The 119,494-nt window shown below is 40.9% G+C and overlaps 2 protein-coding genes across 4 annotated transcripts; one reads left to right on the top strand and one right to left on the bottom strand.

The window, feature by feature from the left end:
- The first annotated feature begins 32,541 nt into the window (after positions 1-32,541).
- WASL (WASP like actin nucleation promoting factor) lies at positions 32,542-83,770 on the top strand. 2 transcript variants are annotated; one of them, XM_082311153.1, is made up of 12 exons: positions 32,542-32,945; positions 59,289-59,423; positions 60,669-60,755; positions 61,301-61,397; positions 65,542-65,565; positions 70,612-70,780; positions 74,066-74,108; positions 74,512-74,665; positions 75,485-75,502; positions 77,895-78,415; positions 79,547-79,655; positions 81,073-83,770. In XM_082311153.1, the coding sequence occupies exons 1-12, from the start codon at positions 32,826-32,828 to the stop codon at positions 81,132-81,134; spliced, it is 1,539 nt and encodes a 512-aa protein (XP_082167279.1). In that variant the 5' UTR covers positions 32,542-32,825; the 3' UTR covers positions 81,135-83,770. The 2 variants fall into 2 exon arrangements, with proteins under 2 accessions (XP_082167279.1, XP_082167280.1); XM_082311154.1 differs by lacking the exon at positions 75,485-75,502.
- A 21,599-nt stretch (positions 83,771-105,369) lies between these two features.
- LMOD2 (leiomodin 2) lies at positions 105,370-111,321 on the bottom strand (the record flags this gene model as incomplete). Of its 2 annotated transcripts, XM_082311098.1 has the most annotated exons (3): positions 105,370-105,396; positions 105,743-107,089; positions 111,049-111,321. In XM_082311098.1, 3 exons carry the CDS (start codon positions 111,319-111,321, stop codon positions 105,370-105,372), a joined length of 1,647 nt encoding a protein of 548 aa, XP_082167224.1. The 2 variants fall into 2 exon arrangements, with proteins under 2 accessions (XP_082167224.1, XP_082167223.1); XM_082311097.1 differs by lacking the exon at positions 105,370-105,396 and having other exon boundaries at positions 105,713-107,089.
- Positions 111,322-119,494: the final 8,173 nt, after the last annotated feature.

Below are 119,494 nucleotides of genomic sequence, written 5' to 3'. Positions count from 1 at the left end.
GAATGGTTGAGGTTGGCAGGGACCTCTGGAGGTCATCTGGTCCAACCCCCTGCTCATGCAGGATCACCTAGAGCCAGTCACTCAGGACCATGTACAAAACACCACAAGTGACAAAATTAAAATGTTTATCTCAGGACATGTTGAATAATTCTCGAGGGTCTTTTGACTGGATTGACCAAATCTTCACTGAAGTTGTGAAGAAGCCTGGACAGCTTGCTCAACTGTAGACATGCAGGTGTCTGCATCTGCAAGATGAATCCCACAAAACAAGGGCAGGAATCTGTCTAATCCTGCTCAAGCTGTTTAGAAGTTAGGGGTCTGGTCAAGGACAGTCATTCAGGGTCCTCCAGTGAATACTGGACACCTCCCAAAACTACTATAAATTCCTTATTTAAAGCTATATGGAATTAGTCACCCAGCTATCTCCGTTAACCTAGAAAAGGAGGTGATAAGTGCCTAGATAACATGCCTATCTTTTAGATGGCTAAAGCATCTCATTGCAAAGCGTCTCACTTTTTCTGCTACTTTCTGTTACACACAGGAGACATTCCTATATGCATAATTCCTTAAAGGGGAGACAATTCCAAATAAATTGTCCTTTGAAAAAGTTCCAATCCAGTTGCATTAATCTGCAATTAATTCTGATGTTATTTGCACATGGGAATTTAATTTCAGATGCTTACTTTTCTTTAAAAAGCCATCTGAAGCCAAGTGAAACAAGTTTTCAAAGAAACAGGTAAGCCTATAGTTCTGAAAGAGGGGAAAATAAATTATCTGTTGTTTCACAAATGCACGAAAGAACCTCTAAATAAGAACAAAGCATCTTTTATTACAATTTCCACTGCCGTATCTTTGGACTATGGCCTTTTTAGTCTCATCCATGGGCACTAATTGGACTGCTTTAATCCCTGTTTTTTAATGAGCACAGACATTAACGATTCCTCCTTGAAGCTCATTATCAACCTTGATTCAAATTCTCCAGTTTTTCTGACTCCATAACATATTATCATGGTTAATTTAACTTCCCAAAGAGGCACTGCAGTGTTTTCAGAGCAGAATCTGTTCTCAGTGTTTCTGCTCTATATTCTAAAAACAAAAATGAATTCTTCATAAGTGAAAGAAGTGAGGCCTGATCACAAATCCATTGAAGTTGATGAGATATTTTTTATGGTATTCAGGAAACTTTGGATCATATTCTCACTGCACAAAATAACATGTAGTTTTCTATTTGCATCAGTTTCTACTATGCAGTTTAGGATGAAGTGGGTTATGGCTGGATTTCAATATATCGTTTAATAAGCGTGGTGAAATTCACCATGAATAGAAAAAGGGAGTTCATTTCTGCATATTCCTTTCATCATTTTTGTAAAAAGAAACAAGAAAATGTTTGCTTTTCCCAAGCAAATGCTGTTAACTTAACCCAACCTTTATTTCAACTGTGTTTATTGGTCAGAATTCCACTGTATTTCCATTTCCAAATAGTTGATAACAGCTGAACTAGACACCTTAATTGCACACTTTGATTCCAAAATAAACAGCTTAAAATTAGTAAAAATACAGATTCTTACCCTAAAGAAACCTATTTGCACACCATGTGTTCCAATACAGCCCAATGGTGTTCCCCAGACAGCCAGTTCTGCTTCTCTGCTGGTTTTTATTGATTATCCCAGTGTGCTTTGCACTGTAACACATGATGTTACAGCTGGTACCTTTGTTTATGATTCATATGCGGGTCATATAGCTAGCCAACGCAACTTCATAACAGCCAGCAAATGCATCCTCTCATTTTATACTCATGTGTATGCTGACTTTTCAAGGAAGTATAATCCATACATTTAGCTGTAATACCATTCTGTGTTTTCATCTCCTGCTGAGTTTAATTGTTCTTGATGCCCAAGGTTTATAATCTCTTCTGGATGCACAGCTCATTGTACAGACATATAATCTACTCATATTATCTTGCAGGAGTGGGACATTTTAGGTGTTTTGACTGCCTGTGCAGTTTAATGCCAATGGGTAACAAGAAGAATCTTCTATCAAATAAGCATTTCATACAACTTATTAATCTTTCACTGTATACTTTAGTTAACAGTTGATGTTCTGGAGATTTCATTTAATTATCATTCTTTACCTGCCAGGTGAGAAACTCACAGGATATCTGTGTAATTTTTGTACTCATTCTGAAGAAATCAGTTTAATTTCTCCAGAGCTATAATGACAAAGTATGACATAAGAGGAAAGAGATTTTAAGCAGAAGTTGCAGGAAAGCAGAGAAAGTATGTAGATTTAGACCTAATTTCATGTAGGATTTAAAACAGTGATTTAGTTGACATTCAGTCTTTCTGAATTATCTTAAAGATGATCTTAAAAACTAAATCACATAATGATTGTAACACCTGGAAGCCCGTATCCTATGACTAAGTTGGGCTTATCTCACTCCTCCAGTTCAGGCAGAGAAGGGAAAACTACACTCTTAGTTTCAAGACTGTTGAAATGTATGCAATGCCATGTGCAGCAGGAAAGTAAGAACTCAGAGAGACGTGGTTTTACCTGTGAAGTATGAGTATGAGTTAGGCTGCATGTCTTTCATTGAACTCCATCATTATTTCAGAATTCACAAATATATTTTTGGAGGAAAAAAAAAAAAATAAGAGGAAAAGAATCTGAATTTCCTACAGTAAAAGCCACTTCAGATTCCCTCATTAACCAGTATCTGGCCAGCATAATTTAAAATCCAGAATAGGAAAGAGGTACAGTTAAATCGTAGAGGAAAGGTGATTTTTCCCAACTTATTTAGCAGAAGAGAGTCATGCTTTGTGGCCTAAACTAGGTTTACAATATTTTACCAAGCTTGCTTTCAGCCTCTCACATGCACTATTGACTCCTGTCTTGCAACTGCTGAGTGTAGCAGTGTGCTTTCTTTCATTGTAGACACACATTCATTTTAATTAATGTTTCTCATATCTGTAGGGAAGCACTTTGCTTGGAAAAGGAATTAAATATGATGGCACTCAAAAAGGAAATTAATGTAACTGGATTGTTTGCATTCCACTGAGGAATGTGCAAAATTGGCAGTTAACAGAAATGTCCTTTTTTGAACATCGGCTGACCACATTTGGGGTAGAAATTATTATTGTGGCTAAGAAATATGGACATTTCAACTGTATTTAAACATCTTTTTTCACCATAGAATCACATTTAAAAGTAGCTTGCAAATAACTTGAAAAATCTTGTGCATTGATACTTTGTTCTCTATGAGATACGACTTATACGCACACAATATGCATTTACAAGGTATCATGTATTTATCTACACATGTATTTGTATTTCTCTGTCTTCTTAGGAAATAAAAGAAAGACCAAATCTGTCCATCCTGTCCCTGTCTTGCTCCATCTCCGCTATTATTCTTCTGTTTCAAAATTATGTCAAAAGTCTTGCTTTTCTTGGTTTTGTTGAAAAATAGCTTGCATTAGATAAGGTGGTAAGGTGGACATAGACTGCATATCTATCGTGAATCCTTCTAGGGCTCAACAGTGTAAAACTGCATTAGAGAGAGAGTAAGTATCTCTTAGTCTCTTGACTCACATGTCATCCTAATTCTCCAGCTATATTTCCCAGACTAGATTCCAGGTTAAAAAGTGAACAGAAAAAGAATAACACTACATTTTTTGCAGTCTTCCTTACAGATCAATAAAAGTACAAAACAGACATATGATTGACTTTTTCCTTTGCAATTTGTATTACAGTTCACTTCCAATAGTTGAACAGAGATACAAGAGGTTGCAAGGCACGAAGTAGCATCCCTTTATTTTTGTGCAAAATATGTGAAAAGAAATTCAAAGAGCGAGGACATGGGGATTCAGACTTCTACTATCACTGCTGACATTTTTTAAACTGTGGATTATTCATTTTAAAGCAAATGGAAAATGCCAGAGGACATTCTTGGGTGCATATCGCAGTTTTACAGTAAGTCATATTTGGGCCAGACATCTGCTTAGGCATTTCCTGTTTAGCTTTGTTGTTTCTGTTATGTGCAGCTCGTGTCATGCCTTAAATTGAGAGAAAAGATTGAAAGGAAGCATGGGAATGAAAGAGAAAAGAACTGGTATTGAAAAGATATTCTTCCCATGGAACCCATAATTCTTCTCTTCTATTAAAAATAACCATTTTAGTACTTCATGTGTCCTGGTCTATCCTAGTCTACCTTTAACGTCTTTGTTGGATAGTCATTAGAGGCCAGACTCTTACATGTTTACACACATTGTTTCTTATGCCAAGTCATCACATTAGTGCCAACAAGACTGAGGGCTACTCAGCACGATAAACGGTGACGGCGTTTCACCCCACCCTTGGCCGTAGGACTAGTTTCACAAAAGTACAAATCACTCCTTAAACTACTTTCACCCTGGTATAAATCTCAGTAAAACCAGGAGACTCGTAACTTTTCATTTCCAGTTTGACTTTTCATTTCCAGAATGACAGAGGTTTTAGCTGTGTTTAAAAGTGATAAACGACAGCACAGGACAGCGAAGGGCAGAAAGGTTGGGCTATCCCAGCTTCCTGGTACCGGCGCCAAACCCTCGGCGTAGCCTGCAGCCGGCTGCATTCATTCTGCTAGACTTTGCCCTCAGAAGTGCGCTTTTGTCCATGCAGTTAAGGCTTGGGTTCTGGTCACTTCCAGGTCTCACAGACACAGATGAAGACACTTGCATCTGCATGTTGTCACCAGAGCACCACTGGTGAAATATTTGACCTTTTCCCTTCCACGTGTGCAGTTCAGGCACCCTGAACATCTACTGGCACTATGCTCCAGTGCTGCAACAACTCCGTAAATTGTTCCAAATGCCTTCACATCCCATTTTTGGAGCCTGCATCCTCTTTTTGTTTGGATCTGGCCATTCAAGGCTGGGTACAGCCTGCTCAATCAGAAATGGGTGTGCTGGGGTCAGCTTGTCCTTGCTTCATGCTCACACACAAGCAGTGGAGACTGCCAGGGCCAGGGATTTCCTTCTCTCCTGGCTTTTGTCCCTCACTGCCCCACTGCCTTTAACACAGGGACCTCAAAGTGTTTTTCAAATGTTAATTCTTAACTTCCTGCTGGACAGAAAAATGTTCCCTATTGGGATGCTGAAACTTTTCAGTGATTTACTAGCAAATCAGTAACAGGGGGAAAATGAAGATACAGGTCATGGTTCCCAGTACTGTTTTAGTTAAAAGACTGTCCTGTGATTTTAAATCACTGCAGATTATTGATGACACTTTGAATACCAGGGAAAGATAAAGTAATATGGTCTAAATCTGTCTGTGCAGTAGAGGGAGATTAAATATATATGTGCCACAAACAATTTTTCAATTGCTGAAGGATTGAGTAAAAGAAGTATTTTTTGAGTGGATGAAATGAAGTCTAGAGTATTATACCATTTTACGTATCTAATATATGAATTTGCATTGCATCTAATATACAAAGCACTGATCTAGTTTTTTTTATGAAAAAGCTTGAGGTATTGTTATTTTCAATTCCATTCCATCTGCTTCTATTGCATTATAAACTGGAGACAAACATATTTTAGAAAAAAATATTCTCAACATTTAAAGTTGTAAAGTTTATGTTAAAAGTATAACCTTTTATATGCAATTTTAATATTTATTTCTTCCCAATATGCAAAGAATAAAGGGGAAAAAATAAATTGTTTCTTTTTGCCTTCTCAAGGAGCCATATTGATTGTCAGAGCTGTTAAGCCTTAATTCCCCGAATAATTAAGACTAATAGCCTCAGCAGTGTTCAGTACACTGTTCTGGCTCTGGCCCTTGATGGGTGAAAATAAAAGCGCCTACCAACAGTATTCTGAAAAGAGGTTCTTACTGTTTAAGAGATTTTCCTTTTAATTTATTACTAAATACTTCTAACTGAAGATCATGAACATTAATTGGCACTAACAGAATACATCCTACCTTCTGGCATGTAATTTTAATAGCTTATAATAATGTAAGAATGGGTAATACTGTACAATAAATAATACATGAGTTTACATTGTTGCAAAGCATTTAAAATAGTTTAGCTTCTTTCACACCATCTGCTTCATTCACACATTCATTTTTTGAAAGGTTTATTGTTATCAGAGGCACTTATAAAAGAGAAAATTAAGTTGAATTGATAACACAGAGAATTCCTACAATCAGGCCTTGGCTTATTCCTGAGAAAATGCTGTAAGCTAAATTAACTTTAGCTCTCTCGAAGATAAATTCTGCTTTCAGATGGTGTAATTCAAGAAAATTCAATTGAAATTAATTGAGGGGTGCAAATCTGGAAAAATTCCAGTTGAATTAATGGAGTTATTAAGAATTTATAATCTTGTGAGAGAAAAAATGTGTCCTTTAGTCAGCTAAAAAAACCTAATATGTTGGCAAATGCTTAAAACAGTTGTGTATTTCCACTGTAAATCTCTGCTTGCAGCAAATAATTCCTATTCTTTGGATAACACAAAAGGAAATATTAATCTTTGCCGAATAGCACTCAGGACAATTTGGAAAACATGCGCACAACATTTGAGGTGAAATTATCTTCAGACTTTATTTGCACGCCAATACACATCTTGTCTGGCGTCTACATTGTCTCAAATAAATGAATTAGAAATATCTCTAGCTCTACAAATACCCAGCACAATATATTAACACAAATCATTAATAAACAGAACTCATTGTCAAACATCTAACTGCATCCTCTTTTGGGCTCCTTTTGAGATTATTTCAAAATGCACTACTTGTAGGTTATGGACTGCCTAATCGTGAATCATCTTCAAACAATTACCATGAACATTTTGCTTTAATGAAAGAAGTATTTTTTTTTCTTTTTCATATGGGATTAAATACATGAACAACATATGATTAGCTGTTTTCTAGGTGTGTAGTGTTGCATGCACAGCCCAGTGCACTTAAAAGTATTAAATTGATTAATCAGATTCTGAAATACCTTTAAAGTCAAAACATTACTCTTGCTTTTCAAACATAAATTTTATTCACAGACAGCATTTCAAGATCAGTTTTCTAATTTAAAATTGCTGTTACACATCAGAGTGTAAAGCACCAGATAGCTATTTGACAGAAAAAAAAAAAATATAGTCCAGAATTGACATGCTACAGAAAATAAGACAGAAAGCCTTCCTAACTGGTAGACTAGAAGCAGAAGTGAAAACTTTGTCTTTACTGATTATTAATTGAGTAAATAACATGCCACTTACCTCTATAAAATCAGTGAACAGCAGAAAACTTTGGCGGAACAGTTTACAACAGCTGATGTGTTTGTCCTGGGAATGTGCTCTTCCTAATGAGTGGGCTTTTCACTAATGAGAAACTGAGGGCATCTGAAGATAAGGGCAGAATTTTATCTAAACACTCATCATGTCATTGCAAAAGAAGTAAATAAATTCATTAGAAAGTTAGCCGTATTACTTGTAAGCAGCCTGGCTTTTGCTATAATAATTTTGTATTGCCTACTTCTATGGCCTGATAAGGGAATGACTGGACTGGTGTTTGGGAAGAATTAAGTTATATTTTGAGAGTTAGTTACATGCTCTGGACTCAGCACCAACAGGCATTAACAGCAGGAACAGCTCAGTCACTACAGCACAGGGAGAAGCAGGGATGCTTGCAAAACAGAGCAAAAAAAAGTTCAGGAGGAGCTATTTTTAAGAACTGACTGGATGGCTGGGCCCAAATAATTGTGGTGAATGGAGTTAAATCCATTTCGCGGCCGGTCACAAGTGGTGTTCCCCAGGGCTCAGTATTGGGACCAGTCTTGTTTAACATCTTTATCAACGATCTGGACAAGGGGATCGAGTGCACCCTCACTAAGTTTACACAAGACACCAAGCTGGGTGGGAGTGTTGATCTGCTGGAGGGTAGGAAGGCCCTGCAGAGGGACCTGGACAGGCTGGATTGATGGGCCAAGGCCAATTGTATGAGGTTCAACAAGGCCAAGTGCCGGGTCCTGCACTTGGGTCACAACAACCCCATGCAACGCTGCAGGCTGGGGGAGGAGTGGCTGGAGAGCTGCCTGGCAGAAAAGGACCTGGGGGTGTTGGTCAACAGCCGGCTGAATATGAGCCAGCAGTGTGCTCAGGTGGCCAAGAGGGCCAATGGCATCCTGGCTTGTGTCAGGAATAGTGTGGCCAGCAGGACTAGGGAGGTGATAGTGCCCCTGTACTCAGCACTGGTGAGGCCGCACCTCGAGTACTGTGTTCAGTTTTGGGCCCCTCACTACAAGAAGGACATCGAGGTGCTGGAGCGTGTCCAGAGAAGGGCAACAGAGCTGGTGAAGGGTCTAGAGAACAAGTCATACGAGGAGCGGCTGAGGGAGCTGGGGTTGTTTAGTTTGGAGAAGAGGAGGCTGAGGGGAGACCTTATTGCTCTCTACAACTACCTGAAAGGAGGTTGTAGCGAGGTGGGTGTTGGTCTCTCCTCCCAAGTAACAAGCAATAGGACAAGATTGGATATTAGGAAAAACTTCTTCACCGAAAGGGTAGTCAGGCACTGGACCAGGCTGCCCAGGGAAGTGGTTGAGTCCCCATCCCTGGAGGTATTTAAAAGACAGGTAGATGTGGTGCTTAGGGACATGGTTTAGTGGTGGACTTGGCAGTGCTAGGTTAACGGTTGGACTCGATCTTAAAGGTCTTTTCCAAACTAAGTGATTCTATGATTCTATGATTTGGGCATAAACCTCCCTAAAACTTAACCTGAAGTGCTCAGTCTTTGCTATTCCCTGAACATGACACCTGCAAGCAGACCCTGGGGACCGCCAGTTGCTGATCCCAGCGGCTGAGCACTGTGGGATGGCGTGAGTGACCAAAGCAGGCCAGGAGGTACCAGCGATATCACAGCACCCTTGTGTGCTCGTCAAAGAGGCTTTTAAAATGTTTCATCATGACAACAGCTTAAACAGCTACATCTTACCTCAACAATCAGTCAAAACCCCACCAGATTTATAGGTATGGATAGAAGGAGTCCCTACATACAGAAGTGTGGTGGTCAGGGGCACTTTTGTATTGTAACAGTAAAGACAAGGAGGTCAGAAACGTCCACATCCCCATGTGGGAACTGCGAAGTGTAAAAGAAGGAAAACTTGTGTTTCCTCATCTTGTCAAGCACGACTGTTGCCATTTAAGTATTAAATTTGAAATAAATACAGGAAACAAGTACAGAGAATTATTGGAACAACTACAGACATTTTTGTTGTTGTTGTTGCCACATTTGTCTCTGAATCCGCACAGCTATTTGAATTAAATAGGAAACAAGTACCTCCCTGAGCCCTGGAAATAATAAAGGCAAGTTTCCTATGGGCCTGTGTCTCATCCTTGACTGAGCTCCAAACTAAGGTTTCCCAAGACTGAGGCATGTACAGAAGATTCCTGCACCGGTTCTCCAGCTTGCAGCATGACTCCCTTTTTTTCTTGCCTTTTACTCAGCAGGTTGTTTCCGCAAATGGGTAGAGATGAGATGGTCTCTGAGACCTGAGCCCCTCCTGAGTGTCTGGCTGGTGTTTGCGGTCAGGAGAGGACATGCAATTACATAGACAGACAGACTTGTGCCCATATCTACATGCTCTGCGACGGCTTTAGCCTGCCTTCTACAATGGGAAAGGCTGAAATAACTTCTCATTACTGACTGCTGCCCAACACCTTCAGTAGATATGCTAGAGGGTGCATTTAACAGCTGTCCCAGCCACGCCACGGGTGAGGCAGTGCACCCCTGCCGCGCTGCTGAGGTGCCCCTCGCTGCCCTTCTGCAGCCCAGCAGCCCCGTGCTGCAGCCCCGCGCTCGGCGTTCCCGTCCCATCCCAGAGCACAGCAAGCAGGCTCACCCGGCCAGCGCGGCTCTTCCTGCGCACCTGCCAGGACTCAGCAACAGCTTATTCAAAACAAAGCACAATTTATTCACCTAAAATAGAACATAGGACAAAGGGTAAAGTTAAACAGACAACTTTTTGTATTTGGCCTTATATCCATCTTCCTTTTTAATCCATTGTGAAGGTCTCTTCCTTCAGCCCAATTACCTCAGCCTGTAGGCTCGGAGTGCAGACCAACCTGACATATGTATGAAATTCCTCTTTCTTAATGTGTTTCTAGCTGCATCTTTCCCTTGGAAGGTGACCGCTAACCCAGATGCTGCCCACCTCCCCCTTACTACACCCTTATCCTACTTGTAAGCATTAGCATCCCCTTGGAGCCTCGGCTCTGCACAGCTCAGCCTTGCCAGCCCTGCAGTGATACCTCCCCCTTTACTTTCGTTCTTGTTCTGTGTCTCATTGCACTCCACTAAAACATTTTCCTTTTTCTTATGCACTCAGGTGGAAAATATGAAGCAAACTGAGGCATAATTCACGAGGAATTCACTTTGATGATTCACTTTGTTCTATCTGTTCAAGTATACCATGTGGAGAATAACTTTCCAATTACATGTTATTAAAAATATCGGTATGTGAGAGTCAAATATATACATGCTGTGCATGTGTACTTCACTTTGTATACATATGTAGGTAAAATCTTTGGTATAGTCAAAAAATTGACCTGAACACACTTAAAATAGAGTGGTAGGGTGGAAAAAAAAACACTCAGATAAACCAGTAGAAAGTATCACATTTCTTTGACTAAAGGGGGAAAGAACAACAAATTTGAAATAAATGGCTGGCACCTATCAAGATGCCACTCACTCCAGGGTTTTACTCAGAACTGCACAGAAAAGTGAATCCCGCAGGATAAACAGGAGACAAAGACAACTCAAGAACCTGCTTGTTCAAGGCATCACGAGTCATTTGGGCAGCGCTCTGAGCTGCCGGGGCAAGAGAAATCCCTCCAAGCCACTACGGAAAAAAAGCCAGCAAGAGCAAAAAGCATGTGTTCAGGATGATGAAACAGCCCCTAACAACCCAGAATGGAAGAAGCAGCTTTGAGAACAAGCAGTTTCTGTTTTATGATACTACTTCATGGCAATACTAACATTTAATAAAAATCAGTGTGATACTCTAATCCACCACAGGTTTCGGGTTTTCACCTTTCTTTCTACCTGCACTTGTGTGGGCACAAAGGACTCAGTGTGTTTCACTCCTGTTGTTATTTTTACTTGATATTGCAGTTACATTTGATATTTGAAAAACGGAGATCACGAGGGAGGTGCAACAATTGCCATGCGTCAGCAGCTATCGATTCCTGCCATCTGACAAAGGGATGCCTGTGCGTGTATATATATAATTGTGACAGACAGGAGGAGAATGACGCCAGGATTTGCAGTCTAGCTCCTGCCAATATCCCCCCGTGCCGTACAAAGCTTCTGCTAAATCTGAAAGCCTGGAGCAGCCTGAGATATTTTTTGCAGAGCGCCTGTCTCTTGCTATGTCTCCCTGAACTCGAGCGGTGGGCATCTGCGTTGGGAGCCTTCCCAAGTTCTGCTCCTTCTTCTCGGCAGCTGGACCTCAGCCCCAGCCGCGCTATAGGAGAGGCAGAAAATGTTCTCTGGGACAGAAGGAATGACAGCTGCAGCAGAGGAAAGCGAACTGTAGGGACAGACTGTTGGGGGAATAATTCAGAGAGAGACTTATGCTTTGGTTTTATTTGAATTACAAATGAAACCAAGATCTTTAATGGAAGGACTTTGAGGAAGAAATCTGTATATGTAGAGTGGTATTTGTTTAGAGCTGGAAAAGAAGCACAGCTGTTCCCAGCCTCTTATTACCCATGTAAAAATAATGATATTTTTATTTTAAACTTTCATTCCTGATAAATATAATCCAGCTTCCTATGCATCAAGAGAGAAATGCCTCAGGAAATCACAATAGGAATATGGGTTGCTACTTGGATGAAATGTAGCCCATTCTCAAACACAGAACTGGTTGTTGGGGGGTTTTTTCCTAGATAACTGACAAAATAATTAGAATGTATGTTTCCTAATTAATTACCAAGTACTTATTAATATTGGTGTTTAAAGACCACAAGAAAAATACAAAGTCCTGATATATATTATAATCCAGGTTCTACCCCATGTCACAAATGCATTCTGAACAATAAATGCTTCTAACACAGCTTATTAAACAACTGGACTAATATAGCAATTCTATGAAGAAGATGCATTTAATAACAAAATTACTTTTAAGAGTTTTAGAAAAAATTAAATTCAATGCTGCCTACAGAATAACTCCTTATGTGCCATAGCTAGGAAAAAAAGGTTGAGAAGGGGCGTGGGAATATTCTAGTATTAAAACGAGTTTTAACACTGATTTTTAAAATAAATTTTGTCAAGTTGACTAGACCTGTGGGCTATGGGCTTCATTTCAAGCCCATACATGTACCTGGAACTGAATTCCACTCCTAAGGGTCTATTTTATTTAAAGCTAATATGACCTAAGAGGGCTCATGCTCCTGTGGTCAGATTTCCAAGTCACATCATCGCCTAAAGATGCAAACAGGCACTTACTGAGGTTGTTGAAAGTAGTTGAACTGATTGGACCTCACAGGACTAAGGGCCCATACCTGTAAAATTATTCAAATATTTAATTCCTGTTTAGTGGTGATTTCAGTGCAGTCAGGCACCTAGCTATCTTTGGCGTAAGACTGATAGCACTGAACCAGGGCTGTTACTTCTGAAAATATTATTAGATAGTTATCTGCACTTTAAGCCCTTATGTAATTTTATAAATCTCTCCCTTCAAGGGTTAGCGGGTTAAAGGATTAGGTCCTTCTCTTGCATTTCTGAACACATTTAATCATGAATACTGGACATTTGATTTTATGGCTAGATAAACTAAAACTAAAACACACTCTAAAAATATCTAGCTAACCGTGAGACAGAATAAGCTGCCCATCCCAGCTTTCTGTTTGGACAGGAGCAAGTTTGAGATGCTTGTATCTACTGTTAGCTACTTTTTTGTCAATGCTTATCACCTACACCTTTTTGGGGTACAGTACCCCATTGTGACAGGCTTGCAATGAAGTTTGGCTGAAGTTAAGGACGCTCAGGTCACCTCTGCCAGAAAAGCGCTTGGCCCCCATTGCCAGCACTCAGCCTCCAACCCAGTGTCATATCTACCTCCCTCAAGCTGCAGGACCAAATCCAGCCTACCCCACTTATTTTGCTGGGAGACATCAGACTGCCTGATGCTTAATTGCCGACGCAACCCACAGATGCCAAACCATATTTAATTCTGTGGGTAAATGCAAGAAGCGTACACTTTACTACCATTCTCTGGATGTATCCAGTGGCTTGGTCAATCTCAGCTTTTAGGTATTCTTGCAGGGAGCTCCTGAGAATACACTCAGCAAACCAGGCTTTTGCACTCAGATAGCAGATATCTTAGTCTGGCAATGGTTATGCTTACAATACGAAGACACAATACAAAGACAGAAGATATGTTCAAAGCTCAAAGCCTGCAAATATTTACAACCTTATTGCATAAGCTTATTATATAAGCTTATTACACTCAGAACATAGTTTATGAAGGATAAATGCTTTAGTAACAACTGTCACCTCTCACAAAATCAGATCTGTGGCTCTCCAACTCTTGGTACATCTATCAGACAGGGAAATATCGGGCTGACTCGCTGAACACATTTCACTGAAGAAAATAGTCACCAGGTCTGAAATGCTGCTGTCTGAAGAGATACTTTACTCAAAGACCTTTTCCTAATTTTTTTTTCTGTGATATTGCCGTTATTTTGGCACTCCTTTAGAAAAAAAATGTTGTGCATTCACTGTTTTCTGCACTTCGATGAATTTTCATTGTCACACCAAAGGGAGTTGGTAATCTCATCAAACAAGAAGAGAATAAGTAACAGACCTTGTTCCTGGTTGAACAGAGGAATGAAGTTATATTTAAAGTGCAAGGAGGAAGAAATGGAATTTATTGTTGAGCTTCATGCAGAGAGGTGGCTGACTCACAGGCCTGTATGGCTGACGGTACTTTCAAGCAACAGCAGGGGATAAATGAATAAGGAGAAAAAAATGTCAATTTATGTTGACTAAAGAGGAAGATAAAGAACAGCCATGACTTCCCACATACTTCTGCAAGGCAACTTTCTTCTTTTCTATTGTACAGCCAGAAAGCAGAAGCTGGGGCCTGTGGCTAAATCGTATCTCCACAATTTTCGTAGATTTTCTAACACAGTATGAAAACAAGCAGGATCATAGAAAACTCATAAGATCAGGTTATTCTTCCATATTGAAAAAGATTTTTCACTTCCACAATAAATACTTTTGGATGCTAATAAAAATAATTAGACAGCACTTGAGAAAAAACTTTTTGTGGAAAATAAGTTTTTGCTTATCTATATACATATATATAGATATATATGTGTATATATATACAGAAATCACAATAAGAAACCCACTGCTCACAAAATGCACTTCACACTTTAGACTCATTTTCTAAAGTCTGAGCTGTACACCAGAACTTGGATAAGTGGGGAGGGTAACAGTAAGCTACCAATAAAACCAAGAGATTTGCTTTTCTGAAATTATTTAGCCCTTTTCTTTGTTGAACACTCAGGCTTATGAAATTTTGTCAAAAAGTTGTTTGTCAGCTAGTAGAAGTATGATAAAGAAAGATATTTGCAGAAGTGTTCACTTTGGTCATGCCCCTTGGCCTTTTAAAAGCTCTTTGTGTAGGAGAAGTGAAAGAGGAAAGACTGTAAAAAGTGCTGAAAAAGAAACAGGGATGGGGGAACCGTGAACCAGCACCCAGATGCCACTGGCGTTGCACACCTTCATTACACCACACTGAAACAGAGAGCAAACAGCTGATGTTCATAGCACCCGGCAGCTGTGTCTGCGGGGCTGGCGATGCTCAGCAGCCCTGGCACCGAAAAGGAACCATCAATTAGTCATGGGGAGAGAGCCACCTCATGCCTCTGACACAAGCCCTTTCTAATAAACATCCTTCTAATCCATGAACTTCCTTTCCAGCTTCTTTTTCTTCTTTACATTATTTTCTCCCAATCCTTTCTGCTTTCTGTCTGAATGACAACCCATCTTAGCCAGGCAGATCGCCTTAACCCTGCTACATTTAGCTTAGCACAGCAAGTTTAAACCAGTCCCAAACAATTAGATCTAGCTCTAAAAAAAAAAGTTTTCCATGGATTGTAGAGAGGAAAATAAGAGCAAAAAGGCAAATGTTTTTCCTGGCCTGAAGAACACAGTTTGGATCATGTGCTCCAAAAACTACCCAGACACAGAAGCTATATTTTCCTGCCTTTGCTATTCCTTCCTCCTTCCCCTTCCTACCAGAGGGCTTTGTTTTGCTTTACAAGGAAATATGATTCAATTTTAACCATGAAACACAAGAGCCACTCTCTGAAATCACCACCTTTTTTTTCTTCACAGAAGTGACATTAGTTATGACTTTAAAGACTACCAAATGTGAGGGGTTTTTCCTCTAAAAATACGGTATAATATAAAAAATATGACATAATAAAGTAGAACTATTTAGAAATATGGTGTACTGAGGTTTCTAATAAGATTTAACCCAAATCATATCCACTTCTTGAAAAATTTTACCCTTAATTTTGAAGCTTTTTCTTTTTTCTTTTCTTCCTTCTCTCTATTCATCTTTCTTTTTTGGCATTTTAATAAGAATGAAATGTATCTTTCTTCTTACATAACTAGTAATAACCAAGGGCCTTGCAACATAACTTCAAATCCAGATTTTTGTGCAAAGCAAGGAAGTAGTACAGTGATTTTCCATAGGAGTTTGTGTCTCATCTTTAAACTAATTATCATTTTTCAAGCACAGGCTGCATATGCATATGGGGAACTCCCATAAGGAACCAAATTACTTAGACGTCGGAAAAACACCCTGCGTGACTTAGGCTGGGACACATCCTTAGGCTTGCAGCTTGCCTAAACAAACTGGGTCTGGAGCCATCATACTACCCTGAGTCATGCAAAATCCCATAATTACGCAATTTGAATTAAACAATCCCTTTTGACACCCATTGGGTGAACAACCTGTTCCTTCCAGAACTAGAGGTTACCACAGGGATGACACCGTATCACCTGGGCCAGGCAGAAGCCAGGTGCAAGTGGGGAATTTCCTTGAGACAATGACTTGCTTCATGGTTGGGAGGCAAATTCATGCTTGGTCATTCAGCTACTTGTATTAGGGTTTCTACATTTCAGAAGAGTTCACTGGGCAATAGAAACACTTGAAACCATTTCAGTCATTCACCCTGCTGTTCCTATCCATGTGAATGGAAGCAGTTTTGGATTATACTCTCAAACAAAACTCATGACTGCCTGAGAGATGTAGGAGCCTATGTGCTTTGACGTTCAGTAGGAATCAGGCACACAATTCATTTGAATAAAAGGTTGATTTTTCCACCTTAAATACAGATTGGGATTTCCATGATAAAACACAACATTATGCCTCTATTCTTAGTAAATTAAAACATATTCTCATCATGTGTTGGACTGGCAATGATGCACATGGTCGAGTTTGCCCAATGTTTTTGCATCACTAGGCAGTATTTTTGGGGTACTTGAACCCCAAATAAAAGCAGGGAGACCCTCCATACTGTTTTGCTCCCCTGCACTTTTTTGGGTGCCTCGCAGAGGAAGCAGCTGCTAACTAAGTGTGAAGGGAAGCAGAGAGGGGAAGCAACCAGGGAAGCAGGTAGGAGATGCTGCAGTGTGGATGGGAGAACAGGGCAAAGGCCAGGGCATCCAGAGGGACCGGAAGGGGATGAGCAAAGGGGAGCCAAGGATGGGGACAGACAGCTGCCAAGGGGCTGCCTCTTTTGCCATCTCCTACTCTTTCAGTATCTGACTTCAAGATAATTTTACAGGTGAAGTGTTACACAAAACCATAACTTTGTTTCTTACTCTTTCAGGTTTTCACCTGTAATGAGGTGAAAATAATAATAAACAGCGGTTACCATCCCAAAAGGTCTTCTTCTGAAGTGACTATAAAACTGATATTGTGAATGTTCTGCTTTTTTACTCTTCCTATGCATTTAGTTTAAAAGTTAGAAGTGTTTTGTCTTCTTTTTCTAACTGCCAATTTTGTAAACCCAGCAGCAACCTAAAGGAAAGCTGGTAGCTGGTAGCTTTCCGCCTGATTAATCATTCCCGGCAGTGAAGGCTCTCAGATGTGTTCTCAGCCACACATTGGCAACCCCACTCTTTTTAAATTGCGGTTATATCTGTGGAGATCATCCATCTTCAGTACATTTCCTTAGATATAACGCATTGAAATTTGCTAAATAATTGTTTTTACAGTGCACAGAAAGAGACAGAAACCCACTCAGACTGAGCGCTGTGGCTCTGAAGAGCTAGCCGTGACAATACGCACTAAAAGGCTGTTTCCGTCACGCAGGTTAGCAAATACGTCCCTGAATTCATGCAGGATATATCTTACTCTTGTGCAGAGGGCCAGCACAAGGACTATATGTCATTTAAATCCCATTTAAACACTATTTTAAAGGCACTAGTAGGACTTCTGTGCTCCATCACCCTTTTCATGGGAATTAATTTCATAAGTGTCATTTTTATATCGTTTTCAAAGGAAAATTGTACTTTGAGTTGAGGAAGTGGCACCACCTTGTGGGTGAAAATGAAAGGGTTTTTTTTTTTTAGTAAATTCAGATGGTTTTTACTTTTCTCTCATTTCCCCCTCACCTCTTTTTAGTTTTCATAATTCTACAGAGTAGCCTTCTGAGTTTAAAAAATAATCATTGTTTCAGAAGACTTTAGAGCAGAGCTGTGCTCTGTTATGCAAAAAGTGCACAATATTTTGATAACTTACCATGCTACACAGATTTCTGAGACATCAGCTAATGTCTATGAATGATTTTTGAAAAACCCTTTTGAGGTCAACCCCAGAAAATTAAAAAAAAAAAAAAAAAGCAGCAAGCTAAAATATGTTTATCAAGAAAATAATGGCTACTTTTGCAGTGGCAGTGTCTTACTCCCAGAAGTGAGTCAAAATTGTTCAAACCCAGGTATAGAGGATTTCGGTTTGCTTAAAAACTGAGACCCGTGCCTTCACTCTGAGAATTATCAAGATGCAGACTCATTTTTCTCAGTCTTTTTTTTTTTAATACCTCGATTTCTTCTACTTTTAAAGGACTAGTCAGACTTGTCAGCAACTTACTGTGGAGACAGAAAAGAGAAGACCAAGAATATTGTTGATGATAGAGTATTACCAGCTTCTTTAATATGCAAACAGCTGTAGGGCTAAGAGTAAAATGTGTAGTGCTTGAGCTCGTTGATTTAAAGGCATGCCCATAATTACTGTCAGTCATCTCAGTGGGATTCACCTCTCTTTAGATATCACCGGTACAAATGTCTATACCTGAACTGGTCACCAAAGCTCCTTTTGAAGTCACTAGGGAGTAATAGCTGCTTTTAAGGTGCAGTTCATCTCATCGTATACCAGATATCTGAAATAGATCAGCTGACTCATACCCTTAAAGTGCTTATTTCTCTTCTTTGGTTATAAAGGGAAAATGATGTGATTAGCATAGACATAGATAGCTCCTGGAGTGATCCACATGCAGTCAAATGAATCCCACCCCCTGTGCCTCATACAGATGACATTATCAAGATTTTTTGAGCCCTGTGGATGATATTTAATTCAGCACTCCAAATGACTTACTACAGACTATCTTAAATATGGATTTCAAGAACAAGCTCTAAAGATCAAAACTGAATTAAGACCCATTAAAATAACTTAATATAGGGCTGCACACACTGCGTCGAGAGGTTGGCATGATCCTTTGTGGTGAACGTATATATTATAGCACTGGTAGCTTTACATTTAGAGGTGCTTTCAGTTCTTTTTGCCTGTGGTAAACGCACTTGTAAAGTGGCATTCACGAAAGTTAATGTGCAAAGTAACAATAACTGCTCTTTTTAATCACTGAAATACAAGTTAAGATATTTCTCGTTAATTGCAGCTATTTTCCAAAATCAAAGTGCCAGAATATGAGCTGAGCTGTAAAGCAAAACCTAGCACAAGAGTATCCTCCTTCCAAAATCAGATACTTCTGAAAAGAATATGGTCCTGCCTTGGCATTACCCCTTGTGAGCAAAGCTCAGAGGCGATCTCCCTGTTGCTGAACAGAAGGCTGAACTTCACAGCACCTGGGTACAGCTCCTCCCCTTGACCCCACTGCCGGACTAGCCACCCCCAGAAGCACGGAGAGAAAATAGGAAGGCTGGTTGGTTTTTCTGCCCAACAGTTCCCCTACACCTGCAAGGTGTGGAGATCCTCTCTGATGAGATGAAGAGGTGGGACAGGTCTTGCCCATCCTCCTGGCCTGGCACAGGACAGCGGTTCAGAGCCTTCTGCTGCCCAAAGCTCCTTCAGGAAAACAGACAACATCCAAGTGCTTCCACCTTCACCCCCCTGGCTGGATACACCTGGCTCCCACGTGTTTCTGGACATGGCTCTCAGAGCTTCCAGTTCTTGAAGGTTAAGTTGCTAGGGGATTATTCATCTGGGCTTTATGCTGCACCTTACCCTCAAGGAGATGAAGGTCTCCATTTTGGAACTGCTGACTCAGGAAATACTTACAGGGATTCCAGATGGGATATATCCTATCTGAGATCTCCTTCCCATGATCTCCTCTTCTCTTGAGAAGAGATATTCCAGGATACTACACAGATGCATGTTATAAAAGAATGGCAGCATTTAATCATGAACAAACAAAAGAATATAGAGAGATATACATACATATATATATATATATAAAGTTGCAAAGGCAAATCATAAGAAAATGCTTCCCCAAAATCTTACTTAGCAAGGCCGTAATTAGCTACCTGTGAATTTGTAGAGATTACACAAGAGAGATTAAAAATACATACAGCAAACCAGCCCAATTATTCACCCGATGAGGAAAGAAAGACATCAGAACCTTGTGAAATACACTGAGAACATATTTATTAGAAAATCAAAAAGTTACAGAAACACAGTATAGACATAATTTGGGTAAGATACACTGTCTCGAAGTTAAATGTCCAGTGTTTAAGGAAAGAGGACAACCCCTAGCTCAACACAAAGCCCTCGGCAAATTTAGTTTGCCTAGGCTCCCTGGCTCCACATTTGTAGTAGACATTTGCACAGACCAAAATCATTAAGGAAACACTGCCTCAGGCAAGGCAAGAATCTGGTTGACTCTTTGGCCAATTCTTGGACTGAGTCTCTTTTGATGTTAGAAGCAGTCTGGCTCATTTAAATGCTAGCCACTCCACCCACCTTTTCATCTCTTGCTGTGTTTCTTGGGTTGAAAATATCACTGAGAGTAGAGGCTGTTCTTGCAGCACCCCGGGCCCAACGGCAAGTGTGATGCAGCTGGAACCTTTCTTCAAATCTCTTCTCCTGCCATTTGCAGCCCATCATTGCAGACTAAAGACAGGCATGTAATTTCAATGGAAAACCCTCTAAACTTCAAACTTTGCCTCATCAGTTTGAACAAAATTTGGAGTGAGACTGAAAGAACCCAGAGCTGGTTTTATAACTGCAGAAAGCTTGGTCACCATCGTTCATCATACTGGTAGCCATGTTAAATTGTCGCGTTCTCTGCACTTCCTTGATCTGCCTGTATAAGAATGGGCAACACCTGAATATAGTTTCTCTTTTTCAGCATTTGTGACAGGGCACAATGAGGGAGCATTAGAAACACTGGGAATAAATTTATTGTTATGAAATGGAAGACATCAAAAGATTTATCCAGATTTATCATCATCAAGATTTATCAATCAACAAATATTTATTTAACATTCTGATAATAACACAAGACACAACCATTTTGGAATTTCGTCATTCAATAATCATATATTAAAAAAATCTTAATGTTTATTATCAGGTCTCTATACCTTCATTGCCTTCCATTCAGCTCAAGGGGGGCAGAATTCTTTTCAGTAATGTATCAAAAAGGGCTTTGATTGATAGAATAATTTAGGATTTTAAGTCTTAAAACAGGCAGTGGCTGAAAAAAGAATACACAAGGGTTGAGCACTGAGCTATGGCTGTTTGGGGGTCCAGGATTGTTCCCACACCTTTCATTAGTAAAAATCTAATTTACCTCCCTGGAGATAAGATTACATAAGGAAGAACCAGTCAGGTTCACAGTGCATTTAAATTCTCATACATCTATTGAGCTCAACTTGCACCCACTACAGATCTCTGATTCATTGTGCATGTTTACCATAGGAAGAGGTTTACATTTACATGCCAGCTGCTTGCAAAACCCACAAACACATCAGCACTTTGAGAGCAGGAGGTTTTTCACATGATTTTGTATTCAAATTATCTTGGATGACCATCAGCAACTTCAAAAATCCATGTGAGGAAGCAGAGCTATTCAAAGCATTCTAAGAAAAAGCTTTGCCTTCTTGGAAGTCCTGCCTGTCCTCAGGCCCTGGGCTATAAAATCTCATCCAGACAGTACAGCCACATTAAAAGTTCAGTTATAGCCTTACCTGGTGCAAAAGTTCCAGTATAATAGGCATTTGTAAGGCCAAAGACCAACGATGCTCTTCAAGATTGTTGAAGGCAAATGGTTCTTCTCTGGTGAAAGTTTCCTTTACTCAAGTGGCCAGGATGCACCCCTGTTGGAACAGCAGTGCAGGACAAGAAAATCAGTGATGATATATGTACTAATACATATGTATACACATACATATTATACACACGCACAAATGCTCCCACCTCTGCGATACATGCCAATTTTAATGAAACCAACCGTAAATGAGCATGCTGCTTTCCAGATTGTGGGCTATCATGAGACATGAAGTACTGATGGGTTACAGACTTGTAAAGTGCCCATTTTGCTGGGGGGGAAGAGGGGTTACCCCCCGGTGCGAAAGTACTGCTAATCTTTAGAGAGTATATTACAGCTGATTAACTTTATGGACTGCATTGGTTAATGGACAATTTTGTTTCCAAATATTTTAAATCTCTGCGTGCTGGCTCAGAAGCATGTGTTGAAACACAACTCACTTGCGTAGATTGTTTACTGGGTTGTGTTTGTTTGCTTGTTAAAACTTTTGGCATAACTTTAGCTATTCAGTTTCATCAAGAGAAAAACAAGTACAGCAAAGCACAAACTTTGAACTTTTATTAGTAACTGTGCTTTTGAGGGAGAAGGGAAAGTTAGACCAACCGACCACTAACAGTAAGCAACTGTTGCCTTTAAATTAACAAAGAAGAAATAACACGTAGAAGTGGAGATGGTGAACAAAATTATTGCTACAAGACAGAAAGTGTCGATAGTAGTGTTTTCTAACAGCAGCAGGGCCTCACTGTGTTTCTCTTTTCGCACTTCTCTCTTCTGATAAGCACAGTGCCCAGCTGTACAGGGTTTGTGTCCACACATATAGCTTGCAATCACCTTGAGTTGCCCTTCCCCAGGTAGCTAATACCAATGCCATATCTTAAGCAATCTAGAGGTTGTGATAGCGGAAGGGTGAAAACAAGAAATGACTTCCGCAGCATCGTGTGCATGACCAGCAGAAGGAATTATTTTGGGAGTGGTGGGTTTTATGCTCATGTATCTACGTAGGGTTTGAGAACTGCACTGAGAATTGCCCACCACCCAGGAGTGTCTGTGTCCAAAGACTTCACCACGAGCCCAGCCCAGTGACTAGGGGCAGCTTCACAGAAGCGTGATCATGTGCTGGCACTTGTGAGCGCTGGGATTCAGGAACAGGAACCTCACACACTCCCAGCCTGCTGGTATTGTCTCGCTCTGCTGTTCCAGAAAGATGTCCAACATCTTCACATGGCCTTTTTTCAGCATTTTTACTTTGCATCAGTACAACAACACCTGCGATCTCTCTAGTTTTGTCCTTGGTGTGTATGCTCAGCATCCTGAGTGGGTTGACTGGCCTTTACATTTGCCAACCTATTTTTTTTAATATTGGAAAAATTAATTTCCCCCATGCATATCTTATTTTTCTGCGACAAGAATGGTGTTTGCATTTCTTTATCATTTTTAGCACATTTACATTTTTCACTTATAGGCTACCAAGAGGTTATAAGGGTAAAACCTGTGGCCAAATTCTGCAGTTCCAAGAGAGTGAACTCGAAGCCAAATTCAGAGTTAGAGGAGATAAAGCAAATGTTGATGAATCCACAAAGTAAGTTTAAAGGAAATTATTTTTCTAAATTTTGTATGCTTAAAATACATGCCAGGAAGCATTGTGATAGTTATTTGCGTTTTATTGATATACTTGTTTCGAATGATGCTTGCAAGAACAATATTCAGCTCTAATGGGATACTGAAAGAAAACCCAACAATTTTTTATTTATGTGGCTGTTGCTTTATTCCTGTGGGCAAACCCCATTTAGATAATTGCTGCTGGCTGGTGGGTCCTGTACCATCAGATAGCCCGTCTTCCTGATGGGATGTTCGAGGTGTTCTAGCCTGGCAGTTCCCAGCGTTACTGCTTTTGCATAGCTACACAAATTCTCTACAAGCCGTTCTCTGAGATACTGCAGCTTACTGCCCCCGCACCCGGTGAAACAAATCTATCCTTCAGCGTTTATAGAAGTGCATTGTTTAATAGGATTGCATTTAAATTTCTATAAAGGTTGTCAATCCAATGCTTATGACTCAGAATGGAAACTTCCTCCCAGAAAGACTTTATTTAACCACTGACTTCTAGATACAGAGAGTGAGCAGTACACTGTAAAGAGAGGTTATAAACTTTTTTTGTTTTAAACTAACCGGCAATAAGTTCTGGCTTCAGCAGTTTTATTACTTTTTATTAAATGAAGTAGAGATTGTCTATTATTGGAAAGTGCTAAATAGAATGAAAAAGCTTTTTGACAAGACCCGTTAGACATATTTTATCGTGTATTTTCTATTTAGAGCAATTTCACTGCTGCAGACTAAACAGAGACTTAAATTAAGATTTGAGGAATTTGTTTAGAAGCTACTGTTCTCCAACAGACCCCAAATCATTTATTATTTTTACACAACTTAAGACAGAAGGATTTTGAATTCCTTTCATAGCAGTGACTGGTTTTATTATTACTTTTCAGATGGTAAGATACCTGAAAGAGAAATATGAACAGAAAAACTAACGTGATTTTCTGAATTATTGAGTCCTGTCCTTTGGTGTTAAAAGCAACACTTTATAGAATCACTTTGATAAATGTCTGGAGCTCCAGCTTAAAAGCAGCTCAATTTTTTGTCCCCACTTAATCCTGCTGGAGACAGGTTACAGACTATCCTCACAATTAGAAATCTGTACATTTCTGTCTAAATGTATCCATTATTAATTTCTAAACATTTTTGTTGAACCAGTGTTGCCCTTTCCTTTAAAAAAAAGATATTTCTTCTCTGATGTGTTCCTCATGAAGTCCCTCATCACCTGACAAACAAGGATGCAGTCATTGTGGATTGTTTAGAAATTACATGTATGCACAGAAATTGTATCTATTCAACAGAAATTGTACCTATTCAATGATCAGGAAGTACCTACATTTAAACAGGTATATCTTTTCTCAGGTCTTCTGTCTTTTTGTTGTGCTGTGATACCTCATCTCCTCTTCCCTATTCTCCCAGACACGCTATCTTTCCTCTGAACCTGTTCCAATCTAAATTCAGCTTCTAGAAAACAGGCAGAGACAGTCACACACATTCTTTCTGATGAGGTGCATTAGGGCCTTGCACCATGGCACTAATATCTCCCTGGCTTTAGCGGGAATGGCACTAATACCTCCCTGGCTTTAGCGGGAATCTCTCCCCCGAAGCCCCCGGGACATGCATTCATCCTTCCAAGGCCACATCACCATGGCAGCTCCCAACCATTCTCAGGCCTCCCCCTCGGTTGTTCTCAACTGAGACACTTAAGCACAGCGCTTTTTACTACTGAATTTCATCTCATTCCTATGACTCATCCTCAAAGTCACTGTGCTCCTTCTGTCTAATATTCTGATCCTCCTCATATTCGAAGACAATAAATAATGGATAAAGACAGCTCACATTGCAAAAATTAAGCAGGCTGCAGGTTATGGATTGCATCACATTTGAAATAAACCACACATGGTTACAGAGACTTTGGCAAACATTCTGTATATTCAAGAACAATATTAGAAATAGAGTGGGTTATTATTTCATCAAAAACATTTTTTTCAGTGTAAATATGAGTTGATTTTTGTCTTCTCTTTTGGAAGTTTACACTTCATGCATTTATTCCAGTCCATCTGCTTTATACCATTCCTTAGGCAACCAGCTAACACCAGATTATTTCAGTGTGAAGAAAGTCTCTATATGACACAGGCCTGCGTAATACTCTCTTTCAGCCTTGACCTTGCACACAGAGATAGCCAGAGAAAGGAGCAGTATAGATGCACTGCAGCCATTGAACACACCTCAAACCTGCTTTGGAGATTGCAACTACGATTCAGTTATACTTGGTTAGAGATTTTTGGGTTACAGAGCACCATAAAACTTATAAGAGCACCCATATTCCCACAGAGTTACACTACAGTTATAACCATGAGAAACCTAGAAAAGAAAAAGAATTTATTTCTTGAGATTACATGTTTGCAATCTAGATGACATTCACAAGCAAGAGAACAGAATAACTGAAGGCTGTCTCTTCTGCCACTAAGAACATTTCTCATGCTTTCTTGTTCTGAATTGATCACTGTAGCTAGTAGAAATCAAAACACCTGTCCAAAATAATAATGTATCATTATGTAAATAATCCTATATTGCCTACATATACTGAAATATCATACCTCAGCCTACTGCAATGTGTAGGTAGTATTAAAATAGTATAAAAATCATACTGAGCCTTATTCCATCTGACCTGAACACATTACTTTCTACCACAGTTAAAAATGGCTTAGCTTTTAGGAAGTTTAGTGAAAAATTAACCCCCCCCTTAAGCAAACACTCGGCAGGCTATGCTTATGGAAAATTATTCTCATGGTAATCAGCTGTACATGCTGACAAACTTGTTCTTTTCTGGTTGCCTCGCTGTCTACCAACCTCCTCTGGCTCCTCGCCATGACCTCTGTGAAAGAGTTGCTATAGCAGTAGCAAGTATTTTCCCAGAAAGCCTTATTAACTGTGCTGTAGGTTTCTTGTTTTTGAACAGCAACTTGTTGTACTGTAATTATTGTGAAAGTATTTTAAATGAAGACATTTGTTTTCATCTTTTAAACAGATACAAGAAAATTCAAGGCCAAGAAACCTAACTGGAGAAAGCAGGCCAGCATTGCACATTATGCTGTTGCAGCAAACACTGCAAAACCAAGTCGAGAGTTCAAATAAAATCAGTTTTGGCCCTCTTAAAATCCACAAAAATATCCTATCAGCTGAAAAATGATAGGCCTAAGGCTGAGATATAGATATATTTAACAAATGTGATGGTAGGCTTGAAGAACCATGACATCTACAAAAAAAGAGGAACACATCTTCCAAAATTTATTTGTCACAAGGAAGTACAGAAAGAAAATTGATTAAAGGAACTTAATTAAATTTCTCTACTTCAGGTTGTAGCACACAGAACCAATATTTATTCAAGGATGGTTAGTTTCAGGAGGCGGACTCCTCTGGATGTGCTCAAAGTTTAACGTCACCTCCCTCCGGACCAGCCACTGGGTGCTCAAACGTGTTTAGAGGGCACCTGGGCACCAACTCTGTACGAGGCTTCAGGCACTACTGTGTTACACATAGAGAAGTATTTTAGTTAGAAAAAGAAAAAAGGAAAAAAAAATTAGTTCTCATAGGACAACTTCTTCTCCTTCAGGTTGAGTTGATGAGCATGAGCAAAGTAGATATCCACATAAAACATTGATGTAATTTGTATGTGCCACCTTAAGATACCAAGGGAAGAGTCCTTAATTGAAAGTAATAACAGGGTAGCCAGGAAAGTACCAATTAAAGCAACTTGGCTGGCTGTGCTAAATTCTAGATATTCCTAAGGTCTTAAGGAAATTTGATTATCTTTACTTACTAGGATGCAATCAAAAACAAAGATTTACTTTTAGACTTACTAATCTCTGAGGTGAAACAACTTGACAGACTGCAGATTTTCTTGGTGACGCATCATACGCACAAGCACCAGTCAACTGACTGCACATATAGTTTTGAAAAAAACCAAAATAGATGGTTTTCATCCATCTTCTCAAGCCAGTTTGCAGCATGTTCAATTTCATTTTGTTTATATTTGTTAAAGCTCCTCCAGCATATATTTGTTAAGCTTCCAGATTTGTTAAACATATTCTCCTTTTCCTATAAAAACAATATAATTCACTGCACCAGTGGCTCTAGTTGGCCTGGGGCTGATATAAGTGAACTCCCTGAACACAAAAATCAGGCTGATCAAGATACGTATGTTCTCAATCTCGCTTTATGAGGTGGAGCCATACGCCTTCAAGAACACTGATGCATAAACACCGTTTTCTCTTTTTTTTTTTTTTCCCTAAATATTTGCATCAACTAGCAAAACCACACAGAAGCAACACGATTAAAGAGGTGCTAAGGCACCAGAGACAGTCTGATGCAACAGTGAAGCCCCAGGTCTGGACCCATCCACCAGACAAAGGCTGACCTTTGATGGGATCTCACTCTTTGGCCTCCTGGAGGGCAGCAGCAGCAGCAGAACAGGACTGGCAGGACACGGCCAGCCCTGACGCACCACGGGGCTGCAATAAGGATCTGGTAGCGTGAGCCCCAGCACAACCCCAATGAGAACCAAGGTGCAGTTCACAGCTATTCCTTAGGGTTGTTATATGCCGGATACAGAATTAAAAGAAAAAAAAAAAAAAAGAAAAACTATATGAAAGTTATTAAGTCATCCATCAGGATCCAAATTGTAACTGCTGCTGAGTTGCATTACGTATTTGCCAGCTGTTCATTGACCTATTGGGAGTAAACTACTGATCTCAAGCCAGCTCTTAGAGGGTGGGTATGTACACCGTACTTAGGGCTTACAGTAAAAAGGGTGGATTTTGAATGCACTTGCCTGTGCTCCCCTCCGCTCAGTAAAGACGAGGCTTCCTGGTCAGAACCACGCTGATCAGGGTGGGAGGCCAGTCACGCTGCAAACAAGAGCTGACGTTTCCAAGCCAGAGCAAGATTTCTGTTGTTAAGGAAATGTGCTCTAACAACGCACTTGCAGATCGCAGTAAGGAAAGAACATGTTTTTCTTTTTCTTTTTTTTTTTAACTGGTGAAGTTCTCGAGCTTTATGGTGGCTGATTAATGGCTGAAGGGAGATTTCATTACATTGAATTTAATAACTGTCAGGAAACTCAGAGGAAGGAATAAACATTCCTTTTAATACCTGTGGATAAATCAAAATGAACTTTATTTACTCTGCTCATGGTTATTGCTGAGTATAAAACTTAGAAGTCACACCTCTGCTGAGGTATAAACCAAGCAAAGAGAGTAAAAAGAGTGTTTCAACAAGCCCTGCGGTATGCAATTTTGAAGACAAGCTTTGATGCAAGGATATATGCTAGCTGGGCTGGGGAAAGAAAAATGTTTCCCTCTAATTTGCAGAGCAGCTATAGAACTGTTCCACAGTTACAGCAGGCAATGATCAATAAATATGTATTAAGAGGAGAGAGAGGATGCCTCAAATTCCAGTATGTTGTTTGGTCCATCTTCTCCACAGTCCTGAAAAGGAGAGTGATACAGTCTGATGCTTCAGGCCACAAAGGAATTGTAGAGGAGCTCTTGAAAAGAGCTAGATCTCCCCATAACGGATTTCAAAGTTAAAACAGAATTGCTCATATCTTACCCCATCATACTGAAAGTACGCTTCTACACCCAAAGCAAAATCAATGTTATCCTTTGCTGAGCAAAATGGAAGGGCACAAATTACTTTCCTTCAAGTAAACAGTCTGAGGTCGAAAATGAGGGCTAGAAAAGATACAGTAAACAGAAAGATGTGCGTAACAGGCACTACAGGGACAGAAAAAGTTCTAGCTGGCACCCCAGACAGCATTTGTGCAAGAAATGAAAGAACTTATTGTCCCATGGCACTGGTTCTCAGGCTCCAGCCTGCTCACTCTTGCGGCGAGGACGCGCTGCTGCGCGGCCAGCCCACAGGAGAGGATTCTTCCTACTGACACTACACTTCCACATCCATATGGAATATCCTGACTAATTAAAACTTAATTGTCAACTTTGCAACTTCTGTGGCTACTCCATGTCCTTCTGTTACTGAAATCTACAGGATATAAATTCAACATAGAGAAAAAAAAACACCATAGACCTCAGATCCTCTTTCTTCCAGACTATTACCCGCCTGAAACAGAGAATATAAAATCTCTGAGAGAAAGGAAATGCAGTGACTGACTCTGAAATGAGCCGTAACTTAATAGATGATTCAGTTACCTCCAGAGCGGGCTGGGATTCCTAGATGTTTAAAGGTTCAGTGCACAAAGAGTAGAAGTGAATGAACCTCGTCATTAAAATAACTAATGTTATTTGCCATCGATTCAGTAACGATGCAAGCCCACTCCTCTTCGATGAGGTCTCTGTTGAGAAAAACAATGTGGTTTACTTAAAAAAAAGAGAACTTTTGTCTTCACAGCACAAAACCCACTTCCAACCACAAAGACAGTTCCTTTTTTTGGTTACCACAAGCGGTTTTGCAAGTGGACTGGTGTTTTCTACAGGCCCAACCAAAAAAGGGTGTTGAGGGAAACAAGCCCTTCTTCCCCGTTGTTCATTCTTGGGCTGCCCTGTTGACATAGCCCTCCCGTGCGGTGACGGATCCGCTCCCACTGCGGATCTCCCCCAGCCACGCTTATGTGGTCGCCACAGCGAGGTCTGCACTTGTCCCTGAGAAGGACATGAGGCGGAAGAGAGACGGTAGGAAATTTTTTCCTACGGAGACCCACATTCTCCTTTAAGCCTGCTTGTTCTTTGGTGTAATCAACTGTCTCTTCATCTTATGGAAAAAAAGAAAACCAAACTGTGTAAAGTAAATTCAGCACTGGGACAAAATCAAGATTTGGGAAATGCAGTGACATTATGTATACATTGATACACATTATGTCACTTCCAATGTATTTCAGTACCTTGGTGCTATGAGCTGGCATCCTGAAATGGAAAAATACAAGAGAAAAGCAGCTTCCCATAAAACTTACAGACATCAGCAGTGGGAAACACAGCTTGAACCCTAATGACTACAGTGAGAAATTCAGAGGAAAGCCTTGGATAAACAATGACAGCAATTTCCCTAGGAGAGGTCAGAAAGAGCACTACAATTTCTTCAAAATATAGACAGGTAATTCTAGCTGGTGGCTTTCCTTGAGAGAACTTTGCTTGAAGTTGGATGTTTTATGCAGGAATAGCAGCTCTTTGCTGTTATTACTGCAAACATAAATATCTAAGGCAAAAATCTATTTTTCAGTGAGTCCCTTGGACTTATCACCAGACACTGATATTTCCATTTCCCTTCAGGACTTGCTGCTTTGCCACGATACAAAAACAGAAACAGCTTTTGCATAATTAATGAAACACAGGGTCTGAAAATAGTCCTTTTTTCTTCCCTTTCCTGCTTACCCCTACTAAAAAAGCAAACAAAATCCTAACAATAGAGCCTGAAGGTTAAAGGGCCCTTACGAATAGCTACCAGCCAGCTGGTCTGAGAAGAACAGCATGAAGGAAAACCTATCACCCTTAACACCCAGAACTCTCTTTGAATGGCAAGACCTACACAATAAGGAACAAATAGTAAAAGTTAACAGACATGAGAAAAAAAAAATCAAGGAACATAAGCGGCCAGAGAAGTGAGGACAGTATCAGCATGTACCCATCAAAGGTGTACTATATTTTTAGTTATTTACACTGTGACCACCAACAGAGGTATGTAAATTTCCTTGAAAGGGCTTTGACTATAAAATAATTTTTATAAACAAACAAACAAAAAAGTGTCTTGTAAAGCGCTTCCATGTGTTTTATCTTTTTATGTACATTTTCAACGACCGAAATGCTGCCAATATTCTTTAGCTAAAATATTTCCCCTTCCACTAAAATATGCACATAATTACACAAGAAAGGAATGAAAACTGAAGAATCTAGGATTGCTGAAAAGTACTTTGGAAGCATTGGGCCCTACTATTTTTCCTTTACAGCAAAGGCCCCAGCCACTTCTGTGAGATCTGCAGATTGAGGAGTCCTGTATATGCATATATTTTGAATTCTTTTATGCTGGAAGCTCAGGATTTTCCACCATGTTCTCCCTTCCTTACACTTTTGGACACAGTTACAGGCTCTTAAGTACAGGGAAAAGGGCCTACATGCAGAGCAGAAGGGGTTGCCATCTGTTCCCTCCTGATCTTTTGGAAGATATGAAGTCAGTACAGCTCCGTACAGACTCGTGTTCACAGGTTTTCCTCCTGTGCTTCTCTAGTTCCTTTCCTCCTGTGCTTCTTCAGTTCTGTCCTACAATACAAAGTAAATCACCATTGGGGGATTGTTTTAGCACCTTCCCGATGGACAATGAATTTATCAGAGGATGTGAAGGCAACACATTCCTCACCTAAAAACACTGAGAAAACTAGCAAGGTGCTTACTTTGACATCTGGTTTTCACCTCTGCACGCAAGAAGCATGAGCACTTCTTTCGTGCAGCTGAAAGCCAGGTTGGGCATTAGGCAGCTGTGCTCTGGATCTTCAGGCTTTGAAAGGTCTTCAACCTCCATCCCAGCCAGCTGCTGTCACATGGGGAGAACCCGGGGGAAGAGAAATCCAGCTGACAAAGGCTGCTGATGGTATATATTATTTTTCCTCAGCAGCTGACCCCCGGAGAGCCTGAAGTACCTACTACTATTTTTAGGTATCTCACCCCAAGCTGCAGCAGCCTGCGCTAGGCAGCGGGATGGCCGACGCCCCGCTCCTGCCTCATGAACTGCCTGCCCCACGCAAGGCGCCCGGCTCGGTACTTCGTGTGGCACACCATGAGGAGGCATTTTCCTTTCTGTCACAAAAGCTGAAAAGATTTTTGAGTTACAAATTAAATCGGCTTTCACTAAAAATTTCAGGGCTTCCCACGCACCCTCGCCCCGAGCGCGGCCTGGCCGCCCCGCGCGCTCGCTCCGTAACCAGCCTCACTTGAGCGGATTTCGGGACCGCTTCGCGCCCCGGGTGACCTCCCCCGCGCCCCCGGCCTCCTCCTCGCCCCCGGCCGCGCTCCCCCTCGCGCCCTGCCCCGGCGGCTCCCACGGCCTCCGGGACAGCGCCGCGCCGCCCCCCATCCGGGGCAGGCGGCGGCGGGGACAACGACGGCCGCTCCTTCCTCCTCCTCCTCCTCTTCTTCCTCCTCCTCCTCCCCCCCCGCCGCCCGCCTCCGCCCAGCAGCCGCCAGGCCGGCCTGGCAGGTACCGAGGGGGAGGGCGCGGGCGGCCGAGGCGCGGCCCGGCCCGGCGGGGCGGGAGCGGAAGGCGGCGCCCCCCCCCCCCCTCCCCGCACGGCGCATGGTCGCGGCGGCAGCGACTCGCCGGCCTCCCCTCCGGCTGCCGCGCTCTGTGGTCTCGCCCGCCCCCGCTGCCATGTTGGATCGTGCGGCCGCCGGAGCCGGGCCGGAGTTGGAAGTTTAGCGCCTCTCGGAGGGGCGGGCGCGATCGGCCGCCGGCGCGGAGCGGCACCGGCGCGGCTGCCCCAATCCCCGGCGCCCCCTCCGCGGGCCGCCGGCAGCCGGCCGAGGCCCCGGCGCGCCTCTCCGCCTCCCTCCTTCCCGGCCCCGAGAGGGAGGCTCCGCGATGCGGCTGCTGTGAGGCCGCGGCGGCAGCGGAGGAGGAGGAGGAGGGGGCCGCGGGCGCCAACAGTCGCAGGGCGGCGAGGGCAGCGCCGGGCCGGCCCCGGCCATGAGCGGCAACCCGCAGCAGCAGCCCCCGCAGCCGCGGCGGGTCACCAATGTGGGCTCCCTGCTGCTCACCCCGCAGGAGAACGAGAGCCTCTTCGGCTTCCTCGGCAAGAAATGCGTGGTGAGTCCCGGCCCGCGGCGGCGGGGAGGGGAGGGGGCGGCCCGCGGCGCTCCCGGGACCCCGAGCCCGTCCCCACCCGGGCGCGGAGGGCCGGGGGCCGGGGCAGGCAGGGGGCGTGTGAGGACAGGCCGCCCGGGGCGCCGGGAAGTTGAGGGCTGCGGAAGTTTCCGCCGGCCCGGCCCGGCCCGCTCCGCTGCCCCGTCCCGGCGCCCGGGAGGGGGGCGGCCTCTGCAGGCCTCGCTCCCTGCCCGCCTCGCCCGCAGCACCCCGGGCGGTGGGAGCGGAGCGGGGGTGCCGGGGGCAATGAATGGCGGCGGCCGCGGCCCGCAGCGCCGGTGGCGGGGCCCCTCGGCCGGCCCGGCCCGGCCGGGCTGCCCACCCCGAGCGGCGGGCCGGGCCTTGCCCCCTCCGCCGGGCCGGCTCCGGCCGGAGCCCTGCGCACCGGGGCGGCTCCGAGACCGACTCGAGCGCCGGTGTGGGCGCCGTCCATCGGCGGTGAGCTCCCGGGGGCGGCCGGGCGGCTGACCCCTGCCCTGCAGCTGACCCGGGCTCTGCAGGGGGAACTGGCCAGCAAGGGAGCAGCCGGGCGCTCGGTGGAAGAAGTTCAGCTGCTCGACGAGGCTGGGACGAGCCCCAGGTGCACCTGCGGTACAGCAAAGCAATGCTGACGAAGTTGTAGGAAGGCTCGTATCTGTGCTAGGCCTGCCTTGGGTTTAGCGTGTACTTTTCCTAGCCTAAACAACAGGTTCATGTACTCGGATGCGACTCAAATACTGCATCTTTTCCTGGTTTTATAGATCTATAAAAAAGGCAACGTAATCGTTAAAAGAAAAAGCCTTGTAGTTAATGTGTTACCAAGTATATCAGCAAGTTCTTCGTTTTCAGAATACCTTCTTGCATATTAATACGAAACTGTATTAAAACTATAGTTATCTGTATTAAAGAACTACTTGAGGGCTTCAAAACTTAACAGCTTTCTTTAGAAAAGAAGCGGCTTTTAGAAAAAACATATTTTTGAAATAAAAAAAAGCTGCTTTTTTTTAAAAAAACCTACCATTTGGAAGCCGTTGAAAATTATGTTATCTGGCTGTCTTCTGATGCTTTGTGCCCAGCGCCTAGTGTACTGATGTTAGGGACTGTGCATCCTGCTGTAACGCTCTGAAGAGTATTTCATGAACTTAAAATTGTGATTTAAAGCAGGATATCCGTGTAGTCGTAATGGTTCCACGTAACTCTTTAGACTTTGAAATGGTATTGTTGATGAAGCTGACCATGGCAAGGAAAGCATGAGATGTAGTAACTGAACAGGAAGTAGGTGATATTTACGTTGGGGTGGGTTAAATAAGATGCTGTCACTGTAGGTAAGTTAAATGGGTCAGAAAGCACGACCATAAAGCACGTTTTTTGAAAAGGAATAGATTTGTAAAAAACATCTTCAATTAATTAAACTACTTTCAGGTACACATTTCATATGTTTAGCTCCTTTGCAAAAAAAATAAAACTTTTCTCCAAATTTAAAAAATAGTGCATAAATTTGTGTCTGTAAGTTGATTTCGAGTTTGTTTTTCTACAACTTGGATTTTCTTAAGTGAACACACTTTTCGTTTCTGTTACGCTCAGCTGTAACACTCACCTACTCAAGTTCTCAACTTTTCTGCATAAATAGCATGTTGAAAGCAGACTTTGGAGGTAAATATCTTCACAGTATCTGGGTGTCATGCAATTTGTGACAGGTTGATAGCTTCATAGACATGACTTGCTTTGTATTTTTTTTGAAACTACACATTCTTGTGGTTTACACTGAATCTTGGATGACTTTCCAATTGAGGTTTTTCTAAATGTGGCCCATTCTCTTCCCCTTTTCCCCCAGCCCTATATGCTCTCTAGGTTAAGCATAGGCTTATCTTAGTATAACTGAGGGTCTCTGCTCAGTCTTGAAGACTTGAGTGTTGAAGTGCTAGAGGCTTTTTTTACTTACTGTGGCATAAGCCAAAAATAGTGATAATTCAGAAACTAATTCATGAACAGATTGAACATCTCTGTCCCTTGGAGGGCAATGTCTATCAGAGAAGTGGAATGGGCACCTGGAGATGGTAACAGCTTTGGCTAACCTTAATCCACAATGTCTGTCTGTCAGAGCTCGATAGTATTCTTGATACTCTTGACCTTCTAGCCTGATTCAGTGTTGGCATGCTATGCTGATAAACGCCTTTTTGCTATAATATACATGATACTTGATCTCTTAATATCCATGTTTGAATTATTCATCAGTGAAACTTCAGACTGTAAATGCTACTTTTTAAGAAAGGAGAATCTTGTGGGTTTCGTAGGATGCTATGAGCTTGCTTTCCCATCAGCTGAATTGACTGTGCTACCTGGCTGCTACAGGTGGTGTTTCTGGCAGTGTGGGGCATGGATATGCTACTGGATGTGATGTGCATCTGCCATATCGACATAATTTTAGGTTATGTTTGACTTGACCTTGTGTTTACATCACTAGTGAAATGAATGCCAGAGGAACAGTTGAGACATTAAACTGTGATCCTAGATACTCTTTTTGTAGTAATAATTTATAGTACTCTTATGGAGGGCATAGTGCTGCTATCAGTCCTGAGGGGCTTGGTTAAGAAAGCATGTGGTACTCTGGACCTGATTTATTTCAACTATTTCCTTTGACTTTGTTTTTGACTGATAACAAGGCAGCTACTTTGAAATAACATTGAGGATTCAACTACTCAATTTTTTTTTTTTGTTCTATGGAAAAGCAAAGGAATTTATCAAGTAGCTTAATTTTGACTGAGTACTCACAACCTGTGAACTCTGATACTGACATAATTTCAATGGCATCTTAAGTAATGATGACTGCTAAACACAAAAATTATCTGGGTGTGGGGGAAGTGGTGAAGAGCCATCCCTCTGTGTGTGTTGCTGAGGCTGGTACCATTTTCTGGACTACTACTGATACTTTGGGAATCTCATTGACTAGTAGGCAAATGTACATACAGAAGGTTACTGATTTTTTTTACTCCTCCCCCCCCCCCCCCCAACTTGTTGAGCTGTAAAACGCTTATCTGAATCTATAAGCAATTAAAATACCTTTGCCCATGACAGATCAGGTTTTCAAAACCAAGCCACTGGCTAATAGTCAAAGCTGCAGCTGTAGTTTGGTTGAAATATAAATCCAAATGTAGAATTACTTGTAGTAGGTATCCAGCATAAGGTAGCCCCTTAGGACTTGCATTGTTGCTTAGGCATGTAACTAATTTTCATCCAGGTACATGACATTTGTTATGTAGGTCAGGTGTAAAATTTACTATCCGTAGATATTTTTCAATAACTTTTTTATCATAATGTAGAAAGAAAAGTCTGTGTAAACTTACGCTAAGGTGAGCTATGAGATTACTTTTGTGCATACTAATGAAATATTTTTGTGGTTATGCCAAACTTGGAGGATTTTGCTTAAGTCTGCTTAGTTATAAATCAATCCCTTTAATTTTGTCCTAAGGAATGAGTTTTGTAAGGAAAAGCAAATGCTAGATGTCCCATTAATAATTTTTAATAAAGAAGGTACTTTTATAATTTGCATGATTTATATTGGTCAGTAATGTCACTGATGAAAACCTAGTTTATTCTGTAGAAATAATTTTATATGTGTGAGAGGCCTTCAGAAAGAAAACATGAGAAGTGTGTACTTGATAACATTAGAAGTAGGTAATGGAGTATGGATATTTTATACTGCTTAGAAGTGGGACTCAGCACTTGGATAAGGTGTAATGAATAAGGCTAGGAATAGGTTGTTATTTGTAAGATCTTGCCATGGTTGATATGGTAAACAGGAACTGGTAAAGAATGCAAAAAGAGAAGTGACATAGCAGTAAACTAAGAAAACTGTTTTGGCTGCTTTTAAAGTGCATGTGACCAGAATAACATTGTATGTCAGAGCCAAAGGACAAATTACAGTAATAGTTGAGATAAAACAAAAACTGGAATGGCATTTATAGCTGTTAATTGATAAGAATTAAAGGTTTTATCAAGAAAGGACTTGTAAGATTACTTGTGCGTATGAAAACAGCATGAATGAAGACTTGAAGGTGGACTACAGGTCTGAGTCATGGGCAAATTCATGTGGCTGAGAAGTGTTGGGACTCTTCAGTTTGAGTTTATGCTGCAGGCTGTACACCGAAAAAAGGTTGAGATTGTAGTTTGAAAAGCAGTTGTCTCTTGAACAGATAGGAAGAACTGAGTCATCAGTTCAGCGGTGGTTATCTCATCTTTGCATATGTTTTTAAATGAGATGCAGAGGGAGAAGACAAAGTGTAAAGGATAGGGTCCTGTGGAACAGAAGAATATCGAGAGTTATGCCTGGATTTCTTTTGAGGTCTGTCCTGTTCTATCAAAAGACATGTAACATCTTCAGATGCCTCACTAGTATCTACTGGAGTCACTGCCCTAAACAACTTGTCAGCAATAATCTGTCCTTCTAGAGGGAATTAATTTTTTTTTTTTTTTGACAGTTCCTCTGAACCAAACCTGTGCCTACAAAACTCATTTTCACAGGGACAGGTCAGATCAGACTCTTCAGAGCAAGTGGCTTAGCCATCGTCCTCCAACTGCCTCCATGTATCTACAGTAGGGTTACTTATCATAAAGTGTTTCTCATGCTTGTCTTCCTCACAGCTTGCTATTAAGCTAAGGTAGTGAAATACGCTGTAAACAGATTATTTACCCATGGATGAGAAATGTTTTGAGACCACATGTGAACACTCTGCAAGGCATTGCATCTCGTCGTAGCTGTATGTATTTGAGACAAAGCATCAATTTACAAAATGTGGGATTCGGTTCAGGAGTAAGAGACGGAAATTTAGGTGTTAAAATCCCATCGTTGTCAGTAGACATCACTGGCTGTTATCTAAATCTCCTATTCAACTTACCTGAAGATAGAAATTTGTAATTATCAGCTGAATTTCTGTCTTTGCTTCAGTAACTGTAGTGGTTACCTCTCTCCTGACCATGCGTGTAGCTCATGTGCTAGACACATAAATTTGTGTCTTGACATGCAAGGTGAGTCCTACTACTAATTTCAGTCATTGTGTATTTCTGTTATGAAGTGTTACATGTTGCTAAATAGAAGGTGATCTAGTAATAGAGGGCTGGAACCAGTACCTCAGTCTATTAAGGCTTCAGTGCTCTTGCGTTCTCTTCGGAGCCCCTTTGTAGAACTTTTCTCTGTTTTGGAGGTAGTCAAGTGCCGAAAGTCTCTTAGCATCTCTGTGGTTAATCAGCTGGTCAAGTATACCACTCATGCTCCTGATAAGGTGGTCTGGAATCCAATAGTGTACAAACGCAACAGGATGAAAACAATTTGTAGTCACAAGCTGTTGTGTTGTAACTTCCCAGGTCTTCACAGCTAAGAATCAGGTGGAGGAACTTAGAAGAGCGCAAAGTTTTAATGTGGGATTCGGGTGAACAGTCATGTTTTGACTACAAGATTTCCACCAAGATGTCCAGATACCACTTGTTTAGGAGAACACCTAAGGAAGAGGTAGTTTCTTGTTAGAAGATAAAGACTGAGTTTACTATTTCATGCAAATATGTAAATGGAAAGATTCTACAGTGTTCTTCCTTTAAGGGAGAATTTATGTGATTTCTCTGCATTATCTGATCATAAATGTTGATTTGAATCTGTTATCACTAGAATGTTTCCTCTGTGAATATTTCTTCTGGGGTTCTTAAGGTTTAGTATAAGCCGAATTTGTAGCAAGTAGAGTGTATAAGATCATCTTATACCATGCAATTTCAGGGTAAAAAGGTGATAATGGAGACTGTTCTAACTTTAGATCTCAAATCTCTTCTTTTGGACAAGTTCTGGTACTTCTGCCTGAAAAAACTTCACTGTCTTTTCTGTAGAGCTTCTTATGACCCTTCTTGCTCTACTGTTAGTGTCTCTAGTAGTGCTGGAATGAAGAACATGGTTACTGCTGTCATTGGTAAGTAGTGGCTGCAGGTACCAGCAACAGCAGCAGTTGCCACTGGCAGCTCCTAGCTCGGTGCTGGAATGGGGGGAGTGAAGCATTGAAGTGGTTTGTATATGATAAGCGAGTGTCATCTAGGAACTTTGCAACATGACAACAGGCTTGATTCTTTTATTGACCTGTTATAGGCAGAGCTGTCTACCATGGACATGGGGTTTGGTGAGCCTTAAGTGCTCAGTTTGTTAGAGAAAGTTTGCTGTTCACTTAAAGCTGTGTGGTAAGATTTATGATGTCCTCTCTTCCAGTGAGCATGTTTCATAGGCCCGTCTCTTGAGGAATCTTTGTAGTACAGAAATAAAACTTAGTATAGTGCAGGAGACTTATGGTTTCATGACCTAATACCTAGATAATAAAATATAGGAAGTAACAAAAATGTGTCATGGGCACTAGACAGAGTGGCTTATTGGTAGGTTAGGGTACAATTGCCTCAGGAAAGGTTGGCATTATGTGTTACTTGGGCACAGAGGGATTTTTTATTGGCCAGTTTGTTTTCCTTGTAACAGTAAATCACACAAAGTGGATTTAGTGGAACTAGAAGCGTATCTTCATGGGGTTTTTAAACAGCCCACTCTACCGGTACGTGACTCAGATGCTGTACAAAATAGTTTTGTTTCTCAAGGTATTTGCTTGGGTATGCTGCCACACTGCCTTCTGTGGCTTTCAGATATGTTGTTTAAGCCTGGATAACCAATAAAATGTGTACAGTAGGTGTGCAGTTACCTTCAGGGACAGTTGCAGTTAAATTCGAAGATCCTGAAGTGTGCTGTGATCTTCACATGACAGGAGTAGTGTATTAGAAGGGCCAAATGGAAAAAGAAGAGATGTAATGCAAACAATCATAGGGACACTTTCTTAGAAAGCTGCTCACTTGCTTAATTCTTCAAATTCAGTAGTGTGTTTTCAGCTACCTGTGTGTTAGACAATTTTCCTGACACCTCTTTGTGTTTACGCAGTGAATGACACTTTAGGCATCTCAAATTAGAACGCCTCTGTTAAGAATATATGATTCTGGAAGAAGTTCATTAAATTAATTACTCAGTTCCTGTAGACTTACTGTTCTGTGGAGAAGAGCATTGCTGGCAAGGAAACTGTTGCTGCAGAGCTCTGCGACGTACTGGCAGATTTGCAGATTGCAGCTCACCTTAGGCCCTTGCTTTCATACATGCATCCCCACCTTGGTGAGACCATTATCCCGGTACTGTTTATTTGGCTATCCTTAAAATCCTCACTCTAAGGCAGCTTTTTTTTCTTTTAAGTTTTCTGAGAAACAGTGTTAATGCGTTTTCCAGCTCTCTAGTGTGTCTAGCTTAAAGCTGAAAGATCACATTAAGGCTTGCTAATCAAGGTCGTAAGTGTTTCCATTTCTGTAAGATGGTTTCACACACCATTTTCCCCTTCAGAACTTTGTGTAATTCAGAATTCCCCTGCGTTCATCTTGTTTCCCTTCAAAGTGAATGTGTTTTTTGCCTTTATTGCCCCTTGTTAATTAGCCAGTATGCAGCGTTGGAGTGGTATAGTTATACAGGAACATATCTGCGCTCACCAAGTGTATTGGGGGGGGGGGGGGGGAGTACTGTGTCTGCAATTTGAGAAACACCGACCTAATGAAAGAAAATGTGGCCTTCTCATCTTCAAAAAGCTAAGAAAACTGTATTTCATTATTTGAACTCTTAATTATGGAAAGATTGCCTCTAAGACTGCAAACACTTTTTAAAAATGCATTTACTTCAAGTGTTATCGATGGCGGTTTTCCTGAAAGTTAGCCAGCACTTGGTGAGATTATTTACAAGAAAGGTTAAGTTAAAATATGGATTCCTAAATAACATTCTCTTGAGTATTAAGTAATAAGGCCTGCTATTTGTCTTGCTGTCTAGGCTGAAGAACAACAAGAATATTTGAATATGGGAATTTGGCACTATATTGCAAATGCTTTTCCCCCCCTCAAGGTGACAGCCAAGAGATGTATTTATCTGTGTGTGATTTGTGGATAAGAAAAGAAATGAGCAATAATTTGTTGTATTAATATCTTTCTATGTTAGGGATAAAGAAGAGTAAGAGATGTTTTACAACCTTCTTAGTACATTCTATAACAGAAGCAGTAATTTATTGACTTGAATCTTAGTTTCTATGTAGAAAATAAACATTTAATATTTTTATACAGCAGGTTACTATAAAGTTGATTTGCTTTAGAGTCCTGTGCGGTGACCGCTGTCCTCCGAATCTTGTGTCTCAACTTTTGTCAGGGTCTTCTTGCACTCTCTTATCACACAGGCTCTTTTTTTTAACAAGTTCTCTGTCCTTCTGTCCCAGCAAAAGGGTTTCCTCCCCTTATTTCCTTGTTCCCCCTTGTACCTCAAGTGCTTCCAGGATCTTCCTTTCTCCTTTCAGCCCCTGCATCCATAATCTGCACAAAGATGTCCAGGTAGAAGGGTCTCTTCTCCTCAGCATTCTTCCCTCCACTCCCTTACCCCCCTTGCTTCTCAGTTCCACAAGTGCTTTGCTCTTGCTGATGAACTTTGTGTCTCATCAGACATGTAGTCTTACCCGTACCCCATGCTGGGATAGACGTGGCTTGTATTCTTCTACCTCAACAGAGTATTGCACAAGGGAAAAGATGAGAAGACAGTCTCTATGCCAGCCAGCTGTTTGCTGCTGCATGCATAGAGTGCACTTCAGCGTGAGATACAGCCATTAGACATTTCTCTCTTATTTCTCTCCTGTTTCATCTTCACTGGCCCAAAGTCATTGTTAATGTTGCTATAGAAAGGAGAACTTTTGGTGGATAAGAGGGAGGGAAGCAAAAACAAGAGCATGATATTCCTCCGGCTTCTTTGCACTGCTCCACCCTCCACTGCTGCTTCTCCAGGGAGGACCAGACTCTCCAGTTTGTAAGCTGCTATATTAAGAAACTGTATACTGGAAGATACAGCTTCAGCAACTCTACAGGCTCAGATTTGAAACCACAGAATTGCTTAGTTCTGCTTTGAGTGAACTGTAAGTTATTTCCTGCTCCTCTAACCATGTGACATCTCTCTCTCAGCACAGCTAAGATGTGGTCATTCTTTGTAAGTAAGCATTTTTTTTCCTTTACTCCCCCTCAGTCAGCCAAAGCAAATAGAAACATCACTTGGCTTATGACACTAAATATACGCAAAGGCATCCAAATAGACTCCTCTCTGTAAAACTGTGCTTGATTTTTGTGGTTAACTGAAAAGAGGAAGAAAACTATGAACATCCTGTAGTGGTATGTGTTCTGTGCAATACCACAGGCAAAAGCTTCCCCTTGCATTTGCAAAGAAGGAAGCACTAGTTTCTAATAAATAAAATGCAGGTCTGTTTTGTCTTTATTTGCCTTTAGTCTGTAGCTAAGAGTATGTCAGGTATGAAATTAATTTTATAACTGGGCACACAGAATTATCAGTGTTTATATTTTTAGTAACCTGGCAATTAACAGTTTCAGAAAAATATATGTTTGGGGCTTGAATTTGTGCAGTTTTGTATCAACCGGTATTTTTTAGCCATACAATAGGTGTTGTCATTTTGACCTTTCTTAAACAATGTTGGCCTCTTTAAGTGTTATGCTGCACTGTTGGCACTGTTCTCAATTTGTGTAGCTAGAACTTTAAATTTAAAACTATACAAGCTTTTCAAGTGTCACTGCAACAGAAAATGCTGGTTGTGCTTGATCTCTAGAACTCAGTAGTGATTCAACAAACTGCTTATCTATTTAAAACAATAATTTATTTTAGTTTTGTCTCGGCGAGATGTGTCCATATCATATTCAGGTGCCAGTATTTATATACTCGAGAGACTGTTACTACATCTGTATCTCTGCAGAGAGCATGCCCTTCCTTGCCTGAGTTCAAGCGTGTACAAGATGCAGCACACCTAGTTATATTACGATTTTGTTTGACAGGATGAATGGAGATGGATTTGGTGCTAAATGTTTCTCTAGGAGATGTAGATCTTATTCCATGTCATGGTTTTCACTTGATCTTTTTTTGTCATTTAGGAGGTCTCTCTTTCAGTGCTTCAGTTCTTCATTAAGACTTTTCCTTAATAGTCTCTTTGAACATCTCTGGCCTTTGCTGCCTGTAACCAACAAATCCTGTCGGTTCCTCTGCCCTCTGTTCGTATCATTTAGATGAGAGTTGCTTATTGAACAAGTGTTCCTACTGCTGCTCCAAGCTTCACGCTGTGTAACCAGGGGGTCCATCCCTCACACTGGCCATACCTGTCTGGACCATACCTTTCTGTCCCGGATAACCAGAACTGACAGGCTCAAAATGTGAGATACTCACCCAGGGTACATTGAAGCTTAGTGGCAGAAGGATGCACCTTGTCCTTTCTCTCACCTCTGGTCTGTCAGCCAGCTGTGCTAACATATTGATGCTAACAAACTTAAGTAGGGCAGTAGCATGAACTCAGGCACTGTTCTGTGACTGTCTGTGGTCTTTAATTGGTCGGCACACTTCCTGGCACAGGTTTGGGTAATGCTAGCTAGTACTCGCCCAAATTAGTGAGCATGGTTTGGGGAATAGAATGGTGTAAACACAGTTCCTAATAGACGGTCTGGGTAGGGCCATCCTTACCCAATTTGTGTTGTGTTGGGAGGAGAGAGAGAGAGTTCCTCTGTGCAGCTGTACATTCTGCTGTACCACTTGCCATCAGATCCAGAAAGCGCCTCTGGTCCTAGTTACTAATATTTGCACAACCAGTGAAAGCTACCAGGAGACAAAAGCAGCTGTAGTGCTGGGGATGGGGAGTCCGAAGCGAGCTATCTGTTCTAGCATTGTCAGTAGCATGTACCTCACAGGATAAGGGTCGGCTCTGCTGCTGTTCTCATAACTGTCCTCTTGCCATCAAGCCATAGTCAAACCTGGTTTTCCTGCCAGCGACAAAATTCAATGTTATCTCTGTGCTCCTAGAATTTGCTTTTGGAAACCTGAGAAAATGCAGGTGACTAGAAGTTTCCAGCAGACGAAAGTGTGCTTGTGCGTCTAATAACCTACTGCAGTGGACAAATTATCAAGTGCATCTGACATATTGTGAACACAGGCTGATAAGGTTCCTGATCCTCCTCTTAGGTTTCAGGAGGAAAAAAAAAATTATTTTGCCTTCCGGTAAGGAGATCTGGCTAACTTGTAGCCATGCTTCTACAGACTGCATTAGGTACAGCAGGGTTGACCTTAAGGGCTGCTGCATTTCACTTGCTGTACTTCTTGATTACAGAGCACTGGCCTACCAAGCAAATGAATTCCTGTCTAGAGCTTTCTTTTCTGATGAGTAGTTTGTAAGTAATTTAAGAAAAGTTCTGTGTGTCTTCAGAGACTCCAGGGACATGCTGAGGTCTCTTAGAATCTTCCCTGCAGCTGCATTTTGGAGCGTTTTAGCAGTTTTCTGTCAGTTCAGAAGCAACAATTTGTTTCCCACTTGAGCTCCAGAGACAGTTCTAGAGCGTGAAGTGTAATTAATGATATTTCAATCATCACATACTCTGTCTGTTCAGGTGTCTCACCTTAATCGTTGGTTCTGTCTGGGATAGAAAGGTGTGAGCTCTGGAACCTTTTCAGTTCTGTCTTCTACATCCACTAGATCTGTTAGGTAGTGTTTAGATGCCTCTGTTCTGTAGACACTTACCTGAAGCTTTTATTTTGTCCTTTTTTTTTTTTTTTTTTTTTTTTTTTTTTTTCCCTTTCCCCTCTAGTGTCCTGTGATCCAGTGTCTGTTTTTTGTAAGTCAGCACTGGCAGGAACCGGACCCCTGGTGATGCTTGGTGCTGTACAAGCAGTTCTCCCACAGCAGGTAGTCTTGCTTCAGAGCAGAAGGGAGATAACAATCCATCATGGTTTTAGAAGCTGAGTGCTTTTAGTCTTAATTTCAGGATGGTGACTTGCATGTCAATTCTGGCTGTGATAATTGCTCTAGCAATGAAATGACACAGTACCAATATCCATATCACTGGAAATAACTTCTTCTCCAAGGTCACCACATACAGACAATATCACTATGATGCAAGTCTGAATTAGTAAAGGGCATTACATAGTTGGCTTATTCCAAATAAACAAACCAGCCATAAATAACGATGTCTGCCATGCATCATCAAGGCTGGTTTTTCACTTCGGATGCTTTGTGGACTTCGTTAAAGTGCAGCATGATGCCCTGGTTTGTCAGAGTAACCTGGTCCTGAAGTGAGGTGACTGGCATGTCACTTCTTTGACTCTGGGATTCTTCAGAGGACTGCAGTGTTTGTCACAGAACTGAAGCTTTTATGTGGGGATTGGCAGATTTAAAGACCTTAGTTCCGCATCAGCTAACATAAAACTCTCAAGTTCTGTATCATATTGCACATCACATGGTGAATGGCAGAGGCCTTCTTCTGAAGAATGCACTTCTGAATAAGAAATGTCCTACAGGACACTTTCATCAGTGAAGTTGGCTAGCCTTTCAATTTATTCTGTGAGTCTGCTTCATCTTCTGTAAATAGTCCATGTGCCCAGGAGTGGCTTCTGGACTACCAAGAAATCAAGATTTTCCTCCTCCCCCCGCCCCAGCTTGCTCAAGGTCTAGCTGTGTTACTGGCACATCCCCATCACCATCTTCCTGTAGGAAGATCATCAGTGCCTGTACCACACTGTTGAAGTTTCTGGGAAACAATTTAATTCCTAGATCTTTTGAGGACCCAGTTATACAGACTTTAATCTGATGTTCATAAAATTTACCATGCTGAACCTCTAGCAATGTATTAATGCATTGCTATTATGTAGGTCTCACTTCTGTGATTATTTCTTCCAGGAGACTGGAAGAGATACCCTATTTCTATACTCATATAAAGCCTTTTGAGTAGGGTGTCATTTTTCTTGAACTCTGTCTTAACTGGGTAATCAGCTTGTTTTCTCTAAACTGTATGCTCCTGGAACTGATACTGTCTTTCATATACTCAACATCAAGAACTTTCTGTGCTAACAGATTGAGGCTGTTCAGGTGCTCAGAGCAATTGGTGTAGTTAATTGATCACAAAGGAAGGGAATGTCCGTACAAAAACTGGAAACCCAGTGTCTGCTTTGACAAGGGGTACCTTCTTTCAGTCATTGGGGTTTAAGTTGAGTCAGTGCCCTTATTGAGGAATATCTCATTTCCAAAGGTGTTACACATCTGAAAAAAAAAATCAGTCAGTGTGTCATTAATAACCTTTTTTTCTGTTTAATGGTTACAACTAGTGTTAATGAACACTTTTATTCTGTTAGTGTGGTGTAACAATATACCTGCTGTCTTTATACTGTTGTAAAAGCACTGTAATGTATCATTGCATAAGTGGAGGTTTCCAGAAAAGTGACGAACACTTGACCTGACAGTACAGCTGTTGCCAGTTCTCCCAAGCAGCAAGAGCCAGTGACACTGAGCATGTTAGCCTCGCTGTCAGCTCCAGAACAGACTCGGAGACTTGCAGAAAACTAGTTCAGAAACCGAAGCATGTGGTGTTTCAAATCTGATGCTTGATTAGGGTAATGATACTGGCTGATTGGACTGCCAGTGCAATACAGATTGATTGTTTTCAGTATTTCATTTTCACTGGGATCAAAAGCAAAGCTATCTTAAGATCTCTTTCATTAAAGTTATTATTTTGGCTCAACTTGCTGTATTTCATTAATTGAGACGATACTCACCAAAAAGAGTAAAGGTCAGTTTCAGAACTCATGTTTCTTCTAAATGTTCTTTGAAACAAATATTTTCTGTCCTAAGAGTTTTTAAAATACCTTAAGCTACTGTGTTCATGTTAAAATTATGTTGGTGTGACTTTGTAGATTCTAAACTCTTGTATTGATCTAATAAATATTGATTTTCTTTATTACAAGCTTTGGTTCTCACACAAGATCTAGTGCTATTTCAATACTGTTGTAAGTACAGTGAAATAATTTTTATATTATCTGCCAATTCAGGCTGGGACATACTTTTAACTTTTCATGTAGCATATTTGTTATTCCTGCTGAACAATATTCACAAGTTATGAACAGGAACATAGCAGTACTGGAGAGCTAATTATCTTCATTTTTTTTGTGAGGATGCTTTTGTTCTGACCCATCTAAACATATGAGTATTTAAGAATAAAAGATGGAGAATAATATCACTACCTCTGTGCCTCAATTCTGCCTATGGTTGCTCATTAGAACTGCTATGTGAAGTTGTACTACCAGCTCTGCACTGAAGGAAAAAATAAGTGTCATGTGATTTAAACTGGAAACTGGTGACTGGACATGGACACCAGAGTGCTTAGTGTGGAGGAAAAATACATCTTGCTGCCCTCTTTATATAACACTTTTGTTGTATAAATAAACACTTTATCAGTAACTGTAAATGAGTAGATTCTTTACAGTTTTTGCTGTTCTGGTTGTGCCCAGCAGAGCAGGCAACCTCGTGATAAGTAACACTCTGGCACCTTACAGAGTTACAGAGGAAGAATTTTGGCTTCAGGGAAAGAGTTTTCCCATTCAGCAGACCTCTGTGCATTTATTTTCAGGTAGCGGGTAGTAAGTTCAGAAAGGAAGTTGTCAACTCCGTTGTTAATATCCGAGTTTCAAAATTGTTCTTCATCTGAACTTTTTTTTTTTTTTTTAAAGTCCTAGCTTGGCAGAGGTCAGTTGTATAAATTTCTTTTTTCACCTTGAAAACTGCATATTGCAAACTCAGCATTTCCTTTCCTTAAGTTTGTTGTTCTGTTTTGTTTTTTCATCAATAAACTACACTCAAATATTACCTTTGTACTATTCATTTAGATAATCCAAGGGGAGAGTGTAACAGAAACACAAATTGTACAGGACAGCTTTTCTTACACAGTAGAAACTGAGGGTTTGTAATACCTGGGCTGAGAATTTAAACACAAATGTTGAGCTGCAGAGCCCATGCTACAGGATATCGCTGAGGGCAAGCTCTTAATGTAGTTTCTAAGAGGCATAAGTAGTAATGCCAAAAGCTAAAATAAACGATCTCTAGCATTTTTTATTATGTAGCCTTAATCCTTCGTATAAGCACCTAGATGTAAGGGTTGATGATTGCCCTTATTGAAGGGCTGTGTCGGAACTAGGATAGAGTGCATAGTTTTCAAAACTACTTCAGTCAAGTGATTATCTAGTTCCTCTGGTATTGCCAACATTGGATTTTTTTTTTTTTTTTTTTTTTGGTGCGTGGTGTCATGATTTGCTCAATCCTTATGTATACTAAGACTCAGGGGTTTTTGTTACTCGGGTGTCAGGGTTATCATGGAAGAGACCACTGAGAAATGCCAGGTAGGTGGGAAATTATTTTTGTTTCATAAAAATAATTTTCCTTTTGCCATTAAGTTTTGAGTCATGTGTCTTGTGCTTTTTATTCTTCCATCTTAAGAATCAACGTTAAATACACTGTGTGAAAAGTAAGTGTGGTGATGACTTACAAAAACATTAGTAGGTTTGTTACAAAGAATTTACAGCTGTGGTTTGTCTAAAATGGAAATAGGTGACTTAGGCTTAAGCCTGAGATTTGCATAGAATTGGCCACATAAGACCACTGTTCTGTAACATTGCTTCCAAACTACTAAAGTTTGTTTACATATGGGTGAATTTCAGTGGCTTTTGGCCTCCACAGTGCATTGGTAAATGCAGTGCCTTTGGACCTACAAAGAAGGAGTCTGTACAGGCAGTGACAATTGTAACTGTTAGCTGTAATAAATGTCACTTTACTCAAGGGGCATCCCCCATGGTAAAGAATATCTCAATTTCCTTGTCTAAAACAGTCAACAGTGACTAGGCTATCAAGGTATTAATGTTCATGCACTGGGGAGAAAACTAACACTAGTGATGTGGAAATTAAACTGTCTTAACCTTTGCTATTAGCAGAGAAGATAATGTAGACACGCATACCCCCGACCCCCCCAAAATAATGTATTTCTGTCTGTGGCAGCATAATACTTTCTTCAGCAGTAGTTCTCAAGGCACTTTACAGAGGTAGAGGTCTGTATCTCCATATTACAGATGAGTAAACTGAGGCACGGGTAAGAAGTAACGCAAGCATCATGCAACAGGCTGTTGCCAGAACTAAATGAAAAATAGCAGTCTCCCAAACATTCAGCTGATGCTTTCATTGATAGGTATGTCTTCTGCTCCAGAAGAGCTTTTAGTGGTGTATCCCGGAACAAACTTTGAATATGGCCAGGGATCATATAACTACATCTTCACACTATTTTTTCCTGTAGTATATCTACTTTTTACGACTTATAACTGGGAATAACTTTATTCATAGCAGACTCAGCTGTTGGTATAAAAAAAAAAAATCTTAATGTACAATTATGAGTTTCCTTATATCTGACTTGAATTATGATAACTGTTCTGTTCAAACATGACCTGCTGAAGGAGGAATTAAAGCATGTGGAGTTGTGACACAGTGGAAGTGTGAGGGGGGTTGCATCTCTAAGTACCCTTACGTAAGTGGATTGAGTCTGCTTTATGGGACAGGACACAAGTTGTATACACGATTGCGAGACCAGTTGCTGGCCATTATTCAAAGAGGTTTTACTTTTAATAGCCTTTTCTCAAATTTGTTAATATTTTGAAGAGGGTTCTTTGTTTTATGTTGGCATGAAATTAATGTTTTCTTATAAAGAGTTTTTTCTTTTAAAACAGTTTAAGCTGTTTTATTTCAGTGTTCTCTAAGTATCTGAAGTAAAAATTCCTTATTATTTTCTGTCCTCAAGTGTAAAGATCATAAGAAAAGTTCACCTAAACCTCACCTCTGCAAAGCAAATACTCTTTTTTTTTTTTTTTTTTTTTTTTTAATTTTTATTTTTTTAAATTTGGACCTGGGAGTACCAGTAGATGCTAAATAGCATTTTCAGGGGCTCATTAATGAGTGTTCCAGAGCTGGGATAATTCAGGAATTGCTGAGGCTTTATTCACATCCTTTCTTTAATCAATTTAACTGTTGTTCTCAAGATTTTTACTTGTGAACATGATGATACATACACCATTAACTGGGTCTAAAAAAAAAAAAAAAAAAAAGGGCAACCAAACCTGTTTTGTTTTTTATGGATGATAAGAGTCTGAATTCTAACATATTTTCTCAAAACACTCTCATGTTCAAAGTGCGTGTGGGGATCTGCTTGTAAGAACCTGCATTAAGTATGGAACTAGTATGTAGCATCTGGAAAGACATTATTGTGTAAAAAATGGAATGGTTGGTGAAGGCTGAAGGAAGAGGACCTTAGTGTGTGAAAGCAATGGGTTGCTGGTAGAAGAGAGAAGAGAAGAGAATGTTGAGTCAAAGGAGCCGGTTTCCCTCACAGCTGAATAGGCAGTGAAACAGGACAAAACAGAGTAGAGCTCCAGTTTTATCCCATGGGTTGCGTGAAACTCATGGTTCTTGCCTTGAATCTGTATGGCTTGAAACACCAATCTGCAATTCCTGTGTATGGCCACGAACCATAGTTTTGAGAACCAGTTCATCTGCGTATCTGGACGGTGCTCTATTTGTGTAAGGATCATCCTAGTCTTGGGAGTCTTGATTAATTTAAAATGGCTCAAAATCAAAAGGTGGACTGTAACATTTCATATAAAAATTCCCTGAGCTTTGAAAAGGACCAGTCTTATATGCCTTGTTTCTGAGTGTCTTGGGCAGATGCAGGACAGTGACAAATTTGTGGATGGCCTGTGCACAGCACACTTTCTGTTATTCTGAAAGTAACTAAATGTATAACTTTAACAATAGAAGACAAATAACCGTGTTTTGTCATGTGTCTGCTGCATTCTGGCCAGCCAAGATTTCAGCAGCGTTAAACAGCGCAACGCAGCTGAGTAAGCTACTCACGATGCTGTGCAGGTAAACAGGACGTGACAGGGTTCAGCTTGCTCGTCACCGAAAACCCCAGGTTGTGTATGTCATCTGGTAAACGATCTGCTGAGCTGAGGGAGCTTGGAGTAGTATAATCTGGAGCGTGCTTGTGGTAATGGTTATGTCATATCTCTGGAAGGCTGAAGTCTTGCATGTGTTGTCTGAACTGAGGTTGTAGGATTTAAAAATATCTTTATTCTGTGTCTGATAAAAGCATGTATCTTTTAATTAATCATGTGCTGTTTGGTTTGGGTTTATATGCTATGCTGTGTACCCACATCTTAATTGTTGGTCTTCTGTGATCCACAGTTGAGCAATGAGTGTTTGAAAAGGAGTTGGCCAGCCCTAGCTGAACTGGGGGGTTCTGGGAGGTACTGGAAATGTAAATGAACTTGTATCTGAAGACACTTGGAAAAATGTGAGCTGTCTGTAACTGGCTGACCAAGGATTAGGAGTGAAGGATCGCTTTGCTAGACAACTGCAGGCTTAAGTCTGGACAAGCACTTCTATAGTTTAGATTTGTTAAACAGCAGTACTTTGTTTCATCCCTTTTTTGTTGTAACATCACTTAGTCATCACTCGTACCTTCTTCACATCAGTGAAAGATCTTCAGTGAGGATATTGCAGCTGACTTCATTTTTAGCACAGCCTAACTTTGTGTATAGGTGGAAAAAAATATTAATTTCTTAGCATTTGTGCATAGTGCATTTTTAAATCAGTGGGTGATCGTGGGAAATTAAGAAATGAAAAGCAAGCTTTAAGCTTAAAATTGAACACTGTTGGTGGTTGTAGCACATAATTTCACAAGCAGTAGAACTAGTGAGGCCTCCGTGTCTTCAGTTGAGTAATTTTTCAACTTGCACCAAATAAAGCTTTTCTCCTGTGATTGGGTATTTACCCAAGGCTCTCTTATGTCAGTTTGTCAAATAATGTGAAATCTTGCTTTAGTTTTCCTGTCTGTGGAGCAATCAGTCTGTCTTCTGAAAATAATGTCCTGTAAATGGCATTAAAATTAGAAGATTGTTTCCAGCTGCTTAACTTGTTGAAATCTGCCAGCAAACTTCTGAAGTTCTGTATTTGTTCTTTCTATGGGAAGCTAGTTTAAAATCCTGACTGTAGCATCTGAAGATAACTTTTTTGCAATACACAATTGTCTTTAAGGTTATTAGTAATTTGTTAAATATATCTTTAACAGCTATAATAGCTTTAAAAATTGAAGTAATCACAGTTTACCCAAATTGCAGATAAAGAAGTACCCAAATCCCCAGTGGACGAACACTGTCACATGTCAGACTCATTTGTGAAGATTCTGGAGGCAACCTGGTGTGAAGACATAAATTATAAGGCAGTCTGAGAGTTGCAAAATCTAACTTACTGAACTGTAATTTTGTAGTCAAAATATTGTGGAGTCCTTGGAAAGTATTTTTATCCACATAAAAGTATTTTTATCCGCAGAAAAGTGTGTGTGTGTGTGTACTATCAAGACAGTATCACCACACTTTTTTTGTATAAGGTGCAGTAACCATAAGTAGCCTGATCCACTGGTCTTAAGGGGAGAAAGGCTAAAAAGACAGTCGGATCCATCTGTTGTACTTATTCTTCTGCCTGGGGCCATAATCCTTGTGGTCCCTCAGATGAAGGTGGCAGCAGGAAGCAAAAGCAGTCTGCCTTTAATGTCACTAGTCTTTTCTCTCTCCTTGTGCTCTCTCTTCCTTTCTCCATCCCTTCCTGTTTAAAACTGCAAAAGTAACTAATTACACATTGACACTTGTGAATACTTACTGGGACCTTTAAAATTTGGTGAAGGTGTTGCTTTGTGTTTGTATTTCTTGCTGTCATGCCTGATTTGCACCTAAACCATCATACTAGACACCCACGCTTCAGAGGGTCGGATTGCCTACTGTCCAGGCTAATAAATATTGTAGGATTCTGAACGTAATTAAACTCGAGTTTTCTAAGTTTCTGTGAAAGTGCTAGGAAATATTTTTGTCTACTCTAGCAAATGCCTCTGCTACTTATAATGTGGAAATTGTTAGGGAAGCATACTTGCATGTTGTTTATGTGGCCTAATTAGTTAGGGAACATCTGAATAGTGGCAGGCTTATTCAGTTCATTTAAAAGCACCGTTGGAGGAGATTGCAGTGCGTCCCTTCTGTAGGATTGCGTGGTGATGAGAACATTCACCCTGGAAGTGGGTTATCAGCCCTTCCTAGCAGGAAGGGAACACACTGTTCCCACATGGCAGGAGACGCCCTCAATGCCAAGAAAATAGCTACATTTTTCTCTTTACGGGGCCACTGTGCAGCAGGGAAATGAAACTGCCAGAAACAGCGAGCAGAGCTTGGTTGTGTAGGCCACCAAAGGCCTTCCCTTGAGAAGGGGAGGAGGTTCCAGTGTCTGGTCCGTGCAGCAGGTTTTGCTTATGTTTCTGTATTAAGAGTGGTGAAATAAAATGCATAGCTGTGTTGCACACTGCAGAAATGTTTTTTTGGAAGCTCCGTATATTTGACACTGAAGATAAGGTAATTGCAGGACAGGAAGGTATTATCACTGTCTAACTCCGATTTTGTTTGCTTTGAATAACATGAATTTATTAAAGTATTGACATTTAAATGTGCAATTGCTTAAACATAAGCTTTTTTTGAGATAAACTAAGATTTCAGGCAATATTTCTGCTTGATTGGTCAGTGCTATATTTTGTTGGTTTTTTTTTTTTCTATAGGATACTCGTAATCTAGAGAAGGAAATGTCAACCACTGAGTTCTAACTGCCTAATTTTCTGTGGATTAGTCTTGATTTCTTAGAGTTAGCTATGCTGCATTCTCACTTCTGCTTCCTGTCTTTCTCATTCATGAGTCTTAATGAGTTTCCATATCTTCTTCCATGAGTCAGATAATGCTAGGCTATTAGAGATTGCCTTGGTACTGAAGCTTCCTGTGCTTGTTGTGGTCAAGATTAGTTACTCCTCACTAAGCGTTTTCCACAGTGAAGTGGTACTTGATGTTAGCATGTCTCTGTTCCTGAACCTTGCTGTCTGAGGAAAACTACTACTTACCACTGTTTTAATGTCAATGAGTAGCAACAGCCCTTTATGCTTGAACCCTAGAAGCAAACTGCAGGCTATCTTCCTGGTCTTGTATCAAAGAAGAAATGAGTGACCCAGGAGCACTCAGCATCACCTGGTCAGGCTTCAGCATGTTGGCTTAGCCATAGTAAGGATTTCCACCTAGTAAGTCTTAAAAAATGCTTGCCACAGGCATTTCCTTCTCACCAGCTGTAGTATTGATCAGGACAACTTTTCCAGATACCTACTTTAAGGAAAAGATAATATAAATACTGATTTCTGTTTTTACAGGGTTTGGATTGCACGCAACTATTCACTGTAGCTTTTTTTTCACAAAAATCTTAAAGTAGCTAATTGTGTTCACTGTGACTTTCAGGCCGAAAGTCTTCAGACTGACTTTGTGAAGAAGCTACAGGCATTGTATCAGCATGTTTTTTTTCCAAGAGGTTACTCTGCTTGGAAACAACTGCTACTACTTGCATTCTTACATTACATTACAAGGTCTTTTTTTTCCCCAGTTTTATTTGTAAGAAGCTTCCAGGGGCTGGGAAGGATAACTAAGAAAAGTCACGTGCATTACATATGGGTGCAGGGTTCTGCACCTTTTTTTGAAAAAATGTGACTCTTAAAATTGGAAAAAGATTGAAAATCACTGCTAGTGTGTCTTCAGTAGTACTGTCAACATGTAACACATAACAATAGTGAACCATTAGAAGAATACATTAAACTTACTTGCATTTTTACAAGCACTGAAATGGGAGTGATTAAGCACTGGAACAGGTTTCCCAGAGGTGATTTGCAGCCTTTAAACTTAACTGGACAGGACCTTGAGCAACTTGAACTTTTAATTACTCTTGCTGTGAGCAGGAGGTTGGACTGGAAGACTTACACAGGTCACATCCAACCAAAGTCATTTTATGAGTCTTTGATCTTTGCACCACAAGCAGTTGTCAGTTGTACGTGAACACTGCAAAAAACATCCTCATGGGTCTTGAAATGCTTTCTGTTCTGGTGTATACTGAGGTCGCTGAACATCCTCTTACAGCCTTAATCTTGCTGCTTGCTCTTTGTTGTGACTTTTCGCCTGCTATGTTTTAATGTCTGTAGTTTCCTGTAATTTCTTAGCTTTTCACAATCCGTGTCAACGACAAGCAATCTAGTGTGATGGCTCTTTCTTGTAATGAGATGTGCCACTGACTGTGTTGGCTTGCTTTACTGTTTTTGAGAAACAGTGAGTTACAGCAAGTCATTAACTTGACAGGCTACTGCAGCAAACGTTCACACCAGAAGCTGATCAAGTACACAGCTATCTGCTGCCCAGTTGGAAACTATCAGTGGCTGCTGTGATCGCATTCTACAAATGTGCGATGACTAGTTGTGGCTACCTTTTACAGGCAGAAGGTGTTTTCGTGAGCCGTTTGTTGATACTGTATATCCTGTAGTGTATATGTCCGGGGATGAGACCAGCTCTGCCAGTGAGGCAGCCAGTGTACAGCTGACACCACCAGACTTACTGCTTCATAGCTCATCAGTTTGAGGGGTGTGACAAGGCCCTGGAATCAATGGCATGTCCTCCAGCTGGAGGTTCACTGTGGAAAAAATAAAGGGAACTGAGGGGGTTTGATTCTCATTTCCATGGCCCATCAGTTTTTGGTGGGCTACCTTATTTCTTTCCCTGATGCACCTTTTCAAAGTAGATAGATACATAAAAAGGGCAAGGTCCTTGCCAAAACTGTTAAGCAAAGAGTAGTGCCAACTTCAAAATCCTCCTCCTGAAAATACAGTAATAACTTTAGGTATTAAGTAACAAATCAACTTACTATATCTCAGAAAAAATGCATGAATTACATTGAGTATTTAATGGCAGTCCTGTTCAATTCTGTCTGTAAAATTGGTGGTGTGACCTCTTGTGAAGAAATATTTACATATAGTTTTAAAGAACCCATACTTTTAAATGCAATGTTGTCTTCAAGAATGCTGTGAGAAACTGAGCTGGGTGTATTAATTGGCTTCAAAATAGACAAAGTGAATGCTCATTCAGAAAATGCAGTAGAATACTCAAATTACGATATCTGCGTAAATGTTCTCAGATGCTGCAATTCTGCAATTAAAGTTGAATTTTTTTTTTAATTTAATTTATGTGGCTAGAATTCATAATGAATAGCAGTAAATGAAGTTAATGGTTCATATACTTTCTCAAGTTTTAAATTTTGCTGATAAGTTTGTAAGTTTCCAAATGCTGTAGAGGATTAAATATTTTTGCCACGTCTTCCAGAAGCTGAATAGCATAAAGCATGGCACCACTGCTCTGCATGATGAAAATGAACAGTGGCTGAAGTAAAATGAGTTGGATTTTATTGTTCTTCTCCCCACAAAAATACACCTTGTATTTTTTTCCTGTATTGTCCTTTTAGTGAAAAAATGATAGTGGGTAACAGTGGAATTTGTAGTTATATGTTCCAACATGTGAAAGCCTCATCGCAGTCTGTCAACACTAGGAATTCACACAATGCTAATGAGTAAGTTAAAGTGTAATTGAACTCGTAAGCTTGGTAGGCCTCAAAACAAGACCTACTTCAGATTCAGGGAAATTGTTCTCTAACTTGTAAATTAAGCTCTACTCATAAGGTATCCAAGTGTACCTTAAACCTATTATGATTATACAGAATGAGGACACACTCTTTTTGTGTAATACTCTGCTGTCTCCTCATGGGGTAGGTGCTGGTTCAAGATTTTATACACAATCATCATCGAGTTATGACAGTTACTGGTTTGCCCGGATAATCCAGTTGGTGCTTTTGCTGCTAGATACGATAGGAAGCAATGCATAGGGAGCCCTTTCTTGACACTGTCTTCTGTGCCTTGAATTTAAGTTGTATAATTCCTGCCAAGACCACCCATTTCTGTGGGTAGTTCTCTTGGGAGGAGGTTAGGAGGGCTGGACTTGTTTTGGAGGGTTGAGAAGGTTTCTTGCACGGACAGGGGGATAGTTGCCGTGGTTGAATGTGATGCCTTCATTACAACTGTAGAATGGCCCACCTGTGCTCCTTTTTGTTGTTTTGTGTCTACAAGATTATCAGTTTAACAATGAGATGATATTAAATAAATAAGAGAGAAAGCTGTTAGCAGAAGTTTTGAACAAAATCTGGCCAGTTGTGCCAAAAATTAAGTCTTTGCGTGTTGCAACATAAGGGGAAAATGGCATCTCTTAAACCTGCAACTTAATGTCAGCTACGTGTTTTGTTGTGGTAGTATGGCTAATTCAAGGGCCCCTTCTTACTCATCTGACAAGTCCAGTTATGATTAAAATACTCATATTACTCTGTAGGTTATAGGGAGAGGAGTTTTACTCTACACTTAGTTGTAGTAGTTAGGCAACTGCAAAGCTTTGTTTTCATCAATCAGTCATGCTTTAATTTTTCTGTAGGTTATCAGAAAGATTAGTAGTCAGTCTGACAACTTCTGAAGAGGTGGTTGCGAAGAGGAATAGAATTATATCTTGACTTGTGAAAGTTACATCACAGTTCTCGGGCAAAGGTGTTAAAGCTTCCCCAGGGAGCAGTTGTCAGTCTGGGTGTATTACTTTGACTCTATTTTAACAAAATTGGAAGGGTTTTTTTGATTTAAAAAAAAAAAAAAAAAAGGCCCATGAAACTTACTTTATTCTTTTGGCTACTTTAAACCAGTTGAAAAGTGTGACATGGGTGATATTGATATTAGTGGATAGTCTTATAATGCAACAAGACGTGCCCGCATTCTAGATGTCAACTGTTTTGGCAAGTAGTCAGTGTTACGAAGGCAAAGTAATGCTTGTAGAGCAGGTGGGGAAAACCTAATATGGAGCCCATTACTCAGACTAGATACGATCCCTCCAGAAGGGTCTTGGAACTATAACAGGTTTGTGAAAACTCCTTTTTCACTATGGAACATTAAGCAGGTAATAAAACTGTTTGACTTACAGGGAAAGAAATAGAGAATAAAACAGAAAACAATAATCTTGTGACCCTATGTTCAAAATGCTAACAAACTGGATTCATACAGCATAAGTCTCAACCCCAATCAAAGAAGGATGTAGTAGGGCTAGGTAAGATCCATGTGAGAGTGACAAGGCTAATTAAAGTGTAGAATGATTTTTTTTTCCTTGGTAGAAGAATGACTTAAAACTAGTACCACTTCCTAAACAGTAGACAACTTACAGGGCAAAGTGGTGTGGCAAGTATCTATAAAAGCATGTGCAGCATGGAGAGGCAGCTATGAAACCATTAACACTGTCTCCTAGTATAAGAACAAGGAGGAACAGTCAACTAAAAGTAGCGGGTAGCAGACTTCTAGAGAAGCTATTCACACAGTGCATAAGTGAACTGAGAAATACAGTCCCGCCCAGTGTTGTGATGCCTAGAAGTTCAGATGGGGCTGAAGAGTGATGAGATAAATTCACAAAGGAAAAATCCAACATGTGCTGTGAAACACGTATGCTGGCTCAGGGGGGCTTTAAGCTCCAACCTGCTAGTTGCTGGGGGTATACTCCCATAGTGTAACGGTGTAGTCTTATATTCTTACCTAGGCATCTGGTGCTGTTGGAGAGTAGATCCTGGGCTAGATAGCCTCTGGTCTGTCCCATTACAGAGCCTTTAAGCTTTATGTCCTGATGACTTGGCTGCTAAATAAATATTTTCCAAAGACTCCAATTTTGGTTCCCTTGTGGGACTCTTAAGGTAGGACACATATATACTAGAAAATATGCTGAGTTACATTTCCAGTGACTGAAGCAATCTGGTGTGGAATAATCTTCATCTCTTACTAAAATCTCTCAATTTGAAAACAGGATGATTTCAAGTTGCCGACTGGAACCAGCCTAGCTCATGTGAATTCTCAAACCATGCCCAAGAATTTTAGGAGTTTGCTAGTTGGCATAGGCTAAAATAATGCCAGAGACCATTTGAACAATTAAGCAATGTAGACAGTTGCATTCCAGTACCCGAGGGTGTTTCCAGACACTGTGTAATTTACAGTTCTAGCCTGAGTATTGCATTTCTATCGAGTTTGAAGTACTGAACAGAAAGAAATTTAGTTGCACAGTAGGGCCTCTCTGTGTGACCACCATAGTTAGTGGTCTGCCTCTTACAGGCAGAGTCTCTTTGCTGATTTTTGTGAGCAAGAACAAAAAGTTCAATTGGGTTCTTAAACTGTCTAAATTTTGCGTAGAAGTGAAAATCTGAAGTGTAGAAGTGATTTGGGGTCATTTGAACTTTGCTGTGTTACCACCTGGGAAATCATCTAAGTTGCTGCCTAGAACAAGGAACAAAATTAAGAGATGCTTTGATAAAAAATGAACTGTGGAATTTGTGATTTTTACCTTAAAAGTAATAGCTATGTTCTTCTTTTTAGACTATGTCTTCAGCAGTTGTTCAAATATATGCAGCAGATCGCAATGCCATGTGGTCAAAGAAATGCTGTGGTGTAGCTTGCCTTGTAAAGGACAATCCGCAAAGGTCGTATTTTATCAGAATATTTGACATTAAGGTAAGCATCTTTTTTTCTTTTTCAGACTCTCTAAGCTTGGTTGTATTCATTCACCATTTTGAATTGAATGAGTGTAGGTTGTTGTAGCTACAAAACTCACAGAAATTCTCAAGTAAATTGTTGCGCTTTAAGCGGTGCAATTACAGTGCTTATTAATAGGTATGAGCAACTTTCTCAGGTATTCTAATTTAAATTATTTCATAGATGTCCAGCTTTTATGGATGAAATAAATATCAGATACCATTTTCTTACAGCACACAGAAGCTGTGCTCTACAGATCTGATTAGTCAAACTAGTGAAAATTAGTATAGTGTCACTGATATGGATAGCCGTCAAAATTCTAGCAGGTGTCACTGCTTCAGATGATATTAAAAAAATAGATGCTGTCTTCTGTACGGGTGGAAACAATCTTTTTGATTAATGTGTTGATGCATGTGAAAACTGCAGGACAAACAAGGTTGTTTTTTTTTTCCCTCCATAATATATACATTCATACTGAAGATCTTTGTCCTATTATAATATTTCACTCAAGACAGTGGGAACTAAGAGATGAAGTGTCTAAGATGTGTTTTCATAACAAAAATGATACTGAGAAGCATAAGTCCTACTTGACTTTACTGAGACTTTGGAAAGCTTCCCATTATCTCTGCAGCCAGGAACAGCTCATTTTCTGGCAGCCTTCAGTACTTGAAGGCTCTCAGATTTGTTCAGGTTGCCAGGTGGCACTTGCATTTGACTTTGTGATTTGGTCACTTGACTACTAGACTTAGTGAAAAACCTGTTCCTTTGGTGCTGATCTATAATGCCATTTAAATACGTAAAACTTCTTAAAAAGGTGAGATTTTTGTTCCCTTTAAGTTAGCTGTTTTCAGGTCAAGCCTGAGATAATAACAGGAGACTGGAAGTCTCCTTTATTGCTATTGCTGTTATCACTGTATTCCTATCACTGGTCACTATTACTGCTCCCAGTATCACTACTGCAGGACTGTAGAACTTGAAGGATGCCTTTCGAAAACATCCAGGAATTTGAACAGAACACAGTGACCTGGTGGAAGAGTCTTCCACAGCTCTTCCACAAGTTCCAGTATATTTTAATTTTGATTGAGTTTATTTGTTGGGTTAATAGCAAGGTAGATGCTTAACACCATTTAGCTTCCAACTCTTAATAGGTTCTATTGTGACAGAAGTTAAACTCTGCAATTCGTCGAAGTTTTTCAAAATCTTTTTTTTTTTTCTTCTTTTCAGGATGGGAAATTATTGTGGGAGCAGGAGCTGTACAATAACTTTGTATATAATAGTCCTAGAGGATATTTTCATACCTTTGCTGGAGATGTGAGTCTCAACGTCTTTGAATACCTATTTTAAAATGCCTTTTATTTGAACAGTATCTTCTTTTAATATAACTGAGGGTTTTATTTCATTCTGTAAATTATTTATAAAAGTACAATATTACCTGTCTTCCTTGAAGCTTTTTAAGCTTATTTATAAAAGGGGTTTTTTTTGTATCTCAACTAGAAGACTTAATCCATAGGACAGAAGCATAAAATGCAGTTCTTTTTCAATTCCCTTTAATAAAATTACATTTTGACTTGCAGATGATGTTTGTGAAGTATCATATATTCTTAAAGCACAAATTTTCCTCTCCCCCACTTTGATTTCAACCTACAAGAATTTGCTTAGATTTGTTAGCCATGGTCTTTAGAAACTTGATTAGTAGACAGCCATTCCTAAGATAGAATGTTTCACTAAGACTTAGTGCCAAATTTGCAGTGATGATTTTTTTTCTGGTTATACCTTCAGAAGGTGTAAGAAGACATTTAAGAAAGCCTCTGAAACATTCTCTTAGTCATGGGTGGGGGAATATTAATGTTTTTCAGACATGTCAAGTTGGTCTTAATTTTGCTAATGAAGAAGAAGCTAAACTATTCCGCAAAACAGTAACAGATTTACTTGGACGACGGCAGAGAAAATCTGGTAAATATTCAAATTAATCTTAAATTCAGGCTTGTTTATGTTGTTTTGGGGGGAGTCAGGAAGCTACTTCTATGTCTGAAAGCTACTGCAGGCACTACTGCCATATTTATATTTAGAAGTAATTGTGTTATTAAAGTGTGCTTTTTTTCTTTATTGTGCAAAAATAATATTTTTCTGAAATAACTTGGTGCTCCTTGCTGTAAGTTTCCTTGTAAGCTGAGACTCCAAGGTTCTGGTGTTTGAAAATATAGATCAGGAGAGGAAGCAAAAATGGTAGGCTATCAGTGGGAAAACTAGAAGTCTTTCTGTAAGCTGTTTTCACATTTGACTATACCCTCTTTTAGCTCTGGGCTGTTTATAACTGATTTGTTTAAAATCAGCCCAAGTGGGTTGTAACAAAGATTTTGCCATCTGGTATTTTCAGTAGTTCATGTGAATGAATCTTTGGCATTGGCCCAGTGTTTAGTAGAGACATATCTTTTATTCAAAACTAGTGATCTGGGTGGTGGCCAAGAACAGAAGACATAATGTGCCTATACTGTCCTTAGCAGCACAGGACAGTCTGAAGCACAGCATGCTTTTTGCCAGCTGCAAGGTGCCTTAGGAACATGGTCAGTGTTTTAAAGGGAGCTCAGGCTTCCTGCAGATCTTGTCTTGGTCCTTTTCCAGGGAGCCCATAAACAACTTGCCTGTCTGACAGCCATATGTCCATGAAGAATAAGGTAATATAAAACATAGGCTGGAAACACATGGATGTGCTCAGGCTTGCTGGAAGCTGTAGCATGGACTTGTGTTCAAGCTACAGGATGGATTTTTGTAGTCCATTCTGGAATTTAATTGCACTAGCAATGCAGTGTAGACCAATGTAAAGGGAGGAAGTTCTCACCTTGGAGTGCCATCCTTGCAAATATTCTTGGGAACCTACATGATCTATATGTATTCACTTGGATTTCATTCAGGTATGATGACTCAGGTGCAGAGTATTTGTTCCAGAAGCTTAAATGGCTTCTTTAAGATTCCTTCTGCTCAGAATTAGAATAAGTTCATAGGGTTTCATTTGAAGAAGTGGGGTCATTAAGAAGTGGCATTAATAATGTTTCTCTCATTTGTTGTGTAGAAGTAATCTTGCATCAGCTTGCATCTCCTGTTCCTGAAGTTTCACTCTGTTGTGTGTCTAAAACGCAGTGCTACAGTGCACAAACACAACTTGGGAAGAAATATGTTTGCGTTATTGGCCATAGTAAACTTTGTTTGAAAATAGTGGTTCAGTCAAACCTCCTGTTCACAGGACAGAGGTTCACCTCTGTCCTTCCACATAGTTTTCTTTTTTTACAGGGCCACATAAGTTTTTCTTGTTTACTCTTTGAGCTAGTATCTTGGTTTGTGTGCTCAAACTCATGTTGTAGGATGAGCTTACTCCATACATTGTCTTTTAACAAACAACTCCCCCTCCTCAACCACTTACAACTTGAAGCCAATTTTAATTTAAAAAAAAAGGCAAAAACAAAACAAAAAACTCCAAGTTTTTTTTCTTGTTAAGAGCTGCAAAACAAGAATTGAAAACAATCATGAGATTCCTTAGTCAAGCCACCAGATGGAGTTCTGTATTTGTCATTGATGCAACTGTGTCTAATTGTGCTTCTAAAATAACAGGCTTTGCACTTGCCCAAGTCAAAGCTGATTTGCTGTTGGTGTTTATATATTTATTTATATATAAATGCTTATATAAACCATATATTAATTTATACATAGACTTACATATTATATAAATGATACAGAAAAGTTGTCTATTATTTATAACGTATATATAAACTGTGGTGTGTGTGTGTATTCTGATGCATCTTAACTTCTCAAACACAGAGATAATAGTCTGGTAGTTTTGATGCTTTTCTGTTTTAATGGGATTTTTACTCCCATGCATTCCAAAATATGTTTCATTCATAGCTATGAACAACATAGCAATGCTTTCAACAGAAATGAGTACTCCATGTGATCACTTAGCAGCCTGTTACACCATTCAGGGCTTGGTAGGAGACTTTTCCAGGACTCTTATGGAAAGCTCACGTTGTTGGAAGGCAGCAAGAACAGCAGTTCTGACTCACAAAACTATGGTTGCTGAGACTAGTACAGAAAATGTTGTCTAACATCTGCAAGAAGAGACAACAGTATTCTGCTCTTCCTCACTCAGCGTGAAATGCACTCCAGTATACAGACAACTCCTGAGTAATTGCATCTGGAGTTCCAGAGAGGTGAAAGTTTGACTCCAAATAGAGAATGTAGAAAAGCTTGCAAATGTACAAAATATCTAATAGAGAACAGAACGAGGGAGAGAGGCAGAGAAAGAATTACTGATGTGTTGTCTTAATCTTTTTAATATCAGGCTGGTTTTCATCTAGCTAAATTCAGATTATTTTTTTTTTAAGTCAATTAAATTCTTAACCTTAGGTTAGGAAGAAATTACTATAATTAGTTAATTTCTCTGGTAGACTTACTTAAATAGTCTCTCCATTTACTTTGTAAACCGATCCCAAATAGTCCCCCTGATAAGCAGGGTGAACACAGTGTTTCTCTTCCATTAGTTTTTATTTTTACTATCTTGCCTCAGAAATGTGAATGTGTGTACACACACAAGTGTCCTCTCCACATGCTGAGCACTCAGCCATAAAAGGGCAGCAGGGACTCGTAGAACAGAGCCTTGTTCTTAACTGCCTCCCTGAAGTAAGAGGCTTCTTGACTAATTTTTATGGACCACTTGTAGCTCATGGGTGGAGCTCTGTTAGCCCTCTCTGAAGCTGCCTTTTTCCTCCACAAGCTTTTAGCTCCTGATGCCCTTCCTAATGCACTTCATAAGCTTCAAGCTGAATACTTAATATGGAGAGCATTTTTTTTTTTTTTTTTTTTTTTTTTTTTTTTTTTTTTTAAATCTTTGGTCACAGCTTTTGTTTTTGCTGCCTGGGAGACAAGGGCATCTCTGAAGTGCTCAGCTTGCATTGGATTCAAGTCTCAGCAGAGATTGTTCTTGTCTCCAGAAATACTTATTGAAGGGAGCTGTGTTTTTTGGACATAGGCAGCTGGTGAAGTTGGTCTGTTTTGTATCATTAGGCATCTCCATTTTCAAAAAGGAGAAATCCGCCACTCTCCACTCAGGTCATCTGCACTTCAGAACAGGAGTTCCTATTTTCTAGTCAGCAGTGGGAACCACAGAAAAACAGATGTTGTATCTTTGGGCCACAAATCAATCTTTTATATACCCATATGGGTACTGCTAAATCCAAAATTCTTGAGAGAGAGTGTGCGTGTTTGTGTGTGTGCGTGCGCGCAGGTACACAAATAGCGTAACTGTGTACTGGGGGTTTTGAAGGATGGTTGCAGGGTAGGTAAATGTTATTTGTGGTGGGCTGCAGGGTAGGTAAATGTGGTGGATAGGAATTAATAGTAAGTGAGGGAGATCTCCTTTAAAGGACTATTTACTATTATAGGCTGAGAATACTGAGATGTGAAATGTTCACACCTACATTTTAAATCATCAAGCCAAATTTTTCATGGTCTGTGAAACAGTTTGCCATTGTGAATGGAATATCAGATTAGTACTAAGGAGATTCTAGTTCTGTTCCATATTATTCAGTTACCTGTTGGATAACATAAGTGAAGTGTCTTGCCCCTGTGTCCTACTTTCTTTGCGTAAACCCAAAAATAATTATAATATATTTTAAGTTCTGTGGGAGAACAATACTGTATAAAAGTACTAATTATATTTCAAATAAAAATGAAGGAACAGTCTCATTCAGTGGAAATCAGAAAGCATAATACTTCAAAAATCTTGCTTTGATATGTTGTACCAAAACAGCTGCTTTTTGAGTATTTCACCTTACTTTGGAGTCAAAATGTCTGAAACCAACTCAGTACCTATTTCCTTATTCTCCTACTTGGTTTGCTCACTTGAAATCGGTGCTTATTATCTAACATTGGGTTTTTATTGTTCTGTAATGCTTTGTTTTAGCTGCACAACAAGTAGGCTTTAAGGATATTAATAGATTCTTAAGTTTGTGTTCAAGGTCACTGAAAGCTTCACTAGAAACTAAAATTTAGAATGAATTTTTCCTGTGATACCTATGAATAAATAGCTCTTTCTCTTTTTCAACAGAAAAAAGACGAGACCCACCAAATGGTAAGCTTTTTGCATGAATCACTGCATTTTATTTTTTCCCACTGCTGTCATTTACTGTTTATGTATACCTTTGGTTTGGACTTTTTCAGGATAGTCATGGTGGCAAAAGCAGTAAACTTATTCTGGAGGGTAGTATATTTGGTTTGTTTCTGTTCTTTGGTATTTGTTTCGTTGTAGTTTGAAAGATTTGTGGCTTAGCTGGCATTTGTAAAGAATGTTCTTGGAGGAGCATGCAGAGGCCCTTCAGCTTAAACTGAGAAGAAAACTTTGTACCTTGCATTTGCTGCTTGATCTTCAGAATACGCATATATAGGATCACTACACAGAAATGAATGCTGAAATTAAGTTAGCCTGTTTGTCTAAAAGCAGGCATAATGATGACAGATTTCATAAAACATCCATAAAATTTCAGTTTCAGTGTATCTGGCTAACCGTGTAACCTAGCCTTTTGGTCATGTGTTGTATGTATGTCAATATTAAACTTTTTTTTGCATGAAGGATTATTTGAATCTATTTGCCTCTCAGGAATACCTCTCAGTGGCATGAAGATACAGGTTCCTCAGGAGATCCTCTCATTAAATTGATGGAAGGAGTCAAAACTGTGTATCAATTTGATCGAAAAATTTTTTACTATCTATTCTAAAATCAAGTGAAAAATGCACATCAAGGAACATCAAGTTTGGAGTCTTTGTAGTTCTGAATTCACACTGAAGTTAAGCAGTGATTTCTGCTGTGATATTTCTGTTGGTGATCCAGATCATAGGTCATATCACTGTATCTGTTAGTTTGCTGCTTGAGCCAGGGTATAGTCAGCTGATCATCTGAGGTCCCCTTATGGCCTGAGGAGGTAGTCTTAAATTTGTACTAACCAAGACAGCCAAGCATCTCAGTAGGTCGCCAAAATAGGTAATCCTTAACTAATCGTGAATTATGGGAACTACTGATACCTTTTATATCCAAATAAAGCCCTACCACCACCACCACCACGTAGAATACTTCTCAAAAAATTACTCTGTCTTTTTCATAAACATTAAGTTTTGAGGAAGTTCAGGCAATCATCAGTTTAGACCAGGCATTTTTAGTATCAATTCCTTCAACTGGGACTGGGTTGTTTAGTTTTGAAACAATTGGTAATACCATCCGTGATCGCCTTGCCAGCTTTTCTGAGCTTTCAGAAGGTTTTAACTGTTCTGCCTCTTGAGCGACGTTTGCTTCTGCTCACCTAAACAGTGCATTCCTGAGAGCAATATCTGCGGAGCAGATGGGAAGGAGAACAGCAGTTGTGACTGTATAGTCCCACCTACCACAAAAAATTTAGCCTTTGTCTCTGCTGTAAATGTTGCCAACAGTAACACAATCAATTTGTTTGTCTAGTTTGCTGTCTGTGATTGGAATAAGATTTAAGAAAGCTAAACCTGTAAAAACTAAGCCTGCAGGAACTTTTGTGCTTAAAATAGTCTCCATCCTGTAGGACCTCAGGCAACAATGTTTTTTTGAGGAAAAATACTCGCATACTAAATTTGTATTCATTGGTCCTGTGCCTTTATCCTGAATATTCTGTGGAAGACACAGGTTTATGCCCAGTGTTTCAGGTTTATAATCACTAGTCAAAGCTTTGAGCATCTCTGCTTTTTAGTAAACTGTTTCCCTGGGACATCCACAGACTCCTTCACAACCTGTCCATTTTCCTTTTCTGATTCTGTCAAATTCTATAATGCCTGGCTTCTCTGCTGGCAAAGAGTTAAGGGCGGTCATGCCCTCTGTAATCACAGGTGAGACATTTTCAGGGCATGGGTTATAGCTGCAGGTGGTTATACTCTATACAGACTCGGCATTTCAGTGTTTGGAATTCAGACTAGAGCAGATATATACTATCACCATGTAACTGGGAGAAAAAAAAAACAAACTGTTGTATGATCAGCTAGTTTTTGTTTTACTCTCCATATGCAGTGAAATTCTATTGGAGAAAAAGTGGAACACCTGGGTTTTTTTTCTGGGTATTGATGCATAATTACCTTTAAAACTGAAAAACAAGAACAGTCACATTTCTGTACTCACATGATCCATGCTTGAAATACTGTGGGGAATTTTGCTTTGGTGGGGCTTGTTTGTCTGGATTTTCTGCATACGTTGAAGCTGCATGGAAAAAGCACTCTGTCTTTTCATATGACATTTTCAATGGTACGGACTTAAGATTTTTTTTTTTTTTTTTTTTTTTTTTTTTTAGAATTGCAGGATTAAAATCAAATTGGCATTAACAGTTATGTAAAATGTATTAGTCTGTAATTTCCTGGGATTTATGTTCTACTCATTTGTAATAGCTAGGTCTCTTTATGCAAATAAAGAAGGGTTATTGTGGTTGAACTGACCTCTTAGTGAAGTTCTGGATGAAATAAGGATTTATCAGAGAATTAGGTTCTGAGGGAATCTTTAAGAACCATGTGGCAGAGTTTTGTTTCAGATGTTAACTAGAACAGTTTGCATTTATTGTAGGGCTGTCTGTAGTCCGGGACAAATGCTTAGAGAGGTTCTATATAAAATACAAAGAATTTCGTAGAATTAACATTTCAGAATGTTCTGTACTACATTTTCTGGAGCCCCTTCTGAAGATGTCACAGATGTTGATATCAGTGGATGCTTAAGGCCACTGTACTGTCAGGTACTTCCTAATGATGAGCTCTATATGCCTCTCTCAACTTCATTTATTGAGCTATCTACACCTGATGGGGAAGGTGCATGTTTTATGATGGGAAAAATTTTACTGGATATAAATATGGCAGTTCTAGAAGAGTACAATTCTTTCCAAGGTTCTTTTATCCCTCGTGGACATCTAAGGTCTAAACCTGATGGTAAGAAAAATTTTCATCTTTTAAGAGTTTACTGTGATCTCTGGTATGAATATTATTGGTATCAAGGAATTAGTTTCAGGCTATCAGGCCTTAATTTCAGCTGAGCTGAATAAAACTTCAGTTTGCAAATAGCTGCTGCTTTACATGGTTAAAACGATGTATGACTACTTTAGAATTTTTACATGCAAAAAGGTATAATTTCAAAGACTGTTAGGAATTGTGAGAAGAATATCAAGAACTTCCTAGAAGTGCTAAGGTACATGTTTCTTTTTGAACCTCAGTATAGCTTTTGAAACTACAAATATCACTGTAATGGTGAGAAAATATAATAGGCGATTAAAGTGAAAATAAACTCCTACAGTATTTTTTGTTTTGTTTTTGAATCCAATGAAATTAAGACTTTCAATTAATCCTGAAGATTTCCTTAACTCCACTTGTTAAGTTTTGGGTTGATAAAATTTGGCAATTAGTGAATTAATGCTTAACTTTAAGTGTAACTTTAACAGTACAAATTGCTTTGCTTGGTTGTATGTGGTCGATTTGTTTTTTTGGGATTCTCAAAGGACAGTTGTCTAGATCGTAACATTTCTAGATCAAAGCATTTCTGCTTAGCAGAAAACACTTTAGAAATTATTCCTGCAGTTTCAATGCAGTTTTAAATCTTGTCCTTTAAGACTCCTACAGGAACGTAGGAGTCGTCATATGGTTTTAGATGAGTTTTGTCTAGCCCAGTGTCATGTTTCTGTTCTTGTTTCTTGTTCTGGCCAGTACTAGGTGCTTCCCACTGAGGTGTTAAACTCCATATGTCACCTGTGTTATCTATTGTATTGTCTCCTCCTCATTTCTGATTTGGACTTCAGACTGTGAAACTTAAGGCTTGTTGATCCTTTCAGAATGCTTAGGAGAACTTTGAATTATCCATACAAAATGCAGTTATGAGAAAATAATGTCAAAGTAAGGTTCAGATTTATCAAAGTCTAACTAGACATTGTTATCATCTCCCCAGTAAGACTGGATGCGTGAGTCTTGTTTTAATTGTTTTGCTAACCATTGGGTAGTAGCTCACAGCAGAGTAGAAGATGCTTTTCAAACTATTTCTGGCCAGACTGGTCTTAAATTGACTGCTTAGTTTCAGTTTTGGAAGAATGAGATTACTTATCCTTTTTGCAAGTTGTTTTTGTTTAAAAGAATACACATATATGTATGTGTGTGTATATATGTGTGTGTATGTGTGTGTGTATATATATATATATATGAAAAATGCATAAACTGCCACTTAGTATTTAAATACTACTATCACTTACTTATGTCAAGGGTTATCGTCTGTCAGAACTAAAAAACCTGAATGGAAAACATGCTAGATATATTTATTTGCTAGTATCATTCAAGTAATATAATGCTAAAATTGGCAGGAGTATAATTCAGATGGATTTTAAATATCAAGAGTAGTAATTCAGAATTGTTTATAATGAAGACCAAGATTTGAAAACATAATTCATAATTTGAGTGTTTAATTTCTATTTCTGGTGCTGTTTTCACTGTCACTGCTCTTCAAGCTTTGTTTCTTATCTGGGACTTTAATTTATTTTGCAAACCTGTCAAAGAGTAAGAAATAAGAAATCGTGAATAGTTCCATAGATAGTCATATATTTGAAGACAATAGTGTGTCCAGAGCAACCTTCTGAAGTTCCTGTGATATTCTAGTTCTGTGTGCGATGACAGAAAGCATTCCCACTCGGGGCTTATTAAGGGAAGGTTCCCTCTCCTTTAAGGTCAGTTTACTGTGCTGCCGAGGTAATGGCGTGCTGGGTGTTGCTGTTTCTGGCACTCCCTTCTTTAATCTTGTCTAGGATTGTAGCTATGCTGTACCTTAATCTGTCTCTTCTTGCATGTGTTCTATGCACATGAAAGCTCTTCAGTTTAAGATTACTTTCTTTGCCAAATTTGCATAAATCAAATTCTAGTTTAGAAGATTTTTCTGCCATTGCTCTGCTCCAGCAACATTTTTTCTTCAGCAAATAACTTGGTTTATGTTTCTGACATCCAGAACCCAGCCAGATGCATGCGGCATGTAGAACTATGGCTGCAGTACAAGTATTTTGCCACTCAAAAAAAAAAAAAAAAAAAAAAAAGTTTGTAGGCTAAATACAGCTTTCTTGAAACACAATAGTAAAAATCCTGTACTTTACCTTCACAGGCCCAAATCTACCAATGGCGACTGTTGATATCAAAAACCCAGAAATTACAACTAACAGATTTTATACTCCACAAGTCAACAATATTTCATATACCAAAGAAAAGAAGAAAGGAAAAACTAAAAAGAGAAGATTGACAAAGGCAGATATTGGAACACCATCTAATTTCCAGTAAGGACTTTTCTGAGTTTGGGTTTGGTTTTTGGTAGTTTTCGGGTTTTTTTGTGTCAATTACACTTGCAAACGCTCGAGACTTAAATGTGTGACTGTTGTGTGTGACCTGAACTACAGTGAATGCCAGCTGGAATGCTGCGGGGGTTAAAAGCAAGTTGGTTTATACACAGGTGAGGAGTGTAGTGCAACTGTAAACAAAAAGTAACTTGCTATCCTAAAATAGTTGAGAAAACAATTTAGCTGCATAAAAGTGTCTTATTGAAGTGGTCAGCTCAGTGCAGACTCATGTTTAGCCTCAGTGGTCAACTCTTTAACACTGTTATTCTTACAGCTGTGCCTGGTTAGCTGTGCTTTGTCATACAAAATACACATGCGGGTCCTGACTTGTCATAACGGCAGAAATTACATAGTCATATTTTTATCTCTGGCTTTCTGTTTACAAACTTACTTATTCTGGTATATGGGCTATTACCCATATCTTGTGATGAAAGTACAGCGTGCATGTATACATCTCTTAGGAACGGGTTGTTTTTTTCTAATATTGTTTCTTATGTATCTTCAATCGTTTAGAATAGTTATGATGTATCATTTTAAGCTTCACTTTCATGAAACTTGGGTTTGGACAGTTTACTGAGTCAACTATTGTTTTCCTGAACTATAATTTGGTATTTTAATCTTCTGCCTTTTAAAATAAGTGCACTTCATTTGCTAAAGCAGCAGGAATTTAAAGAGCTTGAGTTAGTTAATGGAAAGATCAGTTTCTGTGAAGTATTAGAAAACCAGTGTGAGGTGACATGCCAAATGAATGTCTTGTTCTTTTGAACCATTATTTTTCATCACTTCCACTGATGTGCCTTCCCAGAATAAAACTCCATAAAAGTAATGCTGGTATTACCAGTTACGGTAATGTTACTGTACAGTGTTTTGAGAGTGCTCTGTAAAATGGAATAATAAAAGGAGAGATGGGCTAAAATGCTCCCCTAACCAGACTGTGCTTAGACAATTCAGACGTCAATCACGTTCTTTCTGATCTGAGTATCAGTGAAGTGCTGCATCTATTCATGTCACTTAAACTGAAAAATGCAGAAAGGAAGGAGGAGTGAAAGAAAGAAAATTGAGTAGTGATTGGTAGTTGGTCACTGTTGTAGCTCTACTGATGCAGACTTCAGCATATGCAGACAAAATTGCAACTAATGATTTGCATTAGTGTGTCTTACCTCTGGTCAGAATTTGTGGAAGGGGTTGTGCAGCAGCGCAGATCTAAAATGAATTTGAGACTTTGTTTATAATGTCTGTCAGGTTCTGACCATTGCAAAACACTGTGTGCACTCATAAAATACTAAAGGAGAGCTAGAGAAGCTGAGAATAAGATGATAAAATATTTAATGAAGTTCAAACAAGAGATATGTTCCCGTATCATTAAGTGTAACATTAAATTCTAAGTGGTGAACCTTTGCAGAAGAAGATTGAAAGTCTGTTTTGTTCAGCTTAAGGTCTAGTTAAGTTTCCTGTAGAGCGCAGCTAAGTGTCATCTTACTGTGTTAAGATACTTTAATTGCTGGTTTTGTACAAACATATGGCAATTGATGTTTGGTATTGTTCTGCAAATATGCCAGTAGGATAACTTGTATGTAACTTCAGCTGTGATACTGGTGAAAACCAACACTGTCACTGTTTGTTTATGCCGGATCGGAGTTGCAATCAGTAGATACAGTTTTTAAATGCCTTCTGTTAGACAGAGATGGACTTTCAGTGTTCCGAGAAAAAAAAAAAAAATCAAACTGTACTTAACATTAATATAACTTATTGCTATATACATTCTTTTAAATAATATAAGAGTTGCAGTTACCTGGCAAGGATGCATTTTCATTGAAAAGACCTCTGAAAACAATGTGTCATAGTCAATGTGTACAAGTAACTTATTTTACTCTGAAGGATGAAAAATAAATGAGAAATAATGCTAACACTACTCCATATAAACTTCAATACCAATTAAGTACACTAAGCTCTGAATTGTATGCTCACAACCTCTTAAAAGGGCATCATGAATTGCACAGAAATTCAGAGATATATGGGTAAGAATGTATTTGCTGGTAAATTTGTCAACTTCCATATGCCAGTTAATACATTACAATTGGATATGAGACTATGTATTAGGAAATGTGTGTCGAACTTGTGTGAAGCAAACTGTAGCTTAACATCCAGAATTCTGTAATCAATATTTTGGTAGTGAAAGGCATTTAAATATTTAGGCAAAACAGAGGGCTTCCTTTTTTTGCCTTTTCTGTAGCATAATGTCATTTTTAAACCAGACTTTTTATTTCTTGCCCTTCAAACTAAGTAGTTAACTAATCATAGTTATACCAAGACCAAAATTGATCATTGAGCTTCAGTAATCTCATTAAGAAAACTTGTGCTGTTGGTGGTACTAACAGACCCAAGCAAGAATACAAGGTCTGTTGGGCTGGGCACTGTATAAGGACAGCGAAACAGTCCTTGTAATTTGGCAAGCTTGGTCTAGACTGTATTGGCTACTAATGGCTCACCTGGTATTTTTAAAACTCTGAATTGGACTTCCTGAAGACTGCGTTGTGTTTCTAGAACTGGCCATTGGCAAAAAGAAACCCAAAATATGGAGTGCTGGTAACATGATGGTTCTGTCTTGTGTAGCCAACAGCAGTTGCATAAAGTAGCTTGGGGGGGCACAAACTCTTCTGCCTCTTTAGCTGATTATAGCATCACATAAAATAGTACTTTAGTAGCCACGTGCAATGGCTACTATAAGCCTAGGAAGATGGCAACTGAAAACAGTCCTGACTTCTTTGAAAGAAGGAAGTGAATGGGAGAAGGGTGATGAGAGAACAAGCAGGGACGGTAGGGAGGAGAAGGCTTTCCAGCTGCATGACACTCAAGACCTTGGCAGTAGTGTGAAGTCCAGTTACTATATAAAGGCCAAACTCCTCCCTTGATCTCTGTGCAGTCCTTCCATCACCATCCATATGCACCACAGGGTGGCATGGAGCCTTCATATTTTGCCGCAGACCGTAACCTAAGGGGGGAAAATAACTTCTCCATTTGGTCTTTTTGACACAAGACAAACGGGGAGTAAAAGAAGTTTTACTATTCTGTTCTCAAGTGGGGCACTGAGAAGTAAGAATTGCTTAGTATCTTACAAGCCTGGAGGTAGAAGCTGGTAGTAATCTCTAGTTATCTTGGTGTCCTGTTATTTTACTTAACAAGGTCCTTTTTATGCTGATTAAATGGACTTTTCTGCTTTTTTAGACACATCGGACATGTTGGTTGGGATCCAAACACAGGTTTTGATGTAAGTAATTTAATAAGTTATTCAAGACACTGAATAATTAAAAGGTTTAGAGGCTTTGTAACGTAAGTTGTGAAGATTGGCATTAAATAAACTTAACTGTACATAAAAATAGTTATAAATTGTGATTTTTATAATATGATTCAAACATAGAGAGATGTTGGAGTAGACAGGAATAGGAGAGATATGGGATTGAGGGGAAAACATGCAAAATTTAAGTTTTTGTGCAAGGTACTTACCTCTCCTAAACCAGTCCTTTCTGATGGAAAAGTCAACCTAGAGACATATCCTTGGTTTTGCTGTTCCTTTTAACTACATGGTTTGTGTTGCTTTTTCCCCATACAAGTGGTATTTTTAAAAATTCTTCTATTTCAAGCTACTTAAAACTAACATCTCTGACTTGCAGGTGAACAACTTAGACCCAGAACTGAAAAACCTGTTTGATTTGTGTGGAATTTCAGAGGCTCAACTAAAAGACAAAGAAACTTCAAAGGTCATATATGATTTCATTGAAAAAACGGGAGGTGTGGAAGCTGTTAAAAATGAACTGCGCAGACAAGGTGGGATTCCTTTTATTTCCATGTAAAAATTAGCAGGGCGTTTTTTGCCTTAAAGATTAGAGTAGAAGCTGTTAATAATGAGCAATTCTTGATTCTCTTCTCTGGATGTCATGTCAGCGCAGTTGCATTGGATTTCATAATGTTTCTATATACCGTACCCTATGTAAAAATGTTCATGCGTGACCCATGAGAGCTCTCTAACGAAGAAGGATCTTACCTATGTCAGCTAAGTAATTTCCGGTAACACTTAGTCTGACTGTAAAGCTGTGCAGTATATTCCACGTAGATTTTTCAGACTGTGTATGTTGCATATTTATTTTATAATCTCAATCTTATAAGTAAATTAAAATCTTAGAAATAATATTGCTGTTGTCAGTTCTAGCAGTAGCACATGTCTGACAGGTGTATGTGTGGTCCCCATTTACCCTGGCAGCGCTGTGTAACGTTGCAACAGGTAGAGGCCTGCAAGTTTTATATGAATATTTAAAAAAGGAAAAAAAGCTTTTTTTTCTAATTTAAAGTAAAAAGTACTAGTTTTGAGCAGGCTTCTGCTGCAAGAAAATTCTCAAATAAGCTATTTCCTGCCTAACCTTTAAATGCGATCTCAGCTGATGCATTATCTAGTGGAACACAGCAAGTCAGTCTGAAAATTACACTGCCAATGTCAGACTTTCAAAAATTTGCCTAGAACACTTCTCAAGAGAAATAGGATATAAATGCCATTGAAATTATAGCAGTTTGAAATTAGTGAATAAATTGTTTGAGTGACTGAAGAGATAGAGATTCAGGGTACAATGACTTGTTACATTTATTCCTTAGGTCCCCCGCGGTGGAGCGGTACGTATTTGAGCTGGCATCTAAGCATATGCTTCATAGTATTCATGTTGCTGTGTGATTTCTTTCCTAGATGAGAAACCTTAGTCTGCATCTGGTTGACTACGATACTAAAAATTATAGTCCAACTTCTTAGTTAAATTGCAAGCAAAATTTCAGTTATGATTTTCTTTCTTAGTAAGAAATCTGTCAGTTTCTTTATATAATCTTAACTCTGTTTAAATGTTTACAGAGTTGTTGATCCTATACTGTTGACCATAAAATTGGATTGAGAAGACTTTGTCTTGGAGTCTCATGACTAGCTTAAAATACTTCAAAAATGCCTATTTTTCTATTGTGTATGTGTTAACTTCAAGTTACAGCCACTTGCATGTGTGCAATTGAAAAAAAAGCTGCCTCATCTTTAACATGCATGATAATAACCTACCTCTGTGCTTTTTGATAGAGGTAGTTAAAATATTCCAGTATTATGTTATTTGATGTGTAGGCTTGACTGCTGTTTGAAGTGTTCCTTCTCAACTGAAACACGTTTTTCTGTGTGTTATTGCAAGAATTTCTGTGCTTACGTATTCGCCCTGCTAGGATGCTGACTATAGAGTTGCAGACATGTTGTTCTGCTCAGATAGAAGTTACTTGTTTTTCCTGCCCTCTCCCTAGTTTTGGTACTGTTGGGTTTTTTTTTTTTTAGTGACAATACCATCAATAGAAGATTTTACATACTTTTTTTTGTTAATAGTCATGTTCAGATTAATGTGCATTTATAAAAAACTAAATTAGTTTCTTGCTTTGCTTGTACCCTCTGTTTGGGGGGGGGGGGGGGAAGGGAGAGAGGATGAGGTAATGGTGCTCCCTCCTTGTTCCTCCTCCCTCATTTCACTCCAGCTGGGTGCAGACAAGCCTTATAAAAACTTGTTAACTCTATTTCCACAGATTGGATGTGGCATATCTCTCTACATACAATGCAAATAAAACCTTTCTCCACAGGAAAATTTAAACCTTGTGTTCAAAATCTACAGACGCTCCAGGCTCTGGAGCATGACCATGTTATACATCTTTTCAGTAATACAGAAAAACTGTTTGTAATGCTTGCTGAGTAAGTTGTATTTGAAAATACTGTCCTCCAATGGCCGAAAAGGAAACTATGGTCATGCCAGGAAGAAAGTGTTGGGATTATTTTTAATCGAGAATGTTGGCAGTATGTCTCTTGCAAAATATATGAAGTTTGAGAGGAGGTTCTCCCCAGGTTGTTCTTTTGAAGGGATGGAAAAAAGCAGAGCAGTTCCTGGAACTTAAGAACATAACGCGTAATTTTAAGAGGGGTATGCTTCTCTAAGATGAGCAGGGAAGGAAGCACTGAGGCATTAGTGTCTCCTGTTTCCTCAAAATCCCTTTTTTAGTGATGTCCCCTCTCTGTTCCAGTGCAGCCTGCCTGCTTTCTCAGTATGTAACGGGAAGGAGATAATAGAAGAGGTAAAGAAGTATCTTCTTTAAGTTAATACCCTTTTTGTCATCACAGCATATGAAATCAAATGTGAATTTTCTTAGTTGTATGACGGCACCTGGATTATTAAGTAGTTACATGCAACAGCCACACAACCTAAAGTGCCATAAGCCATTAGATGCTTAATGGAAGAGGAAATGAAATGGTGCTATTTAAAATGCCATTAGCAGAGTGAGTACATTTCAAAGCCACTTCATGTAGAAATGATCCTGTGCATTGAGGTAGCCCTGAAATTGTTTCCTTTCTACAGTCCCTTCCATAAGGATATTGTTGGAACTAATTTTTAGTAAAAGGCACTAAGAGTCAGTTTATGCTGCATCGTAATGCATTAGTAGTTATTTTGTTACTAGAAGATGACGCTTCAAAAAATATTTGCTTCTGTAATTCCCTCATAAAATAATGGATAGATTATGAAGTGGAAATTCTGTATTTCACTTCAAGTGTATTTTCTAAAACCTCTCTCTCTTGCCTTCTGTCCTAGCTCAACAAAATTTTAGAGGATTCTTTTGAAATTTGTCTGCATTTTGTCATGAGAAATTGAAACACTAACTTAAGATACACTTGGATTATGAAGAAGATTACTACCATAGGACCAAACCAAAATTAATGACCAAGCTTGTTTTGTGACTTTAGTCTTTTTATGTATTGTACTTGCTTCCTGCAGTGTTGATTCTTTTACAAAATACATGACAGACATAGGGGCTGTATTCAGCTTGGTTTGCATTCATATAAGCATAGCTTATATTCAACTTAATCCAGAATTGATAAAATTTGCACAGGCACAGAGATCCTTGCAAAAGGCAAGGTAAAGCTTTTTTTCTTCTCCTGCTAGTCTCTGAAAGACTTACAGGTATTGCGTACCGTGTAACTGGAAATTGTTTTGTTTCATTTCAGCTCCACCTCCACCACCACCATGCAGAGGAGGACCCCCTCCACCTCCACCACCACCTCCCCATAGCTCAGGCCCTCCTCCGCCCCCTGCTAGGGGCCGAGGGGCACCACCTCCACCTCCTTCAAGAGCTCCCACAGCAGCACCTCCACCCCCACCTCCATCTAGACCTGGTGCCACAGTGCCCCCACCTCCTCCAAACAGGATGTATCCTCCACCACCACCAGTGCATTCATCATCTGCACCATCCGGCCCTCCTCCACCGCCACCACCACCAGCAAGTGGGTCATCTGTTCCTCCACCACCACCTCCTCCTCCACCCCCTCCTGGTCCTCCTCCACCACCAGGCCTTCCTTCAGAGGTTGATCACCAGCTTCCAGTTCCTGCAGGAAACAAAGCAGCGCTCTTGGATCAAATCAGAGAAGGAGCTCAGTTAAAGAAAGTAGAACAGAACAGTCGACCAGTGTCCTGCTCAGGAAGGGATGCACTGTTAGACCAGATACGACAGGGTATACAGCTGAAATCCGTGAGTAAAAGCTGTTTCTCATCTGTGTCCCCTTGGGACTTGCAAATGGCTGCAGTATTGCAGCGTGAACAGTAACTTGTGGCTCTGTTTTGGGCTGGATCATAACTTTTAGAGTTTTTGAAGTGACGCTTTAAACAGTAGTATGGAGAAAATGCTTAGAACGCATATTTGCTATAGATGAGTATTGGTGCATGAAATTATCCTTGTTTCAAATTCATTTCTCGCTTTTCAGTAAAGCTTTCAGCATAAATCCTACAATGATGATAGCACAGTATTGTGGCTGTAAAGAACTTTTGCAAGAACTGTGAAAGATTGCTGGTCTCCTGAATACTTCAGTAAAATCATATAAACAACTGCAGGGGATGACTTCAGCAGTAATGGTAGTGGAAGGCAAACACTAGATTTTTTTTTTTTTTTTTTTCTTTCTCTCTCTCCATCTTAAAATGGACCTGTGCTCTGCAAATGTTGAGGCTTGTAGGAAGGTGGCTGCCTGTGTCTGGAAAAGTGCCGCCTGTGAGGGATGCCTCTGCTGTTCCTGCCGCAGCTTAGGCTATTATTATTTCTTCTTGATGTCACTGAATAGCTTCAAAATAATTTTGCCTGTAGGTGGTACTTCCCCCCCCCCCCCCCCCCAATTCTGCACTTGAGGCTTCTGATTTGAAAGGTGTTAGGGCATGTTTATTTATTTGCCATTACAGGTATGCAGTATAAAAGTCTATTACTTTCAGAAGGGATTATCAACCCAAAGCAGACCTAGTTAACAAACCTAAACAAGAAAAAATATTTTGTGATATATATCAAGGATAAAATAAATAATGATTATGCAGCCACACAAGTCATGCCAGTACAACCATATTAAGAACCTTTCCTTTAGCTGAGCGCTCACTTCATGATAGTCAGAGCTGAAATATTTAATCTTGAGTATGGACTAAATACAGTTGTGTTACATGGCAAAAGAGAAAAACTTGACTTTTTTATAAATAAAAACTTAGCTTGAGCTAAAGAAACAAACTGCAGTTTCACTCTTCCTTCTGGCTGAAAATAAACTCATTAATCTTACAAGGAAGTTTGTCGCAAAATACACAGGTTGTTTTGCTAATTACATCTTTCTAATGTATCCTTTTTTCCAAGGTATCTGATGGTCAGGAGAGTGCACCACCTACACCTGCACCCACCTCAGGAATTGTGGGTGCATTAATGGAAGTTATGCAGAAAAGGAGCAAAGCCATTCATTCTTCAGGTTAGTCTGACGGAATTTTTGTGACCTGATGGTGTCAGGTTTCCAAGAGTTAACACTTCTATTCAACATAAAATATTGTTGGAAAAAAGCATGGATTTCAGCATATAGTCCAATACAGAATGCTCTAGGCAGACACGTAGTGATGGTTTGAATGGTTACTTCGTGCTACTTTGATTTACCGGTGTATAGTAGTTTGCAGTAATACTGAATTAAAAATTACTAATCAAGGTTAATATCCTTTTATAAAGATTTTTTTTTTTTAACACCTAACTTATTTCATCAGGTATCCAGTGGATAAAAATAAGTTGTCAAAATATTTTGGAAGGAAGGTTTTTAATGATTTCTGTTTCTAGAAGCCAAAGCTCTTGCAAAGATTCATGCTCTTAAAACTGTGGTTTCCAGTGTGCTTTGGATGCCACCTGCTGGATAATAATCAGATAACTAGTGTTACTTCACTAATTCTATACTAGTGCTGAATCAACTTCTCACACTTCAGTGCTTGGAAAACTGCAAGAGGATTTGCATTTCTCAAATACCAGCTTGTAATAAATGCAGTTCAGGAGCTGCAGTGCAGCTGTTTGGTTCCATCTCTTCGGTTCAGGCTTTGATATATTTTTCTTCCAGAGCTTGCCTTGATACCAAAATTGCACTTGCAGTTTGCAGACTGTTTGACTAAGTGCAATAGACTTTGTTGATTTGCTGGCCTATGTAGTAATCTCCAATTTTGGTACTTTACATAAATTAAATACCAGAAGGGTGCTAAATACAGCATTTTTGTAGGGAAGGAAATGCTCTTGCCTAACAAATAACTAGTTCAATTTTAACAGGCTACAATTTTTAAATTATGATCCATATAAAAATAGTGGAAGGCTGAATAAAGTTAACAACAGACATTGATGTTGAAGTTGATGTGCATTGCACAGCTTAGAATATTCCAGTAACTGCAACAAACTTCAGCTCACAGAATTTTTTTTTATCTGCTTGTACAGTAAACAGAAATCCCGTTATGTAGTAAACCTGGGGAAGCACTTCTTGGGTTTCAGAAGTTAATCTGTCCTTGAAGTTTAAAACCCAATCTGGAACAAGCTGGCCACTTTTGCATTCTCTAAAAAAGAGTAATAAGTAGTAAGTGTTAAATGAGAACTTCTAATTCTTTTTCTCATAGCAAAAAACAACATACATTTTTCCTACCTGGGGAAAGGAGTGAGAAGGAAAACAAATTAGATTTAACTTTCAGCCAGTATCTATCTAAATTGAATGTCATGTCTAGAAATATTAAAATAGAGTATTACCAAATGTATTGTTATGACCTCCGTGAACTGATTGTTCTGTTTTCAGAAAGTTATGGGAGAAATCAATAACAATTTTGTCATGTTAATTCAGTGCATGCAAGTGACTTGCTTTTTTTGTCTTACAGATGAAGATGAGGATGAAGATGATGAAGAAGACTTTGAGGATGATGACGAATGGGATGATTGATCATATATTATTATATATATATTTTTTAAGGTGAATGATACTAAACACTACTTTCTGTCTATGGATTCTGTAAAGTTATCATGTAAATGTTCTACCAATTTGCTGTATATTTTTGTTGCCTTTTGCTTTTTTATTAATCTGTGCAATACCTCATTTAATCTGTAAAGGTTTGTCATAATCCTCGACAAAGCTACTCCCTGTTAATGTGTGCAAGTTTACACCTGGATGATCATGTACATGTGAATACTTTCCATTCCACCAATAAGGGAGTTTAAATGTAATATGTCAGACTGACAAAAACCTTAATGTAATTTAGTTATAATGCAAGAAGGAAAACACTATTTTCATACCCTACTTTTTCTGTATCTAAATTTTCTTATTAAAACCTAGTATAGCACTATGTTCTTTAAGTGATGCAGCTCTTAGTTTATTTAGCCCCTTCATTTCAAATGCAATGCTACATGAATGTTGAGGCTGGTTTATACTATTGCATGGTTTCAAATACATCACAACATTGCAGTTCAAGTCTTAGCAGAATGCTTTACATAAAACAAAATCACTACAGAAATGCACAGCTAGTTGTGAAGATTACCTTGCTGTAACTGTATCAATACTGACTGCTATTGAATAGCAGTAGTAATTAAATTCTTCAATTAGGGAACTCTCTGTCTGAAGTTAAACAGGGTGGCTTTACATTGTAATAGTGGTAAAGGCATCTTTGATGCAGGCAAGTTCAGTCTTTTTTTTTTTTTTTTTTTTCTTTTTTGTCCTTTCCAGCTCTTACTTTCAGAATGAAGAAGTGTAAATTACTGGGGGCTATACTGGAGGCTGGCAATTGCTACAGTTTGATTTATTTTTAAAATCAATTTTATGTGGTTTTCAGGCTGAAGGGCTGCGTTTAATGCTTGCTTCAATAATGTTTAATTACTTTTTAAAATTTGTAGGACATTGGTGTACTAATAAAGTAAACATAAGTGGTATTACTTTGCAGTCTTTGCGTTATGGTACACAACAAATGATGAAACACCAATCCTACATCCATAAAGTTGGAAAGCCATTAACTCAGAATATACACTTTGAATAAGTACTGAACTTTATGGCAATATTCTATCTTCGTATGTTGGTTTGAAGACCAAGGGTTGTGATGAAGATCAAGAACTCGATTCACAAGAATAGTATTTGAATAAGTGGACAGAAAATGGGATTCTTATTTCACAGCTTGCACATTTATATAAGTTGTACTTTATAGTGCAGTAAACATTGGCGTATCTGCCTATTACAAAATACTAATCTATGCCATGTGGGTATTTAATATCTGCAGCATTAATTACTGTACTTACTGTAACTTTCAGGTAGAAAATCTTTTTAAAAACCACATTATCTGACACGGAATGTTTAGTTAAGTCAGTCATATTTGGAGCGTAGTTAATGCATAGTGTTCTGGGTCTTTGACTGTAGTAAAGCTATCAAACTAAATTTAAGTTATCGGAATTGTATTGACTGAAACCCAGTGTTGACCTGATCTTGACAGGCTGGACCTGCATGATACGGCTTGGATTTCTAACCCAGTTATAACCTAGTCTTTAGCGAATTAATTTAGTCATATGAGAAGAAAGGAAAGTTGCTGAAAAGTAGTGGGAGAGGTGAGGTTGTAGTTAAATTATTCAGAGGACGCTAACTTCCTCCCAAGAGTAATTTAAGCACATAACTCGAGGAAAAAAAGTTTCCAAGTGGTCTCACTTTCTTGCGGTAACTTTCGCATTGCCCTCTGCTGCTAGAAACACTTCCTACTGGCTTTGCTGCTGTAATGGCTTGAGCATTGGATCAAGTGCAAGTGCAGCCTGGGGTAGCTAATGGCAGTGGAGTTAAGAACTTGTGTATAAGGAAAGTATTTGTATGGCTTTCATATAACTTCTGGCACTGCTCCCTTATTTTTTATTGCATATAGGGCATTTTAAAATTAAGCAGATGAGGCCTAGAGGTTTTCCTGACACGCTACTTACTAGATATGTTTAGCTGTTATGCTCCAGAATTGGAGTTTCTGTAATATAGTTAACTATTAAGCATCACAGTTCGTTAATCAAACTTCTATTCCAGGTTTTGGGAGCTCTGAAGTTACCTTATTGAATAAAACTTTGATTTGTAGATACTGGCCAAAGAAAGCTTTTGGGTTTTCTATTTCTTTTTCTTCATACAAAAAGTACACTCACATCCTTTGGTGTCCAGGTTAATATTTACTTCAAAGTAGTGTTTGTACATGATAAATTTCAGGCATAAAGACTGCAATGGCAGTTAAGTTAGTCATACCTGCATGCTTCAGCACTCCACCACTTGCACTATGAGCAGAAGACAGCATTTCATGATACTGGTGCATTGTTGCTAAACATTGTAACGAAGGCCTCTCTTATATTCTGGTTAAATGACTGTCCAGATAGCCTTAGCAATTAACAAACTAGCATGAGGCTTTTGTATCTCAACACTCTATGTGCATAGACAATATCGGCTAGCCACTTGTACGTATGAAATCCGTAAGAACTTCTCAATCATTCAGTTTTCCATTTATCAAACTGAAATTTTTAGTATGTGAATTTTTGAAATGTACAGTGAATAGGATGTTGCACTGGTGGCAATTCATCATGGAGCATAATAAAATTAATTTGACCCAACTAGCGTAAAACTGTGTGGTTTTTAAGTTCTAATTGTGGCACAGCTTTTAAAATAGATCTGCATATTGATTACACATTTTAGAAGTAACTTTGGTCGCCTAGCCAAGTTCACAAAGCAGTAAATAGCCGCTGTCAAATCGCAGTAGTTTTCATGTCTCTGGAAAGTTGGGTTGTGCTAGTGAATAAACACAATGAGTAGGAATGTGACACCCTGTCCTCCTGGCAGGTCTCACAGCTGCTGCTGAGGCAAGCGCAATAATCCAGCAACAGTTCAAGGGCAAACAAACACGGCTTCGTTAATAAACAAGCCAGAAGGAGTACGAAATAGTTAACTCTTGTCAATGAATGCTCTAGCTTACGAGGTTTCTACAGATGTAAATCTTTGTCTTGCATGTTGTAATGTTTGAGCTCAGGACACTTCGGAAGCCTGCTTTCCTCTAAAGCAGCTGAAGAGTCCAGCATTCCAAATTTTTATCTGGTGTACACTTTCTTTTGAAGTTTAGTACTTCTATGATTTTTTAGGCCTGAAGGTGCAAGGCAAAGCTGGAATTGTTACTTACAGGGTGTGCTGAAGTGTATAATTATTTTCTCTCTGCTTAGTAAACAGAAGCTTAAAACATGCTTTTGAAAAGAGGCTTTTCTTTCAGGTTTTCTTTTTTTATGGCAGTGGTTACTTTCCCAAGTAACATATGTAAAGAGGAAAAAGGAGGAGAGATCCTTTTGTTTTTGTTTAAGACTGTTACCAATCCATTGCAACAGCCTTTATCTAATCATTAGAAGAATTCCTGGTCTAATTAAAGTTCCTGAAGCTTAAGTACAGTGATAAGCAGCTTTATTTATAGAAAAGTGAAAATGGTTTAGGGAAGCTTAGAAGATACTAAGCCCCTGTCTCTCAAAGGCCCAGTGTTATCCTCTAGCACTGCAGTAAGGACTCCTGTTGCTATGTATTTGTTTACTGCCTGGTGTTTTCTTGCGAGCGAGGAGGAGGAGAAGAAGGGTAGTACAAACTGGAACGTGAGCCGTGGAGGTTTAATGTCCATGCTTAGGCCTGACACTTCTCTCGGGTAGCGTTCGAAAGTTTGAGGATGTTTATACAGTTGCGGAAGAGACTTTTCTTTTTCACCACCAAACTGCTATGGGACATCTGCTATTTTGTGCTTGAAAAAATAAACCATTAGTTGTTTGAAATCACAGATTTGAAATTTATGCAGATGCATGTTGAGAAGTAGAATCATTGCGTCAATGTAAAAATATAAATAATGAGTTGTTTTCTGACAAATTTTATTTCATGCTGAATTTTACAGTAGTTGTGGAGGAACCTGCTAAAATGAGCTAGAATAGTAATTTACCAGGTATTCAGATTCTTCTCTAATGTAGTTTTGGGTAATACCTGCAGGACTTACCCATCTATAAACAGCTTAATACACACCTGAAATCGTGAAGCTTGATATTATGTATTTATTGTTGTTTTTATCTATTAGCACTGACAAACATACTTAAAGGCCTTTTTGCTAGTGCTCTAAAGAGTTTTTGGAGTCTTTTTGGAGTGAAGTTCTTGAGCCATTACTTCATGTGTGTGTTTTTTCCCCTCCCTGAAGCTTAATCATCTTTTCTCAGTTTTGTTACTCGAGCAGTAGGAATTTTAAACTTGTTACTTGAGGATTAGATGAGGGGGTGTAAGGTTTTCTGAGGAAAAAACTTCAGAGTGAAGTTTGAAAAAACAGAACAAGTTCAAAAACAGCCATAACCCACATCATATTTTTGTATGTGCCAGCTGGGGGACACAATATGATCTGAAGTTTAAAGCTTAAGAAATATGATAATGCTTGTATCATGTATCAGAGGCAAAGTATTTGCTTAAATGACATCGGCAGGCACGCAAAATCGGGAATCAGCTCTTCTGGATGTTGATGCCAAAAACCAGGCAACTGCTGGAGCAGTTGAGCTGGATTTGGAGCCCTTTGTTGGTAGGTGGGGCTTTCCCAGATGCTCAGGATACACGGTACACAGACTGACAGGCTGTTGAGAAACCTGCATCCTTTTTTTCTTTTTTTTTTCTTTTTTTTTTCTTTTTTCTTTTTTTTTTTACTAGATGCTACTATCGAATTTTTCTGGTTAGTACAATCTTTGGGGCCAAAACAGTGCTTATTTCATCATCAAGGGAAGAAATGATCCTCAGCACATAGTCCTTTGTTGGGGTTATGCCTGTTCGACTGCCAGCAGAGAATCTGTCTTTATTTTTAAATTCAAAATGAAATGGAAAAAGTGGTCTAGACCCAGTTAAGATAAAACACATTTTCTGTGGTTAGTCTCCTGAGGGCAATGTGTGTAAGCAAGAAAGGCAAGTGGCTAAAGCAGAAATGGGCTGGGTAGTAGCATTCTCTTTCAAGGTCCTACATCAAGTATTAAGTTTTCACCAGTAGTAGCTTTAGTACCTAATCCTTAGAGAATATATTACTAAAACTTACCTGCTGTCCCCAAGACCAGTAAGAAGAAGATTAGTTCTGGAGAGCAAGCAAGCCCCTCTGCTGTCAGTTGTGTTAAACAGTGCTCAGGACTGCGTTTTATATTTTTGACCATGCTAATAGTGGGTTATCTGGTACAAAAAGAAATAGCAAGCTCTTTGTTGGTTGGTGCCAAGAGCACATGACAGGGACGATGAAGACCATGATATTGCTGTTGGGTTTGTTTTTAAAATGGGGATACTATTGATTGGTTCTCAGCATCCCATCCTCCTACCTAGGTTCTGTGCTGCCCTTTTCATATATAAGTCAATGTAATACCTGGATGAAAAGCCTAGAGGGATGGTACCTGGACCTTTTCATTTCTTCACCACACCTACAATTTGCCATACAGAAATAATACATCTTTAGAAGTATTTCTAGGTAACTTTTCCAAAACTTATGTCTGAATGTCATACTGTGATGTAGAGAGGGAAATACTGATTTTCTTGGCAGGAGGTTTCCCCACAGACTCTGTGTTCTTAGAAAAGTATTTGAATATGGCACGTTACGTTGCTAATCTGCTCCTCAGCCAGGCAACCCATCACATGTGGGTTACTCCTTATGGAGAAAATAGTTCTTAAAAACCTACTGTATATTCCTTATGAATTACCTTAGTTCTAATGCAAACTGTCAGATAAAGCAGAATTCTTACCAGACTAGGAAAAAAGGAAAGCTACCAAAAAAATTAAGACCTCAGCCAGCAAGATGCCTGGGAAGAAGACGCAGCCCTACTAGGGTTTTTTAATGGCCAAAATGGAGATAAATACATACTAAGAGCGTTCAGAGACCTTAAAAAAAATTAAAAATCTGATTACAAGTCTGCAGAAGGACCAATAGAGTCCAGTAAAGCAAGATGAAGAAAAGAAAAACTATGTGAAATCATTCTGTAATGTTTAAAGGATCCCTTTTGTGCTGTAACATCCTCCATGCTGGCCTTACAGGAGCTGGGACACTGCTGACTCTGGCTAAACTAATGTCCTACCCACATAACTCATGTGTCTCTTTCTCGCAGACACATTATCACATCTCAGCCCTCACTACTCTCGGCCATTCTGGTCTTCACTACCAATGTCTTATTCCTGGACAGCTCTCCAAACCTCATCATAAAAATACAGTTAGCACAATTGCCTAACAAATACCTTCAGCAGCCTACGGCAGGCAGCTGTTGCATAACACATGAGCCATTTCAAAGCGAACAGAAGTTGTCCTGATGTGAATTCCTCTATGGGGAAAAAATGGTCTTATCTACATACTTAGCTGAAGAATACTCGGAGATTAATTAAAGGACCAATAGAGAAAGCTTTGCGCTGATTGCTCTAACGAGCAATGTGAGAGATGGGTGGCCAGTCAAAGATAGCTGTAATCTAAGATGCATTCTTCAAGGAGTCAACCCAACATAAATCACTGCTGGCACAGAAAACAAAAAAATACTAAAATCTCTCTTTGCTGCTGGGCATGTTGCCTGGTTCTTCGTATGCTGACTCTCGAGGCTATGGAGCTCAGGAAAACACGCGGACCTTGGGCAGCGACCAGTCAGGATGATCGTCATCATTCCACTGTTTTATGTGAGGAATCTGCCTCCTCAGTCAAGCTGCCCAGGCAGTCTAGAGATGATACCTGGATTTGGAATGAGTTTAGAGCAGCATTCCTTGTACCTCGCACTCTGGATGCTAGCTGACTAACCGGACTACCTTCAGCGACACTGCAGTGCAGAAAATTTAGTGAGACCCTGTACCCTGCCAAGTAGAAATGAATTGTCGCACTGTTACCTGCAGACATAATGTATCTCTGTTTCCTGAAAGGCTGTAGCTGCAACCCCCTGATTGAAATCAAATGCTGTGGTAGTTGAAGTTGTTGGTTGTGTTCCTTGTGTTTTCACTGTCAGAACAGCCTTTCTGAAATCCTGAAATCCTTCAGAAGTGCGATACAGTATGAGATCATTACAGATCTTCGTGGTTCCTGACTTTCCAATAAAACTAGATTATATGCTTCCTTATGTCCTTCTCCAAGCCATTTTCAGCACTAAGCCTCTTACCTTTCGCCCGTTCTTCAGATGTTTCCTCTCTGCATAGATAGAACTAGTGCCTTCTGGAAGACAGTAAAAGGTCAGACTGTCTGAATATTTGCCATCTTGTCCATTCTTTGCCATAAAACTCATTCAGGTTGTTGGCAGGAGGACAGTGCCCTGGATGAAGCTGCTGCTGTGTGTGGCAGAAGCATCTTGTCTAACCTCAAGCACATTATCCTCGGTGCTCTTTTGGAGGTGACTCCAAAGAGTGGTGGCCATCAGGGAGGACTGTCTGCATGGGGTAGCTCAGCAGTGCATACAGAAACCTGTAGTGAACATCATGGGGGTCATGTCCCCATGCAACAGGCCCCATGGCTCAGCATCCAAGAGATTTAGCTGTATTCTTTCCCAGAAATAGATGATGTATTACTGAGGAATCAGGGTGGGATGTGTCCCAAAGTAGGCTCCTACATTTGTCCAACTCAGTCACTTTTCAGACTCTGTTTAACCTCTACTGGCTGTAATGAGAGTGTAGGCATCCATTGAGCAGGTAGGCATCCATACTTCAGACACTTAGATGTAGGTGTCTTATCTGAAACCAGATCTCACCCCAGCTTGCCCTGTGCCTCAGTTGCCCATCTGTGTAACAGTGGTAACAGCATATCAAAAATAGTGCATATAAATACATATAGACCATGGTGCTGCAGTCCAGACATGTGACACTTAAAATATTTTTAAATGCCATTTTACTTGTTAAAATTCAGTTATCTCAATTCTCAGAACAAAAACTTTAGGTAAGACTTCTTTCTTTCTTCTGGGCCTGGTTTTCAGAATCTGCAGCCATTTTTAAGCTCTCAAAAAGAAAAACAAAACCCACCTGAATCGTGTCTGTAAACCAGAGTTAAAACTAAAACAGTTCTAGTAAACTAAGTGAAAAACACACATTGTGGGACTTAAAGTTATAGCACAGTTGCTAATCCTGTGGTTTACAAGTGGAATGCGCTCAGCAGGTTTGCAGCACGGCCTCTCGCAGCAGCTCCCATCGGGAGCACTGCGCTCTGATTGACGGTGTCAGAAGCTTAGCTGATCCTGAACAGGGAGTCCTCGCCAGGGCGAGCCACCCGAGCCCCAGCGCGGGATTATTGCAGGCAGCGTTTTTACGAGCGGCAGCAGCTATGTATGGCCCTATCGTATGGCCACTCAGCTCTGCCTAGTTGATGTATCAGGCTTACTTGCTGATTGGCTACAAACGGTCGTACATTTCTCCCTAAAGATGTAAAGAACATTAGTTTCATGGGTGTAAGTCGTTATAAAATCACAGGAGTTGGTGCCTCTGCAGATGGCTGCAGATCTGCAAGACCAAGGGGTGCAGCAGTGCTGCTGCTACGCTTTCAGAAAGCTCAGGGGCCTTGGCAGGCTTTAAGTACAGGAGGCATTCTGTTTATGGCTTGGATTTACTGCAGCTCTGTGTGTGCTGGCTCCTGCTGGTTTCATCTTACTGCCTCGTCTGTCTCTATCATCTCGGTTTGGAAGGGGCCATCCTGTTTTCATCAGGGTGCACGTTAAAGCTCTGACTTTATTTGAGGAAAGGCAGCCAATAGCTTTGAAGTGTGTGATAATATTTTTGCTGCAGGATGACAGTCACACTCTGTATCCCCCAGCCTCTCGGATCATCACGGGACACGAGGAGAAACTGTGGCTGGACACGGCTGAAATCAGATTGGTTTACTTTCCTCTATTAAATTTCTTTTTTACTATTTGCACTTAAATACTACAGCCAGAGTGTAAAAATGTGTCAGCTATCTCAGTTGAACAGTGTGATCCATTCTGACTTAAAACTCTCAGACTTGCCATATATTTTAAGATCCCAACTAAGGTTTTATTAATCTTTCTGCATAATTTTCAGTGAACAGCTGCACTGTCAACTTAGAGACAGAGATGTCTTCCAAGAAACACAAGGGCAAACGTAGCTCTTTAAATCTGACCTCCTGCTTTATTACTGTAAGACAGTTGGGTTCTAATTTAGCAGTATCTATTTTGCAGCATTAAAGAAGGAAAAAAGAAACAAAAACTTTGTCTTTCGTGTTGCTAATTTGACTGAAACTGGCAAAATGTTTCTGCCCCACACAACTTCTTAAGGTCTTGCTAAACAGAAGCTCATAGATGTACTAACCCCGAAGTTTTTCATTCAGTTAAATATTGGTTATTCTCTGCACGCACGTGCCAGCATTTCATTCAGGACCTCTGAGCATTTTCCTAACACTAACCAGATCGGACTGCAAGAGGTTCTGTAAAGGGTTCAGGCAATAAAATGTTACTGCTCAAGTTGCAAAAGGGGAAGGCTCATTTCACCAAGGCCTTCGCAGAATTTTGTGATAAAGGTACGTGCTCTGCCCGTTGCTCCTTATTTCCAGCAGCATTACATTTTATCCAGTCGTGAAATCTTTCCACCAAGCCGTATTTAGAACTACTAAACTAGAGTGAAGTCATGGTATGGCCTCAAGCAGGCAAACTGTTGGGATGTTCTGGAAATAGACGGGATGGGAGCTCTGCAACAGCAAACGCAGCGGTACGGTGGTATTTAACTAGCAATAGTCTCAGTCTCAGAGAAGAATATGTGTTGAATTGGTGTGATATTTCAGCCACAGGTTTGGTAAGGAATAGAGCTATTAGTTTGCAAAGAGTGATTCCCTATAGGGTTTGTTTTTATAATGTTCACTGAGCAGCTCTCATGTACCATAGCTACCTGCTGGGGACACATGGTATGGGGTTGTCTCTGCATTTCATCACTGTTTCCTCTTAAATGTATCCTATCGTCTCAGAGAAGAACATAACTGATGTAAAAAATATAAGGTTACAGTGGAGATGGGAGCATCTGAAGCAATTTGCACAGTATGTACAATCAAAGCCCCCAGACTTCTCTCTCTGGGGCACGTGAGCGTTTGGCAGAATTCATAGAGCAGAAACAAAGACTGGAATTACAGGTTTGAGAAGGGATTTGTTAGGCTATCTGAGGCAGTGCCCCATTACACAGAAAGACATCAGTCTGTACGAGAATATATCAAGAGATCCACAAGTTCATATTACAGTTTTGGCAATTCTTGCAAGCTGGCAAAACATTTGGCCTTTGTAACGGGGGTAATTGTTTGGCTGTCCAGAGGCTGGAGCTGCATAAAGGACATACCCCTGTGGTACTGGAGAAGGCATTTAAAATAAAAATCAGGCTGATTCTGCATGCTGCAGTACATTTATCAAATTCTTCTGATAGAGAATTTTTAATACCAGAACAATCCTACTTTCTCCTCTGAGTTGCAATTACATATTTTATATGTGGTGCAGGTGAATATGTATCTGCTTTCTAATACAAGTTGAAAAAGACATTTTTAGAATACAGAAAAGCAGCAAATCTATACTAAAAATGCTTTGTGGATTTTTTTTCTTTAGATAAATTAATGCTGAAGAACATTTATTTAGATTCATAGTGGAAGTTTCAGTTTTATCTTTCTTTATCCACTAGAGAAATCTCTCATTTATGTTTATCACATTTCCAACCACCAGGACAGGACCCTCTACCTGAAACACATTCAGGCATGTAAAAGCTTGTGTGATGTCTGCTAGGAAGTATGTTCTTCATAGAATCATAGAATCGTTAAGGTTGTAAAAGACCCTTAAGATCATCGAGTCCAACTGTTAACCTGTCACTGCCAAGTCCACCACTAAACCATGTCCTCGAGCACCACATCCACCCGTCTTTTAAATACCTCCAGGGATGGAGACTCAACCACTTCCCTGGGCAGCCTGGTCCAGTGCGTGACTGCCCTTTCGATGACGAAGTTTTTCCTAATATCCAACCTAAACCTCCCCTGGCGCAGGTTGAGGCCATTTCCTCTCGTCCTATCACTTGTTACTTGAGAGAAGAGACCGACCCCCACCTCGCTACAACCTCCTTTCAGGTAGCTGTAGAGAGCAATAAGGTCTCCCCTCAGCCTCCTCTTCTCCAAACTAAACAGCCCAGCTCCCTCAGCCGCTCCTCGTAAGACTTGTGCTCTAGACCCTTCACCAGCTTTGTTGCCCTTCTCTGGACACGCTCCAGCACCTCCATGTCCTTCTTGGAGTGAGGGGCCCAAAACTGAACACAGCACTCGAGGTGCGGCCTCACCAGTGCCGAGTACAGGGGCACTATCACCTCCCTGGTCCTGCTGGCCACACTATCCCTGACACAAGCCAGGATGCCATTGGCCCTCTTGGCCACCTGGGCACACTGCTGGCTCATATTCAGCCGGCTGTTGACCAACACCCCCAGGTCCTTTTCTGCCAGGCAGCTCTCCAGCCACTCCTCCCCCAGCCTGTAGCGTTGCATGGGGTTGTTGTGACCCAAGTGCAGGACCCGGCACTTGGCCTTGTTGAATCTCATGCAGTTGGCCTCGGCCCAACGATCCAGCCTGTCCAGGTCCCTCTGTAGGGCCTTCCTACCCTCCAGCAGATCAACACTTCCACCCAACTTGGTGTCATCTGCAAACTTAGTGAGGGTGCACTCGATCCCCTCATCCAGATCATCAATGAAGATATTGAACAGGACCGGCCCCAATACTGAGCCCTGGAGAACATCACTCGTGACCGGCCGCCAACTGGATTTGACTCCATTCACCACCACTCTCAGGGCTCGGCCATCCAGCCAGTTTTTAACCCAGAGCAGAGTACACCCATCCAAGCCGTGAGCAGCCAGCTTCTCCAGGAGAATGCTGTGGGAGGCAGTGTCAAAGCCCTTACTAAAGTCCACGTAGACAACGTCCACAGCCTTCCCCTCATGCACTAAGTGGGTCACCTTGTCATAGAAGGAGACCAGGTTAGTGAAGCAGGATCTCTCTGTCATAAACCCATGCTGACTGGGCCTGATCCCCTGGTTGTCCTGCACGTGCCGCGTAATGGCACTCAGGATGATCTGCTCCATGACCTTCCCCGGCACCGAGGTCAGGCTTACAGACCTGTAGTTCCCCGGATCCTCCTTCCGACCCTTCTTCATTGGTAGCGAGACATGGAAAGATGTCTTATTCTTTGTTCTGGTTCAGAGCCAGTGGGAAGCAAAAGCAGCTTGATGGAGCTTTGATTCAGACTGTCTTCATGGTTTAGGCTTGGCTTTTCCTTATCTCATGTACTTGTATCTCCCATGGCCCAAGCTATGCCAGATGAGGATTAAACGGGAAAGAAAAGGTTGCAGGGTGTCTTTTGACATGACAATGTGGAGCCCAGCACAGAGACATGTGAGGAAAGGATTGACATTGATGAGAGCACCCTGAACCCAAGCTGATAACACTTGGATCACACTGAGTACGTCTCCGAGAGAGTTATTAAACAGACAAATGTCCCAAAGCAAACATGGAAAAAAGCAAGCCTCTTCTATGCAAAACACTGAAATGAAGGGAAGGGGCAGCAGGAGAAAATAGAAGTGATGGGGCATGCTTCCTCCATAATTCTGAAAGTGGTAATTGGAGGAATGGGAAGAGACATGGAAAGAAAAAAGAAAAACTGAGCATTGTTAAACCTTTCTTGGTGCCATGCAGCGTGAAGGCCAAGCTGGTGAGCAAGCCCTTCAAGTGAGAAGTCTGATCACTGGCAGCATGGTGCCCACCTCCGTCTCACAGCAAGGTGATCCCTCACATACCGCTTGGTAGAAAAGCAAATAAAGGTGTATAGCATCCTTAGTTCCTCATATATTTTTATGTAGCCTTCCCCCCTGTACTGCAGTGGGAGTCCTGCTCACAAGCAGCCATGTAGATATCGTGCAGGAAATTCTGCCAGTGGTTAGCTCAGTGTTTGCATTTTGAAGCATTATAGAATATCTGGTGTAAGAGGCAGGAGATCACAGTAGAGCTACAATTTCAACAGTGTTTCCAGACTAAATCCCTAATTTCACTTAAAAGCTGACTGCAATAAATTATGCAACTCCTGATCTGCCTTCAGGTCATTCCCAGCTGGTTTCAACTAAATTAGATGTTCTGCTTTTAAAGTATGATGTTCTGTGTCAGAAATAACATACCCAAGTCCATTACTTGCTTTTAAATGCCAGCAATGGCCCTGGAGACCTCCCATGACCTCAGGGCAGCAGGCAGCATCTCTTGCTGGCAGAAAGACTGGAACGAGGTGGACACATTTGAATCTGCTTTCTCCTTTGCACAGAGATCACTGCAGCTCTTCCAGCCCCAGCAAGAAGACTGAATGGCCCTGCAGAGGTTTTCCATCCCATGGCTTGCTGAAGAACTGGATGGTTTCACCATTTGCCCCAGGAAGAAATGAACCCTCCAGACTTCTTCATGAAAAGCAAATGAGAGACACCCTGAATCTGCCCAAGAGATGCATTAACCATGAATTTCAAGTAAGGAAATATCCTATGAACAAAGCTACAGTCAAATTGAAATTCTCTTGAGACAGCTGGTCCATTTGGAGAGGGGGGTAAATATTTATCATCTTGGAAAGAGGCTGATTTAGAAAGCAGGTGTTTAAACATTGATTGAAATATGACAGAGAGAAGTTCAGGTCTTTGTTTTGAGCAGTCTCGGGCATGCGAGTGCCACCACAACAGCAGCACTTGAGACCCAGAGGCTCAGGCTGGTTCTCACTCTGACCAGAAATTCCACCCTGGAAGTGATGAACTGGCCCATCCCTGGTGAAAGAATCACCTCTGCACCTATCACCCCATTACCACTTTACCCCAGGCGGCACTACTAGTGTCAACACGATGATGAGACAGTATCAGAAAACTGGCAAGCAAAGCAAGCGATGTGAGAGCAATCTTGGGTCATGCAAATCCCCAAATGTGATAATGACCCCATATTCCCAGTTACTCACCACCATGTCTCTTCTGGTGGGGAATATAGCTGAGGAGCCGCGGAGCAGCACGCTGCTGGGCGAACAGCTGACTGCTTCAGAACTAATCCTGCTCTTGGTGGGATCACAGCTAGCTAACATGTGCAATGAGCTATGGGCGCTATTAGCTTTTGAATGGATCACCATCAGAGGACCCAGTACCCTTAGCATTGAACAGGTCTGGTCGCCCTGCATTTAATTAAGCAGTAGAATGAGATACAGCATTTTGAAGTATTAACATGCTATACAGTCAGTGACGGATGAGGCCATGCATTGCCACTCTGAGGTAGCCAAACGACAACTATCCAGTGTGAATGGGCCTCCATGTCCAGTGTGGCTGATGATTGATGGAAAAAGTAATGGGCTTACTTTCTACCTGAGAAGATGATGAAGCACTCAGGAAAATTTTCCAGTGGATGGTTGTTTAGGGAGACTAGGAGCTCCATCTATTACGTATTTTTAAGGACGAGTTTAATTATGTTTGATCTTGTCTTGGAGGACAGACCACTCTGGAAGTGCTTTGTATAACTATTTTTTATGCTCTACAGAGATAGGAAGCTGATACAACTTGCTCAGTGCCCTTGAGGTGCACCATGTCTCATAGCACGGAGCTGGCAGAGCAGGATTAGATCTCGGGACTGTGTGACACCCAGCTGTGAGCTCAGTTCTCCACGTGACCTGTGGGATTCATCTCAGTGGGAATTTGAGAGCAGAGCCAGTGGCACGGTGGGGCAATGCAGGCTGCTCAGCTGTGCTGGGCTATCAACATCTGCGGTTCTGTTGTCACAAAGAGCTTAGGGTATGGATCCAGAACAATTTAAGCCAAGCTAAATCCACGCTCCCTGACGCTGTCCTCCCTCTGTTCCTGGCCAGAGGTTCCCACCACCTCCCCTGCACCAGCAGCACAGCAGTGAACCTGCTGTGAGAGGTCTGGGGAACCAAACCAGAACAGTCTTCCTTTTTGTTTGGTTGGTTTTCTTTTTCTTTTCTTTTTTTTGGAGCTGGTTTACCTCCCCGAACTGACTGATGGCAGGTTTGGTGGAAGAGAGGGGACAGCAATGCACAGACAGGCGGGCATGAAGGGGGCAACAGGGACCACAGCAGTGCTCACTCAGAGCTGCAAAATTGTCCTGAAGCTGCTCCAACTGGTCTTGCAGCTAAAATCCAGCCATTAGGGTGTTTGGAGTGATTGGATCTCACTTACTTAGACTATTTTCGGTCACTCTAAACTATAGCAGAGACTGAAAAGTTTAGCTCATGACTGGCTAGACAGAAGATAAGCCTGGCGTGGGATGTCAAAAGTCATGTAACAGGGGCTAGTGACGCACTCAAACCTGTGTGCTAAACCTGGATAAAATGCAGGAATATTTGCCCCATCTGAGTGTTGCCTGTTCAGTCACACATCTTCTGGACCGGCGCTGGTGCCTGTCTCACCGGCTCGCAATACGGGCAGAGTTTGCCTGTACCTGCCCGCCCTACACAATCGAGACTAAGCTGCTGTGGTCAGGGCAGACTCGGTGAAGAGGAAAATGAAGATCTGGAGTTCGGCGGAAATGTTCAAGAGCGCATGAAACATGAGGACTGCTGCCTTCCAATTTGTTTGTGAAACACAACAACACATGCATGTATCACTGATTTAAAGAGCAGTAAGCTGAGACCGAGCGAAAGGAGTGACCCCACTCCGTGTACACATAAACACTTCCTTCAGGTGCCTGTGAAATTCACTGCTTTAACTGTAGCTGATTGACAGCCCTCAGGAACATTCATAAGTATGTTAATAAAAAAATAAAGCCATGGCTCCAAATGTTTCTCAGAAAAAGCCCTGGAAAGAAACGTTCAGGAAATATTTAGCCATTTATGGGTAGATTGACCTAATGCTCTCAGCAGAAAGGCATAACGGGGTGCAGAAGGGACGAATTTCTTACCTATGGAATTGAAACTTCAGGTATCTCCCATGCAAGAAAAATAGTCTAATGGATAGAGGTTGTACTTGGTTAGTCTGGTGAAATTGTCTCCTAGGCCTCTCCTGGGAAACAGCCCCACTTTATCCTCCTCAGGGTGCATAAGCATTTCTAACTGTCCTTTCAGTTCCTTACATGCTTGTTTCTTAGGTGAATAAATGACAGAAATGTCAAGTCTTCTTTTCAATGGCATTCTTGCACGGCCGAGTCAACCTTGGGATTCCTGTCCTCGTGGCTTGCTTCATCTGCATTTACAAAATTTCCTGCATTGGGTCATGGGCTGTGCTTCTCCTACCACTTAGAAATACACTGACACTCATCATATTCACTTATATTCAGCCAGTCAAAACATTGCTGTTAGCAAAAATAAATTTTTTTTTTTAAAAATGTATCTAATAGCTCTTGATGTCTGAGGATCTTGGAGTACACTTGAGTCTATGTGAATATAGCCTTGCAGTATTGTGAGGCAGATCAGTAGTGATATCTCCAAGGCAAAGTAGAGGCACAAGAAATTAAGCAGTATACCCCAGAGCACACAAATAGCAGAAGCACAGCCCAGGACATAACCCTCAGTCTTGGCTCTGGGATACATGTTCTGGCTCTTACCACAAACTCACTGAGAATTTTTCTGTGACAATATTTTAAGGAAGTAGAAGCATCTTTCCCTGTGTTAGAGTTCTGTAGAAAACCATTCATTTTTTTGCCATTAAAAAGGCTTTATAAAATTCGTATTCATTAGAAGCTGAAAATAGTCCAATGTTAGAGATAGATAGAAATAAATACACGTGGCAGGCAGGCTGTTGCCTTCCTTTCAACAAGGGCAGAATTTTTCCATATCTCCATTTTTCTTTTGGACTGATCCATCCTTTTCACACAGAACACTTATATCTGGGTCTGATAACGCACCAGCTACCCCACAGCCAGTTGGTGATGGTTGCCCTATTTTTCCACTATCTTCACAGAAAGCAAGCCCCTCAACTGCTGCACACTAGCTACAGTTTGCTCTTCCACCTTCCAGTTCCAGCGCAAGGCTGCATCCACCCGGGAGACCCAAAGCTGTGACGGACCTTCAGCCCACGCTCCCCTCACAGGACAGCCCTGGCAAGCCAGGGGGTAACAGTTGGTCCATGCTGGGAGCTACCCTGCCGCAGCTAACCCTTACCAGTAGCCCATTTACTTCATCCAGATTCATACCTTCACTTTGCCTACCCAAGCTGTGATGGCACCCTTTGCCTGTAATCCTCCTCCTTCATGGCTCTGGGTCTTGGCAGCTCAGGGTGAGGCTGAAGACTGGGAAGCCCAAGTCCCGGCCGAGAGGTGGGATGTTGAGATGTCTCCCCTCAGATAACAAAGGTCTTTTCTGAGTAGCAGCTTTTAAACATGAGTCCTCTGTACTTCCAAGAGCAAGAGAACTGTCAGATAAAATAAAATGACCATGATAAAATGACCAGATAAAATGACCATGACAGTCAATCATTGGAATAATCTCCCCAGGGAAGTGGTTCACTCCGCTACGCTGAACACGTTTAAGAATCATAGAATCATAGAATCGTCAAGGTTGGAAAAGACCTTTAAGATCATCAAGTCCAACCGTTAACCTAACACTGCCAAGTCCATCTATACCATGTCCTCGAGCACCACATCTATCCGTAAGACTCAGCTGGACATGGTGCTGCACCATCTCATCTAGATTGTGCTAGAAAGGTTGGACCAGATGATCCTTGAGGTCCCTTCCAACCTGGTATTCTATGATTCTATGATTCTATGACCAAAATACTGCAAAAATCACAGTCCAATTCAGAAACTTCATGTAGAAGTGCCTAACTTGAAACACTGTCAGTGGCCTGACATTTTGCATGTCTGAAAAGAAAGATATCTCATGCTACTTATATAAAAGTGGCCACTCCAAATCACCAGATGCTTCTCAAGAGCATCTTCTCAGTGACACAGACACACAATTTAATTTCTGAGCAAGGCTTCGTCTCTTGGTGGCAGGTTTTCTCCTTGTGTGTAAGGCACAATTATCACTATCCTATTCAAGAACTTAAAATTCAAAACGAAGTCATTGAAGTGGCAAGTCAAAGTAAACTTGTGTTGTAAACTTTTGAGGAATGAATCTAAAAATGAATTCTGTCTTAAGTGCAGGGTTTTGGAAATGGAGATCTGTCAGACCAAGACAGTGTACGTACAGTGCTGGGCTTATCAATATGTGAACCAAATTCTGCTCCCTCTTGTAAGTATTTGGTTCCTATTGGTATCGAGCGTAGATGGTATTAAGCCAGCATCTAGTAGAAGACTTGGGCTTCCATGTGATAGGTTTTTTTCTAAAGTTACATCTGACTTGCATGGATTTGAAAATAAAGCATCTTACTACAAATTGTAGGAGATTTTTACAACTTTCAATACTATTCCAGCTTGCAGATGCAGTGGAGTTATCACATCTAAGAGCATTAATATAACAATGGCAGGAGCTTCTGTGTTACCAGTTTCAGGCTTCTGCTGCTGAAAGCACCATACCATACTGTCCTTTTCACAAGCTTCTTGCATTCTTTTAACAGTAAGTTGGTGAATTTGCCTATTCCTTTTTAATGGGAATGCTGTTCCAAGAACCTTGTTGTTCCAAGAGTTAGGAAATTTCTTCTAATTTCTGATCCAAATGCAGTCATGCACAGTTTCTGTCCTTTTCTTTTTTTTTTTTTTTTTTTTTTTTTCCTGCTGCTGACAGTGTCCTGTAGCTCTTTCCCCTTTGCAGTATTTATAGACATGAGTTGAAATCCTTCTGAGCCTTTGTTTGGCTAGACTGATCCCACCACCTGTTCTCATCTCTCTCATAGGACAGCCTCTCCAGTTCCCCAATTATCCTAGCCATTTTCTGCCCCTCTTCCAAGTCAAAACAATTTTTCCTGGCTGTTAGTTACTGGAATTGTACACACTCTTCCAGACGCTGTTTCACTTGGGCCTGCACCCAGGAATAGTTCTTGGAGCTCGCTCTCCTCTTACATCCAGGCATTGCAGGTACCCCCTTCATGGCTACCTCATGGTAGTTATGTTCCACTCTCTAAAGAGCCCACAGACAAGTCCTCTCTATTTTGGCTGCAGAGCTACTCTGCCTTAATCATTACTTCCATAGATTTGATGAATTTCTGAGGAAACCATATGAGTGGCAGCAAAGACATCTTGAATACTCACAGCTTCTCTGCTGTGCTGGGAGAGTTACACCTGTGTTGTGCTTGTGTGCGGGCAAAGAAGAGGCCTTGGCCATAGCCTCCCGCTCCCCTCCGCCTCACAGCCTCCCATGCCGCAGGACATCCATCCTCCCACCACGCCATGCTGGGACTGTGCTGCACCAGCTCCTCTGGCTTCCCAGCTGCATGCAGTGCAGACCCGGCCTCCAGAAATGGATGTGGCTTCACCTGGAAGGAACCTCATTGACCACCTGCCCTGTTTGGTGGGAAGGAAGCACCTCTGCAGGGCTGTCGGACCTGCACCTCTACCCCCAGCTAAACCCCTCAGTTGCAGAGCAACGTGGGTCACTGTCCAGAACATCTAACAGCGGACTAGGCAGGAGGCAGGTGTGGTGGTGTGCTCCTCCTCCTCATCCTCCCTTCCCCGACCTGCCCTTTTCCCATAACTCTGATCAAGTGATAACCACCAGTGGTGTCCATGATGGGTGCACCTGGTCTTGATGGCTGCATCTGGCTCAAAGCTCAAGGTGGATTCAGGAGAGACAGATAACAACACAATAGCCAAGGGCTAATTTATGGTAATACACCCACCTGACCACAGTGCTGGTCTGTGCCGATTCAAGCCACATTTGGAAGAAACTGGCATCTGTGGTCGGTATGCAAATATGACTATAAGTCAATCCTCTTACCCCCGTAAACAGTGAGCAGCCCAAGAGCCCTTTGAGCTCTCCTGCATGGCAGCGAGCTGCACGCCAGGATCTCCCCTTGAGTAGGGACGACTCTCAAGGTTACTCCTCAAGGTTGAGAGAATCCTTACCACATCAGATACTTAGTAAGCCAACTGGGAACAAGTGCACTGAAACTTTGTAATCTTAGCTAAGTAATATAATGGATTGATTGCGCATATATAATCCTTTAGACATAAACTATTGACCAAGTCTGGGACTAGGATTGGATCCAGCCACACCTAGACTCCTCTCTGAGAAGGAGTTTAGAAAGCAAGAGGGTCCTCTCTGAACCTCATGACTCAACAGGAGGGTCTCCCTGACAGTCTTGTCTGACCCTGTCCCTATGCAGTAAATAATCAAGTGTACCTTGCCATCGAATCTTGTTAAATCAGTCACATTTACTATCAAACTTTGTTACCAATAAACATATTGTTCTTAAGAGTGCACTCTCACTCCATCTGTGACAGCAGGAAAATTCCAGAAGACATGGAAATAAAATCTCTTGCACTTTTATGAGCTCCTTTTCTTTGCATAAGCTCAGACACTTCCCTAGGTGATGAAGCATAAACTAAAGAGCCAAAAACTGGAATTACAGGTAACAGTCACGCTCTGATATTTCTGGTGCTTTGGTAGGTCAGCTCTTTCGCACCACGATGCATGGCACGGATGCTCACATGGATACGTGTTATAGGGAAGGGCCAAAGCATGAAGCTGCAGGGGAGGCAGTGCCTCCTTGTCGGACCACCTGGAGCATGGGGCTTCACAGGGTGGCACAGCCTCCGACCACCACGCAAGGCTGCAGCCCTTGCCCGGTGCAGCTGGGTGGCAGATCACCGCTCCAGCACACCGCGCAGGGTAGCTGTGGGGTGGTGGGAGGACCCCGTGTCAGTCTCAACCACAGTCTGAAGCTTGTGTGGTCTGCACAGTACCCAGCACTCCCCTCCCGCCTCTCAGCCCGCGTTTGGGGGAACACTCACAGGAGAGATTTGGCTCAGTGTAAATAGGGGAGGCAGGTTTTGCTTTTTCTCTTCATCAGAAAGCTACAATATTTCTGCTCTTCAGTGGGATGGTTATTTCTGTAACTCATGAGGAGATAAATAATGTTCTAAGGATATATCATCTGTTCCTAAAGACATTGTAACCTGTTGTCCTCTCCTGTCCTTTTAGCTCTGCAGTGACAGCAAGCACTTGGTTATCCTTTGCAGCTCTTTTATTGCTGACCATTTCATTTTGACAGATTTTGGTGTGTTTGTTTCTCTGACTGGTCTTCGAGAGAAAGTGGATGGCCACCCACTGCAGGGAGCTCTACGAGTCCAACCGAGGAGCGTAGCTGCATGCTGGGGCTCCCTTGTCCAGACACTGAGTCCAGCTCTGATGGGGGCATAGCCCTGGGTGTGCAGGAGCTGACCCAGCGGCCACCTTCCTTACAGGTCAAACAAGAGGCAGACAGGCCTTCAAAGGAGATGATTTGCCTCCCTGTGACTCAAAAGGAAGGGTACGGAAAGTGAACTGAGCTTACAGGCAGGACCTGGGCCCCAGGCGAAATGCACAGTTGTGGGATGTTTTTTTCCCCAGGTAGGAACACGGCTTGGCACCTCCTGGCTCCTGCTAAACCATCTTCCAGTCCGGGAAGGCAGCACAGTACCTCCCAGAGGGGTTTTGTATGCTTGTCATACAGTGCTTGCTTGCCTATTTGAATGGAAAACAGATTGCTCCTTGGAAGCATCCGTGAGGAAGCTCAGTGCCATCGGCAGCAGGGCTGACACCCACCTCAGGAGGGAAGGGGGCTGCCTTTCCCTTCAGCAGGGCATCAAAACCTTAACAAGGTGTTTTCGGGGGCTCTGCCTCGCAACTCTGTGAATAGGAGACAGGCTTTGAAATGCCTCCAAGTGAAACTGCTGTGAAATTTATGTAGGCAGAAGTTAATTGCCCAGATTAGACTTTGGCTAAGGTGCAGGACTGACACTTCGTCAGGGAGTGTGCCGCAGGGCCTTAAATAACCACACGCGGCCGCCGCTTCCGTGACTTTACATTTTAGCTGAAATACTAATCTCCATCGTCAGAGCGAGCCGCAGCACCAGAGAGGACCAATGGGCCACTTGTCAGCAACCGCAGTCAGCAGCTCCAGCTGAGCCTTTGCACGGGCCGTGCCCGTCGCCCTCCCCTTCTGCAAAAGAGTAACTCCAGCAGCTCTTACCGATGACCTGAAAGATTAATCCTACCTTCCTGTTTTCCTTTTTCTAGGTTTTCTTCTTCTTCTGCATTCTTCTCTTTTCTCTAATCTGCCGCTTTTCAGTATTCATTTTCTTCTGTATCATCTTTTTTTATATCAGTTTTCACCTCCCATACAGATAGTTTCCTCTCTTCTCACTTTCCCTCTTTCCTTAAAGGTTTGGGTTTGGGTTTTTTTAAACATTTTCTTGTCTTCCTCCAAATCCTCTCCATTGTGCTTTCCCTCAGTTCCCTCCCTATCTTTCATTCTCCCTTGCAACTGCCTAGCTGCTTCTGGCATTTGATTAAACATTTTGCTATTTCTCATCCTTCACAAAGCTGCTGGGGACAAGGTCTGGGGTCACAGGTCTCCTCCTGACTGTGGTCTGCACTCCAGCATTGCTTCCATCCTCAGCAGATCCCAAGCTCCAGCCTCCATGTGGTCATGGGAGACTGACCATAGGTTGATTTTTTATGTTATGAGAGCCTATGCAATTATAAAGACAGCTAAAGACTAATTATACGTACCATATTTCCTATGATACTGGCTCTAGAAATACTCATGAGTTGTTGTGATCCTGAGGCAAGAGGAAAAATGTTGGAAAGTGTTTCAGTTAGTTATAAATTGCTTTTGGTATGTTCTAGTCAATAAATACAAAACCAAAAAGGTATCATCACCATTTTCTTGCCGTAATAGTAACATTCCTGACAATTCACTAATGGATCCCCTCTCCATTATGATTCATTTCCCTCCAGTAATTTGTTCCTCTTTCTGGGGAAATCTGTCTCATTAATATTTCAAGATACAAGCTTACCTGTATTTTTTCAGTACCACAGCAATGTTGGGTACCCTTAAGTAATTCTCTTTGGTGTAGTTTTATGTAAAATAAATACTAACTCTGTTATTTGTTGTTGAAATGAGCAAAGTAATTAGTATTTAATAGTGCTTCTAAACATATATCTCCTCTTGCCTTTCAACATTTTAGCCACTGCTCAGTTTTCTTCATGTTATCGCTACCTTCACACTAGCTGAAGCACCCAGAACCATAACTAATCTGACAGAGGGAGAAATCTAGTACTACACGAAGAAGGGCTATTCATGCTATCGCCTGTGATGTGATACCTCCAGCTGTGCACCTCCAAATGATATTGGCTCTGCTTCCACCATATCATATTGACAGTTCACACTCTGCTTGTTGTTCAGTTGATATCATATGGAAGTCTTTTTTTCACCTGAATGCTAGACTGCTTTTCACGTTTCTCTGTCTGACTGAATGTCTGCACTGGGGTTAGTTCTGCCTAGATACAGCAGTGTGCACTTGTACCGAATGGATCTCAGCTGAATAATTCTGCTGCATCCTTAAAAGTCTACATTAATTTTTAACCTTTAAGTCAACACAAACTGCAGCTCTGTTCATCGCCCACTTGCCCTTCTGTTAGATCAAGGTTTAGGAACTGGTATGCAGCACCAGTGACCTGACACAACCTACAGCTTAATTTTAGTTGTATATAGCCTTATGAACCATTTTTTGCCATGCCAGTATGAAACTGCACTAACATACGGGCTCAGGTGCTACCCTCCAAGCAGGCTTGATGGTTGCAGCTGAGAAAGATCTCAGGTTCTTTCCCAGGAGACTTCCCTAATGCTCATGAAGTTGACACAAACATCTGGTAGTTTTTCACTCACAGAAACCCAGGACTATGCTTGAAAGCTTCAAACCACATTTATTGTAAATTCATGGAAAAAAAAAAAAAGAAGAAGAAACCACAGGTTGGTAAACTATTACATCTCAGTGAGAAGAACTTGTCCAGTGATGTGCAATCAGATATTGAAAAGAATATCTAAATAAGCAGCAATTTCTCAATAGAAATCTCATTAAATAAAAAAAAAAAATATTTCCATATTTACAGATTACAAGGCAAATGTATCCTTAAAGCATTGTTTCGTATTTAGCGGGTTTATTTCTTTGAAATAAAAGAGAAATGGTTTGAATCTAAGAGTGTACTTTGGAAGCAGCTTGCTAGACAGTCTATGTTACCACCAGTGAATGAACGAGTAGCCTCCCCTCGACTGCTGCAGTGCTCTGCTTCTTCCGTCATCCAGGCTTTCACCGAAGGGCTTCTGGTACCTCCACCTACGAAATGGGGGCAGGGTGTGGAGGGTGTTCATTACATTTGCTGTACAGTCTGATGGTAAAATTCCTACCAGAGACACACTCCCAAGAACCCTGTGCTACACACTATCATCTCCCATAACAAGCCTGAACCTGGGAAAGTACCCCACTGTCTGTCAAAATCACAGTCGAACAGAAATCAGCGTGCTCAGAAAGGCCTAATCAGAGGAAAGCCTCCTCCCAAGTGCCTTCTTATGTTCACATTTTTAAGAATTTTTTTTTTATTAAATATATATGTACTAAAATTAATTGAGCTTGTGCTACATCTGACCCACAATCAGTTACTGAAACAGGATCTCTTACTTACCCGCCTTAATTGTTTTATACTGCTTGCCCGAATTGCTTCCATAAGGTTGTCATGGAGAGACCTTTGTGGGGTGGAGGGACGGGTGGAGGGTCGTGAACCTTCCTCTGATTTTCTGTCTGAGACTGATTTTAGAGAATCTTTAATTTCTTTCAGTATGCTGTTCTCATGTTTTTTGCTTTTTTTGCCTTTTTTCTTTTTCTGTCCATTCTGTAAGGCTTTTTTTGAGCTTTCTTGCTGTTTGATGACTTCAGCTATATTCCTAGTTGGTGCCTTCTTCTCTGGAACAATTGGGGGAGGAGGAGGAGGAGGAGGAGGAGGTGGGGGTGGAGGGGGAGGTGGGGGCGCAGGAGCTGGAGGCTGACTTTTCACTGGTGGTGCTTTCTTAGGGAGCTTTGGAGAGGACCAAGGTGAGCTCTTAGGTGACACATAAGGTGAGGACCGAGGCGTTCCCTTCTGCAAGACTTTGGTCTTTGGATTGATGGCTCCATCACAACCAGACTCCTGTTGCCGCTGCTCCTGCATACGCTTTTGCCTTTGTTTATCCATATTTCTTGTCAGGATGCTTGTCATGCTCATTCTTGGGCCAGCAAGGTCAAAATGGTATCCAAGCTTGACCAGAGTGGTGTTCTCCTTCAACAGTTTAACTATGTCCATTTCCACCTGGCTGCCCATGATGTGCCTTTGATTGTGGAACCGCAGTTCTGTTAGAACCTTGTTATTCTGCAAAGCTCTCATGATGGCCAGCACTCCTTTGCCTGTGATAAAATTTGACTCAATATTCAGACTAGTTATATGCTGATTGACCTTTAACATACCAGCAATAGCTATTGCAACATTGTCGTCAGCATGTGTGTTAGCCAAGCTGAATGACTTAACCACTGTGTTGTCCCTCAGGGCTTGAGAAAATTGTATAAGCATCTGTGAAGTGATGTTTTCAATGTTGTTCAGATTGACCTCTGTGGTGTCAGGGTCATTGTTCCTAACTTTTTCCAAAGCATCCTCAATAACTGTTGGATTTCCACAAGGGTGGATGGCACTGCTCTTTGAGCTCAGATTATCGGTGTCTTTTCCATCATGGCCATTGAGTAAGTTTTCATTGTCCTTTGCGCCATTACACTTTTTGCGTCTGATGTGGTCAGAACTCCTGCCATCCTCAGGTCTTTCACCAGCTGCAGCATTTTGCTTTTCCTCATCCTCATTATCACTCTCATCTTCATCTTCCTCCTCCTCTTCTTCTTCTTCTTCATCATCCTCTTCAGTATATGCCTCCTCAGACACTTCACTATTGCTTTCCGTGAAACATTCTTCTTGAATGTCTTCTGAATTGTCTTCTTCTTGCTCAGAATCCTGAACAGGAATGTAGGTGTGGGTGTTAAACATGATTGCAGTAATGTAGCTACTGCCTTTTTGCACAAAAACAATTATCTTGAAACTAAAAAAATTTAATGTTCAAGGCTAAAAATAAATCCGCAGAAACGCAGACAGTTAGGAGAACACAAAATGTTTCAGCACCTAACACCTTTTTAACATTATTTCTTTCATGTTCTTTAGAAGAAAAATGCTTAGCATAAATTGGAACAGTTTTACTGACATCAGTGATTTCTGCCAAGAGAAAATTTGATACAAGATATTGCAACATCGACATACTTCGTGTTTTCTATGTGTTGGCATGTCCCAAAGGGGATATTATTTGGATCCTTCCCAGCAGAAACACAAGACAGCAATTTCAGAATGGACGTGATCTATGAGCAATAAGTTTCTTCATTTCATAAGGATTAGACATCTGTATCAATGCTCAGACTCCCTTGCATATGTTAGTACATCTAAAAAGGCTAAAGGCTGCCATGATTTAGAATACAAATAGTGTTGGCACCTGTAAACAATGCATATTGACATGCAAAATAATACAGAATTACAAAAGGGATGTCAAAAAGACTCTGGATGCACTACACGGGCTATACACACTTAGAAGCTATTTGTGAAGAAAAGATTCAGACACATTCCCACAGGTAACAAGTAATCAAATATCAATAATCCCCAAATTTCTTCATGTTTGCCAAGAGCTAAGACTGTGCTCACCAACAGCTGTCATGGATCAGCTGCCATACTGTAACTTGTAAGAACTCATTGCCTACAGAGTAAACTGATTGTTTTTCTAAAATCCAAAGTTATTTTAGTGTGTTTTGTGGGCACCAAGAAGGCAAATTTGGAACCACCCCTTAAGGCTCTGCCTGGTGGCCTTAGGAGTTACAGTGGCATAAGACAATTCTCTGCACAGGAGCAGCAAAAGGTCTGCACCCCAGGAAAGTCTCACTCTCCACCTGGAGGACTCCAGAAGCATGGCAGTGTTGTATGGGCCATGACTGAACCCACACGCTATGACCAGCCTTAAGCCTCTTGCCCAAAAAGATCACCCATGTCCTGTTTTGTCTACTGGACAAGCCATAGCGTATGCCTTTTTATTTACATTTGTAAATATTTATAAAATTTTGGATGAATTATAATTGTTCTGTATGCACTACTTTAGCAACATTCATATTTTAGTCTTTGTAAAATACTAGAGGGTATTTTACAAAGTGAGTATACTCTGCGGAGACACAGTGATTCTGTTTTGTGCTTCTGGGAAAAAAATTGTTACTAACATGACAGCCTATTTTTAGAAAACCTGTGCAGTTTTAGGTTTGCTTAATTATCTGGCTCTAAAAATGCACGGAAAGGTTAAAATAATAGTAATGATAGACTGCATGGTACTGTTTCACAATCTTAAGCAGATTTCTGTGTTGGGACACACGTGAAACAGACGGCAATTGTAACGTTTGCAGAAGCGTGGCTCTGATGAAACAGGACATCGAGCTGTTTCAGCCTGTCATTCCTGAGCGTTCAGCACCTGAAGGGCTTGCAGGGTCAAGCCCCATTGCCCTGTACATGGAGGTCTTGCAGGGTCCAGCCCCGTTGCTTCTCCTGTGGACCATGTGCAGGAAGGCCCTTACACTAAGAGATGCTGTGCTACACATAGAAACAGGGCTGTGTTTAAGCCAGGTTTATTATGGGGCCAAGATTTATATCTGTAGCTTCTATACATATATGCAGACTTTTAAAAGCTGAAAACACCAGGTATCCAGGAACCCCTCTTCATGGCTATGCTTTTATCTGTCCAGGAATATATACTATAGCCTTCAACACAGCTGCTGATGAGCAGAAGTTGCTGACTCTGAATGGACTGCTAATATGCTTGATGACACTAGATTAATAAAAAAATACTTGATTTTTTTTTGAGTGGCATTTCTGGGGTCAAAGGGGGAATTTAGTTTCCTGTCACATACATTGTTTGATGTCATAACAATCTGCACGATAATTTTGAAATCAAGTACTCTTTGCAGCTCCATAGAGGCATGCTCTGTTGTTGCGGCAGCATTTCAGCACAGGACTGCTGCAGGCGGCCTGCAGGGCTTCATCTTACTTTGTAGTAGTAACTCGAAAAGTTAGGACTAAGATAGCCAATGCAGAGAGGTAAATACCTCTGGAAGGCAAGTCATTCACCCTAAAAGGCTATCTGCAGGATGTTTGCCTTCTGGAGGGGCTGATCTCTCACCACTAACTATAGAAAGAGCACAAATAACCATTTTAGATAAGGTGTCTAACTTTCAGACAGTTGAGGGCAAGAAGAAAATTGCTTTCAAGAAACTCAGAAGGAGCTTTCTTACTGCCTTCAGTGGAGAGAGCCTTTGTGCCCTCTACATCAGCGTGTCAACATTTTCATACCTATGGATGCATTTAGGAAGTTTCTTCTCAGATCAAAAAGCATAGAGACTTTTGCTAGCACTTTGAACTTTAGCCAGTACTCACCGTTAATGCTGTAGAGACATGGAAAAAGAAAAAAAGTCCTGCCATTATATAAGACACCGAACTAGACTTGTTGAGAAGGTTTTTTGGAACTGTCCAGGTTTCGAGTTCCAGGCTTAGCTGGAAATAAACATTAATCTTGCCATTGCCTCCCTAGGACTTGACAAACAGGGAGTGAAGTCAACATCTGCAAGCTGATACTAATGGTCTGATGACAGCTAGTGGTCTGTGCGCTTGCCTGCAAAGACATTACACCGCCATTCACGAGCAGGAGAAAACACTTAGGTGTAAAGAAATCCTGGATATTATTATTACAGGCTAATTTAATCCATGTGATTTTTCTCTAGGAGAATATTTTATCTAATGTATAAACTGCAATTATTTCCTTGCAAATGAACCGAGCTCCTGAATCAAGGCTGTTAGAAGTTCTGAGTCCAGTTTTGCTGTCTTTGCCTTTTTTGTATTATTTTCTACTTAAATGTGGGGAAACGTGTCCTTATAAACAGAGTCAGAGCTTGGTATGAAGCAGTACTTAAAGATCAAAAAGCTACTCACATCCCTAAGTCCCCACTTTGCTTTGAAATTACATGGAACCAACGTGAAAACAGAAGTTGCTTTTTGATAGAGCTCAGTCTCACAAATGGTTTTAGCAAGGACCTGAGGGATGCCGACATGGACATTAGCTTAGACTGAGAGCATTCGTTGCCTGCTAGGACTGAGCCCTTCACTCCTGCCCAGCTGTACTGTTCATTTGCAGTTCAGGGACTGGCTTTTATTATTAACATTTTTATTTTGGGGGGCGAATTGCCTAACAAGGACTATTGGCTGTTTTTGGGAGAATACAGATAAATGGTTTGGCTGATGACCCTATCCCAGGCCACTTTTTAAATAACTTACAGCTACCCTCTGACAACAGTTGCCAGAAGACCCCTGAGCCGTGCCAAGGATCCTCAGCAGGAACAAAGCAACATAAGCTGCCGACTGCAATGCAGCTTCCTCCCAGCAAGCACAAAGCCTGGCGGCCGCTTACTCAACTTCTAACATAACATATATTCAAAATTATCTTCCTGACGTCCTTCTCAGCAGTCAATACTGATTTTTTTGAAGGAAAGGAAAAGGCACTTTTTTAGCTTTTAAACAAAATCAAATGTTATCCAAAAGTCCACATCGCTACCTGGTAATAATTTCTAACACGGCCTTTAAAATTTTTCCTATTTTAATCACTAACAATAGTTTTTATGGGACTTTCTTCTGTTCTCAACTGAGCATTTAAGGTACCTCCAGAGAGAGCAAAAACTCTCTGAGCTAATACGCAGTGCTTTAGCAGGCACAAAAGTATGGCTAACAATGTTCTTAAAAATGCTACAAGAGACTGAAAGAAAATGAAAACAGTCAGTGAGATCATGCCAGGGAAGAACAAATCCAAATATTTCTAGGAAACAGCAAATGCCTCAGCGTTTTACCTTGTCGCACGCACCCAATCTCTCTTTTTCTAAGAGTTTCTTGGTCTCCCTCTCCCAATAGGCCATCAGTGCTTCCCTGCTGAACGTCCCCGTTGGTGTTTTCTCCGTCAGGCTTTTTTGCCGTTGTCCCACCGGAAGGTTACGGTCGGGCTCTATGTCCTCCAGCTCCCGCTCCAGCTCCTTAAGCTCCTCTTCAGTGAGAGAAGCGAGGAGCTCATCTTCATCAATGTCTTCATATTTACTGAGCTCTCTTCTGTAGCCAAAGGTAGACATGGTCCCGCTTGGTCAGGCTGGTAGAAACCTGAAATGACTAGGCATTCAAGAAGGCTGAAGCAAGGAAGCTGTGTCTCGTTTGGTCAGCAACTGTTTCCCTGCGTAGCAGAGGCACCCTTTTAAGAGTAATCATCGGGGGCTTACGACAATGCACGAAGGGATGAAAGCATGCTCCGTTTTAAGCATCAGACGTCAGCTAGACATCTGAACAGCAAGAATGTCCCAACACTAGTGTTTGCAGGTCCCTTAAAGAGGGGGATTATTGACACACTGGCCATGGCCATATTTAGAGCAGGCGGCTAGCGGGAGAATACCAGCCTCGCAGACGGGGGGGCAGCAGCAAATAAAACCCTGGGCGCATTTACACTGACTTCATGTCCAAACTGCAGTAGAGGAAGAATAATGCAAATCCATTTAATCCTGAGCTGCCAGAGGGGCTGGAAATAAAACACCCTCACCGCTGTTCACAGGACTTCCTCTCGTTTTCACGGTTCTTGAGCGGAACCGTGCTGTTATCCTGCCAAGGTGTTTGCAGGAGGTTGGGATCGGTGGGAAATCAGCCCGAGGGGAGGAGGTCAGCGTTCCGGTGCCGGTGGGGAGCACTGCTCCTGCAATGTCATGCCTGGCCTGTAACAAATCGCACAACTGGATTATTTATTAATTCCCCCTTTTTTTTGAGGATGATCGGAGGGAGGATCAGATTGACATGTCCATTTGGAGCTCCTGTGAGATTTTTTTTGACACGGAGAATTGCGCTCTGCTGGAGGAGTGAGCAGAGTCCCCCACAGCTTTAAGGGGGAACCAGCCCTGGGTGGGCAGCGGGGCTCATCACTTCTGACAGCCCCTAGCAAATGAAGGCCTCTAGCGGCTATTTTAGTTAATGGCTCTTGCTTGCTGTAGCTGACTGATGTCTGGCTGGAGAGTGCCCTTCGATTCTTAATTTTAAATGTATATCTACATTATTGTGTCTGCTAATAAATGATCTATTATTCTGATATTATTTTTATAGACAGGTATCTTCCAATGTAAGAAACGACAGAATGAAAGGTTAGACTTCACACTGTTTTTTTCTTTTCTCTATCAGCAGTGAATGATGGTGAACTAGCAACATTTTCTGAAATGTGCAGGTCAGCAATACCTGCAAACCTGTCTTGTGAGAGAGAGGGAGAGGAAGAGACAAAGACAGAGAAAAGGTTGAGTTTGGTACAGGGAAGTAGGAGCACATCTATAACAACATGTATCAGCCTTATTAAATGATAACACACAGTGGGTTTATTTTTAGATAGTCAAGTCAGTATTTAATGGAACTGTAAGTGGAAATAATGTGAAGTATTGTTCTTGTCTAACATCATCTCTTTTTGGTTAGTATGGATTGAACACCTGAACTGATGTACAATGTTTAGCCAAATTGCTCATTTAGTTTTATTATTACACATATTGCTTTACTGGCAATGGAGAGAGGAGATTGAATATAATTTTCATGAACAGCTTTGATAAAGAAATTAATTACATTTTTCCTTTGATCATTTTTCTATATGAATTTCATGCAGTTTAGCTTGCTCAAGGAGTGGGATGAAAGCTTACAAGCTTGGTCTTCCCTAACACATGAAATACAATAAAGCAGACTAAAGAATATTGTATACCTTAAAATAAAACAAATATTTGCAGGTCATTTCCATTGACTAAATCTTTGCATAAAATAAAAAGGAGGAAGATGCAAAACCGTTTGGCTTATGGAGCTAAGAGTGTCACCTTCATCGTATAAGATACTGTGATGGGTCACCTGTGTCTAGACAAGTCAGTGGGTCAGTAGAAGTTCTGTTCACTCTTTCAGCTGCGCTTGCAGAAATGATGCCTAGGCCAAAGTCTGTAAAATATGAAAGAGCAGGAACAAATAATAAGTAGTTTTTTTCTTTTAACTTTGCATTGTGAATGCTGACATTGGCATTAATTAAATGTATATAACAGAACTCCAAGCAATTTTATTTCTTCAGGATGTCTAGGACAATGGTTCACTTCTTGTTATCACTGGAGTTAGCCGGAGAAGGAGCACAATACAATTATCTTTCTTGGGCACATTTTTGCAGACCACATTTTGTTGCAAACATTTTTAGATGGAGTTGGTTAGAAAATTTGCACTGGACAGATTTTCTGTTGGAAAATGCTGATTGAAACTGAAATGCTTTTAGAAATGTGCTATGTTTTATTAGTACAATGTTGACATGTACAACATTGATATGTAAAATATTAAAAGCAAAAACGTGCTGTTAAAAATGAAATCTATTCAAATATACTTCTGAGCTTTCTGCTTTTCCTTTTTTCCTCAGAGACAACAAAATTTGTAAGTATCTGAATTTTCCTGGGCTGAGAGTCCATAATACAAACATACAGATACCTGAATTGTCTATTTAAAGTTTTCTATGTATAATTCAAATTTTCCAAACTCAAAGGAACTTCAAAAAGCAGCATGCGTTACTCACTTAAATAGTATTCCAGAGGAAGATTTAGTCCAGTCCTTGGCAGCAACATGAATATTACTTTCAATGCTGCTCCTTGCTGAGGCATGATACAACGCTGAGCCAGTGGTGATGTTTTTCTATATATGAAATGTCAGCGATGTCCATTCCAGCCATGAGATTAGAGAATTTAAAGATGTTACTAAAGATGGACAAGGTATTTTATTGTAAATGTCTCCCCTGAAGCAGGGGGGAAACTGGCACAGTTAGGTGAGGTTACGAGAGGTTTGGGTCCTTTGGGCCCCTCACTACAAGAAGGACATTGAGGTGCTGGAGCGTGTCCAAAGAAGGGCAACGAAGCTGGTGAAAGGTTTAGAGAATAAGTCTGTGAGGAGCGGCTGAGGGAGCTGGGGTTGTTTAGTCTGGAGAAAAGGAGGCTCAGGGGAGACCTTATTCCTCTGTACAACTACCTGAAAGGAGGCTGTAGCGAGGTGAGCGTCGGTCTCTTCTCCCAAGTAACAAGCAATAGGAGAAGAGCAAACAGCTTCAAGTTGTGACAGGAGAGGTTTAGGCTGGATAGCAGGAAAAACTTCTTCACCGAAAGGGCAGTCAGGCACTGGGACAGGCTGCCCAGGGAAGTGGTTGAGTCCCCATCCCTGGAGGTATTTAAAAGACAGGTAGATGTGGTGCTTAGGGACATGGTTTAGTGGTGGACTTGGCAGTGATAGGTTAACGGTTGGACTTGATGATCTTAAAGGTCTTTTCCAATCTAAACGGTTCTATGATTCTATGTCACCCATGGTAATTTAGGACCCATTCTTTATACGGAGATGGCCAAGGGTGAAGGCCCATGAACACTCTCTAGAACAATTTTAATCAAAGTAATAAGGCTGTAGCACATGGCAAATTACACACACAAAAAGGATGCTAAAACTGTAAACCTAAATACTCACAGGTCAGAAAATGCAGGGATAATATTTGTCCTTGCCTGTTGATGAGCACTGAAACACAGTTCTTAATTCCATAATTCTGTAATCATATACTTTGATCCTAGACCCATGAGTCCCCAGGACCTTTATTCTCATTCAGTGTACAGGAGAGATCATGTGCATTTAATAAACAGCCTTCCAGCATTTTGTTTTGCCCCTGTTCTTCAGCATATCAAGACTACCAATGGCTTTAGTTGTTCAGTGGCCCTTTCAGGAGATGTGAAGGTGTTACTGCCTTCGTGAGGAGGAAGAACAGAGGTACAGAGACCTTAAGATTGAAAGCACCCGCTAATTTGGAGTTCAGGCTTCCCTGTTTGGGGGTATTTGACATTATGCAGCGCTTCAGCTGGTCAGGGCTCAGTTCCTGTGGGCACCAGCCACTGCTGAAGCTGCCCACCACTTCGACAGTTCAGATCAGAAGTTAATTTCACATTCAAATGTTTGATTACAATTAAATTGACTTGTCCAACTTCTGAGAGGAACTCTGCTGCAAAGAGAGGAGCGATTGTGTTTTCCTGTTATTAGCATTCCTGCCTGAAACTTTGTACTCTCATTCCACAGTCCCATTTCTCAGGCATTATATATGTTTGGATTTCTGCAAAAAATGAGCAAAAAAATAGCAGTCTGAGCATCCTGTTACACGTGCCAGGCTACGTGCCCGATCACACCATTATAAACAGCTTAGGAAGAGACCTTGTGCTAGGGAGGTGGCACAGTGAACTTCCTTCCATCACAGAAGGCAGGGGAGCAGAGCGTGAGCCATATGTAGTACGCGAGGGCAGGTTTACACTGGCCACGTTGATGGCTGTTTAGGATGAATCCTCCGAAGTGCTTCACCACCTCCTAACAGAAAACCCAAACTCACCTCCCTGCTGAAATCCTGTATGCAGGGAATAAACCACTTCACGTATAGGCCATGAAAACTCATCACTCAATAGACAGAATTATTAAAAGGTTTGTTCCCTTCAGCACCTGGGCTAAGATGAGATAAAATAAGAACTGGGAGCACTGATTTAATAGGAGCAGGACTCACTCTGCCATTGCAGATACTTGGCACCCAGGTTCCTGGCTTCAAGTGGGATGGAGCCCACTCAGCAGCAGCTAGATTGCAGACAAGACTTTCAATCTTTTCTAGCCTGGGTGATCTATTTTCTTGGTTTTAAAAGAAGAAACACTTCTAAATGTCTTTTTCCTTTCCAAGCAATTAACTATTTCAAGCTGCAGCCCAGGAAACTTTGTTCGGCTTCTCACACATTTCCACACTTTGGGCACATCGGGCCAAAGGCTTAAAGGACGCAAGCGACACCTGAGGGGTGGTACTCACCCCCTGCAGGGCAAAGCCCACAGTTTACATTTTACTTCCACTTGGGTGAGTGCAGGGAAACCTACAAGCAAGCAAAGAGAGGGCTGCGCAACCTTGTCCTCAGGCGCGGGACACGGCCAGCCCCAGGACAGTAGCTATTTCAGTCACGGCTCCTGAGGACAGTCTGTCAGACAGATGCGTTGGCTCGTACTGAGCTGCAGTCCCACGCTGCAGGAACCGGTCCAATTGCCATAGAGCACATTAAAAACAATGCGCCACAGCACGTCTGGGCTTTCCCCATCTCTCCCACTGCCCTTCTCCCTGCAGTGCTCAATCCTGCCTCCCCCACACCGCTTTTGCACCCGTCGCTCCCCAACCAGCCCCTTCCCTCCTGCCGTCCCCTCACGCAGACCCCGAGGCACCAGCCCCTGAGCTTTCCCACCTTCCCCTTTCCTGCCTCCTTGCTGCTGTGCTGCCTTCTCCATCCCTGGCCCTGCAGGGCCCCCTCGCCTGCCCTCCCTGCACAGCCCCTCGCTGTCCTCACCCACCTCCGCAGCCTGTTCCCCGACCTCTCCTCCCTCCCCTCCTTGCACGTCCCCTGTCCTGCCCCCATGCCCCTTGCTGCCTCTCTTCCTCCTCCCGCCTATATCAATTGAGTTACATATAAACATATATGTGTGCCTCAGTTTCTGAATGCTGCTTGTACAGGCCCAGGTTGAATGCCGAGTCCAAATAGGCCTGGAGAGACAAAGGGTCAGCAACCTGGCGTCGGAACAGGACCGCGAGGCAGACTGATGGGACAAGCTGTAGCTCTTTCGCCCAGGAGACTAGCGTAACTTGTGAAAACTGTGCACACCGTACTGTTCCTGAAAAGGATGTGTCATCACCTACATTTAACAGTGGTATCAGCAGAGCAAATGGGATAAAGCATGCACTGAAGGCATTTGCAGGAACAATTTTTCAGCTGCTTTTCTCTATGCCAGATGATTCTGTTGTCCAGTCCATCTCTCTTGGTGATGCTGTAAACAGGGAGTCACACGGGAGAAAAACATCTTTCCCTTCATCCATGCTGGGGAAACAAGAAGTGGGGTAAGTTTAAAGATGATCCTGATCCAAAACCAGTCTTTGCTTGGGAATGGGATTCAGCATCCTAACTCAAAGATGGATTTTTCCCACTGATCCCCTGCAGCACACCCCAGGTTAGTGGGAGGGCAGATTCCAGGTCCAGATTGTAGCTTAACAACTCAGACCCATCACAAACAGTGATCAGCTTTCACTCAAGAACATGTGCATGTGGGCTGCCTTATTGCTCAGCTTAGTTTTGAAAACAGCATTCCCAACAGCTGCTGGGGACATAACCAGAAGTCTATATACAACACTATATACAAACAAGCCACAGGGCAACCACTCATCTAATGTATTTTGATGGTGGGGGTATTTGGGTTGCCTTGCTTGTCAAGAAGACATAAGAGTCATAGCGAGTGAAGAAGTGAATGGGCTCTGATAGTGCTGCTGATGGGAAGAGCATAAGGATGTGTCTTGGAAGGCAAGTCAAGAGGTCAACCTGGCTGCAGGGAAGCACCAGGGTAAAAAATTCATCTGGGTGCAAATAAGAATGTTTCTGGACTACCAAATTTCTCAACCTTTGATTAAAAGAAGGAAAACTCACTGCCCACATTGCAGAGGCACCCAGTGTCCTTCCTGCATGGATCCTGAAGGTCTATTTGATTATACAGAGAGGCATGCAGCTAGGTGCCAAGCATGCAGCAGACTTGGGGTTTATTGCCCCTTTTGCCTACCTGAATCACACTAAAATAGGAAAGGCGAGAGGGACAAATAAATTTTAATAAATGTCACTCCCATTCCCAGTTTTCTTTCCTTCCTACACAGCCAATACTTTTTAATCATCTTGTGTCAGTACAATGTCATGTTCTGTAATAACAGCGTGAGATGAACCTGCTTATCTTGGACAGCACAAACTATTCCTGCCAGGGTTTTGCTCAAAGCAAGTGCTTCTTCACATCTCTACAGACTGGCCATTTCCTCGGTGCCAGTTTCTGCCACACCAAAAGGATAAACTGCTTTGCACACGATGATGATCTTAATGCTCCTGCTTTCACATAGCTGCTCTTATCCCTCAGGAAGAATCTCTGTGCTTTACAAACACTGCCAACAGATTTACAAACTATATATAGAAATCATTTCACTCGCTACTGATGTACAGACATACGGTGACCACAGCAGCTGTTTGGAATTACATCGTGATATTGCTCAACAGGTTTGGACGGGAAGTAGAGGCCACTGTATTGCAAAGAAAGCAGAAGAGGAACTGCTGCGTGCACAAAAAATGTGGGTTTTGGAAGTGCAGTTTGAGTGGGACGCTGTTTAGGCATCTGCAGTTAGCCTATTCTGTCCCAAAAAAGCATGATAAAATAGGTAACATCAGCCAATGTAAGCATTATATTATTTGTGGTGGTATTTGCAAATATACCATAGTTGCATGTCCAGGTCAGGTAGTTATTAAATTATAAGTGATTATAAAAAGTGTACGGACTTAATCCTTTGTTGAATGCCTTAGTCCCAGATGGTTCTCCCAAACCTACAGTTTGCCATTCAGATAAAAAATTTGTTCTATTTCTTCATACACAGAGAGCAATACAGGTACATACTTCTATATTTAGCATGTCCTTGGGTTTTGTCACTTTTTTTAACCGTGTGTGTTTATGAAGATTTTTTTAAAAAGGAGATCCCAGCAATACAAACAAGTGATGTAATTCATAGGGAATTAAATCCAAGCAGCAGTACTAAGTAAGTAAATTCTCTACTTTATTGTCTTTCTTTTTGTCTATTTTTTAAATAGTCCATATTAATGATGACGGGAGTTCTGGGCACCATATCTACCGTGCGCATAATATGCAGACAAAAGGCAATGGTTTTGCCTGATCAAATAGAGAGATTTCTACTGAAAATGTGAATTTTGAAAATTAAATGTAAATACCTTGTACATGTCACCAGAGCTACACTGTTATATCAGTCTTATGACTACTAACAATTTACTAATATATTTTTACAGCTTTTCAGGAGAACCATGAAACACAGGTTCCTCAGGGAATATTTCTCCTGATCTAGGTACCTCTTTTGCTGGTGTGAGTGACGGTTAAGGGAGCATTTCAGAGAGAAAATGCTTCCCATTGCAATATATACGTTAAATATTTATACAGTAATTTGGTGCACTTACCCATGTACTTCTTTCCGATTTATCCAGCATTCGTCCTGGTAAAGCATCAGGATGGATTTCTTTGAAGACTGCTCCATGCATTTGGAGACAGACAGTGTATTTTTGAATGAAGGTCATTACCTGTAGGGTGCAGAAAAGGCCTCTGAAGGATAGACACCTTGGGTTGCAAGGTGCCAGTTTTAATTAC

The sequence above is a fragment of the Platalea leucorodia genome, assembly GCF_965183815.1.
Source record: "Platalea leucorodia genome assembly, chromosome: 4".
In the NCBI taxonomy this organism is placed as follows: Eukaryota; Metazoa; Chordata; class Aves; order Pelecaniformes; family Threskiornithidae; genus Platalea; species Platalea leucorodia.
This window is presented reverse-complemented; position numbering and strand designations above follow the sequence as displayed.

What these genes read in the sequence shown, in the direction of transcription:
- WASL (XM_082311153.1), top strand. Translation starts at nt 32,826, where the DNA reads ATGAGCGGCAACCCGCAGCAGCAGCCCCCGCAGCCGCGGCGGGTCACC. An exon ending in ACGACGGCAGAGAAAATCTG is followed by an intron (nt 61,398 to 65,541) that starts GTAAATATTCAA and finishes CTTTTTCAACAG; the next exon opens with AAAAAAGACGAGACCCACCA. An exon ending in AGGGTATACAGCTGAAATCC is followed by an intron (nt 78,416 to 79,546) that starts GTGAGTAAAAGC and finishes CTTTTTTCCAAG; the next exon opens with GTATCTGATGGTCAGGAGAG.